Raw genomic sequence first — 144,179 nt, 5'->3', positions numbered from 1 at the left:
TTATGGAATTTGAAATGGCAATGAGTGCTTTGAACTCATTCGGGGAAGTGAGTGTTTTGAAGATGCACAATACTAATGAGATTTCAATTGACTGAATTCAATCAGTGGCAATTGGCCTTATGTATTCATGTGATGTTGTGGTTCTCTTGGTTTGGAAAGCAATAGAATCCGTGGTTATATTCAACTCCTCTGCAACCCACTTCACTTAAAATGTTTCCCAGGAAAGATAGCCTTGTTCATTGAATTATTATTATTGCTACAACTTGAAGCTCTTTTTCAGCCTCATTAAAACTTTCCCAATGTAAATCCAATTGTTGGCAGGACGCATTGAATTACCCTAATTTATTCATCCATGTGCTGGGTAAATGCTTTCCTTGTTGTACATTAAAACTGAAATTTCAGCCAGGAGAAACCACACTTAATACAAATAGAATGGACTGAAGTCCACTCTACTATCCGCCATCAATCCCCAGCGACTGTCTACTGTAATACCACCCGAAATTGGGCTCATCCAAGATGATCCCCCCCTCTCTGTCCATGACCATGCTCAATCTCCAATTTTGCCACATCGCAACCCTCCTCCCCGCTCCCCACCCCTCCCCCCACCCATCCCCCTCTCCCCGTTCACCAGCATTACCTGTCAGCGTGACAGCTCCCACTTGAAGGATCCTCCTACTCAGCCCTCTGCCCCTTCTCCCCCAACCAGTCCCTTCTTTGCCTGTGTAAGCGGCCCCCCTACCACCTGAATGCCCTTCAACCAGTAACCCAACACATCGGGCCCCATCACGCACCTGTAAAGAAAAAACAACAAAAGTCGCAAATCACCCCCTCCAAAAGGAAAAACACCACAGATGAGGGGTGGGTTACCCCCATACAAACTTATAATTCCCCAAAGAAAAAAATAACACCCTCTGGCAACACACAATAGCACATGGTAGCACAGTGGTTAGCACTGTTGCTTCACAGCTCCATGGTCCCACGTTCGATTCCCGACTTGGGTCACTGTCTGTGCGGACTCTGCATCATTTCCTTGCGTCTGCGTGGGTTTCGTCCGGGTGCTCCGGTTTCCTCCCACAAGTCCCGAAAGACGTGCTGTTACGTGAATTGGATATTCTGAATTCTCACTCTGTGTACCCGAACAGGAGCTGGAACGTGTAACTAGGTTTTTTTCACAATAACTTCATTGCAGTGTTAAAGTAAGCCTATTTGTGACAATAAAGATTATTATTATATAGCCATAACCTCCAACCTTTGCAGATACAGCTCCTCCATCTCACACCAACCCTCAGTTCTTCCGCAGTTTATGGTCCCTTATAAAGTCATTAGCCTCTTCTGACATTTCAAAATAGTACTCCCAGCCTTCAAATGTGACCCACAGCTTCGCCGGGTACAGCACCCTGAACCGAATCTTCCTTCGGTGCCACGCTGCCTTGGGGCTGTCGTATCCTGCTCGCCTCTTCGCTAGCTCCGCACCAATATCTTGATATATTCAGACACGATTTCTCTCTCATTCACAGTCCTGCTTCTCCATGGCATTTTGTAGAATCTTTTTCTTCTCAACAAATGTGTGCAATCGCACAACCACCGCCTACTGTGGCTCCCCCACACTCGACCTCTGCCTGAAAGACCTGAGGACCCTGTCCACCTCTGGGGTCTTTTCCAGCACTCCCTCCTCCACCAACATGGCCAACATCCTTGACACATATTCCGTGGCGCTCGTTCCTTCCACACCTTCTGGCAGCCCCACAATCCACACGTTCTACCACCTGGACCTGTTTTCCTGATCCTCCACCTTCACCCTCAATAACTTGCATAGGTTCCCCAGGGCCTCCGCCTACAAGGACACGTTCTGGTCAGACACCACCTTCTCCACTGCTTGTATCTTTGCTCCTTGTGCCTCAAGCCATTTCTCTACATGGTCCATCGATCCCCGCAGAGGTGCAACTGCTTCCTCAGTGGCATTTGACTAGAGACCGTGCATCTCCTTCCTTTGCTGGTGAAATTAATCTTTAATGAAGACCATGTACTGTTCTATCTGGGCCTTTCACACTGGCAATGATCCTTCGCCCTCTGCCATTTTCGCAATTGTTGCTGCACCACAGGTCCCCTCTAATTCCTTAGCCAGGTCTTTAATTGTTTTTTGCCAGGTCTGGTAGCCTGTAGATGTGCCAATCCTGGTGAGAACCTTTGCTTCTACACCTTCTGCATCACTTTCCTGCTGGATCTACTGCAGTAGTGGGTACAAAGTGCCCAAACCAATGCCTTCGAGGTGGAGCTGGCCTGTGTGCGACCATTCACTCCATGACCATCACTAGATGTCCTGCTCCGTTTTTCTAGTGTCTTCTAGTCTTGTAACACACTCAGCCTGTGTTTGCTTGTTATAAATTAAGTTGTTCAGGAATGTCCGGTGAAAGAGACATTGACATGATCTGCAATGGTGTGTATGACTTTTGCCAACAATTTGTTTCTTCTGGAGCATGTAACACTCTGCAAATGATGGAGTTAACAATAAAGAAGTGAAGTGAGGTGGCAGAACTCTTGAATCACATTTCTTAAACTACCCAGACTATATTTTAAGGAGATGTTGAGGATAACAGGGAGGAAATACATTATCATCCAAGTATATAACAAAAAAAAACCTTCAATTCTAAATTTTCATGATCAAATCTTGGATTACTATATAATACTGTATATTATGGTGTAACTTACAGAAAATGATTCAACAATGCCAAATCAGTATAACCCACTGGTTAGGTTGCAGTTGTAAATGGTCCAGTTTTAGGTACTATATTTAAGAAACAATATGGGTAGGATACATTTAGATCTATCTCTTTGTTGTTTCTTAGCTCCACCCAAACCTACAACTTGATCCTTTGATCTAAGTTCCTCTGTCACTAATGTATTGATCTTGCCCCTTATTAACAGAGCTACCTGATGCGACCATCAATTCACGCGAGACAGAGAGTTGAAGTGAACAGTGGCTTTAATCAACTATACCAGTGCCTGCCTGCGACTGCTCTGCTAGTGAGGGTCGCCTACAGGGCAGCTGCTCTTTATACCTCCCCTCAAGGGGGCGGAGCAGGGGCTGAGCCCACAAGGGCACCAACATGATACATTCTGTGTAATATCGTACAATGGTCCATAGGTGGAGCCCACATGGGCAACAGCGTGATACAGTGTAATACAGTGGTGAATGGTTAGTACAATACGTTCACCACACTTCCCCACTTCTTTCTCCCCTCAGCCTATCCTTCCTAAAAGACGAATATCCCTGAATATTCAGTTCCCAGTTCTGGTCACCCTGTAACCACATCTCCATAATGGCAATTAAATCAAATGTGTTTCCCTCTATTTGTGCCTTCAAATCTTCTACCTATCTATCATCAATCCATTTTGAAAAGCTGCATTCTTAACTAACATAGCTTTTGAAAGGCATGTTGTGAAGAAAGCTTCACTACTCGTCTCTACTGTTATTGAGCTTGCATGATGTAGTCTCATCATGTCTGCAGTTTGTCTAGTCATGTGAGGTTCAGCCTTAATATAAGGGCTTTGAGCAGGAAAATGTGAAATATCCTTGCCACATGTGCCATCTGGCACCACTAGTAAAAATCTAATTTTAAAATGAGATTGTTTTGGTAATACATACCTGGATTTTGAAATGTGGTTGAAAGCTGATATCCATAGTTACATTTTCCAATTACATCTAAAATACCGGGTTAATTTTCTTGTCAACTGAAGTTTTGCTTTTAGGAGGGATGCTGTGTCACAACCACTTGAGACAATACAGTTTAGATGTCTCATCAATTAGCCATCTATTGAAAATATGACATGCTTTGAATTAGTTGGAAGAAATCCTGTTCGTCGTGTTTTTCCAGGCCAGATATAATCTCGATTATTCTGGGAGTTTTTAATATTCTGCAATGGTAGCTCTTTGGTCTGGTTTTGTTCGATATGGAAATGCCGCGTTTTGATTGAATAGGGAGCAACATTAACTGTGAATGACTGACCATGTAATATTTATCAAAATAGTACAGAAACGTAGCTTTGGTATTCAGGTGTGACCACTGCAGAACTGTACTGCAGCTTGTGGAAACAATTTGAATAGCTACAGGGTGATGTATTGGAAAACTGATCAGTTGGATGAAGCCTTCCCCAATGAGAATTGAACAGCTTCTGTTGTGATGGGGATTCAAGCTGTCAGTGTGCATTGAAACTCCTGAGAAGCGGTACATCTTTCTATCATCAGCTTATTCATCTCCATCCGACGGAGTTATTCACCAGTATTACTTCATTGACATGTTCGGTTCAGGTTGCACTTTTGATCTATTGAAAGAATACCAAGAATCTACTTAATCCCTCAGAATATCCTATTCTAAGTGAAACGAATCTCCTCTTCACCTGTCTCGATGCATTTGTTTGGATGTTTTAATCTCCCATGTGCTTTCTTTTTTTAGCTGTCGTTCCCTCTTCTGACTCCTGTGAGGATTACAATCCCATAGCGACTGCCAGTCATCATTATCTCCCCCTTGATCATTAATGTTTGCAATTTATTAATTATAGAGTACACGACAACCAATCCTGATGTTCACCCCATTCGAAATGCACATAGTTTCTGACACAAATCAATGGAATCCTGGGATTGGGATTTTCCAGTCATGCCTGCCCTCAGGGCCAGAAATTCTCACCGGAGGTCAATGGACCTTTCAATGGTGCATGAGATTATCCGTCCCACCCACGATGGTTCACGTGGCGGGAGGGACCAGAGGATTTACCTTCATTAGCACCCTACTTTTTAAAAAATAAATAAATTTAGCGTTCCCAATTCATTTTTTCCAATTAAGGAGCAATTGAACATGGCCAATCTACATAGCCTGCACATCTTTGGGTTGTGGGGGCGAGACCCACACAAACACGGGGAGAATGTACAAACTCCACACGGACAGTGACCCAGAGCCGGGATGGAACCTGGGACCTCGGCGCCATGAGTCAACATGGCTAACCCACTGCGCCACCATGCTGCCCCATTAGCACCCTACTTAAGCCCACACATTCTCTCTAAGCCCGTAACCCAATAACCCCAGCTAACATTTTTTGGACACTAAGGGCAATTTAGCATGGGCAATCCACCTAACCTGCACATCTTTGGACTGTGGGAGGAAACCGGAGAACCCGGAGGAATCCCACGCAGACACGGAGAGAACGTGCAAACTCTGCACAGACAGTGCCCCAAGCCAAGAATCGAACCTGTGACCCTGGAGCTGTGAAGCAATTGTGCTAACCACTGTGCTACTGTGCTGCCCATGCTTCTGTCTGTGCTGTTTGTGTTCTATTGGACAGACCAGTTCTCTACATGTAGCATTATTTAGTTAGAGAACAGGTTGGTCCTTGCTTTTAAACTGGTGTTGGCAACTTCCATTTGTAGTGAGGTGAATGAAGTATTTGTTTTGCTTTCCATTTGAGGTGCATTGGTGATCTTTCACAAGATGATCCATTTATCAGGCCAACCAATGCAGTCTTCTATGGGTTCAAAGATCAAACAGTAGAGCCAGGACCGGACTTGAAGCTCACCCTTAAGGGGAATAGATTGGATGTGTGGGCTTTAGTAAAAAGGGAAAGAAATACATGTCTCTCCTTAGAGAAGATTTTTATCCTTTTCAGACTTTATTCTGGATTATTTGTGCGTGCACTCCAAATGCTATAATCCTATTCAGTTTGGACAAATGCAATGGTGCCATTGTATGGGCTTCAGTGAGATTTTGGGAAACCCAGGAGTAAAAAAAATACTTTTGGAAGAATCCGTGTGAATTCACTCTAAATTCAAAGGTAACATCAGAGCAAGTCTTCCTCGATTTGCTTGTTGCAGAGTTAATGCCCTTTAACAAACTGAATATCCTGTCCAATGAAGGGTGTGCGTTGTTCTCTGCCTTGCCGGATGGCTTTGATGTGTAGTGTTGATCAGAGAGCAACGAGTCTATTAAACCAACAAAACTATTTTATTAAACACTTGTCATGTGAGAGTACCTTTAAGAAATGGATGTTTAAGCAATGTACCTTTAAGAAATGGAGCTGATCATATTACTGAAGTGATGTCAGAGGGTGGGGGAGGGGGGGGTGCTGAGCTCTCTTCTGCTTTTTGAGTTTCAGTTTGAGAACACAGCTGGGAGTGTCTGTGTGTTTTGCTGTGAGCTGCCAGAAGAAACACAGAGCTGGTCTGTTGATTTATGCAATCCAAAGACTATAAATATATTGAATGTAACCTAATGTGCTCCTATTTTTGAAGGTTTGAAGTCTTTTGGATGTTTAAAAGAACAGTTTGAAGGATTATTTAGTGTTGTAGTCTTTTGGGGTTATCTTTGAAGTAATGGGTGTTAAGATATTCAATGTTTGTTTTAAAAAGGTTAACTTGAGTTCATAGAATAAACATTGTTTTACAAACCACTTGTCCATTTCTGCTGTATCACACCTGGAGAGTACGCCGTGTGCTTCCCACACCACAATATTAAAAGTTGTGGGTCAGTTGAACTCCATGAAACACTTTGAGGTTCTGTAAACCCGGACCCAGAACTCACTAACTGGATTTGACACTTATCCCTAAGAAACAAACAGTTGATTGATCACACATGAACTATACTCACTATACTCATCAACATCTAACTCACTAACATAATAAATTACTTTCTTGTTCTCTCACTATCTTCAGTCCTTCTAGCCAGCTCCTGCTCCTACCACCTACTCCAACCTTCTGTCCAACCAGGCTCTGCATCATCCCTTATATATTTCTGAGACTAGCTCCCTCTAGTGGCTCTCTGTGTACATTTTATTAACCCTTACCTTACTGGCATGTATAATAATATCACAGGATGTATTGTAATAGGGCACCGAATAACGTTTTGAATGTATGCTTTTAATTAAACAATTTGAGTTAAAATTCTCGAAGCCACTTCGGGTCCCCTGCTTGCATTGCAGTGGCCATATTCTGAATATTGATGTGCCAGGTCCTTCCTTACACATGTCTTTCAGTTCTTTGAGTCGCCAGTTTACCTAGTTTGATGGTGGAACCAACTGTGCTCAAGGTGCCAAAATGATATCTCGAGAATCATTATAAATTGCTGAAAGTTTATTTGATTTAAAATAGACTTAAAGGATGCATGTTAAACAAAGATCGGAAAGTAAGGGCTGGATTCTTCTGCCCGCCCGCAGCAAGATCGCCATGGGTGAGACGCAGACAATGAAAACATCCATTGACCTCGGTCACCGGGTCGACGCAGCCGGAGAATCCTGCCCTAAGTGTAAAGATGGTTGAATGTGTTATTATAATCATTTTTATGATGCATTGAAATAGCGGTTCAGTCACATTTTAAAAATATATATACATTTTATATTTAACATTTGATCGAGATTGACTTTAATGCATGATGACGTAAGTTTGTTAATGCATCAACACTGTCTCCATTTCATAGACTCCTTTGGAAAGTCAGGACTACTTCAGGTGGAAAATGTATAAACTGAGATTTGCATTGCTCCAAACACATTAATCCAATGACATGCAGAATAATGCATTTTAGATGTAATGCATCAATTTATCCACAGCATATCTTCATGATTCTTGTTCAATGGGCTCTGTGTTCAGGACTTTTCCTTTTTCTTCAGATTTAAAATCCATGGTGAAGCATAATTGAGAAAATGAGCTGAGGACGCAGAGGTTTATGGTTCTGGATATCACCAAGGTTAAAAGAGTAGAAGTGAAAACAGTAACTGATGCTGAATTGTTAAGTAATGGGTTAAGAGACATTGCAATTAGTTGTCTCATTTTTGTAAAGTATCCATTAATTGGCACTGGTATGTAAAGGGGCTTCAGGTGGCCTCGGTCAGGTGATGTATAGTTAGAGTTTTGTGCAAAGGCTGTTGGAATGAAATAAATGTGTGTTTGTGAAAAAGGAACAGAACTTTAGACTCTTCATATCACAGCAACTAAAACGTCTAACAATTGGTAGCAGAGGATGGTTGCTGTGTAAATGTGACGGGTTGAAAGATACAACTTTTCCAGATCAAACCAAGGAGTGAGTGAGAAAAGAAAAAAAAAAGGGATATATGGCTGAACCGAGGATAAAGATGGCTGGATATGACTATCCTCCCTTAATTTATGAAAGGGAATCGTACGACTAATGGAGAAGTGCAGTAGTTATGTGGACATAGGTAACTGCTTTGGGAAAGAGAAAATAAGGTATGGCAATGGCTCTTTCTCCACCATATGGCAGTAAAATCCGAAACAAAGTGCTTTCTGAGCTGGAATTGGAAGAGTTAGACTCAGAAGAAAGTCTGGAGTAAATATTATATGGATAAGATTTATAAGAAAGATGACTTGTTCAGTGCGTATGAAGCATGGTTGGATTTTGATAATTTCCAGAAAATGGAGAATATCTCCATGGAAGACTATATAATGGAATTTGGCAGACTATATAAAAGGCTGCAGAAACACAACCTGGAATTTCCACAGTCTGTGTTGGCCTTTAAATTACTTGACTGTGCTAGAGTGAGCAACATGGATAGGCTCCTGGTTTTGACAGGAGTTCAGTTTTCTGATAAGGATACCTTATTCGAACAAATTACAAAAGCTTTACAAAAGTTTCTGGGGAAACATTCGATTCCGAGGGCTCTGATGACCCAAATAGGTCAGCCTGCAATAAGGCAGAATATGGAAGATACACTACTAACAGGATGGCGAAATCGTATGGCTACGAACAGGGCTCAGGAGTATAGAAGGCGACCGAGACAAGGAAATTATGAAGACAGAAACCCAGTTAGAACCTACAATAGGAAGATGAACCCCAGAAATGCACGGGGCATGATAAATCAATGTTTTCGATGTGACTCTCAATACCATTATGCTTTCAACTGTCCAACTCGTTTTGATAGTGTTTGAAGCGACACATGACACGGAACAGTCAGAAGAGGAAAATGATAGTGACCAGAAAGAAGGCATTGTCCTATTAACAAGCAGTTTTACGCCGGTAATGAGGGTGTTGGTTGCAGAATCCTTCAACTGTGCTGTATTGGACAGTGGCTGCACATCTACTGTGTGTGGAATTGACTGGTTAAAATGTTACCTGGACTCTTTGAATGCTGAAATCGTAACAAGGTTAAGGAATTTGAAAGTTCCACAAGTTTCAGGTTTGGGGATGATAATACTCTGAAGTTGCTGAAAAGAGTGGTGATCCCTTGCAATATTGCCGGAGTGAATCATTTCATTAGCACGGATGTTGTATCAAGTGAGATACCTTTGCTTCTGAGCAGACCATCGATGAAGAAAGCACACATGAAACTGGATATGGAACAGGATATGGCAACAGTTTTTGGAAAGACGGTGGACTTACAATTTACACAGTCGGGACACTACTGTATTCCATTACTGACAAATAATACTTCAAGTAGAGTGGTTAAGGATGTGTTAATGGCAGTTGAAAATGGGACTTTAGCTGATAAAAAGCTTGTGGTATTAAAGCTGCACAGGCAATTTGCACATCCGTCTCCTCGGAGGCTGAAAAATTTATTAAAGGATGCAGGGGTAAGGTATGACGACTATATTAAACTGATAGAACAGGTTAGTGACCGCTGTGAAGTTTGTAGGAAGTACAGAAGGACACCAGCACGACTGATAGTAACCCTACCTTTGGCCAGGGATTTTAACGACATTGTGGCCATGGACCTTAAGATCTGGGATAAAGCAAATAATATATTTATTTTGCATTTTGTAGATTTAGCAACCAGATTTAGTCAATCAACGATTGTACGAAGTAAAGAAAAGAGAATAATTCTTGATCAAATCGTGGAAAAATGGATAGGGACAGGAATGGGCCCACCGGCAAAATTCCTTACGGACAATGGGGGAGAATTTGCTAATGATGAGTTTAGGGATATGTGTGAAAACATGAATATCAGAGTTATGAATACGGCTTTAGAAAGTCCATTTCGTAATGGTGTCTGTGAAAGAAATCATGCTGTCATCGATGACATGCTTCGGTAAATTTTGGCAGATCGATCAAATTGCAGGCTAAATTCAGCTTTAGCATGGGCAGTACATGCAAAGAATTCATTGCAGATGGTTGGGGGCTATAGTCCTTATGAATTAGTGTTTGGTAGAAATCCTAAAATTCCGTCCATTTTTGGATGACCAGCCTCCAGCTTGAGAGGGGACTACAATTAGCTTTGGTTTTGCTGAACATTTGAATGCATTACATAGCAGTAGAAAAGCTTTTTTGGAAGCAGAAGTCTCTGAAAGAATTCGCAGAGCTTTAAGACAAAACGTACAGCCATCAGATGCCGCTTTTGAGCAAGGAGGCATGGTATACTATAAGAGAGACAATTCTAATGAATGGAAAGGCCCACGGAAGATCATCGGCATAGATGGCAAAACAATTATTTTGCAACATCGTAATCAAACTGTTCGGGTCCATTCATCAAGGATAATGGGTACAGATTACAACTTTTCAAATTTAGACAGAGCAGACAGACATGACGAGGACCCAAAGTCATCTGGTACACATGTGTTACAGAACTATGAGGACCAATTAACTGATATAGACAGGATTTCTGTCGAGGAACACAACACTTCTGATGAATTAGAACAGGCCATTTTTCCGAAAGGGCAACTGCCAAAAGTTGGTACAAAAGTGACATACTTGCCTGAAGGGTCTAGTCAATGGAAGGATGCAACTGTTATTAGTAGAGCAGGGAAGGCCACTGGAAAGTATAAACATTGGTTGAATGTACAGCATTCAGGGCACGGAGTCAAGACAATGGATAGGGGAAGGAGTTAAGACAATGGATTGGGGAAACAAAGTTCAAAAATGGAGGGCACAGAAACGCAGTGCCAGTTCAGATAGTACATCAGATAGTGAACAGGTCCACAGGAAAAGGTCGAGAACTATTGAAAGGACATCCCACAGCAGAAGGGAAAGATCAAGCAGTAGCAGTACAGAACGAGATACTAGGCGGTAGTTTATCAAGATCTCGGAACATGAGTAAGACTACAAATACTAATAGGAGTAGAAGCCCACATGCACGTGAGATTTTGGTGGCTTCAAATAAATTAGATGAAAAAGTTATCAAAGAAGCTAAACAGCAAGAATTGCATAGTTGGAGTGAATTTGGGGTATACACGGAAGTACCGGATAGGGGACAAAGAGCTCTATCCCACAGATGGAGTTGCACGGAAAAGGTTCTTCTGGATAGAACTTATAAGGCAAAGGCCAGGCTTTTGGCAAGGGGATTTGAAGAAAACTTAGAAGATCAGGATTTAAGGGTAGATTCACCTACAGCAGGAAAGGTTATTTTAAAGATCTTCTTGGCTCTATTAGCCAAAAAGGCATGGGAATGCAAATCTATAGATATAAAAGCTGCCTTTTTGCAGGGGCATCAGCTCCAGAGAGACATTTTTCTCAGTCCTCCTAAAGAAGCAGCTAACACAGAAGGGGTACACTGGAAGTTGAACAAATGTGTATATCGATTAAATGATGCATCTAGAGTCTGGTATTTTTCGGTAAGGGCAGTTTTGGAAAAGTTAGGCTGTTGCCAGTTGAAAGCAGATCCTGCAATATTTTACTGGTACTATAAAGGAAATCTTTCTGGCATTTTTATGATGCATGTCGATGATTTTTTGTGAGGTGGACTAGTGATTTTGAAGCTATTGTAATCTCTGGTTTGAGGTAAGAATTCAGGGTTGGAAGTCAGGCTTCCGCTGCATTTAAATATATTGGACTGGAAATTGGACAAAGTTAGGGGCAACTTTACGTCAGCAATCATATTTGGAAAGCATCAGCCCAATAGCAATTAGTCATGGCCGAGTTTCACAAAAAGACGCAATGGTTTGAAAGATAGAAAAAGAGCGACTGCGATGTTTAATTGGGCAACTGAACTGGCTAGGTAGACAGACTAGACCGGACGTGAGTTTTGATGTCTTAGAGTTGAGTACAAAAATTAATGATCCCAAAGAACAAATAAAGTGTTGGCTGAACTAAAAATGCAGGAGTGTGTTTTGAAGTTTCCGGTTTTAGGTCACTTGAAACTCATAGTTTATAGTGATGCATCCTATGCAAATGTATGTGATGGGGTTTCAAGCGCAGGAGGTTTTATAATTTTCCTTTTGGGGAACAATGGGAAATGTTGCCCGCTTGTGTGGGAAACAAAAAAATAAGGAGAGTGGTAAAAAGCACTTTGGCTGCTGAGATGTTAAGCCTTGTAGAGGCGGTGGATATGGCCTTTTATATAAGTAAGATATTGACTCAAATTTTGGGATGAGGGTATTTGGGTAATATACCTATTGACTGTCACATTGACAATAAATCCCTGTGGGAAAATGGGCACTCTACAAAACGTGTCAATGAAAAGAGGTTACGGTTAGACATCGCAAGTTTGAAGCAGATGTTGGACAGAGGGGAAATAACAAAAATTAAATGGGTCGACAGGAGCTATCAACTGTCAGACTGTTTTACGAAAAGAGGGGCGAGTTCACAGAAACCTTTGGATATTGTTCATGAAAGGCGCTTGTTTCTGTGACTTTTTTTTTCTTTCTTGTCCAAACAAAAAAAAGGGGGGGAAATCATGTGTGTGTTTTTGAGTTTCTTGAAATTTTGTTTTCACTTAATTTTTTTTTCTCCAAGGAAGAAAATTTGTGTGGAGCATTCATGTGGGTGTGTGCATGCATGTGTTTGTGTGTTTGTGTATATGTGTTTGGGCATGTCCGCGTGTGTATGCGTGTGTTTTTGACTAAAAGTGACATTCTTGTTTTTTTACTGTTGGTTAAACAGAGCCATAATAAAGGCAAACATATCATGGACAGATGATTATTTTGTGACTTAGATACCAGTATCTAAGTAAGACTGTTAAGTAATGGGTTAAGAGACATAGCAATACGTTGTCTCATTTATGTTAAGTATCCATTAATTGACACTGATATGTAAAGGGGCTTCAGGTGGCCTCTGTCAGGTGATGTATAGTTAGAGTTTTGTACAAAGGCTGTTGGAATGAAATAAATGGGTGTTTGTGAAAAAGGAACCGAACTTTAGACTCTTCCTATCACAGCAACTAAAACGTCTAACATGAGTTTGGGATTCTGAGGCATGTCGGCTGTCAAAACAAATGAAGACAGGGGTTGGTAACATGCTGGTCTTATAAGCACAGCATTTGCTTCCAAATAACATTCAGGACCCCTGTGCAGCAATGGTATTTGATGGGGGAGTTTCCTACAGACAGCACACAGCGACTGTTTCTAGTAACTGCAGGGATTTCTCATGTGATAAGCAGTGACAATTAGACAGGACAAGATTTGTAATGTTTCTTTGAAAAAAAGCATCTCAGGCTGTTTAACCACAGTACCCAGTAGGGCCTATAAATTGATGCTCTGGAACAAACTAAAGAAATTCTTAGTGCAAGGGAGAACTTTTTTTGCCTTGGGCGTATTTTGAAGGAAGCAGCAAAACTGGCAATCTTGTTCATTTTTTCCTCAATGACCTGTTCAACCTCTAATGAGAAACATGACAGGCAAAGCTACAGGCAGCTCAACAGCTGCAAGCAATCTCCCTTGAATGATGAAACTACAATTAAGGAGTTATGTGTGCATGTGTGTGGTGTGTGTATGTGTGTGTGTATGCATGTATGTGTTTGTGTGCGTGTGTGTTGCATGCATGTGTGTGCATTTGTGTGAGTGCATGTGTGTCTGTGTGCATGTGTTTGTGTGGGTTTGTGTATATGCGCGTGCATGTGTTTGTGTTTGTGTGGAGCATTCATGTGGGTGTGTGCATGCATGTGTTTGTGTGTTTGTGTATATGTGTTTGGGCATGTCCGCGTGTGTATGCGTGTGTTTTTGACTAAAAGTGACATTCTTGTTTTTTTACTGTTGGTTAAACAGAGCCATAATAAAGGCAAACATATCATGGACAGATGATTATTTTGTGACTTAGATACCAGTATGACAGGCACACAAAAAGAAACTGAGTAATCCTTTCTATATGCAAGAAGGGAACATAATAGTCCTTTGGAGTATGAACAGAAAGTGAGTTATCAATCACTCCTCAAAAAGCAATGTTTGTAAAATTTGTATTTCCTTACATTACCGATGTAGTTGTCAATATTTTTAAATTAGATTTCAAAACTTAATTCATCAATGTTTTCAGAGAACTTGGGACAAATTCTCCGCGTGGGAGACTAGGGTCTGGATTCTCCGTTTCTGATGCTATGTGCCAGTGCAAATGGAGAATCCGCGGGAGGTTCTCAACAGGAAAATTGGCGTGAACCCCTCACCAATTCCGGTACCAGTGTGGAGCTAGCACCGGCGCCATGTGAATCTCCCGTGGATCATGGCGAAAATGGCCAGAGAATGGCCCGGTCCCAGGCCGCGCATGCGCAGAGCTGACAACCTGCACCGGTCGCGACGTAAAACATTGTGCCTGCCACGCTCAAACACTAACCCTCAAACTGTGACCCCACAACCCACCTCCTGGCCACCACCCACTATTCCCCCTAGCCCTAGTAGAAGGCTCCACCCAGCTAGCGGCACGGATATCAGCCGAGTGAGGTGGTGCTGGACACTGTCCGCAGCCGGCACGCCGGGTTCCCGACCGCTGGGACCACACGTGGCTGGTGCTGTCGGGAACCCGGCCCATTGGGAGCGAAGCAACGCGGGTGGGCCAGCCGATGATGTGCCAACGCTGTTGAAATGGCGCGCCGCGTGCGTCATGATCATGCTGGTTTGGATGGGGCAGAACATGATGGACCGGCGTCAAACTGGCGCCGAACCCGATTCCAGCGCCGGAATCCATTCTTTGCCCGATCGCCGATCACGATTTCGGCGTCGGGCTATGGAGAATCCAGCCCTAAGTGTTGACACCTGGACTGAATTGCATGCAGCTCACGTTCCCATTGGGGGTGTAATTTGTGGAGCAATTGAAGACATGCTGATGGACCAGCAGTAATTACGTTTCGTCTTTCATTTTGAAAATCTCAAGTTATTGAACTGAATTTTAGAAATTAGCATTTTAGCTGCATGCTGTTCAGCGCATCAATCTGTAGTTTCTCTTTGAAGTATTATCCATTTAATCCAATTGATCAGCCATTTGCCCATATTGCTGTACATTTGTGTTCTTCACAAACCTATTTACTTCTCTTGTAAGGATTCTGTTTCTGCCACTTTTTGACAAGACATTCCATGTCCCAGTTACTCTCTGCATAACAAAATCTGAACTGTTTGTTCTGTGATAATAATAAATGACTGCCCTAGTTACTGGCTCATTGACGGGTCAAAATAATTTGTCCCAGTTAACATGATCAAAACCCTTCCTAATTTTGAACAACTCTACAAGATTACTTCTTAGTCTTTCCTGTTCTAATAAAAGTGCTCAAATCTCTCTGACCTGTTTTCATAACCATCTCATTTCATCCCTGGTATGTTTGATTGAATTCATTTCTCACCAATCCATGTTCTGCAATGCTTCCAAAAAATGGTGTGTTAATTGGACACTAGTAAGGACCTAAGATTGAACTAAAGACAGAAAGCTCAATAGTCATATATGAAGGAACTATTCAGAACATTATTTCTCCCTTGTCACACCGTCAATACCAGCATATGGGCCAGAGTTTTCATCCTCGAGGTAGCTAGTGGGAGAATTGCCAGCTCAGCCTTTACCTTGTGCTTCAAAGGCGGGATGTTCATTGCTGGTGGGTGGGTCTAGGCTGCAGTCAAGTCAGCCAACCTGGTTAAAAGTTTGAAGGCAACTACAGGGGTTACCTGGTGCCATGGCGGGCTGATTGAAAGAACCATTTTGATGCTGTGGGACATAAAAACACAAAGCTCCTGTAGTCCTCACCCCTCATGCCCCACAAAATTCCCAACCCCCATCCATACCATCCCATACCTCCAATTCCAAACTATGCCCCTCCACCCACACCCTAATTATGTGTGCTTCGCTGAGAGCCCAGAAATCCATGGGCAGCATATTATTGCGGTCAATTGGCTTGTTAACAAGCCCAGTTGGCCTTTGATTATTTGTTCAAATGTGGCAGGTGGGCAGCTAATTTCAGGGCCTGTACTACATGGGTAGTATAGTAGAGCTCAGCAGGTGGGCAGGAAGGTGATGGCATGGGCACCCCTACTTTGTGTGCCTCTCTGCTGATAATACTCCCACCTGGGGCATGCAAAATGCAGGTGGGAGGTGGGAGAGCCATCCCATCCCCCTCCCCATCACCTCCGACGCCGCCTGTTTCTGATCAGACCAAGTCTTAAAGTCAAAAACAAACACAATTCACCAAACGCCTAAACTCCCTCATAAAATTACTTGTTGTATATCTCAATTGCCTCTCCACAGATCCATTTTAAATAGCATTTATTTCTGGGTTTTTTGTTCTTTCCAATTGAACTAAAGAGTAATTGCTGATGTAAATTTGATCAAATTCCCTTGTTAGCATGTGTTCCCCACTTTTTGAGCTACTTGGCCAACTTTCTTTAAAATGCTGACTGGTGATGACCTCATTGGAACATTTGGCTTTGATTGGACCCTATGAATTTTGAACAAAAGTGAAAAGCAATTTAAGTTGTTGTCACTGAAATTCGCGAGGTTAATGATTACATTAGGATGCGTCCAGGCACTTGACATCACCGCAAAGCAGCAACCTTTTCCCATGACAGTGACAATAAAAATGCTGTGTTCACAGAACGAGTGCGGATTGAAAGGGATATGTTGGTAAAGCATCTGTAAGAAAGAGCCACCCGTGGATGAAAAATGAAATGCCCTGCACTTATTTTCAAGTAAATATCTAATTCGATTTTTTAACTTTACTAGTAAATCTGCTTTCACCACTCTTTCAAGTTATGTTTTCCAGATCATAAAAACACATTGCATAACATGTGGCACAGTGGTTAGCACGGCAGCCTCACAGCACCAGTGACCCAGGTTCAATTCCGGCCTTGGGTGACTGCCTATGCGGAGTTTGCACATTCTCCCCGTGTCTGCGTGGGTTTCCTCCCACAGTCCAAAGATGTGAGGTTAGGTAGATTCACCATGCCAAATTGCCCCTTAGGTGGAGTTAAGGAGATAGTGTGTGCTCTTTCAGAGGGTAGGTGCAGACACAATGGGCCAAAGAGCCTCCTTCTGCACCGTCGGGATACTATGGAATCCTAAGAACTCTATAATCTTAATAAAAAATCCCCACTACTATATTTTTTCCTTTTTTTGGCCAATTTGTCTTAACCCTGTGTCCCTGGCATCCAACCTTGTCCCAGTGTAAACATTGGACCAGATTCTTCGCAGATCCACCGCAAGATTGCCATGAGCGGAACGCGGACCATGTAAAGGTCCATTGACTTTGGTGGGAATTTCCGGTCACCGGGTGAGCACGGCCGGAGAATCTGGCCTAATATCTCCCTATTTCACTTGATTAAAATCCATCATAATTTTGAACACCTATTAAATCATGTCTTCATCGTCCCTGCTCTAAAGAGAAAATTATCTGCTTTTCTTGTCTCCATCTCTACATTAAACTCTTTAACACAGGTAGAATTCTGGTAAATCTCCTATGAATGCAACATGACAGTGCATTCTTTTACCATAGGAAAAGATGTGATAAAAGTAACATTTTGCAGACTTTGGTTTAATTCCACATTGCTCAACTGCTTTGTGTAATTGGAGAGGGTGTTAAAGGTGTTAAAAGCATGTGCCGTGAAAATACATAATTCAAATATGAAAGGTGTATTTGCTGGAAGTATTTTATAAGAGGATGTTGCAAATGCGCTATCCAAAACTGGTTGCTCAATATTCCACAGTTTTGAAGTGACCATGGTGTAGCAACAGATAAGTGACCAAAGCTATGATACATACATCCTAGAATGTTGAGTTAGATGCAGTAATTTGTGAGGCACTACTGATGATTAGCAGTGGCGAGGTTTTACCAGGCTAGAAGCGGGTAGATATTGCACCTTTGTTTTAAAAAGGATTAACAAGCACAGGCCTGTTGCTCTACCATCTATAATGGATAAGATAATGAACCTTATGAAAGGGATAAGTTGGAAGAGTATTTTGTGAGACATAATTCAGCAAGAGAAGGCTGCCATGGTCTGACAAATAAAATTCAATCTAGCAAACCATTTTGGCTTCTTTGATACATTAAGGGTAAGTGCATTCCTTAATACATGGATTGTTCAGACATCGTAAAAGAAATTATGGACCACATTCCGCATAAAACAATTCTGATTGAACCAAAAGCCTCAGAAATTCAGATGTAAATTGTGATTTGATACCAAGCAGGTCTAAACAGGGGATACACCTGTTTGTCAAGCTGCAGGGGTTGAATGGCATCCCAGAGAAGTAGATTCTGTGCTTGGAGCCCTGTGCAGATTACCTTCTGATGCAGAATGGCCTTTTGGCAAGGGTACATTGGAAGACTTGGGCGCAGGAAGGGTATACTGGAAGGCTTGGGCGCAGGAAGGGTACACTGGAAGTGTGCAGAGCTGGCAGATCATGATGCGATCTGTTGATTTGGCGCCAGCGCTGTCATTTTGGAACTCAACATTCGAGCTAGTGCTCTATCCAGACATGCACAGCTGCATATCAGTTCAGCTGCAGGAAGGAACCCCCACCCATCATCAACTACTCACAGGTCCATTGCAGATTGATTTCCATTGACTTTTGAAATGCTTGTTGAAGTGTTGGGAGGTTTAAATTATTTCAATTTGCTGATTTCTGCAGGGAGTATGGTGCAGCACATGGTGAAGGACTTGGTCCTGATGTAAATGATTATGCACAAAACACTTGCTCCCGGGAATGGCTCACCAGCGAGCATTTCCTTTAGATGCCAGCATGGCAGCGAGAATGAGCAGAGGCATCAGGGAGCCAATGGAAGAGGGAAGAAAAAGAATATGGTTCCCAGCAGGAGGCCATAACTGCCCAAAGTGTTCCGGGAGCAACTTTCCTTCCAAAACACAGTGAGGGACAGTAGGCCAAAGGACATCCTCCCCGAATGCCGCCATCTGCTGCAACCACACTAGCACTACACATAGTTATGAAGGTGACTGTGGCCATGAATGTTTATGCATCTAGCTCCTTCGAGATTGGAGTGGGCGAGATTTGGAACATTTTCCAGTTTTCCGTCCATGATTGTGCACGGGAGTTCATTATGATTCTGTATCCAAGGCAGCGGAATGTCTGTTATTCTCTCTTGCTCCTGAGAAGCAGGAAAAACTGAGCACATGGATTTGCAAGAATTGCAGATTTCCCCACAGTGCAAGGTGCCATTGATTGCACGCATGTCATTTTGTGGGGCACTGTGTTTCAGCTCTGAGATTGGAAGGGACTGCTCTCCCTCGGTGTCCAGCTGGTGCGTGACCATACATAGCACATCATATGGGTCAATCCCCAGCATCCTGGCAGCAGTCACGATACCTTCCTTCTGCAGCAGTCTGTTGTGCCACCGGCATTTGAGCTGCCTCGACAAACCTGAGGGAAAGCTCACAAGGGACAATGTTTGGCAATGTGGCTCGTGACTCGGGTGTGCAACCCACTGAGCAGGAGGGCAGCACCTGTACAATGAAAATCATGCTGCCAATTGAAATGCGGTAGCGCAGACCACTGGGGTGTTGGAACAAACATTCCCACTGCTGGGACCGCATTGGAGGATTCAACTGAGTGCAAGATTAATAGTAGTTTGCTGTAGATTGCTAAACCTCACCATCTGGATGGCACTGCTCTTGTGCCCAACTGGTGAGGAGCAACAGGAAGGGAGAAGTCCTCCGTCACTGACCATCACAGCATTCAATTGACCTCAATGCAAAAATAAATGCCACCACAAAATGAACATTTCAAACAAAATTTATGGGGGGGGGGAGGAGTTGAACATAGGAACGTAGGAATTAGGAGCAGAGGTAGGGAATTCATCCCCTCTAGCCTGCTCCGTCATTCAATCAGATCATGGCTGATCTGTTCCTGGTCTCAAATCCAACTCCTGCCTGAGTGGAGTTTTAATATGCGGTGAATGGGGATTAAATGTGGGAAAGGCCTCAAGCGGGCCAGGGAACTAACTTCAGCTGGGTTTTACTGAGGCAGGACCCAGGACAGACAGCCCAATCCATCACCAGGACGTGGATTGACATTTTAATTTTTTTTAATGAGCAGCTTGGAGTTAACCTGGGCATGGATGGTTTTTCCATGCTTTGGGAAATCAAGTGGGGTGAGGGTAACCACTAAGAAGGTCACTTCTTTCTCACCGCTCCCTATGGGCTGAGGAGGGTAGGAATTCCTCTGTCCAATACTGAAACCCCCCCATCATCAGGTCCCACAACACAAGGAGCCTGTCCCCATCCCCACACATCTCACACTTCCCTCCATCCCCCCAGCACTCCTACCCCCACAAGCCAGGATAGGACCCCCTCGCCGAGTGAGAGATCACATATCTGGTACTCCAGCCTCTCCGAGAGTGCTTCCCACCCAAATGGAAGGCAAGCCAAGATGAAAAGCTAGCTGTCACAGAGATACACTCCGCAGCATCTGTGGAAACCCAGTCTTGAGGGTTTCCCTCTGCCCTGGCTGCTGGCCAATTCATGCTAATTGTCTCACCATGTGCAAATCCTGCCTCAGTGCTAAATTATGCAGTGTCTGTGCATGCGAATGTGAGTGAGTGATGGTGTTTCTTTTTCGTCTCTCCGTTCCTGCTCTTCCACCACTGCCTGGTCAGGCTGCAGTTGGTATCTGAAAGGAGAAAGGCACAACTGTGCTGAGGGGTGGGACAGAAAGTAAGACATCAGGCTGGATTCTCTGCCGGCAGGATCCTCCGTCTCTCCGGCAGCGCATTCACGCCCGTGGATTTCTCGACAGTGTGGTGATGTCCACAATGGGAAACCCCACTGGCCAGCTGATTGGGACGGAGAATCCCACTGCCAGCGGGTGCGTACCGCACCAGAAGATGGGTGCGGTGGGACAGCGAAACCCGCCCAACATCTTACACCATTTGGTGCTTGTTTTTCAGAGGAAATTGTGAGATGACAGTGGCATATGAAGGAGGATTTAAGTATAAGCATCCCATTCTTTTTAAAGTTTCAGTCATGGTCATGGTCATGGTCGCTCCAATGATGGCAGTGACCGTCTACTCCCTCGGGGTGAGGACATATAGCCGTGCCTGTCCCCTACTGATTAACTCATGCTACCTCCAGTTCGCACCACTTTGCCCTGAAAGTGAGAGGAATATATATCAGTGAGTGTGGTTGATGTATCTATCATAGTTAAGTAGCTGACAGTGTGTGGAAGTAGTCAGATGTGGGTAGTAAACTTGAATGTGTGTAAGAGTGAGGTGAAGCTCAACTGCTACATGTTGAATTGTGACTGGTAAGGATTGTTGGGCACGTAATGACAGGGATGTCGTGCATTGAGACCAGTGATGTAGTTGGTGGGATATAATTTGAAGATGAATTCACTGACCTTGATCATTCATGTGAGGTTATCTTGGCACAGCGTCCAGGTCCTCGGGGATTGACTGCTGCCAATGACCTCGAACTGTTATCTGTTTGACCACCTTTGCCCAGTTTGCAAGAGAGCTTCCTGAATCCTTGTGGAAAGAGGACTGCCTCCCTCCTCCACGATGGCATTACCTGAGAACCTTGGAGCATTTTCTCTGCCTTGTGCCATAATTCACTCTTCTTCCTGCTCTCACTCTCTCTTGCACGAACAGTTTCAGCACCTGCTCCATCCAGGATGCACCTCCCTTCAAGAGGTGCAGGTTGTAGCGGATTCGCTTTAGGTGCTGTTGTGCTCGCACAAAACTGGGCCACCTGAGGAGGTGCACAGCCACTCTTAATGGCACTTTTAGCCCTGGTCTCGCACAGCAATCATGCAGATTAGCAGACATTGCAAAGTCGGCATGGTGTCTGCATTGGAGATCATGACCACGGGTTAATAACGCTTTGTGATCCCTGTGGCCATTTGGGGGAATGGGGTGGGGGGGTGGGGGGTGGGGGGGGGGGGGGTGGGGGTTGGTTATGAAATTTAGCCCACTGATCTCCATTTATTGCTGATGTGCCAACATCTTCAAACATAACTAAACAAATGCAACAAATTCTACAGTTAATAGTGGGGGGTTAGTTTTAAATTCCTCTAGCATCTGGCATGACGGCCTCCACTTGTGCTGTCACGTTTTATGGTTCTATTAAGTGCTGGTGTGGAAGAGTTGGGAAATGATTCAAAGCCAAGTAATATTATGGGTGCATTTAGCTGACAACAGCCAGTTGGAAATTAGATTAATATATTCAATAATAGAGTTCTGTACTGACCTCTGGAGAACGGATAAAATATCACACTCTTGAGGATTTCTGTAACCATTTTTATCCCATATTGTTTGACGTAAAGAAGTGTGCATTGGTCTGGCATATGGCCTGTGATATAAATCTATCACTGGTGTAGCAATGAGTCATCTGGAGCAAAATATCCTGGGTGTCGTTGGACTGTATGGAGTTAGTTGATCTTACGCACATTTTGCTTTGGCCAATAGGTTGGGCTGCACAATTGCCTTCAGTGTTATCGAGCTATGAAATGGATAAAGCATCGAGGATTCAAGCTGCTTATTGCTATCCTGTGACCCTAACTCAGAAATGAGCATGGCTGAGAGGTGGTGTGCCAACAGGATATGATTCTGTTACAATGGTGCCCCAAAAAGTCTGTCAACACAGACAATTGAAGTTTCTGCATGAAGAATCATGAAGGGCTGACAGCACCCCTCAGACTACACTGAAAGGATACTCCCCGCCTTCAGGAGAGAAGATTAGCGCAAGGAAAATGCTGTAAGACAAGCGCACCACATTATTTTAAAAGTTGCAAGTCATTCATGGAAGTTGCTGAAGAGAGTTGGATCTATTGCCTTGAGGAAATTTTGAAACAATCTTCTGGAGCTCAAGTGATTTGACTGCATTCCTCGCCCACCTACTGAATTGTTCATGAAGCACAAAAAGGGCGCCAGAACATATTAAGTTAACATTTATTTTAAGAAAGAAGAAATCTTTAAGAATTGAAACCGTGGGCCAAATCTTGTTGAGGTGGCAGGGCGTTCCCCTGGAATCAAGACCCGAGGTATAGAAGCCTTCCCTGCAAAGAACAACTGGCCAATCAAAGGCCAGTAGCTCTTGAGATCAACAGCGCCACAGGGGAGGCCATAGGTGCTGCCAGACGATAGGCACCGGAGTCCCGGAATTGCGGAGCGACCAATAAATAATGTGGGGAGGGGGTTTTGCAGGGTGGGGACCGCGAGTGAGATGGGTACGTGGGGGCTGGCATGTGACTCTTAGCGATTTCCCCCCCCCCCCCCCCACCCGATCTCACCTTTCCACTATCCATGTTGAGTTCCTCAACCAGACACTGAGAGCCTTTGATCGAGGACCCCTCCCAAGAGGTGACATGTTAGCCACATGGTTTCAACTGTCATGCTTACAGCATAATAATAATCTTTATCGTCAAATGTAGGCTTACATTAACACTGCAATGAAGTTACTGTGAAAAGCCCCTAGTTGCCACATTCTGGTGCCAATTCGGGCACACAGAGGGAAAATTCAGATTGTCCAAATTACCTAACAGCACGTCTTTTGGGACTTGTGGGAGGAAACCGGAGCACCCGGAGGAAACCCACGCAGACTCCACACAGGGAGAACATGCAGACTCCACACAGACAGTGACCCAAGCCGGGAATCGAACCTGGGACCCTGGCCCTGTGAAGCCATAGTGCTAACCACTATGCTACCATGCTGCCCATGGTGACAGGCCAGCGATGGCAGGATGAGGCCTTTCAGTGGAAATTAATTGGCCCCTTAAGGGCTTCAACTGGCAACAGCCCAGAAAGGTTGACCATGAGCTTTCCCGCCCAGAACTCAATTCTGGGGAGATGGGAAAGCATCAGCGATCAAGCACCCCATCATTCTGCCTAATTAAATCCCATTCCTGCCTCCAAGCTGGGCATCAAAGAGAGCAAAAGATCCTTGCCTTTGCAATTTGAAGTTGTAATCAAAATTGTAAATAAAATTATTGACAGTAAAAACCACGATGAGCATCTTCAGGCCTGATCACTGTGCAAACCTCCCGGTATTTCCTGATAATTACATTCATATCACAAACCGCAGAATATCTTTTCACTTGATTCTTCTGTAGGAAGCCAGACCTTTTAGCCCTTTGGGCCTGCTCACCAATATAACTCCATATCTGCACCTTTGTTAGCCTCTTCCCCTTATTACCTTTGGTGATCAGATTTTTAACTCCAATTAATAGATTTTAACAGATCTAGTCGCTTCTAAATTCCAGGGTGTTACTTTGTGTCATCTCTTCTTGTAATCACACTCTTCGGAGTCCTTATACCATCCTGCTAAATCCACATTCCAGTCCCTGCAAGGCTGGTTTATCTTTCCTAAGGTGTGGTGCTCAGAACAGCACACAGTACCCCAGATAGTCTAAACAGGGTTTTGTATATTGAAGTATGGCTGTCTATTGCCTTGCATTCTAGCCCTCGCAATATAAAAGTCAACAATACAGTAATGCTTTTGATTATTTTTTCTACCCGTTCATGATATTTTAATTATCTAGGTACCTGGATCCCCAGGTCTCTTTAACCCTCTGCTTTTCCTAACTTTGCGCCATTTATAAAGTATCCAGTTCTATTCTTTCCAGGTCCAAATTGGATGGCCTGACATTTCCTTACATTTAAACTCATTTGCTACATCACTTAATTTATCAATATTTATTTATAATTTTATGCTTTTAACTACATTGCTTACAATGCCACCTTTCATTGTGGGAAATGTACACGCAGATCAATTTGTCAATCAATGTTATGAATTGGTGTTTTATTAAACTCATTGGATGTCTGATTCTCTGATTCGGTCTATTTTCTCTCTCTCTCTTTGCCTCGTTCATTTGAAACATATTCTTTTGAATTAGTAAATCCAGTTTTGTCTGTGGGTTTATGTATTCTGCTTCATGTGCTTCCTAACTTAAATAAAAATTATAATTCAAATTTTGCATGGTTTGCTTTGAATTTAAACTCTTTATTAGCCAGATTTCATTGTGTGTATTTTCCTATGCTCACGGCCTCCATATTTGCTATGACAGGTACTTGGAATTGTACTCCATGGGAAATTGAAGTATCTCCGGAAAACCCTAACTGTCATGAAAGCTAGAAATAAACCAGTCCTTGGGAGATTTGGTTTGCGTTTACCATGGTGATTTTGATTAACTTGAGGTCTGCTGTTTTCTTTTAATCTACTGGCCTTATTAATAAGCTACATAAACTGACTGGCAATAACATAAGATACCAAGAATGTTACATTGGCATAATAGGGGATCAAATGTTCTGAGTCAGTCAAGGTGAGCTTTGCAATTAAGGCTGAGAGATCACCGTATCTCTAGAACACATATCCTTTGCAATTCTCAGGTAAGAGATGTGTCTCAGTGAGGTAGAAAGTAGAAATCCTACTAATTGATCCCGATAGCCCACTGCATGAATGAAACTCCAGCGTTAAGTGAGCCCAGCAATTCCATTATTGACCCATGCCATCAATTTATTTTTCCATGCTGTGTTCAGCTTAGTATACACACACGTGGTGCCAGACCTGTTGTCACATGAGAGTAAAGCAGAAGATCAAAGCACGAGAAATTCACCACAGACTGAATTCTGAGATTAGATATCAGCACTGTAAGTATTCCCATGCATATTTTAAATATCTGCTCTGCAATTTGTGTTGGGGAAACAAAAGTTTATAGTTTTTGTCTGTGGGGTGTTGGGTGCTTTACGTTACACAGATGGGCAAACTTCTAATATGGAGGCAGAGTGGACAACGTCCCTGCCTCTGAGCCAGAAACTCCATAGGGGAGACCACCCCATGACTTGGTGGCCCAGGTTCGTAACGCTGTCAAAAAGGTTTAGTGTCAATCTGCGGAATCCTTTCAACACATCAATAGCTGGCAGTAAGAGCGGGAGAGATTCCTGGTCAGCCAGTCTTAATGTGGCGCCACGCAGCTCAAGCAATAAGATTCTGGCGACAGACGAGCGATCTGTTCCGGGAAAAATTAGCTATGGAAAGAGATGAAAGTCTGCCTTAGTACACCTTTATGTGCAGAAAAAAAACACAAGAACATAAGAACTAGGAGCAGGAGTAGGCCATCTGGCTCCTCGAGCCTGCTCCGCAATTCAATGAGATCATGGCTGATCTTTTTTGGACTCAGCTCCACTTTCCGGCCCGAACACCAGAACCCTTAACCCCTTTATTATTCAAAAAACTATCTATCTTCATTTTAAAAACATTTAATGAAGGAGCCTCAACTGCTTCACTGGGCAAGGAATTCCATAGATTCACAACCCTTTGGGTGAAGAAGTTCCTCCTAAACTCAGTCCTAAATCTACTTCCCCTTATTTTGAGGATACGCCCTCTAGTTCTGCTTTCACCCACCAGTGGAAGCAACCTCCCCGCATCTATCCTATATATTCCCTTTATAATTTTATATGTTTCTATAAGATCCCCTCTCATCCTTCTAAATTCCAACGAGTACAGTCCCAGCCTACTCAACCACTCCTCATAATCCAACCCCTTCTGCTCTGGAATTAACATAGTGAATCTCCTCTGCACACCCTCCAGCGCCAGTACGTCCTTTCTCAGGTAAGGAGACCAAAACTGAACACAATACTCCAGGGGCGAAATTCTGCTACCCGCCCCGCCACATTTCTGCGCCGACCGGCCGGCGGGAGTCTCCATAACACCGGCCAGTCAATGGGGTTTCCCATTGTGGGGCAGCCCCACGCCGTCGGGAAACCCCCGGGCGCCGGCAAAACGGAGACTCCCGCCGGCGGAGAATGACGCCCAAGGTGTGGCCTCACTAACACCTTATACAATTTGCAGCATAACCTCCCTAGTCTTAAACTCCATCCCTCTAGCAATGAAGGACAAAACTCCATTTGCCTTCTTAATCACCTGTTGCATCTGTAAACCAACTTTTTGCGACTCATGCACTAGCACAACCATGTCTCTCTGCACAGCGGCATGTTTTAAAATGTTATCATTTAAATAATAATCTCTTTTGCTATAATTCCTACCAAAATGGACCACCTCACATTTGTCAACATTGTATTCCATCTGCCAGACCATAGCCCATTCACTTAACCTATCCAAATCCCTCTGCAGACTTCCGGTATCCTCTGCACTTTTTGCTTTACCACCCATATTCGTGTTGTCTGCAAACTTGGACACATTGCACTTGGTCCCCAACTCCAAATCATCCATGTAAATTGTGAACAATTGTGATCCCTGAGGGACACCACTCGCTACTGATTGCCAACTAGAGAAACACCCATTAATCCCCACTCTTTGCTTTCTATTAATTAACCAATCCTCTATCCATGCTACTACTTTACCCTTAATGCCATGCATCTTCATCTTATGCAGCAACCTTTTTTCAAAGTCTTGGAATTGGAACAGAGTTTCTAATACCTCTGTTATGTCCATATTAGAATTTGACTGTCTCTTCTAAAGTGAGATTTGCAACTAACCAATGATAGGTTCAGATAGCGACTACTCAGATTTATTAGCAATATGCAGTGTGAAGGATGGGAGTGAGGAACTTGGCAGTGTGGGGGAAAAAAGTGATGCATCCTCAACCTGGCACACAAAGACCCGTGTTAGCTGGTATTCTGTTTTGATATTGTTCCCAGCTGATGCGAGACTTGTGTTAAAAAAGTAATATAGTTTTATTTCAACTGAGATTCCATTATGAATCTGAAAGTAACCTCTAATTCAGAGGAAAACAGACCAGGGACGCAATGCATTTTGATGGTGAGCAAAATCTACAGATCCTATTGTACCATCAGTTTTGGAAATTGGATTCTGATTAATCTTTTTAGTTGTTTAAATAGGAAAGACTTGTATTTAGATGAACCTTTTATATCTAGCACCTACAGAAGAGATGTTGATTCTTTAGATTATCACCATCACACTGATTACAGAACAAAATGAGACATGCTGCTACATCTTTCAATTTCACTGTTCAGTATTGGGAAGAAAATTGAAGTTCTGCTTGAAATGTTTTCTGTGACTTGTCTTTCCTTAAATTTAGTTACTTTAACCTGAAAATGTGATCACAACAACTGTTTCTGTGGAATTCATATTAAAAGACTATTAAGACTGAACAGAAGAGAGTGTGGAATTATTTGTACATCAATTCGCTGCTTTTGAAATGATGGAAACCTCTGGGACCTATTGCAATACCATTGAGTAGGCATGGCAACTAAAGTTTTAGCAGCAATGTCCTGGGTGGGCTTTATGTTTCCAGATCTAGTTGTTTAAGTGTGGTCTCCTGTTTGTACAATTTGGTAAATTTGGGTCTTTTGTTGGGGGAGACAATATGAATAGAAGGTGCGATCCTACGGCCACGCTGTGCTGGAAAAACAGCTTGCCGCGCCGGCGCAGCATGGCTGTTGAAAGCCATGATACTGCGCTCCTGGGATCTACCCGGCTCAAGCCTCGCAAGTATCAGCGCAATCTCGCAAGATGTTGCGATGTGAATCCCGCCCGGGCGGGATCACTTTTTAGCAGTAAGCCTTACTCTAATGTGCAGATTCCCACAGTACCTGAGGTTTTGCGATGCAACCCCTTCGCCTCAGAGACCTCAGGTGAGCGCCGGTTGGTATTGGTCCCCACAAACGGGGACCAGATGGAATGACACTTGTGGGCATCTTCCAAAGGGTTGGAGGCCCCCAGCTGCTTGCCCTTTGGGCAGTGTCAACCTGGCACTTCCAGCTGGCATTGGCACTGTCAGGTTGCCACTGCCAAGGTGCCAAGCTGGCATTTCTTTGCATTCACATGATCGGGCTGAGGTTGCGCAGCGTGGGTGTTGGAGGGGTGCGGGGGTGCTTTGGACCCTCCCATATTATGTTCGGGCTGAGGGGGGAGTTTCGGGATTCTTTCAGGCGCCGCAGAGATAAGATCCCATTTAAAAATGGTGTCCGACCTCTCGCTACAATGGTGAGTTCCGGTCAACGGAGCTCCCCTCTGTACAAAACGGGGTTATGTGCGGCCTCGGTCGCACTTTTCCCATTCAGGCCCCTTATTGAATGCGAGTTGTGTTGAATAGCCATGTGTTTCTCGGCACTGCAAGGGAAACACACGACCAAACCCACTCGCAAGGGGACTTTGTTCCCTTTTGGGAAAATCACGCCCAGAACATCTGTGTTGAATTCATACAAGTTATTGTGGAAACCAAGGCATTTGCAGGTCCCATTCAAGCAATTCGTGCCGATTCTTGAAGGTATCATTTTGTCTTCTGCAGGTTTCTTTTCTCAGTTTCCCTTTTAAATTACAGTCTAACCCAAAAATATAAGCTTTCAGACTGCAGATTCCACCTCAAAGGAGACCAATTATTTACCATCTTATTTTATGCAGTCTCATCGGTGATGGTAAGCCAAGTATAATTTCCCTAAGAAATGAAAGAGATCATAAACTGTATAAGTGAAACCTTACTTTTTTTCTAATTTAAGAAGTGGACTTTGCTGAACTAATACCTTTAATGACAAACAGTCACATGATTCACATGTTGGCTGCAATTTCTGGAAATTTCTGACAACAGTTTCTTGACAAAAGCTTAACCCTCTGCTTTGTGGAATCTCACACTTCGAATCACGAGGACTCATTCTAATCATCAAAACCAGGGACCAGCAGATGATCTGTCTCTCCAGCCTAGTCCTATAACAAAGGGAGAGCCATCAAAATGCTTCATAGCTGCAGAGACACTAATAACTACCACCTATACCGAAGATGAAGAATGGATTGTGATCAGAGACATAGAAAACTTCTTATTAGCCTAAACTGACACATAAATGGGCAACATCACATGACCTAAGCTTCTGTCCTTTGGCATGTTTTAATTGCATTTGTGGACTTCCAGTTCAGTCTGCTGTTTAACCTCCAGCCTGCAAACACCAAAGCAGGACTCCAGGATGACCAACAGCCTATATCAAGTCTAAGAATCCTTGAAGCCTGTTTCCCTGCTATCACCTCTAAGAAGACCAAGTCTCTGGATACCAACCCGCATCCCAAACCATAGCCCTCGCATCTGGGTCCCGTTTCAAATTTTATATCCTCCCTCACCTCTGTGCCCCCCTGCTGCTCGGACTGGATTTCCAGTGCAGCCACCGAAGCCTGACACTGAAGTTCGGCGGACCCTTGCCCCCCCTCACAGTGTGCTGCCTTGCGACACTGAAAATCGCACCCCCCTCGCTATTTGTGAACCTCACTCCCGACTGTAAGCCCGTCGCCACCAGGAGCCGGCGCTACAGTGCCCAAGATATGGCTTTTATCAAGTCAGAGGTCCAGCGTTTACTGGGAGAGGGGGTCATCGAGGCGAGCAACAGTCCTTGGAGAGCGCAAGCGGTGGTAGTCCGGTCCGGGGAGAAGAAACGGATGGTCGTGGATTATAGCCAGACCATAAACCGATTCACGCAGCTTGATGCATACCCCTTCCTCGCATCGCGGAAATGGTAAATTGGATCGCCCAATACCGAGTCTTTTCCACGGTCGACCTCAAATCTGCCTACCACCAGCTCCCCATCCGACCAGAAGACCACCCCTATACTGCCTTCAAAGCAGCCGGCCGGCTCTTCCACTTCCTCAGGGTCCCCTTCGGTGTCACAAATGGAGTCTCCATCTTTTAAAGGGCAATGGACCAAATGGTGTACCAGTACGGTTTGCAGGCTACATACCCGTACTTGGACAATGTCACCATCTGCGGCCATGACCAGCAGGACCATGACGCTAACCTCAAAAAGTTCCTCCAGACCGCCCGAGCCCTTAACCTGACCTATAACGAGGGCAAATGCGTTTTCCACACCATTCGGCTGGCCATCCTCGGCTATGTCGTGGAAGACGGGGTCCTAGGTCCCGATCCCGACCGCATGCGCCCCCTTAAGGAACTCCCTCTCCCCGCAGCCTCAAGGCCCTCAAACGGTGCTTGGGGCTTTTCTCCTATTACGCCCAGTGGGTCCCGAAGTATGCCAACAAAGCCTGCCCACTCCTAAAGACCACCATTTTTCCCCACTCGGCTGAGGCTCAATTGGCCTTCAACCGCATCAAGGCCGCTATGCATGTGGTGGATGAAACCATCCCTTTCCAGGTAGAGAGCGATGCATCAGACATCGCCCTGGCTGCTACCCTCAATCAGAAAGGCAGACCAGTAGCGTTCTTCTCCAGAACCCTCACCGCCTCCGAGGTTCGACACTCTGCAGTCGAAAAGGAGGCACAAGCCATTGTGGAGGCTGTGCGGCGCTGGAGACACTACCTCGCCGGTAGGAGGTTTACGCTCGTCACCGACGAACGGTCAGTCGCCTATATGTTCGATAACACGCAACGGGGCAAAATAAAAAACGATAAAATTTTGAGGTGGAGGATCGAACTCTCCACCTCCTCGTACGATATCAAGTATCGTCCAGGGGAGCTCAACGAGCCCCCAGATGCTCTGTCGCGTGGCACATGCGCCAACGCGCAGGAGGGCCGCCTGTAAGCCATCCACAATGACCTCTGCCACCCGGGGGTTACCTGGCTCGTCCATTTTATCAAGTACCGCAACCTACCTTACTCAACCAAGGAGGTCAAGGCCATGGTCAGGGCCTGTCAAGTCTGTGCGGAGTGCAAACCGCACTTCTATCGGCCAGACAAGGTTCGGCTCGTGAAGGCCTCAGGTCCCTTTGAGCGACTGAGCGTGGACTTCAAGGGGCCCCTCCCTTCCACCAATCATTATGCCTATTTCCTCACCATGATCGATGAGTTCTCCCCTTTCCCATTCGCCATTCCCTGCCCCGACATGACCTCAGCCACTGTGATTGAGGCACTGCACGGCATCTTCACCCTGTTCGGTTTCCCCGCTTATATCCACAGCGACCGGGGTACATCTTCATGAGCGATGAACTGCGTCAGTATCTGATCAGCAAAGGCATCGCCTCGAGCAGAACGACCAGTTATAACCCGTGGGGAAACGGGCAGGTGGAGAGGGAGAACGCGACAGTGTGGAAGGCTGCCCATCTGGCCCTGCGGTCAAGAAGTCTCCCAACCACCCGCTGGCAGGAGGTCCTACCCGATGCCCTACACTCCATTAGGTCACTCCTCTGCACGGCCACGAATGAGACCCCTCAGAACCGATTGTTTGTCTTCCCCAGGAAGTCTACCTCCGGGGTCTCGCTTCCACCTTGGCTGATGGTTCCGGGACCTGTTCTTCTCCGGAGGCACGCGAGGAGCCATAAGACGGACCCCTGGTCGAAAGGGTCCGGCTGCTCCACCTCAACCCCAGATACGCCTACGTTGAGTATCCCGACAGCAGGCAAGATACGGTTTCCCTCTGGGATCTGGCACCCGCTGGATCCCCCACCACAGACACCCCTTCCCGCACCGCTCCACTGCAGGACCCGGCACCCCCTACAACACACCCCTTTCCGGCCCTACCCCCTACCCTGCGCCCGCTTTACACACCCCGCCGGCGCCGGCACCACTACCCCTGGCCTTGCCTAGTCCCACTGCCCCGACCCGGACCGAAGCTCCGACCGCTGTGCTCCCGGATGTGCCCTCAACTGGGACGTCCGTGCCCGCCGCACCACCGCCCGAATTGAGGAGGTCGCTGAGGACGATCCGGCCACCGAGACGGATGGACCTATGATGGCACTTCACCCCCGCCGGACTCTTTTTAAACAGGGGGTGAATGTGATGAACAGTTACTGCCTTATCGTCATGTAAGGTGATGTCCCCTTTAAGACCGGGCTTGGAACCCTGGGGACTCCGCCTCTGGCTCCGCCCATCTGTGAGCCATATATAAAGGGCTGCCTCATGGGCTGTGTCGCAGTCAGCACTTGGCTCAGCTCTAACATAGTTCTTAGTCTAATAAAGCCTTCTTTACAGTTTAATCTCTAAGCTTCATTATTGAGGGTACCTCACAACCTCATCTTGCTGAATCACCAACAACTTTCAAATAATTCTGCAACTCTTGCTTCAGCAAGCTGAAACTGCCTGATTGGTCGCTCCTCCATGAAGGAACTCTTACACGGTCTAACTTTCTGGCAATCATGTGAACTTTTTAAAAAGTATTTTTATTTTTCCAATTAAGGGGCAATTTAGCATGGCTAATCCACCTACCATGCACATCTTGGGTTGCTTGAGTGAGACCCACGCAGACACAGGGAGAATGTGCAAACTCCACATGGATAGTGACCCGGGGCTGGAATCGAACCCGAGTCCTCATCACTATGAGGCAGCAATGCTAACCACTGTAACACTGTGTAGTGTGTTGCCCTTTGCTTTTTCTTTAAGTTATTCATGGTTGCAAAAATGTCACTTTCTTCTTACTGTGTGCTTATGAAACATAGAATCATAGAATTTACAGTGTAGAAGATGGCCATTCGGCCCATCAGGTCTGCACCGACCCCTGGAAAGAGCACCCTATTTAAGCCCACACCTCTACCCTATCCCCGTAAACTAGTAACCCCACCTAACCTTTTTCGACACTAAGGGCAATTTAACATGGCCAATCCACCTAACCTGCACATCTTTGGACAGTGAGAGGAAACCTGAGCACTCAGAGGAAACCCACGCACACACGGGGAGAATGTGCAGACTCCGCACAGACAGTGACCCAAGCCGGGAATTGAACCTGGGACTCTGAGCTGTGAAGCAACAGTGCTACCCATTGTGCTAACATGCCGCCCGATTGTGTACGTGTGAAATTATGAACATCCACCCTTGCGTTTGAATGTATGAATAAACAAACCTTCTGATTTAACTCCAAAGAGAGTTTGCTGTGAGCCATTTTTAAAATTGACTTCACAATCTTTTGTAAGGGGCAACAAATGGAGGCCTAAACGAGTTGTAGAGTAAAACAAACTTATTTTTATTTAACACATTAACTATATACATAGTTCCAGCAATTCCTACAGGGTCTTCTCTAGTCACTTCCTGACTGGCCAATTCTGTTCATACAAAGGCAGGGTGTGCTCATATTCTGCAAGCTCCACCGGGTAGTGGATCAACCCTATCCCATAAGACCTGTGTGGGTTATAACACAATCAAAAGATTTGGGGAAACATGCCTCAGTCTATTTCAAAAATTAAAACATGTCTGATTACGGGCAGACTGTGAGAAAATAAAGAAGTTCATGTTTGCGTCTTATCCCCGTCCGAAACTCAAGTCTTCATTTGCAGGTCTAATTGTAGTTATTATGTATGAAGTCACCATTCAGTGGGTGGATAAAGGCAGTGGCTTTGCGATGTGCTTGCTTGTCCAGCAGGGATCTGACTATGTTTGCTTCGAAAGCTGTTCGATAACAAAGACTTTGCCATTTGAATCTGTACAAGGCTGTGTTTTATCCCGTGTAGAGCGTTCCAGCTTACCTGTTCTGAGATTGGCTTATAGCTGAATCTAGGACATCCAGGTTCCCATGCCTAGTTGGCTGTAGAGTACTGTCTTTAATATGTGGGAATCCCCCATGCGAATCACATGGCTAAACCAGCAAAGCTAATCTAATAGTCCCAAGAAGACTAGTTAGCATATACTGTGCTACTGAGCTATTGTAGCATATTTACTCCATTTATCTCAATAAAAGATTTTGTGGAGAGTAGAAATCTACATGACTTTCAAATTGCTTGCTGAAGGTGGTAAGGTGCTGCCAATCCATTTTTATGTGTGTTGTGTTTCACCATGCTATTGACAGTCAGATGGTAACAAAGATGGTAAATCTGAGCGGAAGTTAAATAAACCTGTTATTAGCTAGTTTCAGAAGAGGATTGAAGGGTCAGTAGGTTCGGCTGCTTGTGAGCTGAGATAAGGACAGATTTTTTGATAACTGGGACATAGTAAAAGATTGCTCTCATGTGCATGTTCCAAATGCAATTATATATCCAAAAGTGGGTTACCCGTTTCTGATAGCTTGCTGCAAGACGAGTTACACAAACATGTTTGCCTGGTTTGAACATGGTTGCTGAACAAAATGTTATATTTCGCTGATAGGCATTCTTGTGCAAGCAGTGCAAACAATGTGGAATTGGCGTGCTTCAGACTCCCGTCAGTAACAGCAGTCTGGTTTTTAATTGCGAAACTAAGGGGAACAGCCAAGGCCCACATTTCAGAGAGGAAAGGGAAGAGGGAGAACAAAATAAATATTGGAGTATGTGTGTAAATTGGAAGCAAGCATAGGGGAATGCTTGAGTATTCTCAGTTGCAATGGTGGAGTAAAACAAATGAGGAAATGGTCTAATGTGTTCTTTCTAACAACTCCACAGTTATCGCACTATGGAGAAGAAGTTGTGTTAGACGCCTTGAGAGTCTCTCACTTTCTCCTTCAGTTTTAAAGCAGCTCGTTGAATTCATTCTGCTTTATTTGTTTTATTTGTATCTTTATTAATTGCATTGGGGGTCGGTTAGCTCAGCTGGCTGGATGGCTGTTTGTGATGTGAAGTGATGCCAACAGCGCCGGTTCAGTTCCTGCACTTGCTTGAGGTTACCCATGAAGGCCCTGTTTTATGAAGACATGGGGAGCCAACACCGAGTTGTAACAAAAGAAACTAAGTTTTATTTGCAAGGTTTAAGGTGCATTGCTCCCGGTAGTACCCAACTAGGTCTGAGATGGCTGGTTCTGAACTGGCCAACCTTATTCACAATGTTAATTGAGCTTTCTCCGCCCTTTAACGGGGAAGTCTGCATTCCACAAGGGACAAGGAAAATACAATTGTTCCCGCCCCATAAATCCACTGTGGGTGCAGGGAACACACCGCCTTCTCAACCTTGCCCCTCGCCCTTCGCCTGAGGTGTGGTCCCCAGGTTAAATAACCACTAATCAGCTCTCAAAAGGGGAGAGCCTATGGTCCTCTGGGACTGTGGTGGCATTTACATTTATTTTTTACATTTATTTATTGACTGAACTTCAGTTTTTTTATGGATTATCCATCACCAAGCCTTTCTTCATGCTGGTTTAGCACAGTGGGCTAAACAGCTAGCTTGTAATGTAGAACAAGGCCAGCAGCGCGGGTCCAATTCCTGTACCAGCTTCCCAGAACAGGCACCGGGGGCTTTTCACAGTAATTTCATTGACGCCTACTTGTGACAATAAGTGATTATTATTATTATTATTATTATTATTATTGTTCTAATTTAGTGCAAGAAGCCTTGAGACCCGGAAACAATTCCAGAAGGATTAATTTACCTTTGTGATGCAGAAGTTTATAAAAGTTCAGATAAAAATTTACATCTTTAAATCATCAAACGAAATAATGATCACATCAAATAGGTTTTGTAAAATCCAACTTTAGTACTTCTTTGTCATATCTTTTGTGACACAAAGTGCTTGAGTCGGCCGAACAAAACCCACAGTCTTTGTGATGACAAGTAATTCTGATGAATAATATTTCTGTAGTCAAGTGAACTATAATTATTAACTGTGAATGCTATTCTTCCTGTCTGTGGGAATTAAAGGCAAAAGAAAATCCACAAATAGAGATGTTGCTGATGCTAATATTAATACTTGTTCTTCTGTGGCTAGATCCTTTTTGGTGAGTTAATGCATTCTGGACAGCAGAATTGATTATTTCAAAGCACAAGAAAATATGTCAGTGAATTAGCTGACTGTTCTGTGTATTTATGCATTTGATACAGATGATGTCACCTGCATAAGGATGGCCTTTTTCACAAATATTCTGACTGGTAGATCATTCATGGTACTTTTGAATGTTGTAGCAGGTTTGAAGAACTAAATGGTTCACTCCTGCTCTATTTCTTCTCCTATATAATTCCAAATTACTTCTATGGTTCCAGTAGTCTTACTCGGGTAGCACCATCTAAACCCATGACCGCTACCATCCAGAAGTACAAGAGCAGCAGATACCTGAGAATACCACCAGCTGGAGGTTCCCCTTCAAGTCACTCACCATCCTGACTTGATCATAGAATTATCATAGTTATCATAGAATTTACAGTGTAGAAGGAGGCCGTTCAGCCCATCGAGTCTACACCGGCCCTTGGAAAAAGCACCCTTAAGCCCCACGCCTCCACCCTATCCCCTTAACCCAGTTAGCCCACCTAACCTTTTTGGACACTAAGGGCAATTTAGAATGGCCAGTCCTCCTACCCTGCACATCTTTGGACTGTTGGAGGAAACCGGAGCACCCGGGGGAAACCCAGGCACACACGGGGAGAACGTGCAGACTCCACACAGAAAGTGACCCAAGCCGGGAATCGAACCTGGGACCCTGGAGCCGTGAAGCAACTGTGCTAACCACTATGCTACCATGCTGCCCTTCACAGTTCCTTGATGTTCCTTCACAGTTGCTGGGTCAAAATCCTGGAAAACCCTCCCGAGCAGCACTCTGGGTGTCCCCATAATTCAGGGAATGCAGTGATTCCACAAGGGAGCTCACCACCACTTTTTCAAGGGCAACTAGGGATGGGCAATAAATGTTGGCTCAGTCAATGATGCCGACATCATGTAAATGAATAAAAAATAACCCAAGTGAAGCTTTGGCAGTGTTGGAAGTACTGCAGGTAGCTGCAATGCCCCAATTTAAGGAAGGGACTGTTGACCACGATTCCCATCTCCTGTGCGTGTATGTGGTTACCGGGAGAGATCAAGGCAAGCTCAGCCACCGCATCATCTATGTCCAGAGAGCACGAGTCAGGACCTCTGGATTTTCAGTCCAGTGACCTTACCACTGCACCGCCATCTCAAATGGATTATTCTTTGCATATCAATCTCTTTCAGAAATGCAGGTCAGATATAAACTTCATTATGTGGTTCCAAGTTAATTAACTTTGCGCGCCTGATATTAAAACAAGCTGGTCAAATTCTCCTCTCCACCCTTTTTCTTGATATAGCACTTAAGGGCTTAGCCTCTGAATGGAACGGTGATTATTTTCACAATGATCTTCTGCAGTAACTCTCAGAAATATGCAAAATCATGAATGATTTGATGGCGGGCACTGGAATGCAATTTATTTCGCCACCGAGAGCAGACACCACTCGGGTTTTATTTGACTGAGCAGCACTTTTTCACTTTGGTTCCAGTGGTAAGCAGTCAATGAGTACTAGATTCTTAACACATAATTTGCAATCCACAGCTGGGTTTTTGAAATATATGACAGCAGAAAATGCTTGAGGATGGACCCTGCTAAGCAGTAAACACATAAAAGCATAGAAAATAAAGTAGGCCATTTGTTCCTTCAAGCCTGCTCTTTCATTCATTATGATCATGGTTGATCATCCAAATCAGTCAACCGTTCCACCCATACCCTTTGACTCTTTTAGTCCAAGAGCCTAACTCCGTTTTGAAAAAATACAAGGTTGTATTTGTCTTCACCAATATTTTTCTCTTCAGAAACCTATAGAAGCTTTTACAGTCGTTTTTATGTTTCCTGCAGGTTTACTCTCAAACTCTATTTTCCCTTTCTTAATCAATCCCTTTGTCCTCTTTTTCTAAATTCTAAACTGCTCCCAATCCTCCGGTCTGCTTTTTTTCTGGCCAATTTGAATGCCTCTTCCTTGGGTTGAATGCTATCTTTAATTTATAAATAACAGAGAGTCCGTTTCTTTCTCACCTGACACAAGCCACCATTGCATTTTTTGGGTTCCCCCACCTACACCCCACGTATAATTAATTTCAAACACCTGCCACTTAAATAAGACTCAGCCATCAGTGTTGTTTGGAAATGATTCATCACAATGATAAGGTGCGAGCACAGCCAAACGTATTGAATTTCCTCCAAATTTAATAAGACTGAGGGTTTACAGTTCAGGTCGATTTCTAAAAGACGCGGACTGCAACCTCCCGAGGTGAGCTGCATCACAAAATAAATTGAACTGTAACCTGCTTCGCACATTTTGGTCCTGGGGTGAATGTTCAAGAATAATGATCCCGGTAGTGGTTCTGCCACTACAATAACCCTGTATTCATTTTGGGTAGGAGGATAAAGAAAGTGTCTTTTTCATTACCAGCTTGTCCCAAATTTAGGAAAACCTAGCAACCTAAGTTGCCAGGTTTGCCAAACATTAAATAACCCAATAAACAGTCATTATGTTAGTGATGAGCGAGGGATGTAAACGTTGAAAAACTCAGCAGTTTTTTTGAATTGATAAGTCCCTTGGAATCTTTCAAGTCCACCTGAAGCAACAGAAAGTGCCCTCCTGGACCATCATCTGCACAACAGCACTTTCAGCAGTGTAGCACTCCTTCAGTACTGCACAAGGACACCGGCTGGATTATGCGTGGGATTCTCTTCTTGCTGACAACGAAATAGTATTCGGCGATCGGGCGGAGAATCCCTTTTGACGCCAAAATTGGGAGCACAGCCTGTTTTCGAATGCTCTGCCCCTCCAAAACGGTGTCATCGGTGAGTGTGCCGCACGCTGTTGGGACGGCCTCAGGACGTCACCTGAAGGCCCTCCCACGACGCTCTGCTCCCGATGGGCCGACTTCCTGACAGCATGGGACACGTGTGCTCTGAGTTTTAGTCAACCTCGTGTGGTGGCTGCGGACTGTGTCCAGCGGCGCCACAGTCGGGGGAAGCCATTCCGCTGTCCGGGGGGGGGGGCTTCGGAGGGGGCTGGGGAGACTGGTGGGGGTGGTCCAGGGATGGGGAGGGGAGTTACAAGGGGCACTATCTGGCAGGCCGAGTCCGCGCACGGCCGGCGCCATGTTGTACCGCATGGCCGCTGCAGGTCGTCGCCGTGCGCATGCGCAGCCACGGACACGGCCATTCTCCAGCTGTCGGGAATGCCGGGGGTTTTACATGGCGCGGCTGCTAGCCCCCCACTGGGTACAGCATTGGTGCGGGGGTATCGTAAAACTATACACTTCCTCCGGACATAGTCTCAAAGTCGGAGAATCCAGCCTTGTGTGTTTAGGTTGGATGAATAGGGCTTGAACCTGTGGCCTGCTGACTCTGGCAGGAGATTTAACAACAGAACCAGTACTGAAGTCTTCAGACGATACACTGTCACAAACAATGCTGATGCTATTAGCAAGGGTATCCCAACTTGGAACACCAGATCGTTGGGGTGTATCGACCATAAGACCAAAAGACATAGGAGCAGAATTAGGTCACTCGGCCCATTGGGTCTGCTCCGCCATTCAATCATGGCTGATATGTTTCTCACCCCTATTATCCTGTCTTTACCCCATAACCCCTGATCCCCTTACGAATCAAGAACCTATCTACCTCTGTCTTAAAGAAACTCAGTGATTTGGCCTCCACAGCCTTCTGCGGATCACCCTCTGGCTGAAGAAATTCCTCCTCATTTCAGTTTTAAATGATCATCCGTTCAGTCTGAGGCTGGGTCACGGGTTCTAGTTTTTCCTATTGGGGAAATAGCCCCACCATGTCCACTCTATCTAGGCCTGTCAGTATCCTGTAAGTTTCAATAAGATCCCCCCTCATCCTTCTAAACTCCGAGTACATACCGAGAGTGCTCAACTGCTCCTCAAATGGCAAGCTCTTCATTCCAGGGATCATTCATGTGAACCTCCTCTGGACCCTTTCCAAGGCCAACACATCCTTCCTCAGACACGGGGCCCAGAACTGCTCACAATACGCCAAATTGGGTCTGACCAGAGCCTCATACAGCCTCAGAATTGCATCCCTGCTCTTGTATTCTAGCCCTCTCGACATCAATGCTAACTTTGCATTTGCCTTCCTAACTGCCGACTGAACCTGTACATTAACGTTAAGAGAATATAGAACCAGGACTCCTAAGTCCCTTTTGCTTCTGATTTCCTAAGCGATTTACCAATTAGAAAATAGTCTGTGCCTCCATTCTTCCTACCAAAGTGCATAACCTCACATTTTCCACATTGTATTCCATCTGCAATTCTTTGCCCACTATCCTAGCCTGTCCAAGCCCTTCTGCAGCGAACCTGCTTCCTCACTACTACCTGTCCCTCTACAGATCTTTGTATCATCTGCAAACTTAGCAACAGGAACCTCAGTTCCTTCTTCCAGATCATTAATATATGTTGGGAACGTTGTGGTCCCAACACCGACTCCTGAGGCACAACACTGGTCACTGGCTGCCATCCTGAAAAAGACGCCTTTATCCCCACTCTCTGCCTTCTGCCAGTCAGCAAATCCTCTATCCATGCCAGTATCTTACCCTTAACACCATGGGCTCTTAACTTATTCAACAGCTTCCTATGCGGCACCTTGTCAAAGGACTTCTGGAAATCTAAATAGATCATGTCCACTGGTTCTCCTTTGTCCAACTTCCTCATTACTGCCTCAAAGAACTCTAACAGATGTCAGCCATGACCTCCCCTTGACGAAGAAATGCTAACCCAGTCCTATAGATTTTTTGGGAATGATGTGAGAAGTCAAGTGAGAATTAGAAGCCCAGTCATTGTGCAACAATTATTAATGACTATAAATTAAAGAGCCAAATATCCATGAACAGGACTACCATATTCTAAGACAATTAAGTATATGAATCACTAAACACAAACTCAGATTATCTGTAATGTACCCCTTGATCCAGACTTTGTTACATTTCGATTTAGATTTATTGGCACATGTACCGAGGTACAGTGAAAAGTATTGTTCTGCATACAGACCAGGCAGATCATTCCATACATGAAAAACATAAGACATACGATAAATAAACAATGTAAATACATATACATAGACATTGGGTAAAGCATCCAGAGTGTAGTGCTACACAGTAGAGAAGATGTGTGGAGAGATCAGTTCAGCCCATAAGAGGGTCATTCAGGAACGAAAGAGAAAATGCTGGAAAATCTCAGCAGGTCTGGCAGCATCTGTAGGGAGAGAAAAGAGCTAATGTGTCGAGTCCGATGACTCTTTGTCAAAGCTGCATTCAGGAGTCATTCAAGAGCCTGATAACAGCAGGGAAGAAGCTGTTTTTGAATCTGGCAGTGCATGTTCTCAAATGTTTGTATCTTTTACCCATTGGAAGTGAATGGAAGAGAGAATAGCCAGGGTGGGAGGGGTCTTTGATTATGCTGCTCACTTTTTCAAGGCAGCAGGAGGTGTAGCGAAGTCAATGGATGGGAGGCAGTTTCGCGTGATGGACTGGGCTGTGTTCACGACTTTCTTAGGCCAAGCAGTTGCCATACCAAGCTGTAATGCAGCCAGATGGGATGCTTTCTATGGTGCATCTGTAACAATTGGTAAGTCAATATGGACATGCCAAATTAATTTTATTTCCTGAGGAAGTAAAGGCACTGTTGTGCTTTCTTGGTTGTAGCATTGACCAGGACAGATTGTTGGTGATGTGCACACCCAGGAATTCGAAGCTGTCAACCATCTCCACCATGGTACCATTGATGCAGACAGGGGTGTGTACGACACTTCACTTCCTGAAGTCAATGACCAATTCCTTAGTCTTGCTGACATTTAGGGCGAGATTGTTGTCGTTGCACCTTGCCACTAGGTCCTCTATCTCCCTCCTCTACTCTGATTCATTGTTTTTCAAGATCCGACCCACTACGATTGTGTCATCAGCAAACTTGTTAATTGCCGAATGATTTGCAATGCTCCACTATTAGATTCACTGGGAGGTTGAAGGCAAGGCTACAATTGCTTAATTTGCATCGTCAAATTTGCTCAATTTCTTGAAATTTGTTGGATAAAGTCTAAAAGCCGTGGATATTGATGAAGGTTTCATTCTTTCTGAATTGCAGCTGCAGTCTTGAGTTGAGTTTTAAAAAAAAAGTTTGAGTACCCAATTCATTTTTTCCAATTAAAGGGTAATTTAGTGTGTTCAATCCACCTACCTTGCACATCTTTGGGTTGTGGGGGTGAAACCCACGCAAACACGGGGAGAATGTGCAAACTCCACACGGACAGTGACCCAGAGCCGGGATCGAACCTGGGACCTCAGCACCGTGAGACTGCAGTGCTACCACTGCGTCACCATGCTGCCCAAGATAAGAGTTTAAACATGCTAACTGAAACTCTGTATCCAAGGGATAAAGCTTACGATGGAATTCTGTTATCAGCAAGCACTGTAAATAAAACAAAATCAGTGTGGAAAATTAGGGCTGGTATCTCATGGCATAAGGACCACACAGTGATGTGATTTATGATCCTGCAATGCTCCTCAATCTCAGAGATCCATAAAGGGAATGATTGAAATTGTGGATTCTTACTTTTGCAGATGGTAACTTGTTCCTGCGTATTAAAATTTTTTTAAATTGATTTCTTTACTTCTTTTCTCTCCGTCAATGTGATCATTCCTTCCCTCTCTTTATTTATATTTCTCTCTCCAGCTTGATTCTAATTTACATTTCTTCACTTCTTCATCACTTTCTCTATTGTAGAACATAGAACATACAGTACAGAAGGAGGCCATTCGGCCCATCGAGTAGGCACCAACTCACTTACGCCCTCACTTCCACCCTATCCCCGTAACCCAATAACCCCTCCTAACCTTTTTGGTCATTAAGGGCAATTTATCATGGCCAATCCACCTAACCTTCACATCTTTGGACTGTGGGAGGAATCCGGAGCACCCAGAGGAAACCCATGCACACACGGGGAGAACGTGCAGACTCCGCACAGACAGTGACCCAGCGGGGAATTGAACCTGGGACCCTGGCGCTGTGAAACCACAGTGCTAGTCACTTGTGCTACCGTGCTGCCCTATCCTTAAACTTCATATTCTCAGATGTCCTCGTGCTCCCACTGTGCCATTCTCAGCATTTCCAGCAATTTGTAGTGCAGTGTTAATTTGAGTGGAACGGTGAGGAAAATAATCCAACTCTTGGTTCCCACTGGGAGATGCCCAGTTCCATCAACTTCAAATCCTGATGCCGGTGGAGCATGCCACACAGGAAAATGTGGCTGGTGGACTGGAGAATCCTGCCCTTTGTGTTTTCTGATAACAGAATTCCATCTTAAACTTTGCGGCTTTCGCTTTGAATGTTTAAAAGCTTAATTTAGGCCAACATCTAGAATTCAGAAATAATGAAGACCTTCAGAAAGATCAATGTCTTTTCAATTTTATCTTGGCGAGGATCCCGCCCCCCCACCCCCGCGCAGAGGTAGCTCGCGATTGGCCACCGGTGATATGTTCCGGTTCCGCCAAAGTCGATGGCCATTTGCATTGCTCACTGGCTATGCCACTGCGGAACACACCACGGGGGTATCACCTTCAGCAGGACTAGAAGATCTCACCAGCAGTAAGTGCTGCAAAACCCTGCCAATGTTAAGAAACATCAAGCTTTGATTGACAGTTGCTGGACCACATCAAAGAGAGTTAAGTGCTTTCTGTTAGCTTCACAGCTGACTACTTCAAAGTCACTCAAGCGAAGGGGGATGAATTGAACAATACAGACAGCTGGGTGTGTGTGAAAACTGTTAATTCCAGCCCATTAAAATAAATGTCAAAGGTAAATGAATGAATGGCTCATAGATCAAAGAGCTGAAGGGTTTAAACCCAGTTGACGGCTTTCTCTTTCCAGGAATTGACAAGTACTGCTTTCTCTGTCTGAGGCAGCAGATGTATTGCAGAGGTGAGTTTTAAAGGCGTGATTTTTTTCACTGCCTCTGTCTGGACTGCTCTCTAGCTTCCAGACAGGGATCTCTCTTCTGGGGGGCTACCAGTCAGGAGTCTCACTTCTGGGGATTCTCTGGTGGGGATTTTTTTAATTAGGAGGTCTCTGAAGGGGTCTCTTTAATTAGGGGGACTCTGGATGGGGGGCAGTGATGGGTTCTAGTGAGGGTGGGATGGGAATTATGGGGGGAGGGTGGCCCTCCGATGGACCGTTGGGGCAACTTCCTTCAACAGTTACCCCTTTGGCCTACCGCGAGGTCCACTGCGACACGTCCTCCCCTGTCCGGAACGTCACCAATTCTTGCCCACGTGATACCCGGCGGCAGATGCCGATCCCATTTTCTGCCCAACGCTGGTATTCTGCCGCCTGCTGCTGCTAGCAGAGTTCCCAAAGCGGTAGAGAATCCAACCCGTTATCTCACACATGTCAAGAAATTGAGCAAATTTGTTGATGTCAAACAAGAATTCAGTGGTGTTGAATTTTGGCGCTGGAGGTCTAGAGCATTTTCGTATGTGTGTTTACTAGTGAGTCTCGAGGAAAACAAACAAATATACACAGTAATTAAATTCATATAAACAACCATTGTGTGATTGCAAATTAAATAGTTGGCACCAGTTTAAAATTCCTTCTTGTCAATACCTGAAAACAAAGACCCAGTACCTGGAATTTAAACTGAGCATGTGAACCAAAACGGGATTTCTAGGAATAAAGCTATGCTACACACTTTGGCCACGGCTTTCTGGCCTTGTTGTGGCGGGACCCACAGCGGGAGATTCGGCAGCCCAGCTAAAAGTCCATTGATTATCGGGAGATTGTCTTTTAGAGCCTAGTTGGGAGAACACTTTTTCCAATGTACTAATTTTACATTTATTAGAGCTTTAATGGATATGTTTCTACTTTTAAGAAGCTATATGAATGCAAGTTATTCAATGCTTAGTGGTCATTCTTTAGTTCCCTGAAATAAGCTGTTTAAATCTTGGAATGCAACATTTAATGTCTGTTTGCACCTTAGAACTGTAGAAACCAGAGCAGTTCAGCGTTTTCCTTCGCCAAATCAATATCTTGTGCTGGTAACAGTGAGAAGCCTAAACTGAGGAATTTAGACTCTTCAAATAGGAATCTGTGAAACTGTTTGAGATCCACTCTCTCACATTGGAATACGTGATGGTCAGCATTCTAATTTTGAATGTCTATCCCACATATCCCACAGGCTATCTTATTCCCATTGTGTGTGTGTGTGCAAGTTACAGATCACCGATGTTGCAATTACAATCAACTTTTCAGCTTCCAGCTCAGGAATGGTGGGTCACCTGTGATGAATTTAGAAGTTGGTATATATTATATTTTATATCTGTTACAGTAATGTTATTAAAAACCTTGGTTAATGAATATATTTGTTGCAGTAATATTATTAAAGAATCTAGGTAAAGGTATCCAGATTGTGTGTCTACTAAAGCTGTAATTAAAGAGTTGTAAAAGGTGAGGTAATGATTCATTCCAGGCACTTGATTATAGATGAAGGTTGAATTGTTATGATTGCTGGAGATTCCCTGAAGGGTAGATACTGCATGAATGAGTGCTTTTTAGTCCTAGCTAATCAGGTCATGTGACGTCTTAGTGGGATACAGATGATGTAATTAATGGAAGGAGCCAGGTCTGTGTGTAGTTTTGCAGTTTGATACAGGATTTTACGTTGAACAGAAGTTCTGCCAAATGCGGCGAGGTTGAGCAGAAGTGTACTGGTTCTGCTCTTGAAAGGAACACTCTCCACAAGTCTCTACACAGCTGAGCAAATGAACCTGTTTTGTTAACTTTATTTATGAGTGGCATTTGAACTATTTTGGGTTGCTTAATTTGAGTGAAAGACAGTAAGTGTAAGTTTTTCCTTGTGTTTAAGAACTGTTCAATTGATAATTGTAAGGTTATTTCTTTGATGTTAATGTGGTTAATTCTGTGATTTAAATTAAAGTTTGTTTTAACATAAAAGATACCTATTGGTCAGAGCCTTCACTCGTGGGGCGAAGTATCTTTCCTCACATTTTTACAAATTTAAAAAATTGTTTGGGGTTCTCGTCCGGTATCCTAACAAACTTTGGGGTCTGATCCGGTATCCTAACTCACCACCATCAGCTCAAGGGTACCCGTGGATAGGCAATGAACACTGATCTTGCTACTAACAATGTCCATAATTAATGGGAAAATAAGTTTAAAATTGATTTATTTCCCAATAACGAAGGAGTTGGTGCTCTTGCAGACAATCTCCCAGAGTTCAGATTTGTGCGGCTGTCATCTGGGCTAAGTTGTATCCCAGGTCCCAAGAACAGCCGCAGCAGAAAGCTTGCATCATTGGTATTGACTAATATTGACTACTAAATCCTTCTTTGTATCTACATCAGATCTTGTGTGTGCAAAGATTTCCTTTATTGTGTTCATTTTGACTGCAATATCCATATCCAGAAAATGGATTTGAAAAGAAGTTTAAAAGTAGTTTATTTCCCAGTGATGGCATGAGTTGATGCTCTTGCAGTCAATGTCCCAGAGTTCAGATTTTCACAGCGTTGATCTGGGCTAAATCCTAACCCAGCTCCCAAGAACAGCCGGAACAATCAGCAGAAAGCATGTGGCTCCTTTTGTTTCATTGACAGTAAAATGTTAAGAAAAACAAGGGATGCTTGGAGGTCATTAGTCCCTGCCTTAAAAGTACTGCTGTGGTGCCATGCTTTAAACTGGGACCTAATTTGACATTGTTGGGGAAATCTATTGCAGCGTTAGCGAGGCTGAAGAACTTTTATTTCATGTTCACCATCTAGTCCCTGCTCCTTGGGTGTTTTCACTCAATTTTATGTCAGTGGAGGTTGCATTGCCTTTCAAAATGATTGGTGTTTGACAGAAATTTCTGTTGCCAAAATCCTCCGAAGACAAATGTACATTTTAGATTGTGCAGCAAGCTAAAATCATATTTTAGGCCGTTACATGTACTTGAATGAATTAGTCGCATTTTTCATAAATTATTCAAGAGCATTTTCTCACATGCAGCTCATCCCTGCTTTTAAGTCCAAAGTTTCAAAACCTGCAGAGCTGCTCCCTAAGAGAGAATATTGCTGCTGTGGAGTTTTCAGAGAGCCATTAAACTAAAGTGCAACATTTACTTCAAGCTGAGCACCAATTCTCATGCTTTCAAGAGGTGGACTTTGATTTGTTTGAACATGGCACAAGGTCCACTTGCATACATACAATCCCCTTTTCCAACCAAATGCAAAATGAGGAAACTTTAATTTAGAGTAAGCAAGATTTTGTTCGTCCTAAGAGCCAAAGATCATAAGATTGTGATCTGGAGTATATGATAGGGTTCTGATGCCTACATACGTGATTGGTAATGCATAGAATGCAGATGGAGGCCATTCAGTTTGCACCATCCTTCCTAAATAGCACCCTATTCAGACCCACTCCCCCACCCTCTCCCTGTAACCCATGCCACCATCTAACCTGCACAACCCTGGTCACCAAGGGGTAATTTAGCATGGACAATCCACCTCACCTGCATATCTTTGGACTGTACGAGAAAACTGGAGCAACCGGAGGAAACCCGCACAGACATAGGGAGAACATGTGAACTCCACACAGACAGACACCAAAGGCTGATCTGTGCCCAGGAGCTTCTGTAACAATTGGACAGGATACCATAGATTACAATTTTCATGGATTTGCTTGCTTAGAATTTCCTCTGAATCTTCTCTTTGCTTCTAATTTTTCAAATATAGCATTTTATGGAATGTGGGTGTTGCTGCCAAGGTCATCATTTATTGCCCATCCCTAATTGTCCTTGAGAAGGTGGTGGTGAGCCACCTTCATGAACCGCTGTAGTCCGTGTGCTGTTGGTACACCCACAGGGTATTGCGGGAGTTCCAGGGTTTTGACCCAGCGGCAGTGAAGAAATGTTGATACTGATCCAAGCTATGAGACTGTGTGGCCTAACGGGGAACTAGTAGGTGATGGTGTTCCCATCTGTTTGCTGTCCTCGTCAGTTTGGAACGTGGTGTCAAAGGAGAATTGATAAGTTGTTGCCGTGTTTCTTTTAACTGCTGCACACTACTGCCACTGTGCATGGTAAGAAGTCATACAATACCAGGTTAAAGTCCAACAGGTTTGTTTCAAACACTAGCTTTCGGAGCACTGCTCCTTCACCTGAGGAAGGAGCAGTGCTCCGAAAGCTAGTGGTTGAAACAAACCTGTTGGACTTTAACCTGGTGTTGTAAGGCTTCTGACTGTGCTCACCCCAGTCCAACGCCGGCATCTCCACATCACTGTGCATGGTGGTGGAGGGGGTGAATGTTTCAGGTAGAGAATAGGAAATGAATCAAATGGGCTGCTTTATCCTGGATGGTGTCCAGCTAATTGAATATTGTTAAGCTGCGCTCAACCAGGCAAGTGGAGAGTTTTCCAAAACACTCCTGACTTGTGCTTGCAGATGGTGGACAAGCTTTTGGAAGGTAGGAAGTGAGTTTCTCCCCACAAAATTCCCAGCCTCTGATCTCCTGTAGCCACAACATTGCGATGGTTGATCCAGTTTTGATTCTGGTCAATTGTAACATTCAGGATGTTGATAGTGGGGGATTCAGCAATGGTAATTCCTGGCGTTGAATGTCAAGGGGAAATGTTTGGATTCCTTCTGATTGGAGATGGTTTTTCCTGTCACTTGTGTGATGTAAATGTTAGTTGCCACTTATCAGCCCAAGCCTAAATGTTGCCCAGGCCTTCCTGCATATGGACGCAGGCTGCTTCAACATCTGAGGAGTCATTTGTAAATGGTACGTGGTCATCCCCTTTGTTGACATTATGATGGAAGTAATGTTATTGATTAAGCATCTGAAGATCATTGGGCCTATCCATAGGAAATTCTGCAAAAACGTCTGGGAACAGAGATGATTAATCTCCAATAACCACAACCATTTTCCTTTGTGTTTGGTATCACTCCAATCAATGGAGATTTTTCCTCCAGATTCTCATTGACTCCAGTTTAACTATGGTTCCTTGATGCCAGACTCAGTTAAATGCAGCAAATGATGTCAATTACACGCACTTTCATCTTCTCTCTGAAGTTCGGCTTTTTTGTCCATGTTTGGACCAAGGCTGTAATGAGGTCAAGATGGTGGAACTCAAACTGAACGTCAATGAGCAGGTTATTGCTGAACAATTTCCGCTTGATAACACTGCCAGTGACACATTCTATTACTTTGCTGACGATTGTGAGTAGACTGATTAGGAAATAATTGGCTGGGTTGGATTTGACCTGCTTTTTGTGGACTTGCACTTTTGTTTGAAGGTGGTCACACTGTTGCATCAGGTGCAACAATTCTGTGCAAGTTTCTCCTCAGGCACAAAGTCAAGATCAAAGTTCCGAAGTGAAGCCTTCAATGTGTCCTTGCAGTGCTTCCTTTGATCACCATTGAGAATGTACCCCAGACCCAAGCTGCCCATAGGAGACTGGCTTTGGTAAGTGAGGAATTCTGGCTACATGGCCAGGCCAACTCAGTTGTGACCATCTCCATATGGTGTGGGTGCTTGGCATGCCATGTCAGGTAAGCACCTCAGTGTCTGGCAATTTGTCCCACAAACTGATTTTTAGGGGCAAGCTTAACACAAAATTGTTCAGAGAGTACAAGCAAAATCTAAAATCCACAAGTGATTTGGGTCAATATTTTGTTTGGTAATTAAAAAGGCTCAGGATTATTATAAAAGAAAGGATGCCCTGGTTTGGTATCCAGCATTCACCGCATTCAGTTCTAGGTGTTTATTGGACCACTAGAGGTGGTGTTAAGGTCAGGTCTAGGTTGAAAATAGGGTTCAGCTGTACATGGAATAACAGTGATGGTTGCAGAAACTTGCAAATAGATTCGAGGAATTCTTACAGAGAGCGGAATGAAATGTGGACTAGGGCCGCAACAGTCGGGGGAGGGACGATCCCCAGGCAGAGGAGGGCTTCATTCAGGTCTGCAGGGCACTGTGGGCGGGTGGTCCAGGGCGAGCGAGCAGGCAAAGGGGGGCACTACTTTTGCGGTCCGGGTACGCAGGCTGAGTCCGCCATGGAGCAGGGCATGGCTTCTGTAGGCCGCCGCAGAGCGCATGTGCAGCAACGGAACCAGAAGTGCTCAGGGCCCTATCGGCAGCTAAAGCTGCAAGCTCTACGCTGCCTCCCTGCTAGCCCTTAGCAAAACGGGGGATCGGTGGTCATTTTGCGCCAGTTTTCCTGGCGTAAAAGACCACCGTTTTCACGCCGGCGTGGGGACTTAGTCTCCAAATCGGAAAATCTCGCCGATGATTTTTAGCCAGTGCTGAAAACACTGCAGGCTAAAAATACATTATGGCCCATTTTTGTGTGCAGGGTTTGCAAACTGCCTCTGCCCATTGCCATGAAGACTGGTAGCACACAAACTTCCTGCTGCTTCCTCATTTCACTGATTGTCCCATTGGTTCAAATGGATACCTGAGTATTCAACAGGGAAGTAATGCAGTATTTGTTGACCTTACGTGTGCTGCAATCTGCCATGATGTGTAGGTTACTGATAGTGTGATCATAGACCACGCGTTGCATCCTGCCTCTCTTCCCTCACCCCAACCTGCCCCTTCTGATAATCTGTTTTCAGACTTCCATAAACACTTGCCGTCCCAGTCACAGCATGTCCAGGAGGAAGAGAGAGAATGGTTTAGCATTGATGAAGAGACCCCATCAGTAAATCTGGTTAATGCAGTCATTGCCATTAGATGTTTTTGTGGATTTGGGATCTGCATGTGGTGGGTCAAGGTGCATAAGTGGGCTGCAGCCGGGCCAGGAAGAAACAATTTGCCAGCTCAGGAGAGGGCAAAAGTTGCAGATATTGTCGTGCTACAGATGCCCAGATGAGGACTTCAGTGGTATTGAATAAAAGCAAACGCTGCCAAGGATATATACCACATTGCTGGGTGCATTGATTGGTCGAACTGACAGCCTTCTGGTACCATCTAAGGGCATGGACGAGTCCAACTACAAATTAGCAGAAGGCAGGGTGCAAAACCTCCCCTCTCCGCACTTCACCCAACTGCAGCCCCTGTACCATTTTGTAGCCTTTGTGTGGACAGGTCAGCATACCTAATGCCTTTGTTATGAGGATTCAGCAACACACCCTGCCAAATCCTGTAACTCACCACAACAACTGTAAAAGAACAATCGAGTATTTTCAGAGAATTTGCCGAATTTGTTCTAAAACTGCAAGTTGGATGTCTGTTACATTAAATAACATTGTGTGGTGTTATGTGTGTTTGTTGATGAATAACAGAGAAATGCAATGAGTGAACCTGCATGGACGAGATGTTTGACATCATGATCTGGCTCGTTGGGAACTTTACGGCATGCCCGCCCCAGCATGAGACGCCACATGAAAGCCATTTAAATGGTTGCCATGATGTGGAGATGCGAGCATTGGACTGGGGTGAGCACAGTAAGAAGTTTTACAACACCAGGTGAAAGTCCAACAGGTTTGTTTCGATGTCACTAGCTTTCGGAGCGCTGCACCTTCCTCAGGTGAATAAAGAGGTATGTTCCAGAAACATATATATAGACAGATTCAAAGATGCCAGAAAATGCTTGGAATGCGAGCATTAGCAGGTGATTAAATCTTTACAGATCCAGAGATGGGGTAACCCCAGGTTAAAGAGGTGCGAATTGTCTCAAGCCAGGACAGTTGGTAGGATTTCGCAGGCCAGATGGTGGGGGATGAATGTAATGCGACATGAATCCAAGGTCCCGGTTGAGGCCGCACTCATGTGTGCGGAACTTGGCTATAAGCTTCTGCTCGGCGATTCTGCATTGTCGCGTGTCCTGAAGGCCGCCTTGCAGAATGCTTCCCCGGAGATCAGAGGCTGAATGCCCTTGACTGCTGTAGTGTCATCGATCGACAGTTCCAACGCGCCACAGCAAAAAACCGCACCGACATCAGAAGACAAACATGGGACACAACCGACAGAATACCCTTCGTCGTCCAGTACTTTCCCGGAGCGGAGAAACTACGACATCTTCTTCACAGCCTTCAACACGTCATCGATGAAGATGAACATCTTGCCAAGGTCATCCCCACACCCCCACTACTTGCCTTCAAACAACCGCGTAACCTCAAACAAACCATTGTTTGCAGCAAACTACCCAGCCTTCAGAACAGTGACCACGACACCACACAACCCTGCCATGGCAATCTCTGCAAGACGTGCCAGATCATCGACATGGATACCACCATTACACGTGGGAACACCACCCACCAGGTACATACTCGTGCGACTCGGCCAACGTTGTCTACCTCATACGCTGCAGGAAAGGATGTCCCGAAGTGTGGTACATTGGCGAGACCATGCAGAATCTGCGACAACGAATGAGCGGACATTGTGCGACAATCACCAGGCAGGAATGTTCCCTTCCAGTCGGGGAACACTTCAGCAGTCAAGGGCATTCAGCCTCTGATCTCCGGGTAAGCGTTCTCCAAGGCGGCCTTCAGGACGCGCGACAACGCAGAATCGCCGAGCAGAAGCTTATAGCCAAGTTCCGCACACATGAGTGCGGCCTCAACCGGGACCTGGGATTCATGTCGCATTACATTCATCCCCCACCATCTGGCCTGCGAAATCCTACCAACTGTCCTGGCTTGAGACAATTCACACCTCTTTAACCTGGGGTTACCCCATCTCTGGATCAGTAAAGATTTAATCACCTGCTAATGGTCGCATTCCAAGCATTGTCTGGCATCTTTGAATCTGTCTATATATATGTTTCTGGAACATACCTCTTCATTCACCTGAGGAAGGAGCAGCGCTCCGAAAGCTAGTGACATCGAAACAAACCTGTTGGACTTTAACCTGGTGTTGTAAAACTTCTTACCATTAAAATGGTTGAAAGCACTGCACGTCCCCACATGGAGAACGGCTGGCTTCCTTAGCATCTCTCCAGAGCTGAATTTCTCAGCCTCTGTTGTTGTAGCCCACAGCACTCAGAAGTGACAATTCATGCAGATAAAATGACAGCAAACTCCACAGCATATTCTGAGAGAGGTTGTCAGAACTGCTGCAAACAAATCCCTTCGTGATGTGGATTAAACCAGCAAAATGTTGTATTTTTAGCATTGTCTTTCAGTCTGAGACTATTTCTGATTATAATAGTTTAGTATGCTGTTGTTTAGAAAAACTGAGGTAAGGAGTGCTATTATTAAGGGTCAGAAAAAACTTTAATGTTTGGCATTGAGCGTTTTGTCCCCTTCACGTCCCAAGGTGAACCCAGATACAGATTGCCTCTGAGCTCGAGTTGCTTTGCGTTGAACAGAGCCAAGTTTCATGCTAAGCTAAGTTCTGGCAAAGGGAAAAGAAATCTGCGCAAGCAGCAGATGGAGAGAAGGACACTTCAGTTCTTGCTGGGCAGATTAAGGACAGTATGTGGAGTCCAGCTAAGTCTTAACTAAACGGCAAGCGAAAGAACAAAGTCTCTTTCAATCAGTGTGTCAATGGGACTACATTTCAAAATTGCAGGGCTGCAAGCTGTTTCCTAACCAGCCATTCAGAAATTGCAGATTGATGCTGTGGAGGTGGTTCAAACCAGTAATAACTTTATTTCTTCATTTCAGGCCTTATCTAATGTAAACCTACAATCTTTCTTGGATAAGCAATGTGACAATTCTACAGGGCTTTGGTGAGATTATATCTGGAGTGCTGCGCACAGTTTTGGTCTCCTTATCTAAGGAAGGGTATACTTGCATTGGAAGCGGTCCAGCCAAGGTTCACTAGATTGTTTACTGGATTGGGAGAGTTGTCCTAGGGTGAGAGGCTGAGTAAACTGGGCCTATGGTCTCCAGAACTTTGAAGAGCAGTGTGCGACGTTCCAAAGGGACTGGACAGGGTAGACACTGTGATGCTGTTTCCCATGGCTGGGGCTTCTAGAATACACAGGCATAATCTTGGGATATGGGGTTGATCATTTAGGACTGAGAAGAGGAGAAAGCTCTTTGCTCAGAGGGTTGCAAATCTTTACAATTGTGAATCCCAGAGAGATGCGGGTGCTCCATCATTTCATCTATTTTGGGCTTGGATAGACAAACTTTTAGCGCCTCAGGAAATGAAGTGGTATAGAGTTCATAGAATTTACAGTGCCGAAGGAGGCCATTCGGCCCATCGAGTCAGCATCGGCTCTTTGAAAGAGCACCCTACCCAAGCCCACACCCCCACCCTGTCCCCATAACCTAGTAACCCCATCCAACACTATGGGGAATAGGCAGGAAAGTGGGGTTGAGGCAGAAGATCAACGATGGTCATATTGAATGGTGGAGCAGGCTCAAGGGTCATTTGTTATACTCTTATATCTATTTCATATGTTCTTATTAGAAAATCTGAGATTAACTGGGACAAGGACATTTAATGAGGAGGAACAAGGTTGATTTTAGTGAAGTTTGTACGTTATATGGACACGTTTATAAAAATAGACCTTTAGCTGCTGGGGGCACACATCAAATACCTTCAGCACAGCTGGCCATACATGAATTGGCCCTCACAATGGCTATATCTCTCCATCCGTTCGTTTCCCCCGTCCTCTGACAGACGGGGGAAGTATGAAGTTTCCAGAGGAAAGCAAAGCTGTCGTTTGTAATAGTTGGCAGAACCAGATTTTAGGTCTTCCAACTGAAACCTAGGCTAAATGTACAGTTTTGACTATGTGGGGGCCGGTTTAGCTCAGTTGGCTGGATAGCCGGTTTGTAATGCAGAGCAAGGCCAGCAGCACGGGTTTAATTCCCATACTGGCTGAGGTTATTCATGAAGGCCCCGGCTTCTCAACTTTGCCCCTTGCCTGAGGTGTGGTGACCCTCAGGTTACATCACCACCAGTCAGCTCTCCCCCTCAAATGGGTAAGTAGCCAATGGTCATCAGGGGCTATTGCAATCTTACTTACTATAAGTTAGCAGCTCTGTCCGGCGCTTTAAAAAATAACTATCCCGTAGGAATTTATTGGCATTTTTGATCCATTGGTTTCGGCTTGGTATGAAGAGTGCTGCAACGCAACAGGCCCTATGAAATATTGAGGCCCTGGCTTTTCCAGTCATATCGGCGTATCTGGATTCAGCTTCTCCAGGTTTCTGGAGTTTTGGAGAACGTTTATAGTGGAAGATAAACGATTTCCAGGCTTTTCTTAGAAAAGTGAAATACTTCCATAATTGTCAACAAACAGCTCAAGTTGGCAAATGTTTTCGATTCCAATTTTCCAATCAGACCCTGGATTCGTTATTGTTGAGTATTTGAGGGGGTAAATCTGGGTGAAAGATCCTGATTTTCCCCAAGTTTTATATTGCTACATGTGCAGTTGTGCTCAGAGAATTGACTGTAAATGTGCTGAGCAAATACCTTATTTACCTGAGAATGACAAATGAAAGCAAACTCCTTCCTTGGCAATGAAATGGGGAGTTAGAAATGTGAGAAAAATCTGCTCATTATTGAGGGGGGGGGGGGGGGGGGGGCGGGGGGGGGGGGGGGGGGGGGGCGATTAACTGAGGTTCATTCATCATTCCGTGACTGAGATGAAAGGTGGGCCCTCGCAAATGTTGAACATTATCTTTTGTAGTGTGTTTTCACGTGACAAGTGAAAACTGTTAGGTTACGGTAAACATATTCAGGGCTCGGGTCAAAATGAGTGTGCATGGGAAAAAAACATTAAACAGTGTAATATCAGTGAGGTGTCCTCAACTTTTCTTGAGCAGGATTTTTATTTTAATTTCCAGTTGGAAAGAAGAATTCTGATTCAGATGATCATTCACCTAACGTTCAGTGGTAATAATGGTGCTCAGGAAAGCTTAGCTGTGCCAACAAAAGATAAAAGCTCAGTAAAACCTCAAAAGGGGAAATGGATTCATTGTGGTGGATAGACATATGCGCAGGGATGTAATTTGCAGTATTTGGAAGGCTGTGTGAACTGCCAGCTTTCTTTTCCCAGTTTGATGTCCTTGCACCATCTGTTCTAGTCTTTCTTATGCACTCAGCCATCCGCTTTTGTATATTACCAAGGCCTACAGTAGTCAGTGTTTATCGGGGATGCATAGTGTTTATTAAATGTAATAAATACGCACATACCTAATGTAATGAGAGAGGCAATAAAGTTGCTGAAACAGTTGGTTTGACCTCCAGGAATGTTCAAGCTCAGTTGTATGCTGAGGTTTAATTCAGATGTAGCCTTTCCCACATATGACATGAATCAGCATCGAAGGAGGCAAGCTAGTCCGTTGGGCTGAAATGGCAACTCTTTGGTGAAGCTGTCCATTAGTTCCAGTCCACTGCTTTCTCCCCATCGCTCTGCATTTTCCCCTCCCTTCAAGCATTTGTCCAATTCACTTATAAAAATTATGACTGAATCTGCCTCCATCAGATCACAACAGCTTGCTGAGTAAAAATAATTTTCTTCACGTCACCTCTGTTTTTTTTTGCCAATTTGTTTTGCCAGTTAACTTAAATCACCAATTGAGCGTGAACTGGATGAGAACCAGGCAACACTAATGAAATGCTTCTGTGTTGAAGCCGTGTTAAGTGGTTGAAAGCTCAATGTCTGGATATTTTGATGGATCATATTAAAGACAAAAGGCTACTTAATAAGCATGCTGACTGGGCAGAATTTCTCCATTGGCAGGTTTTTCCAGCCCGGTACCAGGGAAGCCGGCAGGGAATTCATCCCTGCCAATCAGGGATGCCCTGCAGCCATTTAACACCCTGAGGAATTTGATTGGCTAGCAATTCTGTAGTGTTAGCAATGCCACCTGGTGACTGGAGGGACTGCAAGGCATACCACCAGTCAAAATGCTGGATCCCAGGATGGATGTAAGCCTTGCAAAGGGGAAGGGAGAGGAGGGGAGGGTGGTGATTGGCAGCTCGTGCTCTGAAGGCCAGGCAGCGAAGATTGACCTGAACGGCTCAGACCTTAGGGTGGGAATGGAACGGGGAGAGGGGTGGTTAGTGTGAAGGCCGCCCTCCCCCCCCTTCTTGCTTGAGGCCCAAGTGGGACAACCAGTCTGGCCTCTCTCCCCTACCCCCCTCTGCTTGTTCCTAAAACCCTCTCGATGGTCTCAAAATTGTGGACATGTTGGGTGTCAGAAAGGCCATCGGTGAATTTTGCGCGCCCCCTTGCCTTCAAATCTTCTAGTAGGGACCTGGAACATTCTGTCCAATATTACAAATTACTTTCATTTTATCTAACTTGGATCTTTGGCTTAAAATTAAAGTGTAAGTATGATCAAACATTGGTGGCTTGTGTGTAAACTGAAAGAAATGCTGTACTTTTACATCCTATAGCTAACTGCGGGGATCAAAAAAAGGATTTTAAGGCCTCCTCTCACCTGGCAGGATATTACTGTCCTACTCTACTGAATGGATATTTAAATGGCGTGCCGCATCTGCCATGAGGGAGACACACCACGGCGGGACTGTAAAATTCTGGCCTATATTTTCAGTGAACTTTTTTTGCGTTACTCCGAATTTAGCACAGTTCTGTGTGTGTGTTCTGACATTGTGAACTGCAGCTGCAAACTTCAGAAACTATTGTAAGGAGATGGTGTTTCCAATGATTTTCCACAGAAATCAATATTTTAGATGCCTTAATTGAAGTTTGATACCAGTATTGAAAATGGATTATCTCCCAGGGATTACCCACAGAAATTCACAATAAAAGGAGCAAATTGATGTACAGGATGTGATGTTTGCTGTAAGATATTCACTCACAAAGACCATCAATCTTATCGTTCATCTTGGCATTTGAGTCGATCTTTCACAACCCCTACGGGGGACATATAAAATGTAATTGTTGGAGCAACATCAGTGAGTGCATTTAGATCACTGTAGTCTATTACCACAGACTTAAACAAAAACTGAGTGATTTAGCTTGTGTGAGAAACCTTGGGCTGGAATCTCCGTTCACCCAGCCGCGTGTTTCTCGGCGGAGTGATGTTCGCTGGCTGCGGGATTCTCTCTCCCTGCCGGTCATCAATGTGATTTCCTATTGAAACCACCCAATGCTGCTGGAAAACCCGTTAGCAGGGTTACGCTGCTAGTGGGAAAAGAGAATCGCAATGGCCGGTGAATTCTGGTCCTGAAGTAAAAGAAAGCAGAAAATGCTGGGACGATCTATTTATTAACATCCTGGGGTTACTATTGACCAGAAACTGTATTGGACCGGCCGTATAAATTACAATGGCTACAAGAGCAGGTTGAAGATGGGGAGTCATAGAATTTACAGTGCAGAAGTAGGCCATTCGGCCCATCGAGTCTGCACCGGCCCTTGGAAAGAGCACCCAACCCAAGCCCACACCTCCACCTATCCTTGTAATCCACCTAACCTTTTTTGGACACAAAGGGCAATTTAGAATGGTCAATCCACCTAACCTGCACATCTTTGGACTGTGGGAGTAAACCGGAGCCCCCGGAGGAAACCCACGCAGACACGGGGAGAACGTGCAGACCCCGCACAGACAGTGACCCAAGTGGGAATCGAACCTGGCGCTGTGAAGCAAAAGTGCTAACCACTATGCTACCGTGCCGCCCCTTACTGCCACAAGTATCTCATCTCCTGATTTCAGGAGTGTGACGGAGTAGTCTCCACTTGGCTGGATAAGTGCAGCTCCAATAACAGGGAAGAAGCTCACCACCATACAGGATGAAGTGACCCACTTGGTTGGCACCCCATCCACCACCTTACACATTCAATCCCTCCACCACCAACACAGTAGCAGCAGCGTGTATTCTCCACAAAATGAACTGCAGCAACTCACCAAGGCTCCTTTGGCAGGACCTTTCTAATTCCGTGACCGCTATCACCTAGAAGGTCATGTGCAGTAAATTCATTTGCATACCACCACTTGCAATTCCTCTCGAAGCCACACACCACCCTGACCAGGAAATATATCATTGTTGTTTTAAAATCCCAGAAATCTCTTCCTAACAGCATTTTGGGTGTACCCACTGCAACATTTCAAGAAGGCAGCACGCCACCACCTTCTGAAAATGAAATGAAAATGAAAATCGCTTATTGTCACAAGTAGGCTTCAATGAAGTTACTGTGAAAAGCCCCTAGTCGCCACATTCCGGCGCCTGTTCGGGGAGGCTGTTACGGGAGGCTGTTCTCATGGGTGGTTTGGGATGGGCAATAAATGCTGACCTCACCAGGATTGCTCACCTCCCGAAAATGAATATATAGCAGACCATGTGAGCCTCCAACCTTTACCAGATTCTCCAATCTTCCCGCCCTTCCTGCCAGTGTACTGTAGCCATTTATACATACTCTGGACCCAGCTTTTGGTTCTTCATTTGTCTCATTAACATCCTCTGTTGCCTTGTGCCATCATTCCTGTTATCATCTAAACACCCCTTCCCTGTCAAAGACCTTCCCTTTTATTTTTTCATCTCCACCCTACTTTTTCCTGGCTTAAAACCATTTGGCTCTGAGCAACTTCCAGTTCTCATCAAAGCACATTGACCTGAAACACTGGGTGGAATTTTATGTCTCCTGAGAGTGGGCTGGCAGCTACTATTGGGTGTCATAGAACAAAGAACAAAGAAAAGGAACAAAGAAAAGTACACCACAGGAACAGGCCCTTCAGCCCTCCAAGCCGGTGCCAACCATGCTGCCCGTCTAAACTACAATCTTCTACACTTCCTGGGTCCGTATCCCTCTATTCCCATTCATGATGACGGCCCTGTCATCTAGTTGTCTCCACTGGTATTTTCCCAGTGGTGGGGGAGGCTTTGGGTGGCTTGTTCAATTTACCCCAGTTGAGGTGTCAATGTCAAGGTCTCCAGGTAAAACCCAACAGCTGTTTTGCATGTAGCATTGGGGGGGGGAGGGGACACTTCCTTTTAGGCACCCTGTGCCCCACGGAGGACTGCCCTGAGGAGTTTCCCCTCCACGTGTTTGCTGTACTCCCTCCTGCCTCTCACTTTCTTGCCAGGGCTTGCCAGACTGGCTCTGGTGAAAGCCTGAACTTATCTGCATGTCTGGCACCATGGGCTCTCTTCGAGAGGGACTGACTTTGCTACCAGCAATGGCCACTTCTCTCGGTGGCTTTGTGTTGAGATCTGCTGGCCCTTTAATTAGTTGGCAGCTCTTGGAGGTGGGACTTCATCCCAGATAGGAGTGGAGCGCCCAGCCTTCGCTAATTTACAACACGGTTGCTGTTAAAACACTGCGGGGTGACCTAGCTAATTGGATGCAGGCTCACCGCTGACTTTGCAGTTGCGGACACTGCAAAGATTTACGGCATAATTCTGTTTCTCTCTTCAAAGATGCTGGCTGGTCTGCTGAGTGCTTCTAGCACTTTATTGTACATCAGATTTTCAAGTATGCAGTAGTTTGCTTTTAGGAATCCTAAATATATCCTGTTCTGCCTTTCCTCCATTTTCATTTGTTTATTCAACTCATGTGTCTATTTAGCTGGAAATTAATTTTGCAATTTTTCACGATTAATTTGTACTATACCTTGAATTTGTGCCGAGAGATGAATGTTCGCTCATGTTACATGAAATATGTGCTCCCTGAGTGCTGGTATTACTGTGCAGCAGCACTTGTGTGGTTCTGAAACATGTTCTGTGATCACAAGTAATGTAATCAATTAATAGTTGCAGCATCTTTTTGAATGCTCAGTTAGGACACTTATTTCACCAATATTGAAAATGCATTTGCTCGAGAACATTGTGCATTATGGAACCTGCCTAGGTATTCAGTGATATTAGATTCCAATGTGATTGACATTTCTTCTTGTTTTAGATTTGCAGTTTGGCCTGTGGAGCAATCATAACTCCACTCCACTCTAATGAAGTGAGCGAGATACTGATCAAAATAATGATTCAACATGTGCAGAATAAGCATATTTAATTGAAATGCTCTCCAGGCCCAATGAATCCAACTTGAAACGGCTTTATTGTGGCTTTTCCCGAAAAGCTGGGCAACACTGAATTGTATAAAACCATTTCCATCTTAAATCTTTCCTTGTATATGTCTGTTCTGGTGGCTGGTTGTTCATCCAAAGCCATTGGGAAATGATCAATGTCCACTGCACCCACTATTTAGCTGGATGTTTTGTACATGGCCTTGGCTTTCAAATATATGGAATTGTTAAGTATTTTAAAAAACATTTTTTTTAGAGTACCCAATTCGTTTTTTCCAATTAAGGGGCAATTTAACGTGGCCAATGCACCTACCCTGCACACCTTTGGGTTGTGGGGGCGAAACCCACGCAAACACGGGGAGAATGTGCAAACTCCACACAGACAGTGACCCAGAGCCGGGATCGAATCTGGGACCTTGGGGTCATGAGGCAGCAGTGCTAATCCACTGCGCCACCGTGCTGCCGTTTTGTTAAGTATTTTATCTACCAAAAAACATTGTAGTTTTTCAACTGTGCTTTCTGCAGTTTTGGCACTGTTTTTACAGGTCTGACATCTCATCTTCTTTAAAGTTGAATTTTCAGTGATATGCACTCCATCACGGCAGCCACCATGTTGTATGTTGGTTAGTCTCGCTGTGGAATGGTTACTGAGACATTGGTATGTTCAAGCAACAACTGATCTATTCTGTACAACTGAGCTATGTTTCTTTGACAAGGTGTTACACTGCTGAGGCCATGATCATTCTTCCCCCTCGTCTCCTAGTCATGTGTTCATTTACATCATCATTGGGTGCTACTTACACAGTCCTACAACCTGCTCTTGTAGTCACAATATTTATCCGGCTGATTCAATTAAGCTTCTTATCATTGGTAATTGGCAGGATGTCAGTTGTGGAACTTCAACAATGATAAAGCCATTGAATGCCAGTGGAAGATGGTTAGATTCTCCCTTGTTGGAAATGGCCATTGCCTGACACTTGTGTGGCATGAGTGTTACTTGCCAATTATCAGACAGAAGAGGGGGTTAATCTAAAGAGCAATAGTTTCTCTTCTCACCAGAGAGGTCATTTTATTTGTTTCCCTCTTTATTTCCCAGCCCCTCCATTTTGTGTGTGATCCAAGGTTCCATTATTAAACACGAGATAGGATAAGCTCAAAGGGCTAGTTTATTTTCCCACTCTCGAAGTGTGGGAAGGAAGGTTTGCAACAACACCTCCACTCTCAGGTGGTAAAGAGAGGAAGGGAAAAAAATAAGATTTTCCAGTGGAGAGACCACGGAGAAAATAAATGTTGGTTCACGTGGGTTCCAGAGTCCAGAATCAAAGTCCAGTCAGGTATTCCTTCATGGAGGCCACCAGGCTGAAAACCGATATTGTAGAATTCACTTTTCTGATGGTGTACATTTCACATGATGATTTGGACATGCTGAGATGAATCAGCCTTGTCGGCGATGGCACAGAACTTCCAACAGAAGCAGGGTAGATGAACCAAATTATCCAGCCAGGCCAGAATTCCTTCTCGGTGGCCTGCTAGTCAGGTGTAAAATGTATAGACTGAGCTATTACGCTCAGCAAGGCAGCATTCACTTATTCAACAAGCCAGCCACCTAGGTCACATGACCTCACCTCTTCACCAGGGCTTCAATGAAGGATATTTACCCATCACCTAGAATTCAGCTGGGTCTCAATGACCACTAAATGTTCCAGCCATAGTGAGTTGAAAGAAATGTTTGAGGTATCTTTTGTCCTAGAAGACCCTTGGTCTCCTGCGGGACAGCTGGGTTATCAAATGCAAATGGCCTTTGTATAACTCTATTTGAAGTTTGGCTGTGCAGTCCCCAGGTGGCCATTAGTGACTCCTCAGAGATAATGTGCGAGTTTCTCTGAAACGGCAAAGTGACTAATTTTGTTCTGTAGTCACTGAGGACATTGTTCAGCCAAGGTCTAGTTGAGAAATTTAGCAATACCAATTAGTGTGTATATATAACACAAATGTACTGGATGAAATCTTAGCCCATGCAATGGTATGACTCCGACAAGTGGAGAATTTTCCCCTTGATTCCCATATCTTTCAATTTTCCGAGAACACCTTGATAGCACATTTGGTTGAAAGCCGCCTTGACGGTAAGGCTAGTCACACTCAGCTCAGCTCTTGAGTTGAATAATTTTGTCTAAATCTGGACAAAGGTCAAATGAGGTCTGGAGGTGAGTGAATTTGACAGATTCACTCTTTACTTCACCAGCTTGTTATCTAGCTTCTAACAGAGATCTATAATACCTCTGTTGCGGCACATTCTCGCTGATATTTCCATCATAAAAGCAGCAAATCATTTTACAAATTGCTTCTTTTTTCTTGAAAAAGTTATTTAAGAGGGATCTTGAATTTCCCTCCACTTTGGAAGCTTGACCCTGTTTATTGGGGAAATGCCATGTTTTTAAGATAATTGCATGGGACTGTGAGCGGCATGGTGGTACAGTGGTTAGCACGGCTGCCTCACAGCGCCAGGCATCCGGGTTCAATTCCGGCCTTGGGTGACTTTCTGTGTGAAGTTTGCACGTTCTCCCGTGCCTGCGTGGGTTTCCTCCGGGTGCTCCTGTTTCCTCCCACAATCCAAAGATATGCAGGTTAGGTGGACTGGCCATGCTAAATTGTCCCTTTGTGTCCTAAGATATTTAGGTTGGGTGGAGTTGCGAGGTTACGGGAATAGGATGGAGGAGTGGGCTAGGCGGCGTCAGAGCAGGCTCGATGAGCCAAATTAACCTCCTTCTGCACTGTAGGGGTTCTGTGGACTGACGTAGGTCATTTATTCCCTTTCCTTCTTTGTGGTTCAACTTCCTTCCCCTCCTCTATTGGTTATAATTGAGATAAATTTGATGATCTTTACTGAGCAATCTCTATTGTTTGTGAGGTTACTGGTTCAACTGATTCTTTTCTCCATTCAACACGGTAGCACAGTGGTTGGCACTGTTGCTTCACAGCGCCAAGGTCCCAAGTTCGATTCCCGCTTGGGTCACTGTCTGTGTGGAGTCTGCACATTCTCCCCGTGTCTGTGTGGGTTTCATCCGGGCATTCAGGTTTCCTCCCACAGTCAAAAGATGTGCAAGTTAGGTGGATTGACCATTCTAAATTGCCCTTAGTGTCCAAAAAAGGTTGGGTGAGATTACTGGGTTATGGGGATAGGATATGGGTGGCGGTGTGGGCTTAGGTAGGGTGCTCTTTCCAAGGGATGGTGCAGACTCGATGGGTCGAATAGTTTAGCACAGCTGGCTTGTAATGCAGAACAAGGCAGCAGCGTGAGTTCAATTCCCATACCGGCCTCCCCGAACAGGTGACGGAATGTGGCACTAGGGGCTTTTCACAGTAACTTCATAGAGGCCTACTTGTGACAATAAGCAATTATATATAAATTCTACGATTCTATGATTCATTCCCTGCAGGTCTGTTTTGACTTCAACTTCCATGTTCGAAGTTGATAATTAGAAGCTAAGATCTGCTGTTGCCTTCAACAGTCCAGTAGCTTGTCCTTGTGAATTTGCATGCCCGCTGCACGGAGTTCATATCTATGGTGCTGCGGCCGAATGAGCAGCAATATAATAAAAACAACTTCTCTCTGAGATGAAAATGAGCTTGGTAATCAAATTGAGAATTGACGTTTTACAGACAGAAACCTATTGTGTCGAAGTCATGAATGGCTGAATACCAGTAACCAATATTGCATTGTCATTATGAAGTTCATAACTGTACTAGTGCATAGAATTCTAATCTATGTTTACATTAAAATCCTTTGTTTAACCCTGCAATGAACACAATACCACTCTAAATGCAATCTGAAGAAAACACATCAAGTTAGCTTAATACCACATTCAAATAACTTTCTCTATTTGTGTACAATCCATAACCTAAACGGAGAGTGACCTTAATAAATTCTTCAGGGGTTCTATTTTCTCGCGAGCTAAACATAAATGCAATTAGTTTCAAGCAGCTTACTGTGTTTTGCATCACTTTCGAACCTGGGCTGTAACTAAAATATATATTCATGAATACCTATGCAATGCACAAAACTGCAACACAGCGCCATAATATTGAGGCACAAGGTCACGCCTATGATTTCCTATTCCTTCCACCTCATGCTGGTAGAGAGCTGGAGAGAGTGTTGGTCACTTGGTTCTGTTGCAGGGAAAAAAGTCAACCTGAGTCAGAAGTTTGAATCGCAAGACAGGGTTTATTGTCTGAAGCTCCAGGGAGAACAGCGGGCCGGAGTTAAAAGACAGCACGGTCCACACTGAACTCAAAGTACATACAGAAAGGCTTCATCTTATATAATACAGATTTCTTACAAGTTTTGGCGGGCTTTTGGGTTAATGCATATTTACAGTTTTACCCTGCAGACATGATTCTTGGCGGGCTTATTCATGAAGGTATTATCGTAGGTTAGTTTCAGTGGGCCATTACCGGTTCCCACTTCACAGCCCATTCATTCATGATTTCATTCATTCATAGTTTTCGTGGGCTTCCTGGCTCTGACTTCAATACCATGCTTTTTAATAGGATTTATTTAGGTTCACAATAGAGCTCCCTTTAGCTAGATCAAATGGTGATGGCTTTTGGCTGGCAGTTGAGATATGTTCCGGGTTTCATAACGAGGTGTTAAATGCAGGCTTTGTATTGATTGGGAATACTTTATTGTCCTGATAGGATCTGTGTCTGTGCTTTTTAAGTGTGGTCTTTCTGTGCTACCCATCTGATTTAACCCTTTGCCTGCCTGTTTCTGATACAGTGTCAGCATGATTTATGGTCTTGATCCGTTGTCCCGAATTTTCCCCTTACAGTTCCCACACAGGAGATGCAATGACCTTCATCTCTTTGAGTATAGTTCAGCTTGGGTGACGTTTCCAGAAACATGGTAGTTTGTCAGCAATCTGGATAATAATGTGATTCCAAAGGCTAGGGAAGAGGGGGAGACAAGTTATATTTGTTTCCTTGATGTGCTACACCAATTTCGGGGCAGAGAAGGGTCAACGAATCAAACAACGAAATACATTGTGGTGTCAGAGCAGAGTTCTGACCACCATTTCCGGGTCAGGGATATTTTCTCATAGAAATTATTGGATGTGTATGAGGAATAGAGATCCTGCTGGCTTTCATCTTGCATTACTTTTTATCTCAAACTGGATTGCTGAGGTCAATTGCACCACTCTGTTGCCTCAGCTAACTCAGTGAAGAAAATCTTCCAGAGCTAATGGACTAATGTCATAGCGGTGGGTGCATTTACTCATAGTGTAGGATAAAGTCGCCATAGTCCCAGATGACCATAGGCTGCTTTCTCCTTTTGAGGGGGAGAGCTAGCTGGTGGTGATTTAACCTGAGGAGCACCACCAGTCAGGTGAGGGGCAAAGTTGAGAAGACGGGCATTCATGAATAACCTCAACCAGTACGGGAATTGAACCTACACTGCTGGCCTTGCTCTGCATCATGGACCAGCTGTCTAGCCAACTGAACTAAACTTCTGTGCCTTTTCCCATTCAGTCTCTACATCTTGCCCGACCTTCTCTGTTACAGGTTCTAAGAGAATTAATTTTGAAAACCCCAGTTCAAATCATGGTCACCTCACAGCCTGACGGAGACGAATGATGAGATAAAAGCAAGAGACTGCAGAAATTAAGAATTTATTAAAACATGAGACTTAAATTTGCAATCCTTCCACTATTTAAACTTGTGTTTGTTGATATGAGCACAATAGCCTTGGTTGTCCTCAGCAATACAGCTTTGCTAAATGCATAAGAATAAGATTTGGTACTCCATTAGCAAAGCACAATGTTAGTGTATGGTCAAGGTAGATAAGATACCTCACGACTACAGAAAGATTGTTGGGGCTATGAGGGAATTAATCTCTAAATTATCTTACATAAATACTATAGACCAAGCTCTTTCACTGAATCGCTACTGAATAGTTTTAATGAACATTTTAATAAACTATTTAATTCAAGATCCTTGCGGGATCGCCACTGAACAGTAGCGTTTATTTTCATTTAATTCTCCTTTTTGAATCAACCTTGCCTTGAAGCTGTACTGGGAAGATAAGCAGGGATTCCCAGCTTGACACCTTCCGTTCTGCAATTGGCATATCGCAGGCACAGTGGGAATAAATGCAGATGAGCTTCTGGATTTTGTCGCTTATACAATGGACATAGATACCTAGAGATATTAACAATAAAAAGTGTTTCTTGCTTATGGAATTTCATTAGCTTTGGTTCTGGGTTGACTGTGAAATGCGTTGCAGTCTGGAGGCTAACACTCCCGGTGACTGTTGGATAATGGCACATGGAATATTTTAAAAGTTTTTGTATTATTAGCCAATGTAGTATTGGGTATACCGATTTATTGATGCCTGGAAATGTGGATTCAGACATATTGCATAAAGAGATTATGTGTGAGTATTATTTTGCGTTAATATTAACCATCAGGAAAGCTCCTGGCTTGGCCTGCCTCGCAGCGGGAGAAAGTGCCTGTAAAGCTGGGATTTACACCGAGAGAGTGCAAGTGTGGACTGTAGTCTGGCCAGCCAGCCCGTGAAATAGTTTAGAGGCAGCCATAGAGGCTGCCAAGTGCCAAGGTGAGTTGTTTAAAAGGCCTGCCTCGATGCTCTAGGACTTTGCCAAAGTTGTCTTGTAAAATGTAAGGCCATCTTGTCCTCATAGCTCACGTCCCCTAACCCTGCATGCAATCCACATACCCTATCCATGCCACCTCATGCCTTACCATGGCCGCTCATTCCCACATGCCAAGGCATGCACCCCACTACGGCATTCTATGCCCATTTACACTAGACACCGTATAGAACCAATGAACCTTACCGTGACAATAGAAATCCTGTACTGAATAATAAATTACATTTTAAAAAATGTTTTGCATGTCCTTTTATCACTATATGGTTTGTTGGTTCTATCCAGTGTCTAGTGGGTGAATAGGCATGAAAGTGCTATAGTTTGGTATGGGTGCCATAGGATGTGGGTAGGAGGTCATACCTTGGCATGTGAAGCATGAGGAGGAACTTTTGAACTTACCTTTCACAATGTTCCCTCATGCAGATTCTGGTTGATGACACGTTTGAGGTGCCATGAATCATGACTTTTGAAAAACTGGCCCACTCTTTGAAAGTTACGGAGGATTAGGACCTGCCTGTCCCCACAATGGAGCCAGCAAGGTTGACAGGATGCAGACTTCTAACCTGAACCAACCTCAAAAGGTCCTACCGAAAATCAAAAACCCCAAGAGTCAGGTCCCGGGTCCATTTTAATTCCTCCAAGGAATCTGCCGGACTCCATGAAAATCTAGCCCATGATCTGCTCTCACTTACACTATCTTTCCTTCAGTCTGTCCTCTCGCTTTGTCCTCAACCTTTCATCTCTCATGCCTTTTGTAGTTGTACATCTAGCTCCCTCTAGTGGTTGATTCAGACATTGCAGTTTTTTTACATTTATGATAATGTCACACCCTCGGCCGTGTGTTTCTCAGCGGCAGGATTCTATCTTCTCACCGCTTGTCAATGGGATTTTCCATTGAAGCCACCCATACCACTGGGAAACCCATGAGTGGGATGCGCTGCCAGCTGGAAAACAGAATCCCAACAATCTGAGAATCCCGGCCATTATCTGGTCATTATCACTTTGCTGATTGTGCAAGCTTGTTGTGAGCGCATATTCTGCCACATTGCAAGAATGACGACACTTCACACATACTTGGGACATCCTGAAATCATGAGGGTGCTATATAAGTGAAAAATCTTTCTGGTTAAGGATTTGATAAGTGCATGCCTTTGCTTTGAATGAATATTAATCTGATTTGAATTATTCTGCATTGACCCGAATATACTTGTGAAATGTTAAATATAATTCTGCTATTCATGAGCAGTAATTTATTCTGCTGTGAGCAAATAAAGAAGTACAGATTTTTGTCCTTCCACGGTGAGTGAAAACATTTTGTGTGATTGGAAATCTACTTGACACTTGGTTTGAGGAGCATCCCTCTGGAATACAGTCTGCTAAATAGGTTATGTTGCTGATCAAATTTGCAAACCATAATTCACTCCATGAACCGCCTCAAACAACGGCATCCTGTATATATGCCTTCAAATGATCAAAATGTCCCAAGGTGCTTCCAAGGAGGGCTTTCAAGTAAAATTTGAAAATGAACGACAGGAGGCAATATTAGGACACATGGCCAAATGTTTCAAACAGTGTCTTCGAGGAAGAGAGCGGTAGAGAGCTGGAGAGGTTTAGGAAGGGAATTTACAGAGGTTTGAGAGCACAGCTTGCCAGCAGTGGAATGATTAAAATTGAGGATGAACAAGAATCCCAAATTGGAAGTGTGCTGGCATCTCAGTGAGTGGTAAGGATGAAGCAGATTATGGAAAGAGGAAGAACCGAAGCCATGGAGGCATTTAAAAGCACGACCGAGAATTTAAATTTTGGTTAACCAGGAGTCAATGGAAGTCAACAAGCACAGAGGGATGGGTAAATTGGACTTTGGGTATATATATAGGGTTCATATCCCACCATGGCAGGTCGTGGAGTTTGAATTCAAGTAATAATCTGGAATTGAAAAGCTGGCCTCAGTAAAGGCGACCATGGAACCATTCTCGATTTTTGTATTCACCTGTTTGGTTCACTCATTCCCCTAAGGGAAGAAAACCTGCCACCCATGCCTGGTCTGGCCGATGTGTTTGCAAACCCTCAGCAATCTGCTTGACTCTTAATTCTCCCTTTGAAATGGCATAGCTAGCCATTCAGTTCAAGGGCAATTAGGGATGGGCAACAAATGGTGGCCTTGGCAGTGACGCCCGCAACCCATCAAAGAATTAAAAAAAATAAAAGACCTAGGAATCCGTTAGAATAGTCGAGTCCAGAGGTGACAATGGGATGGTTTTAGTAGCAGAGTAGAAAGCAGGGTTGGAGTTGGCCATTGTTGTGCAGTTAGAAATTAGCCATTTGTGTGATGATGCAAATGCATGGTTGGAAGCTCACCTTGGAGTCAAGTAAAACATTAAGGTCGTGAACTGTCTGGTTTTGCCTCAGACTTGCCAGGGGTGAGAGTTGGAGGCAGTGGCTAGGGAGCAGAGTCTGTGGCAGGGACCAATGTCACGAGCCGTCTGTTAAACTTGATCTTAATCCAAATATATCAATATCAGGCAATTCAGCCCCCTTTCCCTTTTTAAAAGACAGTCGTTGGCCTATGATTGTGGCTCTGGCAAAAAGCAGGCATGGGCCTAATTAACATACCAAACTCGCAGCAAGATGATCTAATTGCTCCAGAGATTGAAATTAAATAGTTTGGGAGGAGGAGGCATTCCTGGCAGCTGATCCGAGGTGGGGGCTGCAGGCTTTCCAAGATCAGTGGCTATTTTGGCACTTCTTGTGGGTCAGGAGGAGCAGTACTCCCCATGAGGCCACGCAATGAAGCCTTATCCTTGATCATCTTTCCAGTGCTGTACCACAAAGCTTGTACTAGGCTTGTGTTACTGACTCTGACCCCCCCGCGCCCCTCACCAGCAGCTGTCTGGGGATCCATCTTAAATGCAAGTTCTTTCAGCAAGGGTTTGATCACCCCTTTCTTGTACTTTACCATTGAACATAGAGCATACAGTGCAGAAGGAGGCCATTCAGCCCATCGAGTCTGCACCAACCCACTTAAGCCCTCACTTCCACCCTACTCCCGTAACCCAATAACCCCTCCTAACCTTTTTGGTCACCAAGGGCAATTTAGCATGGCCAGTCTTGGACTGTGGGAGAAAACCAGAGCACCCGAACAGGCACATTCCGCACAGACACTGACCCAGCGGGCAATCGAACCTGGGACCCTGGCACTGTGAAGCCAGAGTGCTAACCACTGTGCTACCGTGCTGGCACTGAATCTGATTTCCTTGCATTTCTGCTAAGCCTATTGGTAAATTTTCACCATTAAAGAGTCTTTAGAAATGCAAGCTTGTATTTTATCGTGGCAATTGCCAGGAATTTAATTGCCCAAATAGTCGATCAGTTGTCATTCATACTAATGACAGTATAATGGACACCAATAGCATTCAACAGTAAGCTATTTTTAATAATTTTAATATGTAAAAATTTTAGCTTAAGTGGTGCTTGCAAACGAACCACAGGAATGGCACCTTTCACAGTGAGACCTCACACAAACAATTTTGCATTTCCCCAAAAGCTGAAGGATTGTGGTGTTGTCATAATCATTAATTCATTAAGTAAACCTAATGAGTGCTTCGAATAGCTCACTGCACACAAATGTTATTTATCTTGTGGATGTGTGTGGGGTGTATGTAAAACTTACTCGTGGCAAAATCATTGGCAGAAATCAAGCAGTGCAAAAGAGAACAATGAAGGAAAAACAATGCAACCTGATGAACAATACATGACTGATTTTATCTCCTTTGCTTCCTTTCTGATTGCTTTGAATCCACATAGTTTTACATTTGTTATTAGGTTCAGTCACACAGACAGCCTGTGAATGTGCCTCAGTCAATAAGGCATTTGTGTCTGAGGAAAATGTCTGGAATGCTGTACTCAGAAGTGATTATCAAGATTAATCAATGCTTTTACATGCATCGAGATCTATTGATGTTGTACCACAATAAATTGTTGAGACCTATGGATGGGATTCTCCGTTACAGAGACCGCGGGCTCGATTCTTCGGAAAGATTTCTCAGTGAGGTAGCAAGTGGGAACTGCCGCGAGCTTCCTGGTGCTCGGCCCAGCGAGGCCGGCAATGCTAGTCAACTTTAATTAGCCCACTTAACGATGCCCCACAGGCTTCTCGCCGCAAATGAAGGATCGCCAGCCGATTCGCTGGCACTGCACTCGCCAGTCCCCCCGCTAACAAGTCGAGCAGCACTTAAGGACCACTTTCTCAGCCAACCCTAGTCAGCTCGCAACCGAGGTGCTGAGTAGATTGGCCCCAAGATTAGGTGATGCTGGGGAGGCTGCTAGATGTGGTGGAGACCAATAGACATGACCTGTTCTCTGAGAATGCCGCCCCAATGCCGGCTTCCCCATTCTCCGGCGCCGTTTTTCAGGCACCGGCGGGATTGTCGCCATGCCGGTTGGGGGCCGTTGACAGCGGCCCCCCCCAGCGATTCTCCAGGCCTCGATGGGCCGAGTGGCCGACGAATTTGGCCGATTCCCACCGGCGTGGATTACTCACCTCCCACATTGCGGAACCTGCAGGGTAAGTATACGGGGGCCGTCCTGGGGGGGGGGGTGGGGGGTGGGGGTGGGGCAGAGTTATCCGACTCTGGTGGGACCCCCAATGGTGGCCTGGCCCACAATCTGGCCGTGCGATCGGCGGGCGGGCTGGTTCCGTGGTGGCCTACTTTACTCCATGCCGGGCCCCTGTAGGGCTCCGCCATATTGCCCGGGGGCCGGCGCGGAGAAGGGAACCCCCGCATGCGCAGGAATACGCCGGCAGTTCCGCCCATGCGCGGACTCGCGAGGGCTGTTCCTCGCCGACTGGAGCTGCGGGGACAACTCTGGCGGAAACCTAACCCCCTAGAAAGATGAGAATTCTTCACCAATAGGGGGGGGCGTTGACGCCGGAGTCGTTAGCTCCGATTTTCACGCTGGCATGGGGGTCATAGCCCAATTATTAGAGAATGCCGTCCCACCTCAGAGGAGAGCTCTGAGGAAAATAGGATTGAGGCGTCACAACTGTCATCCCCACCCGCCACCAGTGCACATGGGGCTGGTTTAGCACAGGGCTAAAGAGCTGGCTTTGAAAGCAGACCAAGGCAGGCCAGCAGCACGGTTCAATTCCCGTACCAGCCTCCCCGAACAGGCGTCGGAACGTGGCGACTAGGGGCTTTTCACAGTAACTTCATTTGAAGCCTACTTGTGACAATAAGCGATTTTCATTTCATTTTCATTTCATTTCATTTTCAGATACACGCACCTCGGTGGGAAATGTTAATGGTCAGGCTTCTGGGGCTCAATCTGATGAACACCACACTGCTGCTGATGTACATTAGGTGGAGGCAGGAACCCCCAGGTGAGACAGCAGTCGGAGGGCTTCTGGATCCCAGGATCCAGCTGGGTCCCAGCCTGATGCTGAGCCAATGGGAGAGGTCAGCCCGGAGCTGATGGAGACATTAGGGAGCCCCGGGACATTCAGCTGGAGATGGCAGCGACACTCCAGTGGATCCATAGTCGATTGGAGAAGCCCCAGAGACTACGGGCGCTGGAGCTGTTGCCGGCAATGCAAGGTACCGAAGCCAACTAGGGTGGCGACTGCAGTGGCGAGCCAGATGCATGACACCGGCATCATTAGTGAAGGTGTCCAAGGCATCGTGCAGTCGGTGACGGCCATGGATGAGGGACTTGGCAGAATTTTCGACCCGCTGGGTGATGTCACACAGTACCAAGCTGACCTTGATGAGGTTCTCCTGGACATGCCCTGCTCTCAGGTCGAATAGCCGAGGTGCTATGGAGCTTGTCGCAAGTGGGCATTGCCAAGGCGCTGCAGAGTGTGGCCCAATCACTGAGGAGCATTGCCAAGGACGTGGACACGGTGGTGCAGGCATTGAGGAGCCTCCAGGTTTGGCAGGGCGAGATGACGCAGGCCAGCCAGGGGTCAAACCAGCTGCCCCTCCATCCCACGATGAAGCCCAGGTCCTATGTGCACCGGCAGGGAGGAAGGGGCGCTGAGTGCCAACCCAGAACTGTCCCATGGAGTGCCAACCCAGAGCTGTCCCATGGAGTGTCAACCCAGAGCTGTCCCATGGAGTGGTGACGGTGGTCACCAGCTCCCCCGGGTTCCACCACTCTGATAAGGTCGCGTCTCGCAGCCAGCACACAGGACAGGGTGTTACGGTTGTGCATGTGCCACTGACATGTGCCCTCAGGCCCCAGAGGACTCCCGCCAGGGGCATCGAAGGCCACGGGACGAGATAAGCAGCTGGCTGCCTCCACCTCTGATGTGCATCCTGGGGAAACACCTAGATTTAGTGGTAGAGCTAGGAGGGCCAAGCACTTTGAGGATCACTGAGGGCACCGGGAGTAAGGGGGGGGGGGGGTGTTGGGGGGTGGGTTGGGGTGAGGGGAGTGGTGAGCGGTGGTGGGGAGGGTTGGGTGGCATCATTAGTGAGTGGGGTATTGTATAATACATTAAACACCCTTGAGCACAACCAGTATGACGCTTTCTTCCACAATGTGGGACGACCTCCGAACCCTTAGCCCATCTCTCCAGGCATTGCTCCCCCCCTCCCCTCCCCCCCCCTCCCCCCCTCCCGCCCCCCGGGCACCCCGCATGCAGGTGATGGGTGTGAGCGAGCACTTAGCAGGCAAACAGGGTTCAGACTATGACACAGATTGAGGAGCACTGATGTTCAGCTCTCTGTGGATTATCATCACCCCCCTGCCCTCAACATGACCCGCTGACGGTGCCGACACAGTCCCAGCACCCTGGAGTGATGTGACTTATATCCTGGGAGGATGGGAAATTGGTTTGGTGGGTGGGTAAGGGTGCGACGATGGACCACGCCACGTCCTAAGTGAATCCGGGCTTGCCGCATCCTGCAATCTCCAGCTGGTCCTCTGGTTCCTCCCTGGTCTCGTCCCCCAACCCCTGCTGGTCTGGTGCAGCCTCATCGTCCTCATCCTCCTCTTCCTCGCAGATGGCCACATGTTCCTCATCACCAACCTCCATCTCGTTGTCCCACTGTTGTGCGAAGATCTGGAGGAGACTGCAGACCGCCACAAAGCGGGCAACCTTTTGGAGGGGGCGTACTGAAGTGCACCACCGGAGCGGTCAAGCTATCGAAACCGCATCTTGAGGATGCATCGCTCAATCACAGCCCGGGCGTCCACATGGGCCTCCTTGTACGGGTCTCCGCCTCGGTCTCTAGCCTCCGTACTGGCATCATTAGCCAGGTCCTCAGTCCTTATCCAGCAAAAACTAGCCGCCCATCCTGGGGTGCTCCCTGAAGAGACCGGGGATGACCAACTGCTCCAGGATGTAGCTGTCTTGCACACTCCCTGGGAAGCGTGCACACACGTGCACGATCTTTATGTGGTGGTCTCACATGAGCTGGACATTCATGGAGTGGAACCTCTTTCTGTTAACGTAGGGCATTCCCAGATGGCCCAGTGAGCATACGGCAACATGCATGGCAACTATTACACCCTGGAACTGGGCATCCCGGCGATGGTGGAGAAACCTACTGCCCAGGCATCCTGTTGGGCTTGGTTCATGTCAAAGTTGATGTAGTTTTCCACTCGGGCAAACAGGGCATCATTACCAGTCGGATGCACCTGTGGGCTATGGCCCATGAGATGCCACACAGGTCCTCGCTCGAGCTCTGGAATGAACCCAAGGCGGAAACGTTCAGGGCTGCGGTGACCTTGATGGCCACCGGGAGCGGGTATCCTCCTCCTCCATGTGGTGCCCAGTCCGCGAGAACATGGCACAGGTGCTGCACTGTGTCCCTGTTGAGGTGGAACCCACTGCGGCACATGCTGTCCGTCATCTCTTCAAACGACCAGCGATACCTGTACATCCTGGGCCATCGCAGGATCTCCCTTCTGGTTTCCACCGTGGTCTGATGGGTGGCCGGGCAACATGCTGAAGGAGGAGAATGAACACCATGCTTTATCCGAAAAGGGGGATGTAGGGGAGGGCAAGGATGGGCAGGGCATGGTGCCCGGGCAGCCAAAGGAGGCCACACAATGTGTGCACCAGGTTAACCGCACAAAGTCAATCTAATCGCCTGGCCACCGACAGCTCCAATGTTACCCCCACATGGGTGCCGGTGGCTGGCTTTTGCATGAGCTCTTTTACTGCCGTTCTGGCCATACCAGGTGTAACCGGTGGAAAATTGCATCCTCATAAAGCTGCACTTGACCTTGATACCACCACAGCAACCGATGTCACAGCCTCATATTCTGCTTCACACTTTCTATCGTCCTTTTGCAAGATATCAAATAAATCTGAGCAAAACTAATAATTTTTTTATTTGCTCAAGAGCTTACCCACAAATTCCGTAAGCCACTCATTATGTTTAATAAAAATAGGTATATTATCCCATCTGTTTTGCTGCAGTTTGTTACAGCAATTAACCAGACTTGTAAAACCTCCCACGAGATCAAACAAATTTGCTGCTCTCCTTTGCAAAATTACAGTAAAAAAAGGTCATGTGTAGTTAATTATATTCTATATTTATGTACCACTCTTCCATTCAGAACTGAACAATGGTACATTCCTTTCAGAATCGTCAAATCTTCAATTCATCCTTTGGCAATTTTAAAGTTATTTTAAATGCTTATCTGGAGGAATACCACCACACTAGCTATTTGGTATACCTCGAACTACTATTGGCAAAGTTCTGAAATGTAAAGATTCAGTTGGCACAGCAGTAGAATCGTTTTCAGTGATGGTTTTGTTGGACTTTGAATTATCTTGTTGCTCCAAGTTTTGTTTGGTAGCTGCTCTACCCAATGCCGCTAAATACATCACAATAAGATCGATGAGTTCGAAACATTTAAAATTAGGAGCTATGTGATCACATGTACATCTGCATGTGATCACATAGCTCACATAGCTCAATCACATAGCTCAATCTTAACTAACCATCAGCCTTGAATCCTTCAACATAAGCCCACCGGTTAGAATGGCCATGAGCATTGCTTCAATAACTAGGGTAAATCAATCCTTCAAACAGTCTGATCCTAAATTAGCAATTTTGCAGCTGATTGACAGTCTTGTGCATCTTCAATTCTGTAGAGGCTGAATTTGAGCATAGTTTGTGGTGCTGCATGTGTGCCAATTGAACCACATAGCCAAGCAAAGCTATTATAGCCACTCAACAGGACGAACCTTCTTCAAATTCTCTGTTGCTAAGGGTGAATAACTGGGCTGAGCTTCTCCAACAATACTGTTTTCTCAGCCATCCGTGCCCAGTCTGAAAATTAAACCGAGCAGCTCCTGATTTGCAACCTGAGATTCTCGAATCTTACAAGGTTGTGGCATGCAGGAAATATCATGGTCGATCTTTCGCAACTGAAGTATTGGCTGAACATTTTCAGCATTGGACATAACAGGCCATTTGGCTTCCCAATATCCACTTCATTCTGCCTTCGCAAAGTTTTGCTTGCTGCTCATCATTCAGATCGGGAGTTAATGATTCTGCAAAGTGTTTTCCCATTAAAAGAGAATCCAACATCACTTCTGATACTGTCCACAAGATCGTTAACAAAAATGAGAAACCAAATGGGGCAAAACATGCCTCCCTGAGGAATCACTGTGTATATGTTGAGATAAGATAAATGCCTGTTTCATCCTGAGCCATATCAGTTGATCAGACCCTTAGAGAGGCAGAGCCATTTTGGTTTCGAACGTACCCTAGTTCATTTCCACCCTCAGCAAGAACCACAATATAAAGACGCAACTTCAAAGCCTTGCATCTTCAAGATGTCACAGAAAAGAAAAGCTTACATTTCTTAGAATTCCTGCAGGCAGTCATTTGGCCCATCAAGGCTGCATCTACCCTCTGAAAGAGTAGTCTACCTAGGTTGAATACCCGCCCTATCCACATAACCCCACAACTTTGAGCACTAAGGAGTAATTTAGCATGGCCAATCCACCTAACCTGCACATCTTTGGACTGTGGGAGGAAACTGGGGTACCCGGAGTAAACCCATGCAGACATGGGGCGAACATGCAAACTCCACACAGACAGTCACCCAAGGCCAGAATTGAACCCGGGTCCATGGCATTGTGAGGGAGCAGTGCGAACCACTGTGCCATCACACCACCTGCATAGCCTTAGGGTGTCCCAAAGTGCATTACTGCCAATGAAGTACTTTTGAAATCATGGATGTACTGAAATACAGACAATTAGACCACAGCAAGATTCCACAAACAAAAATATAATAATGACCGATTCATCTCTTTTTAGGTGTCGGTTGGGGCATAAGTATTGACATCAGGGAGAACGTTCCTGTTCTTTCCCAAAATAATACCATGGAATCTTTACAACTGAGAGGACAGCTGGAGCCTTGCTGTAACAAATCATCTGAAGGACAGCACATCCAACCTTGCAGCATTTCCAGAACTTTACTGGAGTGTCAGTCTGGATTATGTGCTCAAATCCTTGGACTGTGACTAACCGGCGACGCCCACATCATATGAATGAATTTTAAAAAACTTAAATGCACAACCATCTGTCTCAGAGAGGCAAGTGTGCAACTTGCTGAGCCATCACTGGTTAAGCTACTGTTCTTTGCGACATGACACAGAGATGCATATCTCACTACAAGTGGATGTTGCAGATCCCATTGCATTCTTTAAATAAGAGTGAGGGGCTTTCTTTGTGTGCTCATCCTTTTTCATTCCCTCAGTAAATACCATCAAAATAATTTGGGCAGAAATGATACTAGGTTTGACTCGTCTTGACTATAGTGTCGTTGGATAGTTCATGTGAATTTCATTGAGATATTTTTTCGAGACCAGATTAAATACTTTGTCAGTAGTTCACTTGGACTTGACAATGGGCGGGATTTACTTCACGCTGGCGGGATATTCCTGGTCCCACCGACAGCCCAAGTGTTTCCCGGCGTGAAAGGTACAGACAACGGGAAATCCTGTTGACAAGGGCAGGGTCAGAAGATCCCACCGGCGGACTGCCAAGTCCACTAAAAAACACCTGGCGGGTTACGCAGTAAACTTCGCCCAAAATGTTTTTATAAATGTTGACTGGCCAGAAATGATTATTTATAATTCCAAAGATGGAAATGTATTAGATTAATATTGATGGCTCTGGCTTACTTTAGCCAATATGTGTTACGTGGAGTGTATTAAATTAGACTTGTCAATTCCTACTCATCTGGAGCAAGACTTACTTTGGTTTCAAATTGTAACCTTTTTTGACATCTTCTTTTGACACTTCTGTAAAAATGAATACAGCTCCATGTTTAAATGGTTTTATGGCAACGTTTGATGACTGATCTCATTTCTAACATCTCACTGCTGTTGACAGCTTTGAAATGATTACCTTTTAGTGACATTTAGTCTCGGTGTTGGCCCACTGGATAGCTGACATTGCAATTAGAAACTTGAAGAAAATAGTCCAAATTAGGCAGCTTGTCAATATAATGGAAGTCCTTGACTTTTGGATTTTATTCCTCTCCGTTTAACTGTCACTGACACATTTACAAATTTATAAAGCATGCATTGAAGACACAAATATAGAACAGTTGGACAGGGAAAGGCCATTTTGTCCTTTGAGACTTGTACTTCTCGTACTTGTTTTAAATTCATTTTTACGGGATGTGGGCTTCGCTGACGAGGGCATCATTTGTTGCCCATCACTAATTGTCGTTGAGAAGGTGATGGTGAGCTGCCTTCTTGAACCGCTGCAGTCCTTGCAGTGTAGGTACACCCAATGCAATATTAGGAAGGGAGTTTCAGGATTTTGACCCAGCGACAGTGAAGGAACAACAATATATTTTCAAGTCAGGATAGTGTGTGACTCGGAGGGGAACGGCAAAGTGGTGGTTTCCCAGGTAGCTGCTGCCCTTAACCTTCTAGATGGTAGTGGTCATGAATTTGGAAGCTGCTGTCTGAGGCGCCTTGTTGAGTTCCAGAGTACATCATTTAGATGGTACACATTGATCCTCTTCGTATTGAATGCATTTTGAATGCCACAGTGAACTGCAATCACTCGTCATTTACCTGGCAATGCTTCTAACCCTGTGAGAAATAAAGCAATTCTATGTTTTATTAATATAGATTTCAGCTCTTTGATCCTAGTGTTGGATTAGCTCAGTTGCTTGTATTTATACGTCTGTTCCAGTGGAGGACTTGAACATAATCTAGTCTGACATTTAGGGGCAATGCTTGTGGGATTGACAAGAAGGGACATTCCTCGGCTGAAGCCAGGGCTTGATCTGCCACTTCTTCTGCTTCAGTTAAATGCTAAATATTCCACGACACTATTAAAGGCAGCCACTTTTCTTCCTTAACCAACAACCCCAGGAAAATGGAGCATCTGTTCAATCATTTCCTTTGTTGTTGCGACATACATTCTGCTGACACTTATGCCTACATATCAGTAACTGTGCTTCCCAAAATAACATATTGTTTGTGAAATTCTTTGAAACATTCTGACATGTGATAAAACTCTTACATAATCCTTCCATCAATTTGTCTATATTTCTCTTTTACATGGAATGGGCTTGATACTGGAAGCTGGGGCGATTTAGGTGTTGGGTGCGATGATGGCAATCAGGATAATGGAGTAAAATGGCTTTCCTCATATACACATACATCTGTCTTGTTGCCCTTGATCTTTCAGGCTAACAAATAAAGAGGAACATATGTTGAAATAAATTACTCAGTTCTTCATCTGAGTTGTGGGATCTTGTGTATAAATTGTCTGCCACATTTATCTGTACTACAAATCATTAGTTTTACGTACAATGCTTTGAGATACTTTGAAGAGAATTGCGACATGAATACGTATTTTCTTGATGATTATTCTTCTCCCTCTTCCCCTCTCTATTTTCTTTTCCCTTTTCTCTCACTTCATCCTGTTTTGTTTCTTCCTTTCTTTCTTCCTGACAATTTGAAGTAATATTTTATATATTACTTCAGACTGTAGGTCCTGCGCATCGGTTACTTTTCCCCATGTCTTCATCTCTCTACACCGAAAGAATCCCTAACACTAACAACAAAAGGTGACATGGGCATCGGCGTTGTGACCATGAAGACATGGGGCGAGATTCTCTGACCCCCCGCCGGGTCGGAGAATCGCCGGGGGCTGGCGTGAATCCCGCCCCCGCAGGTTGCCGAATTCTCCGGCACCGGAGATTCGGCGGGGGCGGGAATCGCGCCGCGCCGGTTGGCGGGCACCCCCCCGTGATTCTCCAGCCCGGATGGGCCGAAGTCCCGCTGCTAGAATGCCTGTCCCGCCGGCGTGGATTAAACCACCTACCTTACCGGCGGGTCAAGGCGGCGCGGGCGGGCTCCGGGATCCTGGGGGGGGCGTGGGGCGATCTGGCCCAAGTGGGTGCCCCCACGGTGGCCTGGCCCGCGATCGGGGCCGACCGATCCGCGGGCGGGCCTGTGCCATGGGGGCACTCTTTCCCTTCCGCCTCCGCCACGGTCTCCACCATGGCGGAGGCGGAAGAGACTCCCTCCACAGCGCATGCGCGGGGATGCCGTGAGCGGCCGCTAACGCTCCCGTGCATGCGCCACCCGGCAATGTCATTTCCGTGCCAGCTGGCGGGGCACTTCCACCAGCTGGCGGGGCGGAAATCAGTCCGGCGCGGGCCTAGCCCCTCAAGGTTAGGGCTCGGCCCCCCAAGATGCGGAGGATTCCGCATCTTTGGGGCGGCGCGATGCCCGACTGATTTGCGCCGTTTTTGGCGCCAGTCGGCGGACATCGCGCCGATACCGGAGAATTTCGCCCATGGTTATGATGGTCAGATCTGATGGAAGCATCTGGTGAACACGTCCCCAAGGTGACCTTTTATGGTGCTTTGATAACAGGGGAGTTGTGGTGGCCAGTAAAAGAGATTTAAAGACTGTTTAAAATAAATTCAAAATAGACATGCATAAGCGGTAAAATCATGATCGGAAACAAAAGAAAATCATTCTTAAATGAGTGTCTCAGTATGGTGCCCATTTGAATGTAAATGCCAGCTGAAGAAGTCTAGCCTGAATGACCGACATACCCAACCTGGTGTGTCTGGGATCCATTGTTCGTTCTGTGGATACTGTGGACACAGAAACCGATAAAGTTCTAACAACAAGACGGGGTAGCTGCTTGAAGGATGTTCCTGATGGTTGGGGTATCTGGAACCAAGACATTTCTTCACCCAAAGAGTGGTATGCCTGTGAAATTCATTACCACAGGAAGTGGTTGAGATCAAAACAGTCGGCCGGCGTCGGAATCTCAAAACGCGATTGGGCAGAGAATCGGTTTTGACGTTGAAATTGTGGCGGGTGCCAAATTGCAATTATCTGGTGCCTCGACAATGGCATCAATGCATTCCACTCTGCATGTACAGTAAACACCATTTGCATATCATTAATGGGCCTGACCCAGTATTCTTCAGGGCCTCATGATGCTCCTCCTCCATCGGGGAGAATTTCCGATGGCGAGGTTCATTTGTGCTTTTAAAAAGCATGAAACAGGGCTGTGGCTGTTGAGGGGGAGAGAGGGGGCAGAGAAAGTGTCCAACATCGCCATAGAATTTACAGTGCAGAAGGAGGCCAATCAGTCCATCGAATCTGCACTGGCCCTTGGCAAGAGCACTCTACTCAAACCCACCCTATGCCTATAACCCAGTAACCCCACTTAACCTTTTTTTTTGGGACACTAAGGGCAATTTAGCATGGCTAATCCACCTAACCCACACATCTTTGGACTGTGGGAGGAAACCGGAGCACCCGGAGGAAACCCACGCAGACACGGGGAGATTCACTTCACTCCTCGCACATACTCATCCCAGCCAACAACTAACCACTGTGTTACCATGCTGCCAGTTGTGCTACTGGCCAGAGGGCTTCAGCCAGGGCCAGGGGGAGTAGTGAGGATCGCCAGGAGGTGGGCTGTGGGGTCAGGGTGGAGGGGCAAGGAGCACCATTGCTGCAGCCTGCAAGGCAGCCATGCAGCTGTGCATGCTGCTAACTGCCCACTGTGAACGTAGTGCCACGGGTCGTATGGGCGTGCTCCACCGCAACCAGTGCCATCTTGTTGGCTGGGATGAGTATGGTGAGGAGTGAAGTGTGTATCTACAGCTGCAGCTTGTCAGCCTCCTGAGTGTCAATCACAGATCTGGCGAATCAGACACCGTTTTTCATTGGAATCAGTCGTCTTGCACGTGGCGTCATTGCAAGCCCCTCAACGGTTGCTGAATCGGTCCAGGTGGTGCAACAGACTTACTGTCGTAGAAGCCTGCCCCGGTGTCAATGCTTAGTCTCAGGAATGGAGAATCCGGCCATGTATTTTTTCAAGAAGAATTTAGATATAGCACTTGGGCTGACAGGGATCAAAGGATATGGGGGTAAGATATGGGGATTGGCTATTGAGTTTGATGATCACCCATAATCATAATGAATGGCGGAGCAGGCTCGAAAGTCCACATGGCCTCTTACTGCTCCTATTTTCTATGTTTCTATGCCCAGCAGAATTTTATGTCTTCAGCCATCAAGCAGTGCAAAAACTGGGATGATATTGTGGTTGGCTTTGATATCGAAATTTATACACCGATTCCTTTGGAGTTGGTTTTATTTTGTTCTTCGCCACACCCTCCACAATGCACACAGTTCAATCCTGCAGCATGTTTCTCCTCCCAGTTAATGCCTCGCTCACTGATCTGTCCATGAGCGAATCTTTGCTTGGCGTTTGGAAACTTCTAAAAATGTGTTCCTAAGATGTGAGTATTTCGGGAATTTGTTGCCCATCATTATTTGCCCTTGAGTAGAGGGTGATGAGCTGTCACCTTGGACCACTGCAGTCCATGTGGTGTAGGCACACCCACTGTGCTGTTAGGAAGCACGTTTCAGCAAAAGTGAAAGAATGATGATATTGTTCTAACTCAGGATGGTGTATGGCTTGGACATGAACTTTTTAAAATTATTCGTTCAGGGGATATGAAACAAAAAATTGAGTGGACCCAATTGATTTTTTTTTCCAATTAAGGGGCAATTTAGCTAGCATGGCCAATCCACCTACTTTGCACATCTTTGGGTTGTGGGGGTGAAACCCACACAAATACGGGGAGAATGTGCAAACTTCACACGGACAGTGACCCAAAACCGGGATCGAACCTGGGAACATGGCGCCGTGAGGCAGCAATGCTAACCACTGCGCCACCGTGCTGTCATGTTCAGGGGATATGAACATTACTGGTTGCGCCAGCATTTATTGCCCATCCCAAACTGCCGTTGAGCTGAGTGGTTTGCTGGGCCATTTCAGAGGTGTTATGACCCCCAGGGCTAGTGCGTGGTTAAATCCAACCCCACTTGACCCATAGTCGCAACACAATTGAAACATTTCTGAAAAAAACACCAAAGTCTTTGATACTTAACTGCCCATTAACTACATTAACCAGGTTTGTAAATTTAAAGACAATTAAATGTATGAATAACAACAACTATAATTAAGTATGCAGCAAATACAACAGGTTAACTGTTATCCAATTCCTAATGCCCCTCCCCCGCCCCACTTAAACTCGTCCCACCCGCTACACACACACGCACTCAAAAAACAGGTGAACACAGAGGGGAGTATGGGGGTGAAATAATAAGCAAAAGTATTTGTTTTAGATGGTTGCCTTGTAGCAAACCTTTCTTCAGTTCGAGGTATTCACTCTAGATTCATGGAGATTCTGTGTACAGCTATGCAGCTTTTCTGGAGAATACACAATGAAGAGAAAGCAGCTTCTTTCCTCTGAGCATCCAGGACTCCAATTGCCTCCCCGGCTCTCCGAAAAGCATCCCATTCAGGCAGGGCCCAATCACTGCCTGTTCCTGTGCAGAATACCACCTTTTGCCCAATTCATTGGCCACCAGCCAGCCAATTGAACCGACTGCCACCAATCTCTCGGGTGCCAAAAATCTGAGTTCTGCTGTCCAAAAGCTAGCACGGTGTTCTCTTTCGAAATTTTGAATTCCTCACTTCCCCTACTTGACGTTCAGATATATATCCACTATACAACCACGGATCAAAATGATAACAGCAAATATAAAGGGGGGGAAAAGGAAATCACAGGAAGGGCCCCTCCAGAGGGCATTTAAGTCTCAAATACATTTCTGTGGGCCTGGAGGCACATGTAGGCCAGACCTGGTAATGGTGACAGATTTCCTTCTCTAAAGGACATTAGTGAACCATTCGACTTATTAATTTCATATTTTTTGGAAATTGAATTCAAATTTCACCATATGCCAAGGTGACTCAGACCCAGGGCATTACCCTGGGTCATTGGATTAATTGTCCAGTGACAATACCACTACACCACTGCCTCCCCGATGTCGCTGAAGGTCTTACCACGTACTTAGGTAGCAGATGGGTTTGGAAGGTACTGTCAAAGGAGCCCAGCTGAATTTCTGCAGGACATCCTGCAAATGGTGTATACTGCTGTCATTGTGTGCCCACAGTGGAGGGAAGAGAATGTTTAAGGTAGAGGATGGGTGCCAATTAAGCAGGAACGTTTATCGTGGATAGTGCTAAGCATCTTGAGTTGTTGGAGCTGCACTCAAACAGGCAAATGGCGAGTGTTGCACCACGCTCCGGGCTTCTACCTTGTGCACGGTGCTGGGGAGTCATGAGGTGAGTTACTCCCCACAGAACTTTTAACTTCTGACCTGCTCTTGTAGACATGGTATATGGCTGGTCCAATTAGGTTTTTGGCCAATGGTAACCCCGGGACCATGAGGGTGGGGATTCAGTGATGGTAATCCCATTCAATGTCAAAGGGCAATGCAGATTTTTTTTATTGGAGAAGGTCACTAACTGGCACTTGAGTGGCACAAATGTTATAAGCGCATGCTTTCTAATATTGAGATATATTTGCAGTTTAAGTGTGTGGCAAATATGTCGTCTTGGGATAAAGGACACGTCATTATTATAAAGTCAGACTATCTACTTTGCATCGAATGGCTTCTGATTTGCAGCAAATTAAAGAGTATCTGTGTAACCCTATACTCTGAACTAGATCAGAACGAAGTGCAGCAGAGTGGCACAGTGAGATAGTGGAGTTCTAAGTAAAAATGTACATAGCATCTGGCTGGAATATGCATTCTTAGTCCAAAGTAGAAATGTGAAGTTACAATCATAGAATCCCTACAGTGCAGAACGAGGCAATTTGGCCCATCAAGTCTGCCCTATACCCATATCCTAACCTGCATATCACTGGACAATAAGGGGCAATTTATCATCGTCAATCCACCTCAACTGCACATTTTTGGACTGTGGAGGAAACCCGAGCACCCGGAGGAAACCCATGCAGACACGGGGAGAATGTACAAACTCCACACAGTCAACCAAGGCCTGAATTGAACCCGGGTCCCTGGTGCTGTGAGGCAGCAGTGCTAATCACTGTGCGACCAATGTCACCAGAAGGTAGCTATTGGTTACAAACTATTTATGCTAGTATGCACTATAGCAACCTGAATAAATTCCCTAATTTCAAAGTCCTGACCAAATCAAAAATGCCAATGTGTCATTGTGAGTCAGACATGTTACTGCTCAACTTCCTATTGAGACCTTGTATTGAGGGGTGCCTTAAATTTGCTCAGAAACATTGAGTATTTATTATATGTCAGGTATTTATAAGCACCTGAGTGAAATATGCTTTTCTTTGTTGCAGTGGAGTGTGCAGAAAGCTCAATTAAACCCCAAGCTACATCGGTTTTCTGATGTAATATCTGTAGCATTGCAGTTACTTTTGATTGAATCTTGGAAAAATATGTACACATTTGCAGTGGTCGCTCACAGTTTTCTGATATATTATGAGTTCTAATGCAAATTAGAGAGCAAATCATAAATCTCTCCAAGTCGTAATTCACTGTAACTTTGTTGTTTTGGCTATCCAAAATAACTTGAACATGCTTTTTAAACTGGAAGCAATTACACATTTCCAATCAACTTGACCTTGTAAAGGAGTGTAATCTAATTCAACAATAGAGAGTTTGGATTGTTCCCCATAATGACAAGGAAACTTGGAATTGAGCAATAAGTAACTGATTATTCAGATTAATGCGCTGCACTGTCCTGAATGACAGTTAAGTCGTTATCAATTCTTATGCAAAGTAATTGTAAATCTTGTTCCAATTGACCTTTGGTCAAGTTTCGGAATGCTTATTAAGGAAATGCAGCAATTAAGCTTTTTATAATATTAGTTGATCTATGATGTAAGTGGGCAGGGCGAAAGACAAACTGATTTGTGCCTATAATTTAATATTGATGAACTGATCAACCTAATCTGTACATTTATCTGCATCATGGAAAATATTGTGTTGTGAGCTACTAACTAATCTGTGCTGGACAGCCAATTGCTTGCTTCTCTTAACTGAGTTGAAAAGCCACATACTCCGATGACCACTTCCATATCCAATCATCCAGGGCGGGATTTTCTGATCCTGAGGCTAAATGTTGACGCCATCGTAAACGCATCGCGTTTCTCGACAGTGTCAACATGGCCTCAGGAGCAGCGATTCTGACTCCTACAGGAGGCCAGCACGGCACTGGAGCAACCCACGCCGCTCCAGCTGCCGATCCTGGCATCAGGTGGGTGCAATCAGATGGTCTGCGCATGCGCAGTGGGACCTGCGGTAACACGCGCATGTGAATAGGGACCGGCGCAATTGGCGCGCATGCGCAGTGGCTCCTTTCTCCACGCCGGCCCCGACCCAACATGGCGTAGGGCTACAGGGGCCGGTGCGGAACAAAAGAGGTCCCCGGCCTGAGAGGCCGGCCCACCGATTGATAGGTCCCGATCGCGGGCCAGGCTACAGCGGAGGCCGCCCCCGGATGCATCCACGCCGAGGTCCTGCCAGGTAAGAGCAGGTGTGAACGGCGCCGGCGGGATTCGGCGTTTTTTGCGTGGCTGCTCGGCCCATCCCGGGCCGCGAATCGCCGGGGGGCCCCGTAGAGTGGCCCCCAACCGGCGGCGCACCGACCACACTGGCGCCAATTCTCCGCTTTCCAGCGCGGTTGGTGGACCGGCGTCGGGGCGGCGTGGCGTGATTCACGCCTGTTCCGGTGATTCTCCGGCCCGGCCTGGGCTGAGAGAATCTCGCCCCCGGTCTTTAAAACTAGTCAACAAGTTCTTGGTGAGTATAGCACACTGCATTTCTAAGTTCTGATGTGTAACAATCACTAATGGAAAGAAAAAGGTGCAACTCTCATTATCTCTATGAAATGCTGTTAATTTGTTATCCATAGTGTATTATGAGGATGTATTTTCTTTTGAAGAAGATACATTTCTAACATGTTTGTTTTGGTCGGATTTCAATTGAATGTCATCCCATTAAGACAATGGAGAAACTGCCAGTCAGTATGATTTACAACTTGCATTCCACCCAAGTGGGGATGAAAAGGAACAGACTATCAACACCACCCACACTATCTACCCACCCTGCCCGAGCGTGAAATATCCCATCTCCTGTTGATTTTTACACTGTTACTTTGCAAAAGTTACTGAAATTAGACATTGAAAATGTAATTACCTATTCTACAACACACTGACTGCAGCAGATATGGTAATTGGATTCCTCTGGAATATACATCCATCAAGGCTTTTAAAGAACTGTTTACCAAGCCATCAGAAAGGTTGTATGAGCCGGATCTCTCTCTCTCTTGGAATTATTGGGCGTAGATATTGCAGAGTAATCATCTTGAGAAGAGAAATCAACTGCATACCAAGATCTTTTGGTGACAAAAGATGGAAATCTACTCCGTACGGCTAAACCCAGGAAGATAACTGAACAAAACAGCCACAATGTGGAATCAATGCATTGCGACCAGCCAAGGACAACTAATCATATATTTTCTTGATTGTTTATTTTCTTCATGATCTGCAAAAAATCTTTCAGTCTATCCCAGTATTCTACTATCTGTAATAGTGTGGGTCCAGGGATTGTCTGTAACGTATGAATTTTGTGAGTGATTTTTAAAAGTAGGTTCAATCCACTTATCTCATTCTTTTGTTTAAAAACTCAAAACATGTCTGATTAATAATGATAATCTTTATTATTGCCACAAGTAGACTTACATTAACACTGCAATGAAGTTACTGTGAAAATCCCTTAGTCGCAACACTCCAGCACCTGTTCTGGTACACTGAGGGAGAATTCAGAATGTCCAATTTACCTATTAGCATATCTTTCGGGACTTGTGGGAGTAAACCGGAGCACCCGGAGGAAATCCGCACAGATACAGGGAGAACGTACAGACTCCGCACAGACAGTGACCCAAGCCAGGAATCGAACCTGGGACCTTGGCGCTGTGAAGCAACAGTGCTAACCACTGTGCTATTATTGTTTTAGAATCTGAAAAACTTGCAGTATTGGCAAAGCACGTTATCATTTAATTCCCAACAAAACTCTGTTATAGCCAGACCTGGTGTGGCAAGTTACAGGCGTCAATTTTTAACCTTCCTCGTCTACTCAAAACAAATGTACCACACTTGTCACTCCTGAGATGTGTAGGGTTAGCGAGCACATTTCAGAATTCACTTAGCCCCTTGATGTCAGTACTTTCTAGTTCAATGCCTTCCAGGCAGAGAGGGCTTAACTTGCTCTCATAAATGGTTGTTTATTTCACAACGCTCTAATCTGATACTGTCAGTAAGTCAAAAGAAACCAGTGAAGAGTGGTGGAATTCAAGATACTTGTTTCAAAAAATGAACATATCCATCATCTTGTACCTTGTTGGTTTGAACCAGGGTCCAGACAACACACTTTCCTTTCTGTCGAATACCTTGGTGTTTGGCTTTTCACAGTCTTTCTGTTGTATGTTAAGCTTTTGTTTGAGTTTAAACCACCAACATACTTCAATTAACATTACATTCCATTATTAAATTTATGTACATTGTAATCTGGGATCAATTTTAACACTTGGTATAATGGTTTTAGTGGCTGACTTCTCTCTGTGTAGTGTATTATTTTTTTTTAATTTAGAGTACCCAATAATTTTTTTCCAATTGAGGGACAATTTAGCATGACCAATCCACCTCGCCTGCACATCTTTGGGTTGTGGGGGTGAGACCCATGCAGACACGGGGAGAATGTGCAAACTCCACACGGACAGTGACCCGGGGTTGGAATTGAACCCGGACCCTTGGCGCCGTGAGACAGCAATGCTAACCACTGTGCCACCGTGCTGTCCCCTCTCTGTGTAGGTTAAGTACCATTCTGCCTACAGAAACAGCCCATCAAATTGCAAAACAGCACAGCCTGATGTCAAGAATTGAATTGTGTTATTGGGTTAACACTATGGAAAATTTCATTGGGCGAGATTCTCCTGTTACGCTCTTGCTCGAGTGAAACGAGGCCAGTGAATAGCGGTGAAAACGAGAACTGCGCCAGGTGCCAAACAGTTTGCGATGCAACCAGCATGCTCCTGTAGGCGCCATATCGTGCCGAGAAACCAATGATTACAACTTAAGGCCTATTACCATACAGTTAACAGGAGCAACACCATAGCCAATGGCCTCTCGTGATTCAGCGGCCTCCCCAGCAAGAGGTCACTCTGGCACCGATTAGTACCCCTTTTTAAAAATGTGAACCTGACAGAAGGGCTTCTGTGTGGAGACATGGAGCTGAATAGCCATCTTTGCTCATAGGAAAGAGCCCAGGGGGCGCCGGACCTGCCACCACAGTTCTCGGCAGGTGTCCCTTCGCTGGGGGTGGGGGGCCGTGTACAAGGGTGGACCGCCATGGGGGAGGGGGGGGGGCACTGGGGAGGTGGGGAGAGGGGGGGGGATCATGTGCACCTGGATCGTGTGCATCCATTCCGAGGGTAACCCTTGTCTCTGTCCGTCTGTCCCATCAACCACCCACTACAACCCAAGTAGATTCCGTGGGTAGGTTGGCGATATAACATGAAGGAGTCATTGCCTTCATGGATATTGTGCTTGGACACTGCAGAAGGCAATACCACACACGCAGCAGCCACCATCCGAACACTCAGGGGATGGGACACAGCTTCGGAGACATGTCCATGGCCGGAGGGCAGGTGAGTGCCATGGGGAGGAGGGGATGTCTGGAGGGGTCGGCCATTGATTCTGAGGTCGGCCCGCATTGCGGAAGAGAGTGACAGATGCATCATACTGGTTGTGCACAAGGGTGTTTATTGCATGTAACAATTCCCCACTCTGCCGATGGTGACGCGCCCCCCGCACCCCCCCCCCACCCCGCAGCCTTATCCCACCACCCATTACCTACACCCGCCCTCCTTCCCCGGTTCCCTCAGTGATCCTCGATGTACTTTGCATTCGACTGCTATGTCTCGGTGTATCACCAAATTGCACATCCGAGTTGGAGGCAGTCAGCTGCTTACCACATGGCCTTCGATGTCCCTGGCAGGTGTCCTCTGGAGGTCTGGAGCTGGAGGGCCCCAACTCACTTGTCCCATGTGCTGACTTCGAGATGCGGCCTCATCAGAGGGCTGGAACTTGGGGGAGCTGGTGGCACTCCATGGGGCACCCAACGCCCCCTCTCGGTCGGTGCCCATAGGGCCCAGGGGTTCACCTTGGACAGAGGTGCAGCTGGTTCCAGCCCTGGCTGCCCCTGCATCATCTGACTCTGCCAGCCCTGATGGTTCCCCATGGTCTGCACGATCGTGTCGACGGCTCAGCGATGCACCTCAGTAACTGCGACATTCTGTGCAGCACCTCGGTAATGCCCACCTGCGCATGGGGCAAGTTCCACAGCATCTCGACCATTCCCATCTGAGAGCAGAACATGTCCCACTGAACCTCATCAGCCCGGTGCTGGGTCGTAGTACTGGCCTCGGTGCCACGAATTGCCGACGGCATATCCTGCGCCCGTAGCCTCTGGGCCTCCACCAATTGTTTCTGGATATGCTGCAGTGTCGCTGAAATCTCCCTCTGAATGTCATGACTGCACTCTAATGTCTCCATCAGCCCAGGATGAATTCTTCCACAGACTCAGCATCAGGCTGGGACCCAGCTGGGTACTGGGATCCAGCAGATCTCTGACTGAAGTACCGTCTGGGGTTTCTGCCTCCAACTGATGTGCATCAGCAGCTGTGTGGTGCTCACCAGATTGAGCCCAAAAGCTCATTTCCCACCGAGGTGCATGTATCTCTGCTGGCGGAGAATAGGGATGACAGCTGTGATGCCTTGATCATGGCACCCTCGGAGCTGTCCTCCTTGGAATCAGGAGAGGGGGCCAACCGGGATTGGCTGGCGCCGGTAGCTGAAGGACCTGCGGGAGAATGGACATGTGGTCAGTGGGAGGGATGGGTCAGTCAGTAAGGTTTCTCCTCTCTACAGTGTCTGCCAGCCTCCGCATTGGTGACCGCTCTGTCCTCCGTCACCTCCAGGCCCGCTCCTTAAAAGAGGTTAGGATTCGTACTTCCTGCACACCTCCGCCAGTCCCCATTCGCTGCCACACTCCGAAATCTTTCTGGGGAATCCTTCCCATTATATCAGCAAATGGGTTTTCCAGCTTTGGTCGTATGTGTTGACATGCCTGCTTTTAATCGTACGAATATTGTAACAGACTTGAGAAATATAATCAAAGCTGATCAATTAGCGAACACATTGATCAGGTTTTAATGTTTAGTGGGCAAAAGATGGTTTGGGAGAGCTTGGTGACACGAAAGATACAATGGGGTTATGTCCCCACGTCGGCGTGAACGGTTCCCGAAAGTGAGGAATTCTCGCCTTCCTAGGGGGCTAGGTTGACGCTAGAGGCTAGAGATGTCCCCGCAGCTCCGGCCGACGCGGAACAGCCGGCCCGAGTTCGCGCATGCGCGGAACGGCCGGTGTATTTCTGCACATGCGCGGGGTTCCCATCTCCCCGACGGCCCCTGGGCAATATGGCAGAGCACAACAAGGGCTGGGCATGGAGTAAAGTAGGCGCCCACGGAACCAGCCCATCCGTCGATCGGTAGGCCCCGATCGCGGGCCAGGCCATCGTGCCCCCCTCCCCCCCCCCCGCGGTCGGATCCCTCTGCACCCCCCTCCAGGACAGCCCCCGCACACTCACCTTCCAGGTCCCGCTACGTGGGACCTGAGTAACCCACACCAGCGGGATTTGGCCAAACTCGTCGGCCACTCAGCCCATCGGGCCCCGGAGAATTGCTGGGGGGGGGGGGGCTGCTGTCAACGGCCCCTGCCCGGCCCAGCGGGAATCTCGCAGGCGCCTGAGAATCGTGCCGGAGAATGGGGAAGCCGACGGCGGGATGCGATTCTCACTCGCCCCCGGGGATTCTTCGACCCAGCGGCGGGTAGGAGGATCCCGGCCACGGGGTGGCCCACCTTTGGCCGGCATAGGGCTCTTCTGGTTCCACCACAATGAAAGGGTTTGCCATTGTTCGCACCCTCTGCCACTAAGGAACTCGTGGCAGAGGTTCGCCATCGGTGAGATCGGAGAATCCCACCGGTGGCAACGGAGGGAAAATCCCACCCGTGAATTTTTATCCTCACCAATGCCTGTATTTTCCACAGCAGGTAATGTATTAATTCATGCCTGAATTCTTATTTGTATCATTGAATGAAACTGACTGAATATTTGAATGAACATTAGGTGGAATTGTCCCAAACTCTGTCAGTTTCAGACTGAAAACCAGTGTGTAGCTGAGTTTCCTCTGCCAACTCTCGGGTAGTGTGTGCCATAACTGTGACAATGCGGAGCAGAGCTTGATGGAACCACCAAGGCCGACTCCACAGTGATCTGGACACTATTTTTAAAGCTCCCCTCCATGGACAAGGAGCCACCCCACCACAAGCATCAGTATGCTTGCCCCTTGTGCCAGGTTGACATTGCAAGGTAGGCATACCCCTCACCACCTGTGCACCCCTGGTTTGATTAAGTTGGCTGGTGGCCAATGAATTGTCCCAATGAGCTGTGCTCTGCCTGGTAACAGGTTGTGATTGGATCTGATCCCACTGGAATATTTCAGGGATTGAAGTGTTGAGTAGTTGGTTTAGCCTTTGATTCTGCAGCTTGGATGTAGGGTTCTAATTAATTCTCTCCCAAAAGATCCAGCTAAACTCTCTTCAGAAGGCCACTTTTAGGGTTGACGCTCTCTCCAGCAAGTTGGCATGCCATTTTCTGGAGGGTACAGAGGCCTGAAGTCAAACCATGAGCTGGAAACCGGGTTTGATGTGAGATAAAGTAGCTCAAGAAAGAAATAGGCCTGAGTGTGAACCCCAAGCCAAAGGCCCAGTTTGATAAGAACTGAGGTGACTCTCCAGAAGTCCTGCTGCATTTAAGTACTGTATTGAATGAATGACTCTTTAAGGAAGAGCATTACCAACAACAAAACAAGGACTTGAAAGGAAAACGTGCTAAAGGACCACCATTTGAAACAAAGACTCTTATATTTTGACCTTCAACCGTATTATTTTTAACCCTTTCCTCTCTCTGTGTTTGCCTGTCTTATGTGTGTGGGTAGAGGGAGGGACAGTTAAAGGAGGTACTAGAATATCTTGTTATTATTCAGTTGCATTCACTACATATTTCATCATTATTCATGTTATAAATAAACAGTAATTGTGTTTACATTTACAAACCTGGTGACTGTAATTAATGGACAGCCAAGGGCCAAATATTTCAGGAATTTCTATAAGAATGATTGGTTAATTCACTTGTGTTGTGACTCTGGGGCATGTGGGGCTGTAACTTACTGTGTACTGGTCCAGGGTGTCGTAACATAACTTGGGGCTTCGTCCGGCATCTCTGGAATGGTAGATGCTGGATTTGGGTTATAGTGTAAATTAAAAGATACACCAGGTTTTCAGTAATATAACAGCATTGCCCTAGAAGTTGCTCAGAGTTTTCTTGAGGTGGAAGTCTTATCTTTGGTTTATTTAAAAGTGCTTTGTTAAAACAAGCGAGTCAAATTGGAAGGTGTGATAGAAATGGAGCTACCAGTTAGAGGTAAGAAGGTGGAGATAATTGAAACAATTGCTGCACACTTAAATTTGAAAGAGATGTTAGGAATACAGGTTAGTTCACAAGGTAATGTAGCATCATGGATATTTTCTAGTGGGGATGTTGAGCTGGAGAAACCTTGGTTGTAATAAGAGCATGAAAGGGAATTAAAAAGAATAGAAATAGAGATGCAGCAAAAAAGAAAGAGTAAAATAAATGGAGCTGAGGCATGAGGAAAAATAAAGAGAAAAAGAAATGGAAGTGATGGAGATTGGAAAGACAGAGAGAGGAAAAAGAAAAAGAGAGGAAAAAGAAAGAGAGAGGGAGAAAAAGGTAAAGGAGAGAGCCTGCCAGCTTAAGGCACTGGTAATGAGTGGGAAGCTGCCAGAAAGTCGAGGGGAGGTTAATCCTAGAACGGAACCCAGCAACAATATGTTTAAATTTATACAGGTCCTCCCAAATTTTGAAGAGAAGGAGGTAGAGAACTTTTTTAGAGCTTTTGAGAAAATAGCAAACCAAATGGAGTGGCCAAATGAAAAGTGAACATTACCCATGCAGAGTAAATTGATCGGGCGGGCACAGTAAGTTTATACTTCCCTGTCAGAGCGTGAGTCGAAGAATAATAACGTGATAACAAAGGATATTCTGCATGCATATGAATTAGTTCCTGAAGCATACAGGCAACAGATTTGGAATTTAAGGAGAAGCTGGGAGAAATTTATGCAGAATTTGAAAGGGTTAGGCAGAACAATTTTGATAGGTGGATACGAGCATTGGGAGTTGACTCTAAGAGAGGTCTTAGAAGAATTTAAGAATTCCCTACCTTCTATAGTACGAATCCATGTTGAATACCAGAGGGTTAAGACTGCTAGACGGGTAGCAATTATGGCTAATACATCAATTTAAACCTTTGTTCCATCATCCCCATAATGCAGAAAAGGATAGGAAGTGGGAGACTGAAAGGAAGGCAAATAGCCAAGATAAGTAATGGTTAGCTGGGAGTGATCTGAGATCTTCTCCTCAGACCGAGATGGAAGGTGCTGAGGGTGAAGGTGAGACTTGGAAACGTCGGCGTTGCCATTGTAAGAAGGTGGGACACGTTCTTTCAGCATCTTGGACGTTGCAAGGATGCCCGTAGGACTTGCTGGAGTTCATAAGGAGGACTCTGAAAAGGGAACAAAAGTGGAGAATACTACAGGGCAGACTGTAGCTTTAATCGGATTTGGGAGACCTGAGGTACACACTGCTGTGGGAGCAGGTGTGAGGAATGAGGTGGATGAGAGATATGCTGGGCTGGTGTCTTTGGTTTCAACATTGTTGGGTTTCTTAGGAATGCTTTTCAATTGTTCCATGGAGCATATTGGGTAGCATGGCAGCCTCTTGTGATCAATTCACATGACATAACTATCAACCCATTGAGCCTAATCTTTTCCGTTATTTCACCACTGATTGTAACTCACCTCCGCTTTTTTGTCTTTGCTCTCTACCTCCTGATACCCTTGCCTCTCAAGGTCTATTTTTTTCTCAGCCTCGTGTGCTCCAGTTGTCACAACACCCATGGTCATATGTTCCTTACTGCATCTTTGGGCTGAATTCTTCCGCCCCGCCCGCCGCAAGAACATCACGGACATGAGGCAGACAATGGAGAAGTCCATTGACCTCGGGCGAGATTCTCCGGTCACCGGGTGGACACGGCCAAATAATTCCGTCCTTTGTTCACTTGCATGGTTTAAATGCCATTTACATTAAATAATAGAGGAATTTTAGCAACACCATTTTACCAGCAATGAAAATGGCAAATGCTAAAAGTGTACATAAGGCCAATTAGCTTCTGTACATTGAAGACAAGGTAATCTTAGGTGAACACTCTTTGTAGCACTGAGCATTGACCCGTGAACTGGTAATCTGTCTGTGATTTTAGCAGGTTCTGACACCTCAGCATTTTCAGTTTGGTGTTTTGTTAATTCCAGCACTTCTCTGACTTTATATGGCAGCTCAAGAAAAAAAGCAGTGGGGGAACTCTGTGAGCTATCCGTGACTGAATTCTATTGCTTCCTCAGTAGATTTATACGGACACTTCCCTGAGGGAATCCAGTGTGCAGTGAAATCATGCACTCTTCAATGGCACAAAACAAAAGATTTAAAGGTGGGAATTTCTGGGCCCGTCTGCTGTCAGAGTCAGAGCAGACAGAACGGAAAAATTGATGGAACAGCAAAAGATTTGTTGACATCGGGCTGGAATTCCTGCCCTTTGCTCTACAGAGAAAAGAGATAATTGAATTACAGAATCACCACAGTGCAGAAGGAGGCCATTTGGCCCATCAAGTCTGCACCGACACTCTGAAAGAGCACCCTTCTTAGGTCCACGCCCCCACACTATCCCCGTAACCTCACCTAACCTTTTGGACACTGAGAGGCAATTAAGCATGGCCAATCTGCCTCACTTGCACATCTTTGGACTATGGGAGAAGACCAAAGCACTCAGAGGAAACCCAAGCAGGTATGGGGAGAAAGTGCAAACTCCACACAGTCGTCCAAGGTCGGAATCGAACCCAGGACTCTGGTGCTGTGAGACTGAGGTGCTCCACTATGACACCTTGCCGCGATAAAGGGCTAGATTCTCCAGTCCTCCAACCGCGTGTTTCTTGGCTGCGCGACGTTCGCTGACAGCAGGATTCACTGTTCCCGTCGCTTGTCAATGGGATTTCCCACTGAAACCGCCGATGGGGATGCACTGCCGGCGGGAACAGAAAATCCCAACAACCGGAGAGTTCTGGCCAAAATCTTTAGGTCCCTGCTTTCTGTGGTATAAGAACAGCATCTTCTATACCATGAAACCATAAACTGGGTGAATATAGTAAAGTTGTCATATTTCCAGATGACCATAGGCTGCTTTCCTCTTTGAGGGGAGTGCTGAAAGGTGGTGATTTAACCTGAGTGTCACCACACCTCAGGCGAGAGGCAAGGTTGAGAAAGCGGAGCCTTTGTGAATAACCTAAGTCAGTACGGGTATATGTGACATATGAATATCATACATGACTATATGATTCAGATGACTGGCATTGACAATGGCTTGTTTCATTCACGTCATGCATTTTCTTATTGCGGAATCTCGGCTTTGAATAGATGTACTGCTAAAAACCAAAATGCCTTTGACTTACTGATCTTTTAATTAAATTGTTGAATATTTCTTTAAACTCGAGTGAAGAATGTTCTCATTGTCATTTCCTTTGTGAGCGATCCTCTGGCTTGGAACAAACACAAGAATGCTGAGACTGAGCGCGGCAGACATTTACTCTGCAGAGCAACACTAGGGAATGTTAACTCTCACTCGCTTTGAATTCTGCCACGTAGTGCGTAATCAATGAACTGTGTAAAAGATCTGCAGCCTGACCAATGCGCCGATTGTGTTAAGAATTGAGTTTATAGGTTATGTAATTTGAAGTTCCCTTTGTAAATTTTAGCTTACCGCAGTGCAAACTTTGAGCTATCTTTGTGTTTTAAAGGAGATAAGCCGTTGGATTTTCTGACCGTTTCCGCCGACGGGATCTTCTGGTCTGTCCAAGGGGATCCCCTGATGTGAGTTCCTCGTCAATGGCAGGGGTGAACCGTGCAAAAAGGTGTAGACATTGGCGGGACTGGAATTTCGCGCTGGCGGCAAATGGTGAGCTCCCTCTGCCGCCAGAAAACACGCCGTGGCGTATGGGGGAAAATCCCAACAATTAAGTACGTGTTTAGTAGTACTTTAAAAATTGTCCAGTTTATGCCTAGCTTGTGGTTCGTGTTTCGTAAAGTCTTGTTCCAAGAATTTTTTCTCTGTACTTTTGAAATATTCTCCTTTTGGGGGAAAAATTGGGATGGCTCTTTTACCATCTGGTTATTCCTGGGGAGAATATAGTTACCATGTATCAAATGTCAGGAATTTCAGTGAGCAAACAGTCAAAAAGCAGAAATGGTCGGGCCAGACTTTGATTGGCGAGATGGGTAGTTTGAGTCAGGAAAATTCTTGACATGCTAGACCCAACTTGGTTAAAAAGTGACCTAAAACGTGCCCTTTTTTACTCTGGGGAGGCAGGTGAAGGAGAGACTCTGACCCGTCCATCCCAGAAGCAGAACATAGGCAGCCATCGGGACAGGTAAGTTCCAAGGTGGACTGGTTTGAAGGTTGACTTTCATTTTCTGGGACTTTGCCTCAGTTGTTTTTGAGATTGATAAGCCCTCAACTCCTCATCCCTCACATTCCCTCAGTTCCACCCATTCCCTATGACCTCATACCCTCCATGCCGCTCGATAATGAATAATGCTTCACACCCGACCCCCATGACCTTTATACACTCCATGGCACCGCTTTCATCCTACCTTACTTATTCACTGCTCCTTATTCCTTACTCCCCCAACCCTGCTCCTTCACCGCTCCTTAATCCTTCCTCCCGCAACAGCATCATCCCTCCCCAACTCCATGAAACTGAATACCATCCTTACTTCTTCACCTCTCCAAATTCCATCTTTTACTCCTTCCCACCATGCCAACTATTTCCACAGTTTCATCCTTTTCCCTGTTACCCTTTCCTCCCCCCATACACATTCATCGCCCCAAACTCCGTCCCCCTCCAAGCTTCACCCCATTCATCTTCATCCTCCTCCTCATTGCTTCTCCCCAGCCACATGGCATCTTCATCCTCCATAGCTTACTCACCCAGTATCCACTATGGACAGATCACTGGACCCATGTAGAAATAAAAAAGAAACTTCTAACAATCGAATACTGCTCTCACACCTGCATACTTGATAGTAAAACATTCAAAGCTTTTAAATCTCTTTAAGTGGCTGACCTCTTATTAACAACAAACTTCTATTCAGATCCCACATCAAAGACACTTAATCATTGAATAGCCTCTTTAATCTGTCAATCAAACTATGAATTCAGAACCCCCTACTAAAATAATTGTAGCTTCTGAAATTCAGCTATGCGTTCATAATGACATAATGCTACCCCTTTGAAAATATTAACAAAGAGAACAACTAAAACCAGATGCTATTTTTCTCCAACCTACACCTGTTAATAAAAGCAGTTAAGCAGAGGGATTGTCTTTTAACTCTCACCAACAGCTGCAGCCTATTTTTAAGTTGAAAGAGTGGGGCATTAAAAAGCTTCAGATCATGTCAGCTAGACAGACCTTATCTACTCTGCAAGACTGTTTGCATCTACTCCATCAATTTGTGACTCACTGTCTGTAACGAAGGCCTTTGGACTAGCGAAGGGTTTTGGATTCTATGCAGCACACCGCCGATAGCAGAGTTCGCAAGACGGTAGAGAATCCAGTGTCGGGGAAAAAACAGGATCAGCGCCGGGTGCCAATTCTTTTTCGATGCTCTGATGCCCCGCTAGTGTCGGGATTGAGGTTTGCACTCCGTGTCAGCGGAAGGATGCAAATGGATCATTAAGACCCATGCTGACAATGATAAATACTATCTCATTAAACTTGCATCAAATCTGCACACAGAAAAATACATTTTTGCACTAGATGTCATGAAGAAAATTAACAAAATGATCAAATGCTGCAATTTGCTATTATGCACACTTTCCGTCGATCTGTTGGGGGCATCATGCAGTTGCACCATCGCAAACCTCGTCTCTATCAAAAAATCAGCTATTTTATTCATAGAGATTCTGGGATTTTAAACTTCCTGGATTGCGAACCATGAGAGAGCACCATTTTCGTAGCTGATCACAGAATGGATTTAACTTGCACTTGTTATTTTTGCATCTGATCACCGTGGCTGAATTCTCAGTTAACTTGTTAATCTCTACCGTAGACAGATGGCTCAGATGGACATCAATGGCATTGTAAAATACAATTGTTAGAGCGCAGCGTACATATACAATAAACATTCAAGTAATAAGGTCTAAAAGGAAACTTCACATATGAATAGAAAATTGGTGAGTTGAGATCTTTTTTGGTTGGAGATAATTGGATCCGTCAGTAATTTAGTTAAACCCATATATACAGGTTTACAAGTTAAAGGTTTCATGTTGAGACCTCATCGACCCCAGAAAAAACGCACTACTTCAAAATCCAGAATGAATACAATGCAAAACTAGGACTGGAGCCTTTGTCAAATAGATTACTTTGGCGGAAATTAACCTTCCAATTACAAATCAAGGTATCTCTGTATTTGTTATGCTCTGAAAAATGTAATAGCCTGAGCCCAAAATGAGATTTGCTGCTGTCAGTTGTGAAGGAAATTCAAACAATCTTCCTTCACCGACAGGGAATCAACCACAAATTTGCATAGGGCTAGATATTATAAGGGTGCAGCTGCGGATTGCTCGACCCCCTGGAAGGACAGTGAGCCAGCAGCCGATGCACCCAAAATAAATTAACTCTGCAGCAATAATACATTGCCTGTGGGATAAGCTAGCTGATGGTGGAACTTGTGCCTCTCAGCGGGCAGAAGTTCTGCCCCCGAGGGCTGTGGGCCAACCTTATGGGCCGGCAAATTCAGCAGTCCAGACAGGGCTGGAGCTCAGTACCGGGTACTGCCAGGACTGTAAGCAGGCCAGGAAGAAGAGAAGATGGACGCCAGCGCGAGGTATGTTGAGCCTTTATGGGTGGGGAGTGATCAGGCAGCTGGGGGATGGAGAAGAGAGAATTGGGGGGGGGGGGGGGGGCAGAGGAAATGGGTGGTGGGCTAGTTATGGAAGCCAGGTGGTAGGAAATGAAGAAAGATAACATTTTGTGGAGGGTGGTGGTGCTCCTGATGTGAAAAGTACCCCCCTCCCCAAATGGATGTTCCCCCCTTCCTTCCCACCTTTTAAACAGTTCTGTTTTTAAAAAATGGCTCACCCTCTCCTGCCTGCCCACACCTACTGTAACATGATTGAATGGTGGAGCAGACTCAATGGGCTGAGTGGCCTCATTCTGCTTCTATGTCTTATGGTCTTATGATGAGAAAGTCTATTATTCAGGTCAATTAGTCTGTGAACCAGCTAAGTTGCCCCTTAATTATTTATTTAAAAATGGCAGGTGGGCTGCTAAATTTTGTCACCCTCCTTCCCAGCATGTTATGGCAGACTGCTCAGGGATGAGCAGTCTGCTACTGTTGTGGTTTACTTTCCACCCCCTCCCCCCAATATTGCAAAATCGCCTGGTGCGGGATCTTAAAACCCAGCCCACCATCTTGAAATTAAAGCTGGACAAATTGGGAGTGCTATCCGGAAGCGTTTGGTCTGTATAAAGGTCCAAAGAACAAAAACTCTCTTTCAAAAGTACTATGATGTGGAGATGCCGGCGTTGGACTGGAGTGAGCACAGTAAGAAGTCTTACAACACCAGGTTGAAGTCCAACAGGTTTGTTTTGAATCACTAGCTTTTGGAGCAAAGCTCCTTCCTCAGGTGAATTCACTCAGGTGATTCACCTGAGGAAGGAGCTTTGCTCTGAAAGCTAGTGATTCAAAACAAACCTGTTGGACTTTAACCTGGTATTGTAAGATTTCTTACTGTGCTCAAAAGTGCTCTGAATGTGGATTCAATTGAAGTGTATAAGACCACGATAAGAAGACTTTTGTTAGATAACGGCTATCAAAGGATCTAGGAAACAGGCAGGTAACTGAAGTACAAATATAGTTTTGTGTCGTGATTACCTTTAAGGAATAGCAGCATGCCATCACTTTAAGGAAAGTGTGTCATGTGATCCAGTCTCCATTTCACTTCTTCCTCAAGCAGAACGCACAGCTCTGATATCCTCAAGCTTTCTCTCCACGCATATAAGTTCACGTGCCTTTATCTTAATAAATGAACTCACAACATGTTTGCACAATTCCTTATGAGTGATAGGTGCCTTTATATCATTATAACGCAAACAGCACTTTGTCTGATCTAATTGTACATTGTAAGAATCTCAAGGAGCTGACTGCTCTACTGTTTTTCCTGTGGGTTCCGACATGGGCTGGGGTTAGGGATGATGATTTATGATAATAGGTTTTAACCTTGACTCAATTATGGTCTCTCGTTTTAGTCAGGAATTTATGGGTTCCTGAGTTTAAGGGTACAAACTCCATTCCAGAAGACTGAATCCATAATCCAAGCCACATGTCAGTGCAATATTGAGGGAGTCCTGAACTGTCTGAAGTGCCTTCTTTCATATGAGACATTAAACTAAGACCCCAAGATCCCATGATATTTTCCAAAGACAAATGGGGAGTGTGTTGGCTGACCTGGCCAAAACTTGTGCCACAATCAACACAGCTGAAAAATAAAATACCTGGACATTTATTTCATTTCAGTTTAAGGGACCTTGTGCATCAATTGGTAACCACCTTTACATATGTTACATCAATGACTGCACTTCAGAAGCATATGGGCTGCAAAGTACTTTGGGTTGTTCTAAGTTCATGAAAGCTGCAAAACAGTGCAGAGAGAGAACATGCTCTTGTGAAGCATAAAAGTGAAGTCTGAAAAATAAAATGTGTTGAAAATCTTTTACTTTTAAACAGAATGAAATCTTAATTAAAAGTACTTTTCCAGGTACTGCATCTTCAAATATCTCATTTCATGGTAATCGTTTTGTTATAACATAACAAAATGCCAAGTAATTGCCCTTTGCCTGAGTCGTGGTTGAAACGTTTCCTTCAATCAGGTGAAACATGCGGGAAATAGCAAACTATTAAACACTGATGCACCATGAAATGTGATGTTTTAGTGACTATTCCAGGCAGGCTGCAGAACTGTGTTTGACCGGGATGGTTTTGCTGAACACTTTTGAGAAATCGAGGACATGTGAACATTGAATCTTCAATGTAATGCAAAGATGCTAAAAAAACTGGTGAAGAATTGCCCTTCAACATTAGGTTTATATTAGTATCCTCAATATAAATCTCATTCTACCTTGGTTGTACACTGTTTGCTGACACAATCAATTTATTTAAAAGTAAAAGTGATATATATATATGTGTATAAATATATTATATAAAACAATTTTTGTATTTTTAAGTTCCGATAGTGAGGTGGATGAGCAACTGTTGCTCACCCACATCAGCTTGAGACAAAGAGGTATTCTTGGGAAAATGTGGCTAGTTTCATTCACAATAATTGGTTTGATTTCTTCATTCTTTGGCATTCATCTCTAGGAGCTGATTAGTTGTCATGTTTCTCCAATCATGGCCGTACATTAGCACAATCACAAAGCAGTTAAGTGACTTTAGTCTCTTCAGTTGACTTCAGCCGAAACTCTGCATGGGGTGTGCAGCAGGAGGGCTTTGGGTTCGATCAGAAGCCCAAGAATGTTGGAAGGGGTGGGACTTGCCAACACTGGGAGTTTGGATGAGCCATTTCACCAAGAGTTTCCCCTCAGGTGGACATAAAAGATCACCATTTTGAAGAAGAACAGGGAAGCTCTTTCTGGTGTCCTGGTTGATTTATCCCTCCGCCACCTTTGCTGAAGAAACAATTATCTGGTTGTTATCGTATTGTTCGTCGGGGGGGACCTTGCATCATGAAACATTGGCTGCTACCTTTCCAACATGAGCACACTCCGTATACTTCAAAATTATTTCATTGCCTGTGAAGCGCTTTGGAGTGCCTGAAGATGAGGAAAGGCACAAATCCTTACTTTTCCTTTGACTGGACCCACACTTCTTGGGCTGCTGTTGGTAGCCCGCCTGCTGAGTGAGAACTGGTGATGCTTCATTGGGCAGACAGGGAGCACACACGGGCCTTGTTTACAGCCTTAAGACATGTGGTAAATGTTTTGCTATGTCCTCAAATGGAGGTCGTGGGGTCAATGGAGTGCAAGTGAAGAATAACAGTAGGAGTATAAAGTGGCAATTCAACTTCAGAGTTACCCTGCTGTTGATGAACAGAAGTTTACTCATAATTTCCATTACTCTGGAATCCTCTCAATTTGCCATTCTTCAATTTTGCTAACCTTCTAGTTATTCAAGACTGAGGAAATGGTGTAAACAGGAAACTCATTGTTCCTTGCTGGTAAAAGATTAGTTTTCACTTTGTACGGTACACATGAAAAAGGTCCAATTTGAACGTGTCATTACAGATCTTGGATGGTGCCTGTAGAATGCAGCAGTGGCAACCCTGATTTCTATGCCAGCTGCATACTCAGTAGGTTGCACTAAGATTGTAACAATGGGCGTGTGGGTGTATATGCCCAAAATCCTGAGCACTCTCTGGCGAGTACTGAAGTACTGTGCCTGAGCAGTCCAAGCAGTGGAATCTTATCTTTAACAGTCCAATACTCTGCTCTATCATTGGCTTTGCTGAGGACTGGGTGGCATTGTACCTCTCTCTGCTGCACTTTATGGGTCCCTTATTGGTATCATTCGGCAGGTCCTCTGTGAGTGCCCATTGTCATCAAGGAGCCAAACTTGAGGGAACAAATACAAATTTGTGAGAGCTCCCTTGATAGCTGGACACAACTAAAGGATTTCTTTCCCATGACGGCAAATCAGCTGTAGATTCTTTTTTTAAATAAATTTTGAAGTACCCAATTATTATTTTTTTTCCCAATTAAGGGACAATTTAGCATGGCCAATCCACCTAACCAGCACATCTTTGGGTTGTGGAGGTGAAACCCATGCAGACACGGGGATAATGTGCAAACTCCACACGGACAGTGACCCAGGGCCGGGATTCGAACCCGGGTCCTCCGTGGCGTAGTCCCAGTGCTAACCACTGCGCCGCCGTGCTGCCCTGGCGGTAGATTCAAAGAGAGAAAACTCTTGGCTTTTGAATGCTGCGAGCTGATCCCAGGGAGATCTCAGCTCTACACATATGCAGTCAATTGCCATTTGGACCTGAGAAAAAACAGCGATGGCAATGAATTGCAATGCTTTGGCTCTCTGGGTCTGTTGTAAATCTACCAAATTCATTTGCACTTCTGACCTAGCCATTGGTGACCTCCCCGATGCATTCGATGATGGCTGTCTAGAATTTTCCACAGATGTTCCCAGTGGACCCCTCAAAAGATCGATTGAGGTAGAGGACCAAAGCCGCGGCGACTTTCAACACCACCGGCATTGGATTACCTCCCAATTCACATGGACACAGGTCCTCCTGGAGGGCTGGCTGAGCTGACTGGGTCCTAAAGGTCATACCTGCTAGACTGGGACTGTGGCAGGTGGGGAGGGAACAAACATGAGGGAAAGACATACTTGACTTCATCCTCACCAATCTGCCTGCCGCAGATGCATCTGTCCCTGACAGTATTGGTAAGAATGACCACCACACTGTCCTTGTGGAGATGAGGTCCCGTCTTCACATTGAAGAAACTATCCCTTGTGTTGTGAGGCACGGCCACCGTGTTAAATGGGATTTACTTCAAACAGATCTAACAATTCAAGTTTTGACATCCATGAGGCCCTTTGGGTCATCAGCAGCAGCAGAATTGTACTCAACCTCCTGGTCTGGCATATTTCCCACTCTACCATTATTATCAAGCCAGGAGATCAATACTGGAGCAATAAAGAATGCAGAAGGGGATACCATGAGGAGCGTCAGGCATACCTAGAAATGGGCTGTCAACCTGCTGAGGCTACAACACAAGACTACTTGTGTGCCAAACAAAATACGCAGCAAGTAATAGGCAAAGCTAAGCAATTCCACAACCAACGGGCCAAATTTAAGCTCTGCAGTCCTTCCTCATCCAGGCATGAATGGTGCTGGACAATTAAACAATTCACAGGAGGAGGAGGCTCCACAAATATCTCCATCCTCAATATTGGGGGAACCCAGCACATCAGTGCAAAAGATAAAGCTGAGCAATTGCAACAATATCCAGCCAGAAGTGCTGAGTGGATGATGCATCTCGACCTCCTCCTCAGGTCCTCAGCACCATAGGTGACAGTCTTCAGCCAATTCAATTCACTCTATGTGATATCAAGAAATGGCTAAAGGCACTGGATACTACGAAGGCTATGAATACTGACAACATTCCGGCAATAGTACTGAAGACTTGGGCTCCAGAACTTGCCACGTGGCCTAGTAGTTACAACACAAGCGTCAAACCAGCAATGTGGAAAATTGCCTAGGTAATTCCTGTACACCAAAAGCAGGACAAAGCCAAACTGACCAATTGCTGTCTCATCAGTCTATTGTTGATCATCCGTAAAGTGATGGAAGAGGTCATCAACAATGCTATCAAATGGCACTTGCTTAGCAATAAGACATAGGAGCAGAATTAGGCCATTCGGCCCATCGAGTCTGGTCCGCCATTCAATCATGACTGATACGTTTCTAATCTCCATTCTCCTGCCTTCTCCCCATAACCCCGATCCCCTTATTAATCAAGAACCTCCCTATCTCGGTCTTAAAGATGCTCAGTGATTTAGCCTCCACAGCCTTCTGCGGCAAAGAGTTCTACAGATTCGCCACCCTCTGGCTGAAGAAATTCCTCCTCTCAGTTTTAGAGGGTCGCCCCTTCAGTCTGAGGCTGTGGCCTCAGATTGTAGTTTTTCCCACTAATGGAAACATCCTCTCCATGTCCACTCTATCTAGGCTTCTCAGTATCCTATAAGTTTCAATAAGATCTCCCCTCAATGTTCTAAACGCGAATGAGTACAGACCCAGAGTCCTCAACCGCTCAAATGACAATAACCTCCTTACTGAAGCTTAGTTTGGGTTCCATTAGGGTTATTCAGCTCCAGACATCATTCCATCCCTGGTTCAAACATGGCCAAAAGAGCTGAACTCCAGAGGCAGGGTGAGAGTCACTGCCTTTGATATCAAGGCAGCATTTGACCGAGTATGATATCAGGGAGCTCTCACAAAACTGGAGTCAATGGGAATCAGGGGGAAAACCCTCCACTGGTTGGACTTGTACATAGCACAAGGGAATATATTTGTGGTGTTACGAGGTCAGTCATCTTAGATCCAGGCCGTCACTGCAGGAATTCCTCAGGGTAGTGTCCTAGGCCCAACCATCTTCAGATTCCAATGTAAAGTCAGAAACGGGAATGCTCGGTGGTGACGGCAAAATGTTCAGGACCATCCACAATTCATAGACTGAAACTGTCCATATGACAATGCAGCAAGACCAGGATAATATCAAGCCTTGGGCTGAGAAGTGGCAAGTAATATTTGTGCCGCACAAGTGCCAGGCAATGATCATCTTCAACAGAGAGAATCCAACATTGCCCCTTGACATTCAATGGTGTTACCATCACTGCATCCCCCACTATTAATATCCTGGGGATTAACATTAACCAGAAACTGAACTGGACTAGCCATGGAATGGTGGCTACAAAGGTAGGTCAGAGGCCAGGAATCCTGTGGCGAGTAATTGACCTCCTGACTCCCCAAAGCCTGTCCACCATGAACAAGGCACAGGTCAGAGGCCTGATGGAATACACGCCAGATGCCTGATGAATGCGGCTCTAACAATACTCGCAAGAAGCCAAAGACCATCCAGGACAAAGTACCCCACTTGGTTGGTACCCCATCCATCACTCGGCCCACCATTTCTGAACAGTAACAGTCATGTGTACCATCGACAAGATGCACTTCATAAACTTACCAGGGCTTCTCTAACAGCACCTTGCAAGCCAAAAAATACTGCATCTAGAAGAACAAGGGAAGTAGACACATGGGCACACCACCGCCTGGAAATTCCCCTCCAAGCCACACCACCCTGACTTGGAAATATTTTGCTGTTCCTTCATTGTCACTGCGCCAACATCCTTCAGTTCTCTCTCTCACAGGAATGTGGGTGTATCTACACTACAGGATCTGCAGTAGTTCACCTCCCAACAGTCTAAGGATGTGCAGGTGGATTGGCCACGATCAGTGCACAGGGGTTACTGGGTTAGTACAGGGGAGAGGGCCTAGGTAGGGTGCTCTTTCAGAGGGTCAGTGCAGACTCAATGGGCCAAATGTCTTCTCTCTGCACTGAAGGGATTCGATAGATTCGATGGAAATTAGGGATGGGGAATAAATATTGGCTGAGCCATCAACACCCACATCCTGTAAATTAATTTTAAAAAACGAGTGACATCCTCAGCCACATGCAATATTAACTGTTTAACATTTGCATTGTTGCTCTTTTTAACCTTAGTCTATTTGCTCTGATTACGTCACCTTTGCTCATGAGTCGCCAGGTACCTTTATGATACTGCCACGTGGTTCAAGTTCAGGTTATGATTAATAATACAGCACACCGCTTAGTAAGGGTTAAAACAACGGTCATTTATTATATACAACAAGCAATATTAATACCCTAATACTACTTTCTATATAATAAACCTATCACTACTGGCCAATACTTAACTTAGGAAGAGCCCACCAGGTCGGGGAAACGAATGGCTTGTCCAATCAAATCTGGCCCGCGGGATTCAAAAGGCTGCTACAGGTCGATGGCGAGGTGTCTCTACCGGATAGCGATCGCTGGATTCAAACTTACTGTTGCCGGTTGCTGTTCTTGCGAAGGTCTCGAGCAGGCGAAGAGGAGAGAGAGAGATCTGAACTTGGACCTTCACTTTTATAGGGCCCAGGGGCTTCCCGCCTCCCGGGGCGGCCCTTGACCCTGAGTCCCAAGTGATTGGATTCTGTCCCCAATCTCTGGGGTCGATGTGTCCAATGGTGAGGCGATTCCTCGATCGGGGGGTGGTCGCTCACCTGTCTTTGTTTCAGCCACTGCAGGCGCCGACAGGTCTGGCCCGGTATTCAATTGCTAATATGTTGCAATTGTTCCCGGGGATAGCCGATTTAACTGTGGATGTCTGAATAGATGGGCTGCAAACAGTCCTGAATGCAACTGCGAATACCTGGGTTGATGGGCTGTTGGTAGCCCTGAGTATCGATCTGGGCTACCTTCCCAGAGCCGAATATGCAAAACTGTCTGCAGCTGCCTGCTTGTGTCTTCTTGGCTGCTTTTCCCAGCTGTCTTTCGGGTTAGCCGTTTTAAACTGGGTTTTGGCCAGATTAATCGGAACGCAGCCATTTTACATGGCTACAGCATGTAGCTGTACCACCTGATGTGTATTCCGTTATGCACTGGTCTCTGGTTACCAGCATTCTGCACCTCTTGATCCTCTGCTGCTGCACCCTGTTGCTATTCTGGCTGCTTCTCGGCCTGCTCTGAGACTACTTCACCAGTTCCTCAGTAGCTGCACCAGAGCTGGCACAAATGTATGGTTGACGTGTCCCATGATGCTGTCAGCCTGTGGTGATCTGTGAAAAAGTTGCACAGCATGACCCAGTAGCATATTCTTTGAGGCCCTCCCTCCTGGCCTGAGCATTTATGCCATGTGGGAAGCTCTATGCTTAGAAACTGCCTCCACTGTGATCAATCTTATCCTGGGGGATGGCTTCTGAGAGCACCTTTTACTGATGCAGCCAAAACATGGAATCCTGGCCACGGCCGTGCCCCTCCCTCAGTCAAGATTGAGCCTCTGTATAACATCCTTGCCCTCAGACAAGTTCCACGCACCCGTTCATCAGTTATGACAGGCTATCAGGGACCCTTGACCTTTCTCCGACACAGTGGCGCATTCCACTCCACCTGTCCCATACCCATCAATTTGCCATCCATCGATCATCCTCGACGCTTCCGTCATCATCATTGAACTTCCCAAAGTGACCCTTGAATCTCAAGACTTTGGGAATAACCTTCGTAGTATGACCTTTGCTCCCCACAATTATTCTGGACCTATGGTTTTCCAGCATCATAGTCCAGTGGTCCTTCTTGGTCTAGTATCTTCCGTCTGTCCTCCAGAAGTAGGACTGCCTACTTGTAGGGACCTACCACCCTCTCTTCCTCCATCCTGTAGGAGGTGCCTTTCAGTGCATCCTCTCCTTCTCCGGACTTTGCTGGGATGTTGGTTGATTGAGAGCTATGGGTCAAATAGAAATGCTGTTGCATTCGGAGTTTGATCATAGCAATGGGAATATGCCTAAGCATGATTATTAGGGTGTCCCTTTAGTCAGCCTATTGTGCACATCAGCAACTCCACCCACCCAAAACGACCCACCACTCACTTTGAATGATCTGACAAGCTGCATTTCCGAGAAGTGACAGAAATGGCACGCATCACATTTCCGACCGATTCCACCACCTTCTACCCTTTTTCTTGTCACACACCAACTTCCCAGCATCACCCAGTATAATCATTCTTCTCTGCTCTGATACCCATTTCTTCCCCCATTACTTTTGACCCTGGAACCATCACCCACCACATACCTTTCTCCTCTGAACACCAACCTCATGCCCATCCTGATGTCTCCTTTTATCACCCCGTCTTCCCACAACCTCACCCGAGACCATCTGATAACTGGCCGTGCCCCTCGACCTGCCCCATAATGCATTCCACTCCACAAAATAATGGCTACTCATTCCAACTCCATCAGTACATTATCTCACCTGCTGCACGCCATTTAGATGAAGTCATGAATCCGAAGGCATGTATTTCCCAATGCCGGTAACTTAGTTCTGGTGAGATTGCCTTTTATTTAGCATGCTTGACATGCAGCTGCATGCAAAAGGACCTCCTAATCCTGCTATCGGGAACTTCAACTGTAATATTTCAGGACAATTACAATTGTCAGATTGAGTTGAGAGAGCTGATATTAAAGGGGACGCTTTGTTCAGATTAACTACAGAATATGTTGGGTACAAGTATGTGGTCACAAGCTTCGCAAGATTGCCATGACACCCTGGGCTGGGGCGCGGTCAATTCCAGCCCCACTTGACTTGGAGTCGCAACACAATTGAAATTAGAATTTATTTAAAATACCCAAGGTCCTTGGCTGAGCCTAATATGCTGCAGTCACCAGATTTGTAAGATTAACACAAGTAACCTTTCATTATGTACAGTATTATAATTTAATGGATAGAAAATGTAACTGGCTTGAGTATAAAAATTGGCAAGTCATGATGCAGCTGGATAGAACCTTAGTTAGGCCACACTTGGAGTATAGTGTTCAATTCTGGTCGCCACACTACCAGAAGGATGTGGAGGTTTTAGAGAGAGTGCAGAAGAGATTTACCAGGATGTTGCCTGATATGGAGGGCATCAGCTATGGGGAGAGGTTGAATAAACTTGGTTTGTTCTCACTGGAACGAAGGAGGTTGAGGGGCGACCTGATAGAGGTCTACAAAATTATGAGGGGCATAGACAGAGTGGATAGTCAGAGACTTTTTCCCAGGGTAGAGGGGTCAATTACTAGGGGGCATAGGATTAAGGTGCGAGGGGCAAGGTTTCGGGGAGATGTATGAGGCAAGTTTTTTACATAGAGGTTAGTGGGTGCCTGGAACTCGCTGCCGGAGAAGGTGGTGGAAGCAGGGACGATAGTGATGTTTAAGGGGCATCTTGACAAATACATGAATAGGTTGGGAAGAGAAGGATACAGAACCCAGAAGTGTAGAAGATTTTAGTTTGGATGGGCAGCATGGTCGCTGCAGGCTTGGAGGGCCGAAGGGCCTGTTCCTGTGCTGTACTTTTCTTTGTTCTTTTTCTTTTTCTGATACCCCTTTCTGCCTTCATAACTCACCCTACCCTCTACACACAAGCACACACACACACAAACAACACAGAGGAGAAAGGATGGTGGAAAGATCAAGAAAATATCAATATAATATCAGGATAATGATCTCTGACTTCCAGTTAATGTCTTTCTGAAATTCAGGATTTGGTACGTTTTCCTTCTAGTCTTAAGATGGTTTTCTCTGCAGATTCAGGGTCATTGCAAGTTTACAACAAAATTGTGCCAGGCACTCACAGGTTTTAGAACAGTAGAGCAGTTCTTTAACTTCAGCAAGTAGGAAAGAGAGCTTGAAGGACCTTCTTCTTCCAAGGTCTAATCACTTCCATCAAGCTCTCACAGAAAGCATCACACAGGAACCAATTACTGGCTGTTGTCAGACAGGGTACTATCCCTGGCCAATCTACCAGTTGCCAGTTCACTAATCGAACCGACTTCCCCCAAAACCAGTTCCTAAAATTTACTCGGTGCCAAAGATTCTGGCCTCTCCTCTCAAAATTTTGAACCTCTGAACACAATGTCCTGACAAGCAGGTTGTTTCTTGAGTCTTCTGCTTAAAGGCACATTCTGATTATGCATCCACGGACCAAAAATAATAAAATAAAATAAATGGGAACAAAGAAATAAACAGGAAGGACTCTTAGAACATAGAACGATACAGCGCAGTACAGGCCCTTCGGCCCACGATGTTGCACCAAAACAAAAGCCATCTAACCTACACTATGCCATTATCATCCATATGTTTATCTAATAAACCTTTAAATGCCCTCAATGTTGGCAAGTTCACTACTGTAGCAGGTAGGGCATTCCACGGCCTCACTACTCTTTGCATAAAGAACCTACCTCTGACCTCTGTCCTATATCTATTACCCCTCAGTTTAAAGCTATGTCCCCTCGTGCCAGCCATTTCCATCCGCGGGAGAAGGCTCTCACTGTCCACCCTATCTAACCCTCTGATCATTTTGTATGCCTCTATTAAGTCTCCTCTTAACCTTCTTCTCTCCAACGAAAACAACCTCAAGTCCATCAGCCTTTATGCATAAGATTTTCCCTCCATACCAGGCAACATCCTGGTAAATCTCCTCTGCACCCGCTCCAAAGCCTCCACGTTCTTCCTATAATGCGGTGACCAGAACTGTACGCAATACTCCAAATGCGGCCGTACCAGAGTTCTGTACAGCTGCAACATGACCTCCTGACTCCGGAACTCAATCCCTCTACCAATAAAGGCCAACATTCCATAGGCCTTCTTCACAACCCTATCAACCTGGGTGGCAACTTTCAGGGATCTATGTACATGGACACCTAGATCCCTCTGCTCATCCACACTTCCAAAAACTTTACCATTAGCCAAATATTCCGCATTCCTGTTATTCCTTCCAAAGTGAATCACCTCACACTTCTCTACATTAAACTCCATTTGCCACCTCTCAGCCCAGCTCTGCAGCTTATCTATATCCCTCTGTAACCTGCTACATCCTTCCACACTATCGACAACACCACCGACTTTAGTATCGTCTGCAAATTTACTCACCCACCCTTCTGCGCCTTCCCCTAGGTCATTGATAAAAATGACAAACAGCAACGGCCCCAGAACAGATCCTTGTGGTACTCCACTTGTAACTGAACTCCATTCTGAACATTTCCCATCAACCACCACCCTCTGTCTTCTTTCAGCTAGCCAATTTCTGATCCACATCTCTAAATCACCCTCAATCCCCAGCCTCCGTATTTTCTGCAATAGCCTACCGTGGGGAACCTTATCAAATGCTTTGCTGAAATCCATATACACCACATCAACTGCTCTACCCTCGTCTACCTGTTCAGTCACCTTCTCAAAGAACTCGATAAGGTTTGTGAGGCATGACCTACCCTTCACAAAGCCATGCTGACTATCCCTGATCATATTATTCCTATCTAGATGATTATAAATCTTGTCTCTTATAATCCCCTCCAAGACTTTACCCACTACAGACGTGAGGCTTACCGGTCTATAGTTGCCGGGGTTGTCTCTGCTCCCCTTTTTGAACAAAGGGACCACATTTGCTATCCAAACTCTTACAGTGACCCTTAACAGAGACAATGAAATCTAGTAAGTTTACTCTGGATCAGTGGCGTGCGATCCTTCAGTTGACTGTGGCGTTGAATTTTGTTGTTTTCTCTTGCCCACAGTCTATCTTCTTCGTGCTCGTTGTCTTTGAGCTGTGTGCCAAAATGTCTCAAGAGCTCTTTGAGACCCAGCCCATATCTATGAAGAGTGATGTTCCTGAGCTCTAATTGGTTTGGCCAATGCATGATCAGTCTCAGAATAATTTCTTAAAGGTGATGGTCATCTCTTGATGTCATTCCTATAATCTTCCGACTGGTTCCCGAAGGTGCCAGTTACCTGTGAGATGTCCGATTTATTCTATTTTTTTTGCAGCTATTTCATTAAATTTTCTAGTTTTCCTTGGAGATACCAGGGTGCCTAAAGGTATTTTTAGTATCTGCTTTTTTGAGATAAGAGATTGTGTGGTATCAATGTCGTCATGATTGACTTCTGGGCTCATTGTTGCAAATGCCTAATTGGTGTATGGGTATCCTGTAAGATTTCCATGACACAAGAGCTTATCAGCATGTTGCTGGTATATATTCTTATTTAGCTGTCAGTGCTTGGACAGAACTAATTTAAAGAATAAAATGTGTCCCAGAGTCTTGCCTTATATATGTGCCATTATATATATATATGTGAAAAAGGTTAATGGGGTTGTTCAAACTGAGCTAACAAGACACACTTATAAAATACAGCATGACAAATGTTCATAAGTAATAGAAGTCAAAAGAACTAAATAACTACAAAAACTGAATGCAGAATTCAGCTCTTAAATTGATACAACAAAACGTTACATAAATTTGTGAAACATTATGGCACTGCTGCCTCATGGCGCCGAGGACCTCGGTTCGACCCTGGCCCCAGGTCACTGTCCATGTAGTTTGCATATTCTCTCCGTGTCTGCGTGGTCTCACCCCCACAACCCAAAGGTGTGCAGGGTGGGTAGATTGGTCATGCTAAATTGCCCCTTAATTGGAAGAACAAATGGGGTACTCTAAATTTATTTTTAAAAAAGAAGTGCAGATCAGTACCAGCCTGAGCTCATGTGGTACATTTTCACCTGCAAGATAAGATTGTCTCTGCTGCCAAAGGCTCTTATAGTGTAATAGCGTCTTACATTGACTATAATTACAAAGGATATAATATTAGGTTAATTGATTAAAATATATTGATTACCTAATCATTAAATGTGGCTAAACACAAACTAGTTATTAAACATGGAATTTCTTGCAATTATTTTACTGTCCATCTATGTGCTCTTAGGATGGAGAAGTCTTCACAATATTCCTCAAGAATCTCAAAGATGTCGGGCAGAATTTTCCAGCCGTTCTTGCCGGCGGGATTCAACACCCCTGCCGACAGTGAGCCCCAGCCGCGGATTCCCTTGCGATAGCAGGTGTGAACAACAGGAAACCCCGTTGACAGCGGCGCGGCCAGACAATAGTGGGCTGTCTCCGCCACTACAAATCATGCCATGTGGGGAGTGAAAAATTCGGCCCCACATTTCTAGCTGACACTGCATACTTCTCTCTGTTTCTGCTGGTTTTGTGGCATGCTTCCATTTAAGTCTGCTCCACATGCCAAGCATTTCATTCTCTTTGCATTTTCGTATTCCAGCAGAGTTTTCACAATCACCAATGTTCTTATCTGACACAATTGACCACCATGCACTGCCTCTTGGCCTTTCATATCTCATAAGTGTTATTACACCCTGGGCTAGGGTGCAGTCAATTCCAGCCCCCCTTAGCCAGGAATATCAACACAATTGAATTAACCAATCATTCTTAGAAAAATACCCAAAGTCTTTGGCCCTTGGCTATCCAATAATTACAGTCACCAGGTTTGTAAATTTAAACACAATTACTTTTTATTTATAACCAGAACTATAGTGAAATATACAGCAAATACAACTGGTATTTCATTTGGGAAACTGACTTTTGGCCTCCCGCACAATTATGTTCCCTTGCCTCCCTTGATCCTGGGAACAGCACAGAAATCCACTCTTGGAATTTTCATCAGAATGGGAAGAACATGACATAGCACAAATATAAAATTAGTTTCCAAGGTCAGATAGGTTCTTCAGAAGTTGCTATAACTATTATCTAATTCATAATCTCCACTGTAACTTGCCGCACCCTCTACACACACAACACACACACAAGGTAGACAGACTCAGAGGGGAGAAGAGGGGAGTAATAATAATAATGAATAGGATAAAAACCTTTGTTTCAGATGGTTGTCCACCCTTGGAATTTTCATCAGAATGGGAAGAACATGACATTGCACAAATATAAAATTAGTTTCCCAAGGCCAGAAAGGTTCTTCAGAAGTTACTGTAACTTGGTAAACCATTAAAAATTCATTTAGATGCCACGATGCAGAACCTAGCCACTTGGCACTAAAGAGATGGAGCATTGCTGAAAAGCGAGACATGTTACCAAATGGTTCTGTCTTGCACTCATCAGGACAAATGCAAGAATACCAAATTTCAAAGTATCACAACAATTCATACAACAAGAGAAGAGAGCATGATTGGTGGGAAGTGAACTCAGATTGGCTGAGGAGCAACCATGCATACATTCATAGACAGTAAACAATACTCTGCAAGCAAATGGAATATGTTTAAGCCTTGTACTTTTCTGAATTACCTGGGAGCCTGCTGGGTCTATAATTCCCCATTGCTTTTTTTCATGGCAACTCCTCAACATATCAGTTGATGTGCCAACAAATCAGAACCCCTTTTCCTCGAGCTTAAATTGTTGTCATAATTTAAAATTTGGCATTCTTATGTTTGTCTTGGTAAGTGCAATGATAAAAAGTTTCATCAACACATCTCTCATTTCCACAATGCAGAATGATTCATTCAAAGAAGGCCATTGTATTGGCACCTCAGCCCCAATATTCAGTGTGTTGAAGTAACAGGAGGGATATTACAGCAGAAAAGCAAAAGTTCCCCGTAGTTCAATGATTTCTAATTGAAGTCTACACAGAGTACAATCAACAACGTGCCCTGTGGTGAAGCATAGAATCCTTGACATCAGCTCCTGCATTTTGGCATTTAATTGCGCATGAGTGAACTGCAAAAGCTTCTGTCAGCCTTAGAGAAGTAATGACAACAAATACACACAGTTTTGCTATCACTACGACTGCAAAGTCCAGCCCATTAATTTAACTATTCTTTCCACAGACATGATTACCCACTGAGCATTTCCAGCATTCTCCACTGTTGTTGAATTATGCTGCTACTTCCACATGCTTAATATAGGGACTGAAGTGCCAATACAATGGCCTTCTTTGAATGAATCAGAGAAGGAAGCAATTTGGTTTATTGCTCATGTTGCTGCTGACTCTTCACTAAAAGCTGTTTGCTGCAAGCTTACTTTTACACCCTTTTACATTTTTAAAAGTATGAGCACACCTACAAACATGTACGCAAACATACAAATTAGAAGCAGGAGTAGGCCACTCGGCCCCTCGAGCCTGTTCTGCCATTCAAGTCGCTCATTGCCGACCTGATTGTAACCTCAACTCCACATTCCTGCCTACCCTTAATGACCTTTCACCCCCCTGTTAATCTAGAATATATCTCGTTTTGCCTTAAAATATTCAACAATTTTGCCTCCACTGGATTTTGAGTGAGTGTTCCAAAGACTCACAGCACATAAAAAAAATTCTCCTCATTTCTGTCTCAAGTCAGCAATCCCTTATTTTTAAATAATGACCGCCTAGTTCCAGATTCCCCCACAAGAAGAACCATCCTCTCCACATCCACCCTGTCAATACCCCTCAGGATCTTAAAGGTTTCGAACAAGTCGCCTCTTACTCTTCTAAATTCTAGCGAATACAAACCTAACCTCTTCAACCTTTCCTCAGAAGACAACCCTCCCATTCCGAGTATAAATCGAGTACACCTTCTCTGATCTACATCTAACGCATTTCCATCTTTCATTAAATAAGCAGATTAATACTGAACACAATACTCCAGATGTAGTTTCAATAATTTTGATTTATGATAATACAAGTACTTTTCACTTATGTTGTACTTTAGTTATGTGTCTATTTTTACTTATATGTTCAAGGGTTGTGGACATAGCTAGCTCGCCCAGCATTTGTTGCACATCCCTAATTTTCCTTGAGAAGGTGTGATAGCAAAAGCTGTGATTGTTCTCCTTAGAGCAGAAAAGGTGGAGGGACGATTTTGAGATGTGAGGAATTTCAATAGGGTTAATCAGGGACAACTAATTACACTCGTATACAAGTCAAGAACTACAAATTACAGCTTTAATCCCATTGTTAAAAGAATGTGGGGGAGGGTGGAATTATGTTTCATGCAACGAGTTGTGATGATCTGAAACACTGCCTGGAAAGATAGTGGAAGTAAGCTCAATAAGAACTATCAAAAGACCCGCGAGTGAGTCCCTATTGGTTGAGTCTCCGCCCGCTCAATAAGGCAACCCATACTCCACAAACCCTAAGGGGAGATCAATCGACAATCGACCGTGGTCTTTGCAGGCGTCATAACATCCTCCCTTCTCAAGTCAGTTTCATACCTGGTTCTCCCACTGTGATGAGGCCTCTTTCCCCATGACCTCGAGTCTGCGGCAGGAGGTGTAAAACAGACAGGTGACCTTTGCTTCCTCAGAGAACATCTGAAGGTCACTGATGCACGTTATTCCTCAGTACCGGCCATCGGGAACAAACCTTGAGAAGGTGTGATACCTATAGGTTAAACCTATAGGTTAAGGTGCAAGGGGCAACGTTTAGAGGAGATGTACGAGGCACGTTTTTTACACAGAGGGCAGTGGGTGCCTGGAACTCGCTGCCGGAGGAGATGGTGGCAGCAGGGACGATGGTGACATTTAAGGGGCATCTTGACAAATTCATGAATAAGATGGGAATAGAGGGATATGGACCCAGGAATTGCAGAAGATTTTAGTTTAGACGGACAGCATGGTCGGCACAGGCTTGGAGGGCCGAAGGGCCTGTTCCTGTGCTGTACTTTTCTTTGTTCTTTGTTCTTATTCCTCGACCTCCATGTCAGAACCTGAGACATCACTATCGGGGGAGACAGGCATAGGGCCCCCTGTGGGCAGTTGCCCTGTGCTAGAAACATCCATGACTGGGGTCGGAGATCATTTCAGTGGGAGCAGGCTCCCTACTTCTAAGGTGGTGCAGGTATTTCCTCAGGACTTTTCCTTGCAGGAGATGGTTTCTGTCTTTTCTGGTATGACGCCAGGGACCCAGCTGAAGCCATCTCCGAAGTTCCACATGCCGACAGCTTCCCCGGTCTTGAAAACTCTCTCGTGTCTCATGGAATCATGATTTATTTTTTGGTTTCAACTCCCATAACCCAAGGATATGCAGGGTAGGTGGATTGGTCACGCTAAATTGCCGCATAATTTTTTAAAAATGTATTTATTTTTTGATTCTCCCCTCCAAATTTGGAAACAGCAGGTTCAACCTGGTGCAAAGCCTTCCTCCTTCAATAGCTGTGTTGGGGTGGCTCTTGTTGTGGTATGGGGCATGATTCATAATTGCACAGAAATGGCACCAAGCTTGTCTCCATGGATCCAGCCCTGCTTCTTTATTACGTTTTTGAAGGTCTGCTCTGCCCATTTGGCAGACCATTGGATGATGGGTGATATGGTAACGTCCTCATGTGTTTGATGCCTTTTGATTTTAAAAAAGCCTGGAACACCCCGGGTGGAACAAACCATTACAAGGGGACATAAATTTAAGGTGAATGGTGGAAGAGATACGGGGGATGTCAGAGGTAGGTTCTTTACACAGAGAGTAGTGGGGGCATGGAATGCACTGCCTGTGGAATTAGTTGAGTCGGAAACATTAGGGACCTTCAAGCAGCTATTGGATAGGTAGAATGATATAGTGTAGACTAATTTGTTCTTAAGGGCAGCATGGTAGCATTGTGGATAGCACCATTGCTTCACAGCTCCAGGGTCTCAGGTTCGATTCCGGCTTGGGTCGCTGTCTGTGCGGAGTCTGCACATCCTCCCCGTGTGTGCGTGGGTTTCCTCTGGGTGCTCCGGTTTCCTCCCACAGTCCAGAGATGTGCAGGTTAGGTGGATTGGCCATGATAAATTGCCCTTAGTGTCCAAAATTGCCCTTATTGTTGGGTGGTGTTACTGGGTTATGGGGATAGGGTGGAGGTGTTGACCTTGGGTAGGGTGCTCTTTCCAAGTGCCGGTGCAGACCCGATGGGCCGAATGGCTTACTTCTGCACTGTAAATTCTATGATAATCTATGATTAATCTAGGACAAAGGTTCGGCACAACATCGTGGGCCGAAGGGCCTGTTCTGTGCTGTATTTTTCTATGTTCTATGTTCTAGTGAAGGCTGTACCATTGTCAGAGACAAAGACTTCTGATGTGCATTAATGCAGAGTTTCTTAGTCGTGGCATGGGAAGTTGTAGAGTCCACACAGTGCACTTCCATCCATTTGGAATAGGCATCCACTAAGATTAAGAACATAGAACGTAAAAGTGGAGAGGAGCTTGTGGTTCTCTTGGCAGAAGGCACATTGTTTACCAGGTCCACAATATCCGTGTCAAGCCCAGATCACCAAAAATAACTCCTTGCGAGCATCTTCATTTGGGAAACCCCAGGATGGCCATCGTAATTCCATTAAGATTGGGCGCATCCTCGGCAGGGAATGACTACCTGGGATCCCCACAGGATGATACTGACCTCGATACTCAATTCTTCCCTCGTAGATAGGAAGGAATTCATTTCGTCAGTGGGTTGACCCTGAATCCCACCATTCTGGATCATGTGTCTCGGTTTGGACACTAGGGGGTCCTTTTGGGTCTAAGACTTGATCTGTTTTACCGATGCTGGTAAGATCTTTAAGGAATTCAAGGCCATGGTGATCTCATCCAATGCTGGGAAGGGAGCCAGGCTGGTGGACAGCGGGAGATGACTCAGCGCGTCCAGCGTTGGCTATTCAAGTACTGGGGCGATACTCTAGACTGTATTCGACGGCTGCGACTAACAAGGCCCGATGCTGTATTTGGGCCAAGACGATGTGAGGGATCGCCCTATCTTCTTTAAAAAGATCTAATGAAGGCTTGTGGTCCGTCACTGCCACGAAATGTCGAATGTAGACATACTGATGGAATTTATTTTTTACTCCTTCTCAATTTGTGAGTAGCAGCACTCTGCATTTGCAACGGTTCTGGGTGCGTAGGCAATGGGCATCGCATGTCGGTATTAGCTCCTTTGAATCCTAATTATCTAGTTTGTATGATGATATTCGCTGCCATTTTACTTTCACAAAGGCCATGGACGGTATTCTCCGCCGGCGGGATTCTCCGTTTTGCCGGCGCCCGGGGTTTCCCGATGGCGTGGGGCTGCCCCACAATGGGAAACCCCATTGGCCAGCCGGCGTAACGGAGAATCCCGTCGGCGGGTTGAGGCTGAAAAGTGGCATGGCGGGGCGGAGAATCAAGCCCCTAATCTTGTGGCGCCTGCCAAGACCATTTCCGGTGTTTCTTCAGCAGCAGATGCAATGGTGACAGTGGAGACACTCTATCATTCTTATACTGTCTGTCTCAAAACCCACGTGTGATGAACCATCCCGCATTCTGATAAACCCTCTTTTGTGACTCCATTGGACATTTTATTTTGAGCGTTTGCAGCATTTCATCCCTTTGGTGTTTTTTGCCACATCCCATTAAATGATTTCAGAATGATGTTGTCAATTTTTCAAAGTATAACGTGGAACGAAGCAAATACTTGGACCCTTCTGTTCTTTTGAGAATTAATTGTACTTGTGTGCATTTCGAATTTGTACCTTGGCACAAGCAGATGAAGATAATATCGCTGTAGGCGCATCAGGAGCATTCTCATTCTACAGTTTTGTGATGAAGATTTGATCTCCAGCTCTTCAGGTCACACACAGTTATTTTTTATTTTCTCTGAAGAGAGATAAGGAACTTCTATAATTCAGGTCTTTGGAGGCTGATTGTTGCATTGCAAGTGAAGACAGTTGTTAGGAGAAATTAAAATGAAATGCCTGTGTTCAGATATTTTATGCTGTACTTGTTGGTGCGAAGGGAGGTACTGTCAGTTTGTTATGGGTTGCCCATTCGGTGGCTTGGGTACATTTTTGTCCCACTGCTGCTTATAAACTTTTGTCGCTGTGAGCAAAGCTTATCTCATGCTCTGATATTTCAAATTTCAGCAGAGAGATTATTGGAAGGTGCAGGATTGTGCCAAGGCTAGGCATAAGAAGATGACAGATTTGGGAACAACTTGCTCCGCGAGACTGTCTGTAATCAAAATGAATGTCAATCCATCCACCCTCAAATTGAGGCTGAAAGCTTTTTTGGGTATTTAGAATTTGTCTCCCATTAACTAGCGTGAAACTAATATGTTATCAACGGGTTGTGACAGTCTCTCTGTTATGAATTGCACTGATCCCATAGTTACCAGTTGAATTTCATAGAGGCTGGTTTAGCACAGTGCTAAATCGCTGGCTTTGAAAGCAAACCAAGGCAGGCCAGCAGCACGGTTCAATTCCCGTACCAGTCTCCCCGAACAGACACCGGAATGTGGCGACTAGGGGCTTTTCACAGTAACTTCATTTGAAGTCTACTTGTGACAATAAGCGATTTTCTTTTCTTTTTTCATTTTCATTGCCTCAGCTATACCTGGTGGCTGAGACCCGGCAGTAGGCTATTTAATCATGAGGTTGTAGAGTTAAGTCGAAGTCACACTTTTTTCCCCTGCCCTCCATACTCTATATTTCCTGACAGAGATAATTATCAGAAGGCCAGCGTCATCAATTTTTCTTACTCCCCTTGCCAGCATCCAACCTAGGGTCACCAATCCTAAGGGCAGCACGGTAGCCTTGTGGATAGCACAATTGCTTCACAGCTCCAGGGTCCCAGGTTCGATTCCGGCTTGAGTCACTGTCTGTGCGGAGTCTGCACGTCCTCCCCGTGTGTGCGTGGGTTTCCTCCGGGTGCTCCGGTTTCCTCCCACAGTCCAAAGATGTGCAGGTTAGGTGGATTGGCCATGATAAATTGCCCTTAGTGTCCAAAATTGCCCTTAGTGTTGGGTGGGGTTACTGGGTTATGGGGATAGGGTAGCGGTGTTGACCTTGGGTAGGGTGCTCTTTCCAAGAGCCGGTGCAGACTCGATGGGCCGAATGGCCTCCTTCTGCACTGTAAATTCTATGATAATCTATGAGAAACCCTCCTGTATTGGCCTGAAGTTTCCAGGAATTGAAGATCAATCTCCAGGTCACTGCTGTGTACAATCCAGGAGGAAAGTCATTGAGGGCTTTAAAAAAGATTTGTTTTTCTTGTTATTTTCGCAGAACATTTCTGTTTACCAGAAAAGGTGGGGGGGGGGGGGGGGGCACAGCTATGAGGCTGATGGTCAAGCATTATCCAATTAATGAATGAGTCTTTTTGCATTCCAATCTGTGTAGGAAGGTAGTGCGTCACAAAGATGGATGTGTTGGCCGACTAATAGCAAGAGCATGGGGCAGGTCGTGATGAAACCTCAGGAATCACAGTTGGCAACCATAATCCCAGTCCACCTATGCACCTCACCCAGGCTTGTTGACTCCAACTGTATTCTCTGGTCAATCTCCACTAACTAAACACAGACTAGTGGCTCAATTTTGATCACGGCAGTAATTTTGAGACAACTGCCACAGTGTATGTTCTCTATTTTTAGCAAGCCTTAACTTAAAATGCCTGTCCTGCCGGCGTAAATTAAATCACCTACCTTACCGGCGGGACAAGGCGGCGCGGGCAGGCTCCGGGGTCCTGGGGGGGGCGCGGGGCGATCTGGCCCTGGGGGGTGGCCCCACGGTGGCCTGGCCCACCGATCCACGGGCGTGCCTGTGCCGTGGGGGCACTATTTCCCTTCCGCCTCCGCCACGGTCTCCACCATGGCGGAGGCGGAAGAGACTCCCTCCACTGCGCATGCGCGGGAATGCTGTCAGCGGCCACTGACGCTCCCGGGGCACCAAGGGCCTTTTCCGCCAGCTGGCGGGGCGGAAATCCGTCCGGCGCCGACCTAGCCCCTCAATGTTGGGGCTCGGCCCCCAAAGATGTAGAGCATTCCGCACCTTTGGGTCGGCGCGATGCCCGTCTGATTTGTGCCGTTTTGGGCGCCAGTCGGCGGACATCGCGCCGTTTCCGGAGAATTTCGCCCCTGGTATTGGGGAATTAGCCGGCCAGGTGGTAGATGTTCCAGTAGGGGAGCATTTCGGGAACAGCGACCACAATTCAGTAAGTTTTAAAGTGCTGGTGGACAAGGATAAGAGTGGTCCTACGGTGAATGTGCTAAATTGGGGGAAGGCTAATTATAACAATATTTGGCGAGAACTGAAAAACCCAGATTGGGGGCGGATGTTTGAGGCTAAATCAACATCTGACATGTGGGATGCTTTCAAATGCCAGTTGAAAGGAATTCAGGACCGGCATGTTCCTGTGCGGAAGAAGGATAAATGCGCCAAATTTCAGGAACCTTGGATAACGAGAGACATTGTAGGCCTCTTCAAAAAGAAAAAGGAGGCATTTGTCAGGGCTAGAAGGCTGTGAATGGTAGAACCCTCAATGGTAGAATATACAGTGAATGGTAGAACCCTCAAGAGTATTGAAAGTCAGAGAGATCTAGGTGTACTGGTCCACAGGTCACTGAAAGGAGCAACACAGGTGGAGAAGGTAGTCAAGAAGGCATACGGCATGCTTGCCTTCATTGGCAGGGGCATTGAGTATAAGAATTGGCAAGTCATGTTGCAGCTGTACAGAACCTTAGTTAGGCCACACTTGGAGTATAGTGTTCAATTCTGGCCGCCATACTACCAGAAGGATGTGGAGGCTTTAGAGAGGGTGCAGAAGTGATTTACCAGGATGTTTCCTGGTTAAGAGGACATTAGCTATGAGGAGCGGTTGAATAAACTTGGTTTGTTCTCACTGGAACGACAGAGGTTGAGGGGCGACCTGATAGAGGTCTACAAAATTATGAGGGGCACAGACAGAGTGGACTGTCAGAGGCTTTTCCCCGGGGTAGAGGGGTCAATTACTAGGGGTCAATATGTTTAAGGTGCAAGGGGCAAGGTTTAGAGGAGATGTACGAGGCAAGTTTTTTACACAGCGGGTAGTGGGTGCCTGGAACGCACTGCTGGAGGAGGTGGTGGAAGCAGGGACGATAGTGACATTTAAGGGGCATCTTGACAAATACATGAATAGGATGGGAATCGAGGAATACGGACCCAGGAAGTGTGGAAGATTTTTGTTTAGACGGGCAGCATGGTCGGCGCAGGCTTGGAGGGCCGAAGGGCCCGTTCCTGTGCTGTACTTTTCTTTGTTCTTTGTTCTTTGTACATGTACTTCTTCAGAGGCAAAGAGAATCTGAAGGTAAATTTAATGTGCACTGCAGTCAAGCGATAGCTAACACAATGGCATGGGGAGTGTGTATTCGTTTCTTGTTAGCCCAATATTTTCAGTCCATATTGACTCAAATGTTCGCTCTGTTTCTCTCAACAAATGCTGCCAGACCTGCTGAGTTGAACCGGCATTTTCTGCTTTAATTTTAGATTTCCCACATCCATAATGTTTTGTTTTTTTAGAATTCATAGTCTGCTTCAAAGGATCTAGAACCTATTGTAGCTGTCAGTCAAACTATGAAATGGCATGCACACCACTGTGATAATGGAACGTTGTGAAATCAGTCGTGCAGCACTCATCCAGTAAAGAAAATCCTCAAGCTTGTATCAACAGACAGAGTGAAATAATAAGCAAATATTTTTCGCACTCCACAAAGATTTTTCAAGATTTGAAGGGCAGGAGTTTAAGTGCCTTGACAGCTGAAAGTTGCATTTGACACATTTTCTGTTTTGACACTTTGACAATTGCTTTTGACAGTTCCCTTTGATGCTTTTGACAGTTACTTTTGGCAGCTGTCCTGATGGTTTCAATGACTTTATGCACATTTTACACACATTCATGTCTACTTTTAACAATCCCAAAGGGCACCTTGCCTCTACAAAGGGGACCTGACCTCCCCCAAAGGAATCCTCAGATTATATACAAAAGGTCCCCTTCTGTTCCAAAAGGAACCCCACCACTTCAACACACTTTGCAAAGCTTCGACTTGCTCCTACTAGAACTAATCTGCACAAGTTGTGTTTACCACTCCTGACTCATGAAAATCAGACATGACTAGAGGCAGGTGCTGTTTTACATGGGCAGTGTCTCCATGAAATATGTATGCAAATCCAAAACTGCCCTATTCCCACCATTGTAATAATGGTCGATGTCATGCCCGGGTGTGAGCTTTCAGATTTCAGCCTCCTCTGCCATTTTTGCAACTTTAGAAAGGCTTTCTGTCATTGTGAAAACCTCGGCCTATGGCCAGATGAATTAGGAGACTTGTAGGCTACTTGGTTTCTCGATCTTCGATAAGATCTGATGATACCCTCAACTCCACATTACTAAATCACTTACATGGAGAACTATAAAGATGTGAGATATGAACATTTTTGATAGAGATTCAATTGCAGTTTAATATAATATTCTCTAAGCTGCATTATTGTAGATTTAGCTCTTAAGATAAGGACTGCTGAATCAGGTGGTTAATAAGGCCATGAGATTATTTCAAGAGCAAGGAGTTCTCTTGGCCAACATTCATCCCCCAGCAAATAATCATTTCATTGCTATAGGTGCTGGTTTAGCACAGTGGGCTAAACAGCTGGCCTGCATTGCAGAACAAGGCCAGAAGCGTGGGTTCAATTCCCGTACCGGTTTCCCCGAACAGGCGCCGGAATGTGGTGAAGCCTACTTCATTGAAGCCTACTTGTGACAATAAGTGATTATTATTATCAGAGAATATTGTCCAATAACTATTCAATCCGACGACTAAATATGACTTCAGGAGCCTGCATTTTAAAATAATCCAATGAAGTATATTCGTTTGAGATGTCCTACATAAAGCTATCGAAAAACACGTTTTACCATCCTTCTCTCGTGATATTGCTCCCACTCACAAACGCTCCAAGCATTTCCAAATCCCCCAGTGCACTATCTATGTAATGGATAGCTCTTCTCTATATTCATATACAGGTCTGTGCCATGACATTGATTTAGTGTTTTCTGTGTGGAGGAAGTAGAACTTATTCTTTTTATGTTAAGTGACCAGGTGTCACATTTAGGCCAGTATTGTTTGGTTCAAAACTACCAATTTGACTGGACTTTAATTTAATTGTTTAACAGTCCACCAATTACGAAAACCCGAAAATGCTTCATGTCTATCCTCCCAAAAAGCTTCTGTTTAAATTTTTACTGAATTTGGATTCTCTTTGGGGCTTTTTTTTGTCTGCCTGGAATCTTGTACTTGATAACTTGAGTAATATTCAATCAGATGTAACAATCAAAAAGACAAGTAAATTACTCCCAACAATGAGAAAATGCGGGAAAACCTCTTCAGGTCTGGCAACATATATTGGAAGGGGTAACAGAGTCTCCAAGCATAACCCCACGCTTCCTGTTGCTTGCTATTTTATCTCATCATCTTGCTCTCAATTCCACACGTCCATCCTCGGCGTGTTGCAATGCTCCAGTGAAGCCCAACGCAAACTGGAGGAGTGACGTCTCATCTTCCGACTAGCCCTCAGGTCTCAACATTGAGTTTAAAAACTTTAGACTGTGACTTTGCTCCTCCAACTTAACCCCTTTTTTTAATATCGCATATATTTTTGTCTCAATGCAAAAACACTCCTTCCCCCTCTGCCATCCCTCTCTCTCAGTTCTGATGAAGAGCCAAATGGACTCTAGTTTTTTCCAGTGCCTACGTTCTTGATCCAGATTCCATCATCCGCAGCCTTTTGCTTATTTAAGTAAATTACTCCCTTGTTTTGGTGGCTGGTAGTAGTAATGAGAGGAATTTACCAAGGAAGATGCACTCTTAATGAATCTCGCACCAGGTAGTTTGCAATTTGAGGAAAGGAAGTTAGAGGTGCAGAATGCCACTGTTATGTATCACTGCAATAAATGTGTTTCTAATACCATAAATGTGTTGCTGAGGGAACAGCTGTCATTTTCATAGACTCAGAGCAAAATAAGATCCTTACATTGCAGAAGGAGGCCATTTGGCCTACCAAGTCTGCACAAACTTTCTGAAGGAGCACTCTACCTAGGCTCATCCTCCCATTCTATCCCTATAACCCTAGACACTCAGGAATAATTTTAGCATGGCCAATCCACCTAACCTGCACATGTATGACTGCGGGAGGAAACCGGAGCACCGGGAGGAAACCCGCAGACATGGGGAGAAGGTGCAATCTCTAAGGATGGTGATGGTTTTTATGCTTTGAGACAAACAAAACACATACAACTGTTGACCTATGGTCTATTGGGAGTCATTCAATCCTTGGTAAGTGATGCTAAAAGAATAACTGAGCTAACACGGCGAGTGAGAAATTGCAACAGTGAAGCTAAAGGGGCACACTACCACTGGTGACACGTCAAGTAATGGTGCCGTTTGATTCTGCCAGCTGCCATTTTTATTTTATGAACCAACTGAGCACTCACTGTGCTTGTGCATCCACAATACAATGCTGATTTCACATGACTGGCACGTGCAGATTTCCCAACACAGGTGGGAGAATCCCGCAGTGAAGGAACAAAATGATAATTGCGCCACGCAAAATTGTTTGCAGCGCAGTAAATACTTTGGAACATTCCACAATATAATCGAGAAGAAATCCAGGGGAATAGCAGGCAAAGCAGTTGGAATTGTTTCTCTGTGAAACAGTTTTGAGCAGAGGAACTGTTGTCTCAGCATCTTAGAGTTGTATGTCAGTGAGCAATAAACCGAGCGGTTTCTGGTTTCCAAATTGGTGATGCAAGTGGGTAGTATAATAGCAGTTATATTGTCAATTAACTAATGTCAATAGGGGCTGCGTGCATTGCAATGGTGGTTGTAACTTTTTGGAATGCTATTCAAAGGAATTGGTGGGAGTGCTCATGTTACTAGGAGGCTATCCGTGCTATGGGTGGACTCTTACAACAATTTGGCAAAGCGTCAGTCTCACACACAAAACTGGCATGGTACTCTCCAGTTCCACAGAACAGTTTTCGCAGGGAAACCTGAGCCTCTTTGCCAAAAATAAATGGAGTGGGCGTGGCTTCCGCTGTCACTCTGGTGGACCAGGATCTCATAGAACCAGGAAGCAGCTCCAAACGGATTAGGATGCCACTTTTAAAGGACACCCGACAAGCGCTGCAACCAAATGGCCCACAGTACACATCACGGAGGTCTGGAAGCTTGCACCTTCTACCCCGTCTACCCCCCCTACCACCCGACGTTTATTGCCGGCATACCTCTTTCCACCCCTCCCCCTCCAACATTTATCGCTGCCATACACCTTCTGCCAGGATGACACTGCTTAGGCATGTTCCTCTACTCCCAGCGGTTATACTTGCTTCTGTGCCCCCGGAACGATTCCCTCAGCTGCCACATGCCTATGCACACCTATTGTAAACCTCGCTGATGTTACATCACAGTGGCGAGGTATGAATATTTAATGAGGGAGTCATTTGCTGGGGGGCCTGCTAATAATAATCAAAATGCTGGCATGTGATATTCCATTGTTGGCTGTATTATGAGCAGTTTTAAATGATAAGACCACAAGACATAGGAGCAGAATTTGGTCATTTCTCAACCCCTTTTCCTGCCTTCTCCCCATAACCCCTTATTGCCTTGTTAATCAAGAACCTATCTCTCTCTGCCTTAAGGACAAGCAGTGATTTGGTCTCCACAGCCTTCTGTGGCAATGAGTTCCACAGATTCACCACCCTCTTGCTGAAGAAATTCCTTCTCATCTCTGTTTTAAAGGAGAGTCCCTTCAGACTGTAGCTGTGTCCTCAGGTTCTAGTTTCTCTGACTATTGGAAGTAATTCCTCCATATCCACTTGATTACGGCCTTTCAGTTTTCTGTAAGTTTCAATAACATCCCCCCTTATCCTTCTAAACTCCATTGAGTATCGACCCAGAGTCCTCAATCGCCCCTCATATGACAAGCTCTTCATTCCAGGGATCATTCTTGTAAAGCTCCTCTGAACTCTCTCCAAGCCAACACATCCTTCCTTAGATACGGGGCCCATAATTGCTCACAATATTTCAAATGGGATCTGACTGGAGCTTTATACAGCCTCTACAGTTCATCACAAGTCCTCTCAACATTAATGCCACTTTCCAGTCCTCTGGGACCCTCCCTGCCTCCAGTGATTCCTGAAAGACCACTATCAATGTCTCCACAATCTCCTCACTATCCCCTTCAGAGCTCTGGGGTGTAGTCCATCAGGTCCGGGTGATTTATCCACCTTCAGAACTTCCTCCTTATCCACCTTCAGAACTTCCTCCTTCGTGATGGCCATTATACTCGCCTCTGCCCCCGACTCTTTTGAAGTTCTGGTGTGCCAGTGGTGCCAGTGAAGTGTGATGCCAAGCACCTATTCAATTCCTCTGCCATTTCTTTGTTCCCTCTTACTACTTCACCAGGCTCATTTTCCGGTGGTCCAATGTCCATTCTTGCCTCTCTCTTACCTTTTATATATCAAAAACAACTCTTGCAATCTTCTCTTATATTACTAGCTAGCTTACACTCATAATGCATCTTCTCCCATATTGCCAATCTGGAACAAGAACAGAAAATGCTGAAAAAACTCAACAGGCCTGGCAGCATCTGTGGGGACAGAAACATGTTTAAAATCCAATAACACTCTTCTTTGGAATTGGAGAGAGAGATATGACGGATTTTATGCTGTTGAAACTGGAGTGAGGTGGGGGGGGGCGGGTAGCTGAAGCAAAATAATAGATCAGGAATAGGGAGAGATTAAATGACAATGTCATGAAACACAAGGCAATGGGAGTCATAATGACTTAAGTTTTGATCTAGAGCAGGTGTTGATAAATGAATAAAGGTCAGTACTGTGTGAAAGCCAAGTAGCATAATGTGTTGAGAGAACAAAGGTCAGTGTGTCTGAAAGGAGAAACATGAGAACAAGATACAGACTGGCACTTGGGAGAAAAAAAATCAAAATGAACAACTGAGTTCTTAGTCTGATTGCTGAGCTCGATGTTGATTTAGTCCACTGGACTTGAGATACCCCCCCGCCCCCCCCAACCATTCAGTGATTTGGAATGAGTTGAGGACTGGAGGGATTTTCATATTTGAAAATGCAAAGACCTTCATGGAAATTAATTACATTTTCTCATTCGCACTTCGCTGACTATAAACTGTCTCTGGGATGCCATCGCAAACCTAATAGCTTGTCTGTTGAACTGCTGGTTATCAATGGCTGTCATCAATTTTAGCACCTCGTTCAGGTCTATAACCAGCATCCAAAACAAGGCAATTGCACAATTAAAACAATTTGCAGCTGCACAAAACAGTTAATGGGTGAAAATCTGGGTAATATGAAGGGAAATATATGCAGTTCACCTTGGCATCCTTTGGGAATGACTTTAAGGTGAAAGTGGAACTTCCTGCATGCTCATTAAATCTAGTTCATTCAATTTATTTCAACGATGTGACTGCAAATATTGTATATCAACTTTGAAGCGACCGGTTGCCTAGTTATTTGCAGCTACCAGCATGTACATTTTGGCAACATTCCAAGCAGTGCTCCTAACTGCTCCTGTTTACCATGGAATTGATGCTGCTCCTTTTCAGTTTGCTTGTTCTTTGCTTGACACCACCTTTACTTTGAACAAATGGCAGCATGCCAATAATGTAGGTTCAGCACCCTGGTAACACCATATTTGTCTCTTTACTCTTAATTGTCACCAAAATCCCAGCCCCACTTTCAGCCACTTTGTTCCACGTTAGGATCTGCTGTGTGACTGGTTGTTACCCTTTCACATTTATTGATTACTACCCCAAACATGCAGCTGTGAGAAGCAATCACCATCATTGAATAAATTCTAGGGCTTCTCTTGTGTTCAAATTCACTTTACCACAGATGCATAATGCCCAACATTATCAAACCCGGGTGACCTGATAGAGATGTACAGGATTATGAGGGGCATGGACAAGGTGGATAGGGGGCAGCTGTTCCCTTTAATTGCAGGGTCAGTTACAAGGAGACACTAAGTTCAAGGTCAGGGGCAGGAGGTTTAGAACAAGAACATAGAACACACAGTGCCGAAGGAGGCCATTCGGCCCATCGAGTCTGCACCGACCCACTTAAGCCCTCACTTCCACCCTATCCCCGTAACCCAATAACCCCTCCGAACCTTTTTGGTCACTAATTTATCATGGCCAATCCACCTAACCTGCATGCATTTGGACTGTGGGAGGAAATCGGAGCACCTGGAGGAAACCCACGCAGACACGGGGAGAACGTGCAGACTCCGCACAGACAGTGACCCAGTGGGGAATCGAACCTAGGACCCTGGCGCTGTGAAGCCACAGTGCTATCCACTTGTGCTACCGTGCTGCCCCAAGGGGAGATTTAGGGGAGATTTGAGGAAAAACTTTTTTAACCAGAGGGTGGTGACAGTTTGGAATGCACTGCCTGGCAAGGTGGTAGAGGCAGGTTGCCTCACATCCTTTAAAGAGTACCTGGATGAGCACTTGGCACTTCGTAACATTGAAGGCCAAGTGCTGGCAAATGGGATTAGGCACTCAGGTCTTTTTCATGAGTCAGTGCAGACTCAATAAACCAAAGGGCCTCTTCTCGCTGTATCATTCTGTGATACACCAGTGTTGTTTATAGAATAGAATAGAGCTTTTGTATCCATGCAAAAGTGGAAATTTGCCTTTGGCTTCATGTCCAATATAACATATAATTGTACAGTCATTACTTAAAATCAGTAAATATTTCATGCATACCTACATGCATCCATTTGTGCAGATATAACATACCTCCATAGCATACAAACCCTAACCCATTGCACACTGCTATTAAAGCACTGGCTTTAAAGCTTCAAACTGAAAACTCACCTGTAAGATTTACCCAAGCCGTATCGAATTTAAATGACAAATCGTATACATACACTTGCAAATGGCCCCTTCCTGTCTGTACACAAAGCATGTCAAACTTTCTAAATGTACTCAAACTGGATAAGTTAATATTTGATTTCAGAGGAGTCACAGCAAAACACAGAGCATATGCAGTTTTCATTTCCCCCCATTATAAAATGAAATCTACTCCTGCCTTACAATGTAAACAGAACAGTAATAGCTTCACTGTACTTGTGTACTAATGCTCTGGTACACACTGCTGTTGTCAGCAGAAACAATGAAATAGAGCAATTTGACCTCGACTCTATTTTAGAGCACAGCAGAAAATTGCAGTGCAATAGTTGACAAGTAATTAATACTCAATGACTAAATTACAATGCTCGGCGCAGGTTACTTTACTCTGATCTCTTTTATGCAATGATCTGGTATCAGTCGCATGATGTGATGCTGTTGATTTGATTATGTCAGAGCTAAATTCACCGAATAATCACTTAATTAAATCAAAGGTTGGTGGAGTGTCTCACAGTGGGAGGAACTCTACATTCAGTTCTGAATATTGACAAATAAAAAGAATATTTCAGCTTTCATGAAGCAATTTCTTTATAGAAAACCCAAGGCTCAAACTGTGTCTGACTGTTTGGTCTCAGATTTCCTAATTTCCCAGCTTCGTTGATCCATTTGTGAACAAGTTGAAGGAACGGTTTACCCACAATGCTGGTGGAAGGAAGGGGAAATGTGTTGCCCTGACGAATTGGCCAAACATTGAAAAATGGTGACCCACCCCCCCCCCAGATATATATCATGAGGATGTATTATGAGGGCGGAATATACAGCTATGATGTTACTGTCCATTACAGTGTATAATCACGGCTCCCAATTTTTCTGAAAATAGTCACTTTGACTAGATAGAGGGGACAGCCTAATTTTATAAATGGAAATGTTGAAGGTTTTCTTTCAAATCAACGTGCAATCCTATTACCTCATGGCATTTTTGATTCATCAATTCAGTCAGAAATATAAATTAATAAAATAAAATGTAATTTAAAATTACACAGAAACAATCTTTTAGCCTCCTGGCTGGAAGATCTCAGCATCAGCCAGTCTCATTTACACATTTTAGTCACTCAGATTTGTGTAATATTATGTGGAAACTCTTTTTATTTCCTTTTGTACAGGACTTTGTATGAGCTATCCTTCTCCTTCAGTTCTCTGCCTAAAGACAGGTCTAACTTCTAGTACCATGACCTCCACCACAAGGAGGGAAAGGAGACAAGTCCAGAATGCCCCCGCCAGAACATGGATTGAACCCTGTGCTGTAGGCACTAATCTAATCGAGACTGGCTATTCAGCCAACTGAACCTGTTTGGCCGTGTTATGAACAAACCTTCCATGGCCATCAAGTCCTGGAATGGGCTTGAACACAGAGCTTCTGGCTCAGAGGAAGCGACGGTACCCACTTTGCCATGTGTCCTCCTGTTAGGTACTGCAGCTGTTCCATTATCTTCATTAAAACAAAATGTCAAAAAACTTAATGTGTTATCCTTTTGTTCCAACACAGCTCTATTGTTTTGGATTTTCATACCTGAATGAAATGTTAGCCAGTGCTATACTAAGCTATTGTAAAATTCTGGCTCATTTACAGTCATGTAACTAATGTCAAATGTTGTGTGGAATTTGTGCCTAAAGCATGGCACAAAGCTAGTTAATAGCTACCCGAACAGGTGCTGGAATGTGGCGACTAGGGGCTTTTCACAGTAACTTCATATTTGTGACAATAAAAGGTTATTATTATTGTTAAATCGGCTTGCTTATTGTCGGGTATTTAACGTCTTCTGTTACAAATATGACAGATAGCAGTTAGTGAATAAGAAAACAATGTCACCCTGTTCTAAATAGACCATTGCCATGGTCAATGATCGTACATATGTATATATAAAACCATGGGAACGCCCTGTGCGGGGGGTGGGGGGGGACCTCCTCATAACCCTGCTCCCAGGCCTGTCCAAGGTGCCCATCAACAGGCCCAGGCAACGGGTAGTCAAGGTGATCGGCCAACCTGACTATCGACGCCTCTACCATGCCTATGTTTGCAGCCAGGTGGCCTTGGAGAGGGAGCATGTGGTATCCACCAATACGCTTTAGGCCTTCCGTGAACAGTGGGCTCTGCAGTAGCTGGGGTGTATCATTAACCCCGGAAATTATGTTTTGGTTCAGTTAATTAAGTTTCCTTTGACATTTTCAAAGGGGCTGTAACCCTTTCACACTTCTGTTTAATTTTCTGATTTTTGGTTTTACTAAAAAAAAGAGTCGAACCATGAGAAAGATACACTCTCAATAAAGCATTGTGAGTTAGTAATACATAATGAAATGAAGAAAATATATCATAATTGAAACATATATCCTACAATTTTGATCAGAGTAGATAGTTTAAGGGCTTGATCTCGCGGCTGTGACATTCCCCCGTTCAGATGAATGGGGGCGTGACATGGCCGGTAGATTCCGGGAGAGGCCTCTTCTGGCATCCACCTGGCTCACTCGCGAGATCCCGGGATCAGTAGATAGTCTCACTCTAATATGCACCTCGCCTGATCTACCTGAGGCGTTGAGATCTAACCCCTTCACCTCAGACGAAAGAGAAAATGCTGGAAAATCTCAACAAGTCTGGCAGCATCTGTAGGGAGAGAAAAGAACTAATGTTTCGAATCCGATGACTCTTTGTCACCTCAGAGACCTGAGGTGAGTGCTGTACAATACTGGTCCCCACCAATGGGGACAGATGGAACGGCACTTGTGGGGAGTCTTCCAAGGGATTGGAGATCTCTGGGTAGTTGGCCCTTGGGCAGGGTGGCACCCTGGCACTGCTGCTGCCACTTGGGCATGCTGGCACTTCCAGCTTGGCACTCTGGCACTGCCACCTGATCGCCAGTCTAGCACGTCCAAGGTGCCCTGGTGGCACAGCCAGGGTGCCAGGTTCGTGGTGCCAGGCTGGCATTGTGCCCCTGCTGAGGATAGAGCCCAGGGATGCCCTGCCTGTAAGGAGTGCAGACAGGATCCAAGGACCCCCTTATTGGGGATTTGGGGGGTCCAGGGAATGCGTTGGTAGAGTGAGAGACCAGGTGCCATTTAAAAATGGTATCCCAATCTCCTCCTGCGCCCGAGCGGAGATGCTCGGTGCAGGAAACGGGACTAAATGAGGACATGGGGGGGAGGGGGGGGGGGGGGGAGTTCCCCGCTGAGGCCCCATTCAATAGTGTGGTCTTTACTCGGTGCTGCAAACTCCGAGGAACACCTGGCTAAAGGTGCTCAACACGGGGCTCTGTTGCAATTCGGTTAGATCGTTTCCTAAATTTTCAAAAGATATTTTCAACTGGGATTGGTTATTTAATTAACACAGATCTGAATTGTTTGTTGAGGATCTATTTAGTCCAATTATACATTTTTCAGCAACAACTGGTCAGAGTAAAGCTTCTTAATGGCGAGACTAACTATTAATAATGGGAACAATGCATCCAAAAGATGTCTACATGTGGTCTCTGACGGGAAACACCGATTCCTGCTGGTTGGGTCAGCGTGATCCACAGCACAATCTACCCACACTTCGAAATTTCTTTGGAGCCAGGAATGATTTGTGCTGAAAATCTAATGTGTGGAACCCGAAGGCTCCGGCAAGGCCAGATCCTCCGAGATCGTGGCATCATTTTTAAAGGGTACCCCCGATCTTGGAATAACCCCTCCCCTTCTGGCTGACAAAGACCACCTCCTCCCCCTGTTCTTGGCAACAGTGAGCCCCCCCTTCTCGCCGACAAAGACCACCCTCCCTTCCAATTGCTGTCATCAGGCCGCATCTCCCCAAATGAGCGACACCCCGCTATGGGGTTGCCAAAATCCAGTCCCTTTCAGGGCACCCTCTTCAGGTCTCACCTCAGTCCCCCCCTTTCAGGCCCCACCCCTTGGCAGAGCTAACCTGGCTGTGCCAGATTGGCAGCGCCAGGGCGCAGTGCTAGGGCACTCTCTAGCCATGTTGCTGATCACCCAGGGGTTACATAGGCCTCCAAGCCCACCCTCCCAGCATGGTCATCAAGTCAATCCAGAGAATTCAACAGTGGCTGCGAGAAAGCCCTCATTGAGGAATACTTGCAATTTCATGTCTGAGTGGTGGCAGTTTCTTCTATGGTGGAAAGGTACCTCCAGTGCAGGCATGCTGTTCAGGCATCCGAGATTGAAAAAGATACAGTCTAAAAAATTGCTGTCAGACAGAGCACCTGTTCTTTCTCAGAAGCACTTCAGAGCAGAAAAAAAATTCCTGTGGAAAAACTGTGGTCAGCCAGGACACCTGCTCAAAAGAGAAAGCACTTCAGCGTTAATGGACCAAATTTTCTTCAGATTTTGTGCTGTTGAAATATTTATCAATGGCACAAAAGAAAGGAGAAATGATGGAGCCAGGAACTCTGTGGTTAATTACACCACTCTTGGGGATCTTGCTCCAAGCTGACATTACGTTCATCAAAGACAGTTAGCAATTAATTTTCAGAATTGTGCCCCACATTAAATTCAATGGCAATTGACATTTCCATAAGAACATAAGAAATAGGTTCAGGGGTAGACTTTTCAGCCCATTAAATTTGCTCCACCGTTCAATATGATCATACTGATTTTTGGAGTTAACTCCAGTTTCCTCAAACCTTCAATAAACTTGGACTTCCTGCACATTTAAGCTGGTTTTAATGCTGCTGTCACATGAACGTTAACATAATTGTTTAAATTACATGGCTGTGGCATGATATCGACTGAATAATGCTAAATCAGACCCGGACCTCTAAATTACTTGGCAATGAAGTAATTCTGAGCTCCTAAAGAATTTGTTTCCTTTCAGAATAACATTCTCTGAGTCCAAGATATACTGGTGGAAAATACTAGAAACTTAAGTGTCGTTTTATGTAAAACATTAACATTCATAAAATGCAGTTACTGTTCATGGATCATTTTATATCTCAAACTCGAACCGAGAAAACATTTTATGTTAATTTGTATGAAATGGCTGTTTATAGAAAATTGGGATTTCAATAGATCCTGTAGATCAAATGAAGTACACATTTACCAATAAATAAAATTCTGTCCACAAGACGAAGAACAAATACAACCCGGCCAATCATCGCCCCATCATCAGTCGACTCTCGATGATCAGCAAAGTGATGGAAAGTGTCGTTGACAGTGCTTTAAGCAACACTTATTCAGCAATAACCTGCTCACTGACACCCAGTTTGGAGCCCGCCTGGGCCACTCAGCTCTTGACCGCATTACAACCTGAGTCCAAACAAAGACAAAAGAGCTGAATGCCAGAGGTGAGGTGAGAGTGACTGGTCTTGACATCAAGGCAGAACTTGACTAAGTGTGGCATCAAGAAGCCCCAGAAAAACTGAAGTCAATTGGAATCTGGAGAAAAGTTCTCTACTGGTTCATAGAATCATTGAATTTACAGTGCAGAAGGAGGCGATTTGACCCATCAAGTCTGCACCAGCCCTTGGAAAGGGCACCCCACTCAAGCCCATGCCTTTACCCTGTCCCTGCAATTGGGTAACTCAACCTAACCTTTAGGATACGAAGGGGCAACTTAGCATGGCCAATCCACCTAACCTGCACATCTTTGGACTGTGGGAGGAACCCGGAGCACCTGCAAACACCACACAGACAGTCATCCAAGGCCAGTATTGGGTCGAAGTCATATCTGGCACAAAGGAAGATGGTTTTGGCTGCTGGAGGCCAAAAATCTCAGTCCTAGAACATCATTACAGGAGATCCTCAGGTAAATGTCTGAGGCTCAACCATCTTCAGTTGCTTCATAAAGGATCTTCCCTCCATCATCAGGTCAGAAATAGGGATGTTTGTTGATGATTGCACAGTGTTCAGCACCATTCACAATTACTTAGACACTGAAGCTGTCTATGAACATATGCAGCAAGACCTGAACAACATTCATGCTTGGGCTGATAAGTAGCAAGTAACATTTGCTAGTATTTGCACACAAATACCAGGCAATGACCATCCCCAACCATCTCCCCTTGACATTCAATTTCATCACTGAATCTCCCACTATTAACATCCTGGGTGCTGCCATTGACCAGAAACTGAACTGGAATGGTCAAATAAATACTGTGTCTACAAGAGCAGATAAGAAACTTGTAATTTCTTAACTGCGGAGGGTAATTCAACATCTGACTCTCCAAAGTCTGTCCACCATCTACAAGGTACACGTTGGCAGTGTGATGGAATACTCCCCACTCATCTGGATGGGTGCAGTTCCAACAACACTCAAGTAGCTCAACACCATCCAGGACAAAGCAGCCCACTTGATTGGCACCCCATCCAGCACCTGCAACATATACTTCCTACGCCACTGATGCGCCATAGCAGCAATCTGTACCATCCACAAGAGGGACTGCAACAATTTACGAAGGCTCCTTTAAGAGTTCAAATTATTTAGGGGATACCTAAGCTATAAATCAGAGTAGAGTGCTGGTTATTCTGGTCTGTCTGTCAGGGTTTTGTTTCACTAAAAAAGGATGAATATCCCCTTGCAAGTTTTGAAATTGATGCAGGATTAAAATTTGGGAGAGGAATTTGTGAGAATTTGTGTATTAATTGATGGGGCAGGAAGATCCCACCGCCAGCCAATGGCGGGCCGTCGGAAAATATGCCACGGCCAGGGTGGGGGCAAGGGGTGGAAAGTCCCACCCCATTCAATGGTTATGTTTACAGTGATATCTTCAAAGGATTGTGGTACTTTCCAATTTGAGCTTATGTCTCGATTGATGATTCCCAGAACAAATGTGAGGCATCCAGTTATCTTCACATTACTCATGACATTTGCAGCCTGGACCTGGGTAATGGCATGTATTTTTTTGCAGCTACACCTCGCCATTCACGCAGTCCTTTGTTTTATGGGAATATGTTCTTCAGTTTGTGTCCTTGCACTCTTTTGTGTACTTTCCTGCAATAGATGCTCTGACTGCACAACATTGATGTTTCTGCATTTCAAAAAGCTTGTGAACTGTTAAGCCTATTTTCTTCCAGAACTTCTAATATTGTAGTCAGTTGCTGTACTGACAGCTGCTTTCGCGCCAGATTTTCCTACCTGCAAACAAATATCTTTAAGCCAAACTTTCTGATCAAGCCCTTTCAATGTCTGTAGTCTGTGAGAGTCAAATCAAAATAACGGGCATGATTTAACAAAAATAAACAGAGTCCCATTTTGGGCATGTGTAGTGGGGTGTTTCTTGGCACCTGCAGCACCGAGAATGACCCCGCTATCTAACAGGACATTTATCTGGCCTCTGCGGGGAATGCCCTGCTGAGGCTGTACTTACCTAATTGCCTGCACTGACAAGCACTACTCGCCAGTGCAGGAAGATGACTTTCGGATTGCGGCACATGTTTAAATGCCAAAGTGCCAAGCTGGCAGTGCCAAAGTGCCTGGTGCCCGTAGAAATGCCAGGGTACCACCCTGCTCAGAGCCTAACTACCCTGTAGCCTGCAATGACCTGTGGACCAGTGCTAAATGACATTGTGGCAAAGCCGTTAGTTCCCGGGCCTCAGGAGAATCCGACACAGATATAATTTAATGAGCAACATTTAACGAGACCTAATTAGATTTTGCGAGGCGTTCTGAAGCGTCACGAATTGCGCAAGATTAAATAGCCTCGTCGCGTCACCAAGTCGGGCGTGACGAGGCCATTAAATCATGCCCAATGTTAGTGTGGTTTGCCTACTCAGCCACCAGGGCAGGTACTTTTCTGGTCCTACAGATTTGGAACTTGGAATGCAACAAGGCTGCAAGTGCTTGCTCATTATCTATTGAAGATGTGCTCCATGAATACTGTAGATCGGGGCATCAAGATGGCACAGTGGTTAGCACTGCTGCCTCACGGCGCGGAGGACCCGGGTTTGATCCCGGCCCCGGGTCACTGTCCGTGTGGCGTTTGCACATTCTCTCCGTGTCTGCGTGGGTTTCACCCCAACAGCCCAAAGATGTGCAATGTAGGTGGATTGGCCTTGCTCAATTGCCCCTTAATTGGGAAAAAAAAACTTAAAATGAATTCTGTAGACGGTTAACATAGTTTGGTTATCCGCTGTGCTAGGGTCTACTCTGCATTGAAAATGGGGCAGATTAGAAACATAGAAAACAGGAGCAGGAGGAGACCATTTGGCCCTTCAAGCCTGCTCCACCATTCATTTCGATCATGGCTGATCATCCAACTCAATACCCTAATCCCGCTTTCTCCCCATCTTCTTTGAGGCCCTTCGTCCCAAGTACTATATCTAACTGCTTCTTGAAAATATGCAATGTTTTGGCCTGAACTACAACCTGTGGGAACGGATTCCACAGGCCAACCACTCTCTGGGTGAAAAAATTCCTCCTAATCTTTGTCTTAAATGGCCTACATCATGGGCGAGATTCTCCGACCCCCCGCCGGGTCGGAGAATCGCCGGGGGCTGGCGTGAATCCCACCCCCGCCGGTTGCCGAATACTCCGGCAGCGATTTTGCCATTGGGGTGCGGAGAATCCAGCCCGTGGTGTTCTGTTGACATGGCTGGTTACCTGTTAAGATTGTGTGGAATCTTGAATACACATGGCAATCCAAGGCAGAGGAATACTGAGAGGAGAGATTGAAATCCTGGAAGTTGATCCTTGGTGAATGCATCTGAGAGAATACTTACTTTGGGAGAAGACTCTTAAGACGTGTTTTACGAGAGTGGAGTTTGGAAACACTTGTGTGAAAATTAGTTATAGTCAGACCAGTAGACTCACAGTTTGATAAGCATCTTGGGGAGTGGGGGGCGGGGTTTGATAAGAAATCCACAGAAGTTGCATTGGGTAGTATCTGTCTCATAGTTTGAGAGTAAGGTGTGTCTGACCACAGTTGACCAGGTGGTTTACAGGGACTGTGTACTTGCCAAGAACAATATAGTATAAGATATTTTCTGTAACTTGTGGTATCCGTAAAAATGTGTACATCTGCGAAGATATAGGTGGGGTGAAGGAGTAATACATTATAGTCAATCTTTTCATGATTAATAGATGTTTTATTCTTTTGTTAAAAGTTAATTGGCAGTGATGTAAATCTGTTCATTCACGTCGCGATATAAATTTTTTTTTAACAGTCCATCAAGCCAGGGTTCCATTCTGGGACTGAATTATTCAGCGGAGATCGTAACAATTATTTTTATTGTACCAGGAGTCATGTGAATGAAAGTTTGCAGTTAAAATGTTATTCCACTTGCTTCTTTGCAGTACTGAGAGCTTCATAGTTAATGTGCAATTTCTGCACTGAAATATTTATTATTTCCACAAGTTGATGGATAATAAAACCCTTGTTCATAATTAAGTTGAAGCCAGGCACTCATCTTCCAATATGTTGGCATTTGAGTTTCAATATACACAAAAGGGACATTTATTAGAATTCAGGTCCCAAAACACTACTTACAGTTATAGTTCAGCTGGTCACCGCTTGCACATTGAGGCATGCAATTTGACGAAAAGATAAAGCAGATTGGAGAGTAGATCAGCCTTCTCAATTAGTAGCCATAATTCTGCAGTACTTATGCGGATGTAGTCTTGCAGCTCAGCTAGCTTCTCGTGTTAATCTGTCACCGTCTGATGTCTGCACCACAAATTAAGAAGGATTAAGTTCAATTTATTTGTGCTGTACTTAGTCCTGTGCCTAAGGTATAGATGTACTGTACAAACTTTTGATGTCTTCAATTATTTGGAATTGCCTTTATCCATCAAAAGAAGTCACTCCATTATGGAAAATCATTGAAGGTCCATTGCATATTCCAACCAAAACAATATGCCAGGGTCACTTTGGATAGCATAGTGTTATCTTCAAAAGACAAAAAGGGTAGAGCTTCTGCAATGTTGCATTTTTAAAAAAATCCACACAATCTGCCCAAAATCAGCCATACCAGTGAAAAACTGATAAATGTTTCAGTTTAGCTTCTCAAATGATTGAGTTGCTTCATGTCAGGTTCCTCACAGTAGGCAACATTCTGATTTTTAATAAAAGTTTATTATCTTGTCAAACTCATTTTCTGCAGCACAAGGTTACCACTCTTAAATATATCAAGGGATGATGCAAGAGGCAGAAGTCAATTAAACAGTGCCCAATTGTGACCATGAGTGGAAGATTATGATTGTGCAAATTATTTTCAGCGGAAGCTTGAATTATGGCTTTACTTCAGAAAAACAGTGCAATTTTCTTTTAGATTTTCTGATTGAAGTCAATGTAGAAACTCAAGTTCTGATGTACACATTTGGGACAATTATTTAAAACTCTAGTTGCTCGATTCCTCTGCCACACATAACCTCGACTGTTTGGCTAAATTAACCAGATCGACGGTGCCCGTGAAGAAGTTGTTTTCTAACATTGTATCTTAATTCTCTGGCTTGAACATTTTAAAGCTCCATCC

The sequence above is a fragment of the Scyliorhinus torazame genome, chromosome 21, assembly GCF_047496885.1.
Source record: "Scyliorhinus torazame isolate Kashiwa2021f chromosome 21, sScyTor2.1, whole genome shotgun sequence".
Taxonomy (NCBI): Eukaryota; Metazoa; Chordata; class Chondrichthyes; order Carcharhiniformes; family Scyliorhinidae; genus Scyliorhinus; species Scyliorhinus torazame.
Note: the sequence above shows the minus strand (reverse complement) of the source record.